Here is a 129,655-nt window from a genome sequence, read left to right as displayed (position 1 = left end):
GCCAAACCAAAAGCAATGATATTCAAGCAACTTTTAGTTTCATGAAGGGCTTTACAAAAATCCAGGCATGGGAGGGTGATTTGTACTGGGTCCCTCGCTTCATAGGATGCTCATAGACTAGCTGGGGCCTTTGCTTTCTACTACAGTCCCAATTTGTCTGGATTTCATTTCTTGTACAGCTTCACATAACATAAGGAATCTTTCCAAAATGCTTGCCGATTGGCCTGCAACAGCTGTTCCTCTTTTAATATGCTGCAAACCTGCAGGCTACAAATTTTCCCACTAAGGTGACAGCTCCAAGCACCTGTTGCCTTCATTAACTACTCCTACTGCCAGTATTGATGGCGATGTCTTTCGCTTTGACAGCTACAGGAAATCCAGCAGCCTGTGGAATCGTTCACACTGAATGTAAAGTACAAGGACATTAAAAAAAAAACAACCCCTGAATGGCAAGCTACAGAACAGAATTAAATTACTTCGACCAAGCTGATTTTCTTGCTGTAACACAGGAGATATTTCTTTCCTTCCAGAATGCCTGAAGTATCTGTTTCATGGTTGTCTCAATTTTGTTGTTTCATGGATTGCACAACCTCTGCTGTACATTAAGAGCTGCATTTCTGCTCTTTCAGAAGGCTGCCTTGAATCCAGCATTGACTGAAAAAGAAGACAGCATTTAAAGAATGCAAGAACTCTTGCTGGGATTACAAAGCACCATTGATCTGGATTTAACCAGACATGTAATATAGCTAAGTACTAGGGAGTTAATATTTTGATCTAGAAAATTGTTATTAGTATGTGACCCTCAGTCTTTGTCACTGAGAATTGCCTTATAGCAGGTCCAGCTATTTCACCATCCAGCATAATATTATCTACCCAAGAGCATCCCTAAGAGGGGTAAAAAATGTTGAGATTGTGGCTATAACCATGTGATTGAAATCCCAACCCTGTTTTATCTGTGTCACACATGCAAGGGAATTGAACCTGAAGCCTCTTTCATAGTAGGATTGCTCAAGCCAGAGGCTTTGTTTAAACTTTAGTTTATCTTCTTAAATTTCTACATATTTATTCAGAAGAAAATAATTTCACTACAGTAAAACTTTTTCTCAACTACCAGGGGAATAAATATGGTAAAAAATGTTGATAAATTACATACATATATAACTATCACCCTGTACCAGCATTTCTCAACCTCAGCAACTTTAAGATGTGTGGACCAACTCCCAAAATTCCCCAGCCAGCCTGGATGGGGAATTCTGGGAATTGAAGTCCACACATCTTAAAGTTGCCAAGGTTGAGAAACACTGCCCTATACTCTCTTTTGCTTTTAGCAACATTATGTGAAGAGCAGAAAAGGAGTAAAAAATAATAAATGAAAGAAATGAAAGGCATAAGATTGCCTTTTGTTCTTTAAACTTCTTATCTTTCTCTTTTTAAGGATCTCGTCATCTCTATCTAACCACATTTTTTCAGTCTTCACCTTCCTCTCAACCCATTCACTCTACTTTCACTAACAAAAGTGAGTGACCAGTAAGAAAGAAGGTTCTTTGGTTATACAGAGAACATGAATGATTACTGAATCACAAGACATTCTTTCTATATGACCAAAACACCTCAAAGTACTTTTTGATACCGATCATTCATTTTTGTATTCAGTTGGCATTCATACAGCACCAATGCATGTGTTATCCTCTCATTTCTTGTTTTACCACACACACTTCTTCAGAACCCATTCCCAATGCATTCAGTGGGAGATGTGATAGCTGCCTTCAAGTATCTGAAGCGTTATGTAGAGGAGAGGAGAGGGTTCAGTGTTGTGCCAAAACAGGGAACAGGAAACAATGAGATCAATGAAGCAGATGTCAACTGAACATCACTCTCAAGTAAGAGCTGTTATGTAATGGAACAGACTGCCTGAGAAGGTGGTGGAGTCCGTATGGCCTTCTGCTAGGAATACTGAACAGTGATTGGACCATATGATTTCCAGGACCCCTTCTAGCTCTTATATTATATGATTTTATATTTGTCCTTACATATCCAACTCTCATTTCAATGTAACAAAGTAGGCTGAAGTTTGTTTTTATGTATAGCCATTTTAGTTTCTTTTTACAAATATTCATTCCTTGCAAAGACTGTATACAGTACTACTCATTCCCTTTCTACCGCTACCTCTTATTCTTTCAATCAGAATTCTGCCAAACATTCTGCCAAGTGCATTTAACAAACTAATTCCTCTGTAATGTTTGCATTCACTCTTGCTATCTCTCCCTTAGTACACAGGAACAATAACAGAATTCTTCCGATCTCCAGCAATCTTCACATACATATTTAAAAAGTTGCATATCTACTCCATAAAAAATGTCCATATTTTAACGTTTCACCAGTCTAAATTTAATGACAAATTTAATGGTTGAATTAATTTTGTATAGTTATTTATAGTCACTATATGAATCATTTTGCTGTTAATTAGGGCTTTTTCCTCTTTTGTCAGGTACAATTTTAATCACTGTACTGTATTTAGTTGTTTTTTCATCCCTGCATAATTATTATTTATCTTTTTCTTTGTTGATCAGATAGACCTTTTCCTTTTTGTATTTCACTGTTAAATTAATGTATTAATTAACATTTCTCCCTTTACACTAGTTATATCTGCAGCCTTCATTTTTTTTAACATTCAACATACTTTCTTTTTCATCACTTTTTCTCAGACCCTAATATTTGTTTCAATTCCATTTTTCAACCCATCACTATCATTCCCATACATATCTCTAACATAACTCCATCCAGCAGTCCTGCATCACCAGATGGAGGGCCTATAGATATTGACCTCCACTACCCACCTTGGTTTTGGTCAACTGAGGCTTTTGCATAACACTTTTTAATAAGATAGAGAAGTAAACTAACTTACCAATCCTACTTGTACCCATGCCACATGCACCATTCCCTGCTAATGATAATGGCAATTCCAATAAGTTAGGGCACATTTTAGCCATTACACCATAAGTGCAAACAAAGCCCAATTTTATCCCAAGTATTTATTCCAGGTATAAAGATTCTAGCGTGCACACTTCTATGCATGCTAGGATCTCTAACTCAAACACTATCTTGCAAATCTACATACTGTTGCCCACTTCCCACCAACTACCAAATACATGCAATCCCTTGTTACACATTCAGGCATAAGATGTGAAGTGAAGTGAAGTGAGGCCCCTTCATGTACTGTGGCTTCCTTGAGGCGGCTTCTAACACTTTTGTCACTGAAAGGCCAAGAGTGGCCCTTGACCCAGGAAAAAACATGTGTGCCTGTTATAAGGCAAGCACAAATTCCTGGAGACTGGATTTTGACCACTTTGCATGAAAGAAATACTAAATCTCCTTCTAGAAATGTGGTTCCTTGTACAGAGGTTAAAGCAAAGCAAAGCCAGCATTGGCACCTGTGAGTACAGAAGGTTCAATAAACAGTAAAGGAACAGAACCATTTACGAACTCTTGACCAAGCAAAGCTAACATAAATTGTAATAAATATTTTTCCACCACATTGCTATCAGCTAATGGATTTTGGGAAGAAAGTATTCATCTACTCGTGTTGCGTTGGACTAAGCCTCAGTTCTTGTTCTCTGTCTCTTTCTTTCACACACAAATACACAATTATGCTTCATTTTCATCATTTAGTAATACAAAGTTGAAAGTATGAGTAGAATTTATACTGTAGCTGACATGAGTTTTCCTTTGTGGTGTTTTATCAGTAACGGCTGATCTGCATTATTTATTTTTGTTAAAGCTATCTTTTCCCTACCTTTTTCCAGCACAAAACCCAAGGTGAATTATAAATCAGTGTTTATCTCTATTAAATAAATTTAAAAATAGTGGGATGTATTCTCACATGAAAGGCTTCCAGCTGTGCAAAAGAGGGCATCTTTTTTTCTAACCAAACCCTTTTATTCATTGCAGTTGCTTCCTCTGGGAAGATTCCATAAAGCTGCTGCCCTCTGAACTCCAAAAAAATTGAAGATGAGACAAAATGCTGCAGTGTACTGCAAAATCTAGGAAAAAGTTTTGGTCTCTATTTTCATTTTCTGCAGGCACAAAACCACTACTGGACCCAGCTCATGTTGTTCAGAAAGAGTACCCTGCATTCCCCTCCCCGCCGCTCAGTTTCCATGCCATTCAATGGAAGAGAATTTACATCGAATGTCATGTTCTTTAGGTGTACCTCCATATCTAGGTTGCAAAAACCTGGACACCTGCTAGATGGGAGCAAAGAGTTTCTCTAGTGGTCATATAGGATTTTGCATTCCAGATATGGTGGGCCTAGCGTTCTTGCACTTATTTAGTTATAAGAGGCCAAATAAGATCAAAACACCCAAAAGAGACATTTGGAGAGTATTCTCAAGCACCTAGACAAGAGGGTTGAGAAACAGAATATCCTCTCACAAGGGAAAAAAATTTTGAGAAATTGCAAAGCGAATTTTAGCACAGCATTAGATTAGATGCATAACAAAATTATAATAAAACATCATGCTACTAAAGAAACTACTCCAAAATGGGAAGCCCTCACATCTTTCAGGAGATAAATGGGTTTCCCAAAGAAAGTCCAGCACTATAGCAATCTAGCAGAACAATATCCAGTCTTTTCAGCAATCACCTAACCTTCAAAGGTGGAAGCAGAGCTTCTACAAAGGGACTTCCTAGCATTACAAATCAAAGAGCATTATGGAACTATTCCATCTTTCTTTCCTCAAGGGATTGTTTATGGGAAAACTCAAGAGGGTTACAAATTGAAGATGATGAATGAGTCAATAAAAGCCTTAACTGGAAACATATATTGGACTCAATACATTACCTATCTACTGAGATTTGCTAGGTGCACAAATCCCAACAGAAGAGAATGCTATTGTAAAATATTGTGATTCCAAATTTGAATCTTCATTCTCCAGTGCTAATTTTTTTAAAAAATAACTAAAATAGACCACATGATCTAGCCAACTCACAGCCCAATCTAATGATATTGGTGTTGAAAAGCTTACTTCTCAGTGGTTGGGACTATAACTCAGGTTCTTAACCTTCTAGAAGACCACAGTGACATAGCTGCAATCTTTAGAAGGGTGATGTATTATTTTTTCACAAATAAAAATTAAAACAGTTTAATTATTCAATTTTGGCATTTTCTTGTGTTTTTGAGGGTGAGAATGGAAGTGGGATGTCCACCCTTAACTACCATCCCTGGCAAAAACTAAAAAATGTTCTAAAATAGTGCTGCTGAAATTCAATCATTTTGCTGCTGAATTTCAGGAATGTGGGGACTGCATGAAGACTGCTGCTTGTCCACCCTTGTTGTAGTAATTCAAGGGCTGGATTAAGGCTAGCTAAGTTGAAGTCCTCACTCAGTCAAAAAGCCTATTGTGTAATTTTGATCTAATCAGTGTCCCTCAGTTTAGCCAAGTTAAAGGATTGTGAGGTTGCTGGCGGGGGGGCAGGGGGTGTGCCTTCAAGTCACTATTGACTCCTGGTGACTGCCTGAACTAGTCTCTGTAGTCTTCTTGGTATGATTTTCTGAAGTGGTTTGCCTTTGCCTTCTTCCTAAGCCTGGCCCAAGGTCACATAACATTTTTCTATGCTGTCTTGAATCCAACGTGAGTCACTTCTTTGTAAGATCTCAGCATTGGTAACATTATCGCAATAGGTAATACCAAGGATCTTTCGTAGGCAGCACTGTTGGAACATGTTGCATCTTTGTGCTGCTTGCCATGTCATCATCCATGTTTCACTGGCATATATTGCAGTTGGCAAAACAATACTGTTGTAAAATTAGAGCTTTGTCTCAATGTTAATAGTTGACATAGACCAGATTAGCCGCAACTGCTGAAATACTGCCAAAGTTCTTCCAATCCCGGATTTGGTGTCTACCTCAGCATCTCCATCACTGCAAAGTGTGCTTCCCAGACAGGTGAACTGCTCTACCTCTGCAAAGTGAGGTACAGGAAAAGGAATTGTGGGGTCCCTCTGTCATGTCCTGCTTGCATTACCTTTGCTATGGCAGTACTAATTTCTAACCCAATCTTGGGCGCCTCAATTTCCAGCTTATCAGGCAAGTCTGGCAGGCATTCCCTGGTTTCTGCTGGTAGTGCAATATCTTCTGCAAAATTGGGGTTTATAAACCAAGAAGTATTTTTCCACAGAATTTCACAATGTGGCTGGTTTGTGCCTCTTTTCAGAACAAAGTCCACAACCAAAATGAACAAAAATGGTGACAGAATACAACCTTCTTGAACTCCAGTGTCGATGTTGAAAAACTCCATAGTGTCCCTGTCAGTCCTTATGCAGCAATTGGCATTCAGATAGAGACTCTGGAAAATATTGATCTATCTTTGGGGAACGCCATAGCTCCTGACAATGTTCCATAATGCATCTCTGTGTATGCTGTCAAAAGACTCTTTGAAGTTGATGAAACTGATCAACAGCACTCGTCGGAATTCAAGACTGTGTTCAATAATGTTATGCATTGTAAAGATTTGTTCACAACATGATCTTCTGCGGTGGAAGCCAGCTTGTTCCTTGCACCATATAAGTATGCTCTTGAATACCAAATGAAAGCCATATAAGTATGCTCTTGAATACCACCAAATGAATCAATTTTCAGTTACCTAAGCATTTTTTGTTCACAGCCCAACATTTAAAACCAAACCTAAAGCATGTAAATGAAACCAGCCTTTAGAGATGCTTTTTGAAGAAGTCCCTGCATAACATAGGAATATGGCCAATTACAGAGCCTACATTGGACATCAGAAGGTCCTGGGCATCTCCAGGAAATGCAGGAGAAAAACTCCTCGATCACTTGGAGAACTACTGCTCAGTATAGATGAGGGCAGGAAGAGGAAGGGATAGAGAGCAGGAAGTAACAGAAAAGAGAAGATAGCTAACCATACTTGGCTCTAACTCTTGCCACAACCAGTTTACTCTGAATAAACACAGCTCTCAGCAAAGAAATGCAGCCCAGTCCAAGTGGCAAAGCTGACTAGGCTAGTTGTATAAACTATATAATATCAGGAGTAAACACAGTATGGAAGTGTGCCATCATATTTTGTCTAGAACCTTTGGAGCTTGGCTTTCTTATACCACTCAGTACCCTAGCCAGCAGGGCTAATGTTTGGGATGCTGGGAATAATTTCCACAACAACCTAAAGATCCAGGTTTCCACTTCTGTGCTAGATTGAAATCTTTTCCCTTGGAGTTTCTGCATTATATTTATAGAAATATCTGCTGTATCCCTTGCCAACTAGCCTGAAACTGTAATGTCACTAATTATTGTCTTCTGTTTTTGTTTTGGTTGTCGTTTAAACAGGAAGACTGAATGTACTTTTAACTGAATAAGCACTCATATAAATATTTCACAAACAACTCAAGCAGTAAGAGAAAGATATACAATGGACAGAGTGTTGGACTAAGCCTAGATTCAAATCTCTTATGAAATCACTCTGTGGCATCTCAATTCTGCTGATCCAGCCTCCTTCACAGGGCTTTTGTGGGAATAAAATAGGAAGATTTGTATTGCTCTGATTTCATCATGCAGAAGGCCACTCATAAAAACAAAGCCACTCTTTCTAGTAGCAAAACATCTTCCATCCAGCCTTCAGCTATCAGGAACCTAAAGTAATATTTCATTGAAGACATAATGAGTGAGACTCTGTGAAAGGGGAGTCCCCTTCTTACCCTGACATGCTCTGAGTCTCCCAGGTGACCTTCCCTGAGTCTCAACAATTAGTCTGTGATGCAAAGGACCTGAGAAAGAAAGAATATCACTGAAATATAGATAAAGGCAACTTTAGCAGATTGATGGGGAAAAGAAAGAGCAGAAAAGCCCTCATCCACCACCCCATTAATGCCATCAACCCTTTTTCAGATTTAAGTCTGTGTATTTAAGATGATACGATATTCAGGAGCCACAAGTTTTGGTAACCATTTTAGGCTTCTTGGTGCTTCTTCACAGAACAGCTGCTACATACAAATTACTTTATCCAGTGGCATGCAGGGGCAGGGGGGGACAGTTTGCTCCAGGGGCAGGCAAAGGGGGGGCGTGGCTGCTGAAGACACAGGTGTGGAATCATGTCGCTGCTGCCCATGCACCAATCAGCTGTTTGGCAGGCGGCAACACAGCAACAACAGAGGGGGAAAAAATGTGCCTTCAAGTCAGTTTTACTCCTGGTGACTGCCCCCTGTACAGTATTTTTCAGAAGTGGCTGGCCAATTCCTTCTTCTTAGGGCTGAGAGAGAGTAACTGGTCCAAAGTCAACCAGCTGCTTTGTGGCTTAGACAGGACTAGAAGTCACAGCCTCCTGGTTTTTAGTCTTAACCACTACACCAAACTGGCTCTTAGCAATGAAAGAGGGATGTACGTGTTAAAAAAGTGGGTGTCTAGTAGGCTAGGTACACCACTGACTTTACCACTGAGTTTGAAGCATTGCATATGTTAATATCCACTTATCCCAGGATCTATCTTGCTCATCGAGTGATTCTTGAGCACCCTGACCTTAACTATGTAATTTGGGAATAACTTCCATCAAAAGAAGAAGCACTGATATCCAATTTAGGTAGTACGAATGGAAGGAAAATTAAAATAGTACTTAATGTAACAGAAGTCTGGATCTGATCTCCAAAATGTCTATATTTGGTAGCTTGGAAACTAAACTTCCAAAAGTTCTCAGGATCTGGGCAAGGTCAGATGGATCATGATTATAATTCTGTTTTCTAATGAGGGATTCCTATGAACTGGGTAGTTGTTTCAAGCACAGTGGAACGCAGGGTGCAACACAACAATAGCCTCATTGTTACCATAGCGACTGTAGGTGGTACAACCCATGGATGCATTTTTACTAGTGCCAGTCTATCATAGCCATTCTTCAGTGATTTTAACAAGCAAATGTTTTGCTTTCTTCACCTCAGTGGTTTAGATATGTATCTACCTTGCATGTAAATTCAGTTCCCATTATATCCTTTGCCTGAGGCACCCAAATGTCTAGGGTTCATCATGGGGTATTGTTTGTCTTTTAAATTCTTCCTTTCTAGTTTGATCTAAAAATAAGTTGCTTAAGCTCTCTCCCCACCTCCCTACCAGTTAAGGTTTATTTGTTCCCTTTTCTGAAATCTAAAATGGTGCTATAGCACCTATACAGTGTATATATAGTATCAGGACCTTTTCAAGAGTCTGAGAGGCCTGGAGGCCTTCTCCCTGCACCCCAGGACAATGTACCTTTTTCCTCCATTGTCTTTGTCCATCGATGATGGTGATGAAGGGGATGCGGTGGTGCAGCGGCTTAATGACACTGAAAGTTGCTGGCCAGAAATGGTCGACACTTCAGCGGTTCAAGCCCAGCTCCGTGCAGCAGAGTGAGCCCCTGCTTCCTCCCCAGCTCCTGCCAACCCAGCAGCTCAGAAACTTACGTGAGCAGATAAATGGGGACTCTCACCCCGGTGGGAGGAAAAATGCTGGTGGCGCCTTGCAAAGGAGACGGGACCAGTTGCTGGTAATGCGGAAGCTGCGCACTCCCCAAAAGGCGCGAAGCAATGGAAACCCCGCCTCCTGCGCTCGCCAGCTGGGCTCTGCTCTAGGAAGGAGGCACTGGCAAACCACTTCTGAAACACCTTGCCTTGAAAACTGCAGGGACTCATCCAGGCAGTCGCCGCAGAATCGGTAACGACTGAGTGCGGATAAAAAAAAAAAAAGATGGTGGTGCAGGAAACAGCAATGTGTGGGGAAATAAATTGGAATAATACCTTAATTGATCTATTGTACTGCCCTAAAGGAAAAATGCTGAGCCACCCAATCATTTCACTTCTTGAAGCATGCTTTGGCTGGGGATCCTTTGACTATTGGAGTCCAAGGAGGTCATCACCATTGTCCCCCAAAGACCTATACTGTATAAGCCACTTAGCATGACTTTGCTCTCTCAAACTATTTTTCCTGGTGAGGTACATGTAGTGGAAAGAAAACTGTCAACCCAAATGATGGAAGTTAGTTTATTAAATGCACCATAATTGCACAAAGATCTTAGTAATATAATATGAACTATTTATTCAGCTAACCACAATTACATATTCATTTATATGCTTCCCACTTCTTTTTAAAGGGGTGGCTTCTCTTGAAAGATGCCTAAAATGCATGAAATTTATAAAAGATGCAGCACATTTACTACCTTGAGCATTATTTACTTCTTATATTTCACCCATTTACAACTTAGCCTTGCATGTGAAACCATTTAAATTAATGCCCACAACATTAACTTAATGAGGAAGGGGAGCAAGAATATACAAGCATGAGTTTTGAAATATCCTTACCTTCTTACATGGAAAAAAAAATGCTACTTGCTAAAATTTACTCAGGTAACTGGAGACCGATGAGCTAGGACTAGTCTGCCAGGTGAAACATATTATTAAATAGCCATATTTAGTGTGACATCCCTTAATGTCTCCAGTTTTCCTGAGAGCCACAGGCATACGGGAAATCAATACCCCTTGCACAGGTGTAACATAAAACTTCTTTCCTTGTAACCTTGGAAGCATAAGCACTACTTTATTTTTGAAATAAAAATTTCTGATTGATTTACCATGCAAATTAACCCACTCTCAAAGGGAATTATGGCACTTATTTATCGTTGTTGTTGCCCACATCCCAAGGTCAAACCCTGCCTTCAAAGAAGTATACATGTTAAATCCAGGGATAATTGCCCCTCATCATGCAATACTAATACAACTTGGAATTTGTCTTTTTTCCTTTCCCAAAAATGGTTTACAATTTTGTTTACAATTTGGAGGATCTGTTTCTGTATTAGTCCTATGGCTTCTTTAAATTCGCTCTTTCAAAGCTCATCACTGGCCTTCTAGCAGAGGGACTGGCTCCAGAGATGTAAGAACCTGACAAACTTGGTTCAGTAGCAATAAAAGGCTCAATACTGTCAGATAAGTCATTTACTGATGCTCACAGTATGAGACAGCAGATCAGGGCAGGCCCATTTTAGCAGCACACTATAAAATGCAGAACATGTTAGACCTCTTCTATATACTCTACTCCCCCAAACCAAGCATAAATTGCTTTTCCTGTAGCTGATTGCTAGACTAAACTGGCACAAAGCTATTAGTACATCTGAAAGGTACTAAAGAGAAATTGATATTTAGCTTGCTGCATTTAGGAGTGACCTCTGGCCCCCGTTATTCTATTCCACAGAAAGAGGATTAGTTGGTTACTAATATGTTCCTCTGTGGCTGCAAACCTTTTAAAGAGATGGGTGATTTCCCAGATTTCTTCCTTTTGGCTATTTCCTCCTTCAGTTCAGATCTTGGTTCCATGCTAGGCCAACAGGGAAGAGTGGACAGGACACACTTCCTTTACTGAGATTCACCTTGTGTAAAACAGCTTCAGTGTTAGAGGTCTCCCAGCCAGGTAAAACAGCACTTTAATCTGCATTAAATTTCCCATTTGATCAGATCTCACTGGAGATATCTGTTTATGTTCTTTCAATAGAATCAGCATTCCTTTTTCACTAGTTGTGCAGCCTTGAATTTGCCCATTGCAGAATCTCAGTTCCATAACAAAAATGTGTTTAAATTATTTATGTACTTATTTCATTTGACTGTGTAAACTTAATGAACCACAGCAAGTAAAGCTGCCAGGGAGAAATCTTTTGCAATTATGGATTCATTTTAATGGGGATAACTGGATTAAAAAATACAGTGAAGTAGAAGGTACTCCACTTGCAAAAAATTAACATTATTTCTATAACTCTGAGCTGTTTGAAGTCTGATATTTTGGAAGGGGGTTCATTTAGAGCACTTTTCTATCTCTTTCTATGATGTCTACACAATCTACTATTGTCTCCAAGTTATTGTGGATGTTTATTATACTTCAAATTCCCCCTCAGATAATAAACATTAAATATTGTATCAAATGCTCTCTTAGCCAGCCACTGATAGCACCTTCATCTTCTTGGCTTTGAGAGTAAGTGCCAGATGAGGACAACCCTGCCTCTTCTTTCCTTTCCTAAAAAAATCTGTTGAGAAAGAAAATATTAAATGGCTGCATAAAATCTTTTGATTGGTAGCACCAGAAGCCTTCCATGTTAATGAGCCCAAGAATGTAGCATATAAACCCACCTTTCCCCAATCTGGCAACCTCCAGATGTGTTGGACCTGCAATTCCTATCATTCCCCACCAATGTGGATTAAATCTGGAAACATTCCAAAGGTGGTAAGGCTTCAGTAGAGCTTCTGTTCATCAATTTTGAAAGCCTCAGTGCCCCATAGTATTATTTGACTCCATACTCCACAAATGCAGAGGTGAATAAATGTACACTTTCTTATTCCAGCTAAGGTACTCAAGGTGTCCCCCAAATAGTAGATCCAATTTATTGAAATATGTTATGAGGACTCTAACAAAAGAGTGATTAGGGGAAGTGTGACCAAGTACAGAACATCCATTTTACCATAAACCAAACTAATAAAATTCCTCCTCCGGCCTCTCTTCCACCTTGGTTTACTTTTTTTCTGAGCAGGAGGGCACATTGTCAGCCAGTACTATAAGAGGCATCCACCTACTATTTACTTTCTAAGGATGCTTCTCTAGTCTGTGTTATGCTTGCAAATGCAGCTTTGCAGTAAACCAAGGAACAGAGAGTATGGCGGGTGTTACAAGTGGGTGCCATGCTGAGGACTCAGATTATAGACAGCAAAATTCAGTTTTTCCCACTTGGCTCTCTCCAAATGTGATAGACTTAAATTCCAGCCTGGTGATTATGTGAGTTGTAATCCAAGATATAAGAAAAACTAGAATATACCATTCATTGGATCCAAATAACCATAGTTACATATGTTATTAAATTTATATCCTACCTTTTCTCTATGAACCCAGACATCACACACAAGAAGCTTCCTTTATTTTACCAACACAACAGCCCTATGAAATACACTGAACTCAAATTTAGCCTACAGTCACCCAGCAAGTTCCATGATCAAATGGGGATTTGGATCTGGATCTCTCCAACCCCTGTCTGTCAGCTGAACCACTATTCCATACTGTTTCTTCAGTTCCCGTCATCTAAATTACATGTTTCATGAGCCTAGAACAAGATATTTCCAGGGAATTTTTGGGTACTATCTAAATTATTGCATACGTAAGTTAGGTTGAAATTAAGACAATATACAGAGACTTCCATATAAGTCCGTTGGATCTCATCCATGATGCATTTCAAATCATGGTCCTTTAGTTATTTGTGATATGACTTTCCCAGAAAGCACATAAAAGACACTTTAGCAAAACAACCAGTCTGGACTACAGGCATATTCCTTTAAACATTGGATAGATTTGCACAATATTTTACTCTAAAACATGGTTGCCTAGTTTGTGACTATACTGTGAAAATCTAGCCAATACGGTTCAAGGCATTAATTCAATCCGAAAACATTATTTCATTTAACCATGATTGAATTAAGTACTGTATAATTAATGCATTATATAATTGCTGCCCTTCTGTTATGTTGGGGAAGAGGCTGCTGGTTTCAACCTTGTCAATGCAAATAGGACAAGATGCAGGACAAATGAAAAGGTGACAGGATGTAATGGTGCGAAGGTTTATAGTTACCTTGTCTCTTGTGGCATCAGAAAATTTCAGGCCTACTTGGAAAAAGACCAGCTGGGTTCCCACAATACTGTATACTTTCACTAGGTTGAATGGGGCTGGGTTGATTGTGATTCAACATATTGTAAAACCCCACCAGCCACTGTACTAGCATCTCTGTGAACCTATTATGAGCACCCTCAAGTGAGCATGATATGGTTTATTTGTCCAGGCACAGAATTTTTTTGTGAACACAGCAACTGTGGTTTATAAATCAAGTTTTAGGATTTATTGTGTTGCATGAACCCAGCTACTGGGTTTATGGAGACCTGGGGTAGTTTTAATGAGGTCTTTGCACAACTCCAGAATAGCTCCACAGCTGCATGACCTCATGCCATTGTCTGCATTCAATAGCTGGGTGGTTTTATTTCTGATTCTGCCATAACTGCAATAAGGAAAGATGATGTTCTCATTTCTGGTGCTGAAGCTCTGCAGAATTTGTGGATGAGTTGTTGTCCCGTGGAGGATACTCTTGCTTCCTGGATTCTTAGTTTCCAGCCAGGTGGAATCTGGCAAGAATTAAATGCATGCTGCTTATATAAGAAAGGAAAACCAAGCTAGACAAAATTTGTGCTGATTACAAAACAGATCAGAAAAATTAAAGGTAGCATATCTGATGACCTGCAAAAGTCTGGATCCTCATTAGATGACAACAAAAAGTGAGGATGTTCTTCAATACTTTGTTGCCATCCAGTAGTCCTCTGGATTTTTACAACACTCCTGAAAATGTTAGGAGTAGATTCAGCTGCCTGAATTCCTTCCCTAGCATAGATGGGATGCAGTAGATATGAGCAAACATTTGCTTTCACCCAGGGAGGAATGGTGAAGCAAATAAAAAAGCAAATCCGATGCAAGCCCCAGCATTGCCAAAATGTTCAGCTTTGCTCTTGTTCCAGATAAACTGGTGCAAAGTCAAAATAACCCTGACTCAACCCTCTAAATAACCTGACATCATAGGATGGGCAACAGTTCCAAGAATGCATATGAAGGGGCTCTACGTTTCTATAGCACTGCATAAAGTTGCAAGGCAGCAGAGAAGACATTCCTGTTTGTTTTGTTTGGATTAAAGAAAAACATTCATGATGTAGAAGGTGGTTATGTAAGCTGTTCCCACAGCAAAGCAAAGAATCCTTAATTCTCAGATTTTACATGCTTTTATTCATAACCATGTTCAGGTCACACACTGCTTAGTTTTCCTCTACTACTTCTGTTTTCTGAAGGTCTCCCAAAAGATCACTCCAAGAGGGCATCCAAAAGAAAGGCAACTCCTGACTTTGAATGCAATAGTGGATTTTATGGCTGCCTGTAAAAAGCAAAAAAACAAAAAGAAACACTGAAGCAGAAGGGAAGACTTGTGTGGGGTTTTTATGATTCGCCTAGAAGATATGTGTGGGGTTTTTACGATGGAAGGTAATAGGAATATCACAGAAAGAAAATCAAAATTGGTCCATCTATTTCACTGTGCATGTGGAAGCACGTATGTAGAGCAGTGTTTCTCAACCTTGGCAGCTTTATGATGGGTGGGCTTCAACTCCCAGATTTCCCCAGACAGCATGGGGAATTCTAGGAGTTGAAGCCCACCCATCTTAGAGTTGTCAAGGTTGAGAAACACTAATATAGAAGTTGCCTGAGATTTCATCCCACACACCTACACAGCAAGGAGCCATGCTTGTTCTTCTATCCTTAAGGGGTAACTTGGTGAGAATTTCATAGGCCAAAACTACAGTTGTATGCATTTTGCATTAGAAAAACAAAATCCAAATAAAGCAGCTCTCATTCTATAGTCATTTTTCTATGCATTTGTTTGTTATCCACAGTGGAATCTATTTCCAAAGATAATGTTTTAAAAGATATGGACTTTTAAAGGGGTATATGTGTGAAGGAATGTGTTTCTTCTAACTTTAGTAATTTATGCTGGTTAAATTTGGTACCAAGAAGATTTGGTGAAGTCTAGTTCTTTATTACATCATCACATAAAGTTATAAATAACATTTAATAATGATTCTGAGAAACATAAAATTACCATTCAAGACCTAAAAATATATGCCACCCTAGCAAAATAAAATATTAACTTGAACAAATAAAGTGTCATGGAAAAGATTCTCCAATTTTTGAAAGTGGCAAAGCAATCTTCAGATATTATCTCGTCTTCCTTGTGGATTCACTGATGAACTTGTGTTTCATCAATGCAATCATTAATCATGCCATTAATTGCAATCAGTGAATTGCAATTAATGGGACAAATTAGTCAAATTAGAAGTTATCACAAAAAATAGTTGTTTTTAAAAATGTTACTGCAATTTAAAAAAAAAATACAGATAAACCAATATACAAATTAGAAGAAAAACAGTCATATACACACATCCAATACCTTAATTAGTAAATTAAGTACAGTACCAAAGCAAACAAAAATAAAATAAAAAAAGCAAACAGGATAACAAACAAAACAATTCTAAAAATTAACATACTAAGTTACTATAAATCACATAAATATATCATATATTCATATAATAAATTAATAAAATAAATTACACATACAAATGTCTATTTTTGTAAAATATTATGAAATCTATGCTAAATAGAAATCTACTGTGTCATGTTTTGATTTAGTAGAAGAATCGCCTTTTCAAACATGGATAGATTACACCTTTCTTGAATCTAAGCTTTGCTATCTGGGATAATAGTATTTTTCCAGTCTTTCAATATTGGCTATTCCCCATGCTCAATATAACTAATATTCCTCAAAAACAGATTCCACAATTTTGGAATATAACTGAAGATAACATTGACATCTTTAACTTGAAAACATTTATCCATACAACTACTAATATACAGTGGGGCAAAAAAGTATTTAGTCAGACACCAATTGTGTAAGTTCTCCCACTTAAAAAGATGAGAGAGGCCTGTAATTTTCATCATAGGTATACCTCAACTATGAGAGACAAAATGGGGGGGGGGGAAATCCAGAAAATCACATTGTCTGATTTTTAAAGAATTTATTTGCCAATCATGGTGGAAAATAAGTATTTGGTCACCTACAAACAAGCAAGATGTCTGGCTCTCACAGACCTGTAACTACTTCTTTAAGAAGCTCCTCTGTCCTCCACTCGTTACCTGTAGTAATGGCACCTGTTTGACCTTGTTATCAGTATAAAAGACACCTGTCCACAACCTCAAACTGTCACACTCCAAACTCCACTATGGTCAAGACCAAAGAGCTGTTGAAGGACACCAGAAACAAAATTGTAGACCTGCACCAGGCTGGGAAGACTGAATCTGCAATAGGCAAGCAGCTTGGTGTGAAGAAATCAACTGTGAGAGCAATAATTAGAAAATGGAAGACATACAAGACCACTGATAATCTCCCTTGATCTGGGGCTCCATGCAAGATCTCACCCTGTGGGGTCAAAATGATCACAAGAACGGTGAGCAAAAATCCCAGAACCACATGGGGGGACCTAGTGAATGACCTGCAGAGAGCTGGGACCAAAGTAACAAAGGCTACCATCAGTAACACACTATGCTGCCAGGGACTCAAATCCTGCAGTGCCAGATGTGTCCCCCTGCTTAAGCCAGTACATGTCTGGGCCCGTCTGAAGTTTGCTAGAGAATATTTGGATGATCCAGAAGAGGATTGGGAGAATGTCATATGGTCAGATGAAACCAAAGTAGAACGTTTTGGTCTAAACTCAACTCGTCGTGTTTGGAGGAGAGAGAATGCTGAGTTGCATCCAAAGAACACCATACCTACTGTGAAGCATGGGGGTGGAAACATCATGCTTTGGGGCTGTTTTTCTGCAAAGGGACCAGGACGACTGATCCGTGTAAAGGAAAGAATGAATGGGGCCATGTATCGTGAGATTTTGAGTGAACACCTCCTTCCATCAGCAAGGGCATTGAAGATGAAACGTGGCTGGGTCTTTCAGCATGACAATGATCCCAAACACACCACCCGGGCAACGAAGGAGTGGCTTCGTAAGAAGCATTTCAAGGTCCTGGAGTGGCCTAGCCAGTCTCCAGATCTCAACCCCATGGAAAACCTTTGGAGGGAGTTGAAAGTCCGTGTTGCCCAGCGACAGCCCCAAAACATCACTGCTCTAGAGGAGATCTGCATGGAGGAATGGGCCAAAATACCAGCAACAGTGTGTGAAAACCTTGTGAAGACTTACAGAAAACGTTTGACCTCTGTCATTGCCAGCAAAGGATATATAACAAAGTATTGAGATGAACTTTTGATATTGACCAAATACTTATTTTCCACCATGATTTGCAAATAAATTCTTTAAAAATCAGACAATGTGATTTTCTGGATTTTTTTCCCCATTTTGTCTCTCATAGTTGAGGTATGCCTCTCTCATCTTTTTAAGTGGGAGAACTTGCACAACTGGTGGCTGACTAAATACTTTTTTGCCCCACTGTATGTTACAATATTGTTCCCCAAAGAAACCAAAACTGGATGTGACCCAATGATGAGTTAATGTACACTCAAACTTCTGACATCGCCAACAAAGAAAATTGACAGTCCATCCATTCTGATATATAGTTTGAGGAGTCCAATAAAGTCATAATAAAATCTTTTGATAGATTAATTTCAGCTTTAAATCCAAAGAAACAAACTTAACATTTTTTAAAACTTGGGTTCATTGATGTTCCATTATTGGGTATTCCAACACTTTATTCCATAAGTCATTAATATCAGGAAATTTAGACTTTTCCATATTTTTAAAAATATAGACAATATTTCTTTTTTCTATTTCTGATAGTTCCAATGGGAATTTAAAATGGGGGGTGGTTATCACGAACAATATGACTGTTATTCATGAATTCTGGAAAAAATGCTTGTTTGGAAAATCAGTATATACATATATGAATTAAATGTAGTGAAATCATTGCAGTATACTCTAATAAGCACTGTTCATATTCTGATAAATGTATTACATTATGTCCCAGAAAGACTGCATGGTTTTTTTCCTAAATAATTACCTGTGAATCAGGCAAAACATCTTGCTGAGAACATAGCAATATACTATTAAGCAAAATAACAAATGGGTTAGAAGTGCAAAGAATGAAAGCAAGTAGCTAAAATGGAGGCAGGAGAAGACAAGAAGTCGTCACTGGCATTACTTCAAGGCGTATGAGGAAGCCCAGCCCTCTTGTACCCCTCCACATCGAGAGGATGAATATCTGCACAGAAGAGCCACCTCTATCCATAATGGCTCTTCATGTGAATGAGCACCCTGGGAAATTAGGATTCTCAACCAGTGGAAAGTTTTCATGGATAAAGAGGCTTTCAACCACAAGCACTCATCCTCTACATATGAAGTGGAATGAGAGGAGAATGATGGTAGCATGCTGACTGAATCCTATCTGAGTCCCAAACATACCTGGGAGTGAAAGAAAGAACTTCCTACAGAATAAGCATGTATAGGTTTCAGAGTGCTTTTAGCCCAGTGCAGAGACTTCCGTGTCCCACTTCCTTTTTGCAAACAGAAAGGAGAAAAACAGATCAGTACCCTACTTCCCCAGTTTGCCAGGCAGTTTATATGGAATAAGCTGAGCTAAACCGATTAGCTAAACATAGCAGCAACCGATGCATCCTTCCCCAGGAACATCAGTGAACTCATGGGAATTGATGTAAAGTAAGCATCTAGTGGTTTATGCTTCCTGAGCCCAGATTTCCACAGCCTTACTTTTCTGCATGAGTGTGTGTGTGCATGTGTGTTTGTTGAGAGAGTAATTAATATAAGAGTCAATGGTTAGTATGTGTACATACAGATGGAAGATAAATAGATGATATGAATAAGGGGAGGCTTTATTTTGCAGGAAATCAATTTAAATCAATAGTAGTTAATTACAACATTTCTTTTCATCTTGGTCCTGCTCTTTTGTGCAGTGTCACCACTGCCTGGTACATGTATGTGTACATAAACAGACATACAGTATATAAGCATATCACATATATTTGTGGGAGATTTTTTTCTAGCATTGATTACAGTGGTAGTTAGCATAGAAACTGACAAGATAAGGAAGCAGTGTGCCTCTCCTGATTCCTTTGAACCTCTTACTGGCCTTCAATAATACTGATCATGGTATACTTCTAGATTATGCTGGGTATTGCAGACTCTGTTCTGCAGTGGTTCCAACTCTACCTCAATGGGTGGTTCCAGTCAGGGAGTGTGCAGAGAAGCTGGCCTAGTGGCTGCTTATCAATTGCCCCAGGGTTGGTCCTTTCCCCCCTGCTGTTTAATATATGTATGAAGCTGCAGGGAGAGGCCATCAGGAGGTTTGGGGTGCAATGCTGCCAGTATGGTGAGGATACTCGGCTTTGTATTTCCATCCCGGGCCCAGCTGGAAGTGCTGGTGAAATTTGTCCCAGGGTCTGGAGGCTGCTGGGGCCCAATGGGACAAGGAAGCTAAAGTTGAATGCAAGCAAGACAGGGTTGCTGTTAGTTCATTGCAGTCTTCTGCAGGCTCCAGAATTGTCTCTCCAAGGACTGGCATTGCCCTAAGGGAGCAATTCCATGACTTGAGAATTTTCTTGGACTCATACAGTAGCTACAGCTCAGGGTGCAAGTGGAAGCTATGGCCAGGAATGCCTTCACTAACTGATGCACCATTTGCAACCCTACATCTGTAATGGGGCTGCTTTCGGAAATCACCCAGAAACGGCAGTTGGTTCGCAATGCAGTAGTTCACTTACTAGCTGGTGCTCATTGCTTTGAGCATGTTACATCTATTTTGTTTGGCCTGTATTGGCTGCCAATAGGTTTCTAGATGCAACTCAAAGGGCTAATTTTGACTTATAAAGCCATTCTTGGAGGGGATCATTTGAAGTTTATGACTGTCCTTTTTGATAAATATGGCATGTTACTTTATTAAAATCTTACGATGTGTTCCTTATTTTGTGTTTTACTTAGTATTGCGTTTATATCCCACCTTTTGAGAACTCAAGGCAGCATACATGGAAGTCTCCCATCATTTTGCCACAACCTTGTGAGGTAGATTGGGCTCAGGAAAAATGGCTGATCCATGTGCTCCACAGTCAAATGAGAACTTAGATTGGTGAAGACAATGTTTAAGGCAGACAGTGTTTTCCACATAGTCATGGTGTTGTGCTCTGAATATCTGAGTTATTTCATTCAGTAATATTCTGTAGATATTAATGAAATGGAGGACAACACAGCTCAAAGCATAAATGTCAGAGATTTAAGCTGAAATCCCCATCAAGAAATGACCAATAGAATACAGTATGAACAAAATCACTGTAAAACGCATCCTCAGTTCAGGCAACTTATATTGGGACCCTTTTTACCCGTGAGGCACTGTTCTGGTAGTATCCTAGAACTCCCATGAGACCGAACACAATCTTTTCAACTACCTGTGGACAGCATCTGGATGTGGTTTTGTAATGTATCAGGGAGGCTGGACTCAAGACCAAGAAATGTCTAGTCGGCCTGAATCAGGTAGTCTACTTTGGACATCAGGTAGGCCATGGGACTATCTCACCTCTGAAAGCTGGATACTTAGCAATGGCCTATTCCTACAAAGAAAAAGAGGTGTAGTCATTCTTGGGGTTAGATGTTTGTGCTCAAGTACAGTTGACATCCAGCACCTCTGTTGGACCTTACCCAGAAAAACAAATCCATTATGGTGCTGGGTTCTGAAGAGTGTTAGGTTGCATCTGAGTCTTCATAATAACATTTGTCACAAACTGAATCTAAATTTAAACACTGACTACTGCTTTAAGCTGTGTAAATATTTCAGAATCTAATTGTCATGACAGGATATCTACAGGAGGAAGGATCTTTCTTTTTTCATAGCTTTGTTCAGCTGTTTGAGATCTATAAATATGGAATCATTGATGCCATTTCTCCTGGGCACCTGACTTATTGGTATACAGAAGTATGCTAGTTCAGTGATCACTCTACATTGAATCATCTTTCTTAATTCTGTATGGCCCCCATGGGAAACAGCTCCTTCCTTTAGCCTTATCTTCATTGGAGAAATATTTAAGGTTCCTATTTCTTTTAATGCTCTGTGAAGGGTTGTTACACACAGCTAATTACAACAGATCTCTCTTGGCCCAGAAGATGGTTTATCTGACTGTGGAGTACTTTAATTTCTATTCTCCAGTGCTTGCAAGATGCAGTAGTCTGTTGGAATTAAGGCAGACTCTGGAAGCTTCTGTAGGCAAATTCTGAAATCACAATTGCATTAACACTTCATTATCTATTAATGTTAAAGCACAATGCATAGCTATTATTTGCAAAGGTGTTCCCTATAATATAGTAGTTGTCAGGGCATACAATTGGTCCAAAAAAAGAACTACTCATTTGGATAACCATGTTTTGCAATTTCATTTACCTCTTAAATATATTCAATAATTGCAAAGTGACCCACTTATTTCATTTGTGGCATTCAGCAGTCTTGGCAAATAGATCTACAGACTTCCCAGTGCAATGGTGCAGATTGACATTTATTTTTTTATTTATTTTATTTATTATTAAATTTGTATGCCGCCCATCTCCCCCCAACAGGTGACTCTGGGCGGCTCACAGTTAAAATCAGACACAATTAAAAATCCCCCATAAATAGTTAAAATAATCCATTAAAAATCAAATCTAAACAACAAACCCTGTACATAAAAACTAAACACATTCAAGATGAGGGGGGGGGCAACATCAATCACCCCACAAGCCACCTCCACTGGTGCGAGCCCCCATCCGGTCCCCAGGCCTTCTGGCACAGCCAGGATTTCACACTGTCCCTGAAGGCCATGAGAGTGGGGACACACCGGACCTCAGGAGGCAGATTGTTCCATAGGGTGGGGACCACAGCAGAAAAGGCCCTCTGCCTAGATCCCACCAGTTGAAATTCCTTGACTGGTGGGGACTGCAACATGCCCCTTCTGCTGGACCGAGTGGGGCCGGCTGAAGTAATTGGGGTGACACAGCTCCTCAGATAACCTGGTCCCGTGTCATGAAGGGCTTTAAGGGTGATGACCAACACCTTGAATTGGACCCAGAAGCAAACTGGCAACCAATGCACCTTGCGTAACAGTGGTGTTATATGTGCCCTCCTAGGGACATTCAGAACTGTCTGTGCCGCTGTATTCTGCACCAGCTGTAGCTTCCAGATACTCTTCAAGGGTAACCCCATGTAGAGCACATTACAGTAATCCAACCGGGAGGTGACCAAGGCATGAGTGACCATGAGGAGGGCCTCCTGATCGAGGAAGGGGCATAAGTGCCGCACAACACGAAGTTGTGCGAAGGCCCTCCTAGCCACGACTGCCACCTGCTCTTCGAACAGGAGTCATGAGTCCAGGAGGACCCCCAGATCACTCACCGGGTCTGTCTGGGGTAGTGCGACCCCATCAAGAACCAAAGATGATAAACTCCTGGATCTTGAGGCTCCAGGACCTCTTGCTCCCTATCAACACTGATTGGGTTCGGCCTCGGAGAAAGGAGCTGAACCAGCACAACACTGTGCCACCCAGCCCCAACTCCTGCAGCCGACCCAAAAGGATACCATGGTCGATGGTATCAAAAGCCACTGACATACCATGGACAAAGCTTACCTATCCTAACTTTGTACTTGTTTCCCCTCTCTTGGTTGGTTTTGGTCACTTAAAAGGCTCTTACCAATCTTCTGCAGTCTTACTGAGGATTCTTGGTCAATTATCGTCTTATCCTCTACACAGCATCTTTTAAGAATAAAACAGTTTCATCTGTAATGTTTTGGATAAAGCCTTGTCCAAAATGCCCACAACCTTACTGATCTATTGTCTCATTAAAGCTGCTTCCACATTCACAGTCATGTGCCTTTTCATACAGCCATCTTGCATCAGCCGCACCAGATTCCTGACGTTTTTGTGTTCATTGGTGAAAGCAAGATTTTTAATGGATGAGATTTTTCTTGGGCTCAAAATCATTGTATTTTCTAAAGCAAGGAGATATTCCCCCTAAAGCGCAGCATCAGAAGCAAAGGTGAAAGATTTTAAAATGTGCTTTGCCTGTGGCCCAATCACAAATGTAAGAGCTGTATTTCTTCTTCTACATTCAATTTGGTAACAGTTCAGTGGTGAGAGAATCATTGCTTCTAATTAGGCTGTCCAGTAGACCTGCTAAAATTTCTCATGGGGAGGTTTGGTAGTACTAGACCTCCCAAATGCAGAAATTCAGGCTTCAGATGGCAGTCTGAAAGCTGCTGATTCTGAAATTGTGTGTGTTCTGCATAAATTGCCCTGAGTCTTTCACCTGGACAACAACAATAATTTAATTTATTTACAATCACCCTTTATATTAACTATTTCTGCAGTTCTTCTTCTGCTTTTCCTTGTTGGATACATCATCCCTAACCACCAAATAATTTTATTCATGATCCAGAATAGAGGAGGGATCACCTAATCTCCTACTTTCCACGTCTCTTCTACTGTTGTTATGTACATTTAAGGTTTAAAGCTGGAATAACCAAAGGCCATTCCCTTGGGAACTTTTTATATTAATTACCCACACAGTTGTTGTGGTTGTGACTCTTGGAAGTTCTGTGCTGCAGATACAGATAGCGTACCTGTGTTTCTCAACCTTGACAACTTGAAGATGTGTGCACTTCAACTCCCAGAATTCCCCAGCTAGCATGCTGGCTGAGGAATTCTGCGAGTTGAAGTCCACACATCTTAAAGTTGCCAAAGTTGAGAAACCTGGTATTAAGTTCTCTGCCCTTTTTATCACTTGCCTGTTGTTCATGTCTTTCTGCATTTGCCTGCCTTTTGTCCTGTTCTGATGTTTGCTGGTATTTAATAAATAAACATGAAGGGGTTGTTGGTTTATTTGCTAGCAGAACTGTGTGGCATGGGTGCTTGCTCTAAACTGGGTATCCAGATTGACTCGGAGTGTGCTGGGTGAAAACTAAACTGGAAATTACCCACAGTAGTTTTCCAACTCTCCTGACAGGAAGCTAATTCCCCCCTTAACTCCTGCTTCCATTCTTTCTGGTGTTTTCCTGCACAGGTAAGGTATTAACTGGTTACAAGAGAATGTGTGAAGTTTTATTTGGATCTGGGGATCTTAGCAGCCACATAGCTGAAGTCACACATGTGAACAGAGACTCTGATGTGGCTCCTAAAGTAAATAAGGAACCTCAGCAATTCAGTTCATGCAGCCCTGATATTGACAGTACCTTCAGTACTGCCAGGACAGCCTGATCTGAGATGAACTGATGATCACAGCAAATCCTAAACAGCCAGAGGACGATGGTGTGAAAAACAAGCAAACCATCAGAGCAAACCACTATTATGAGCCTCAGAAGGGGATTATAGGCCATGTGCCCCACTTATTTTAACACTTCCATTTGGCTTTGTTCATACATCACACTAACCCAAACTATGGCATTAGCAATATTTATTTAATAGTTTTTTAGAACATCTTCCAGCACATTGAACCTCCCAAGTAAGTTTCAGTCCTTCTCCTTTCCAGAATATGTTCAACACTGTAGGTAAGAACATCCGTGGGAGACATAGAATCTCATCTATATTCCCAACAGAAGTACAACCACAAGCAAATTTCCCCCCAAATTGTTATCAATAATTTGATTTGAGAGTATCATAAAGAATTCTTTCAAAGGATAACTCCAGTTCAGTGTCTTCCTCTCTGTCCTCTCCTAGCCAAGTCTGAGGGAAACCCCTAAAAGAGAGAGAGTGTGTGGAGTCTTGACTTTACACACACTGAAGAAGGAAGAGATGAGACAGGGTCAGAATTTTGAAATGCTACTACACTACATGTGTGACATTCTCTAAGGTTGCTTATGTCTGCTTTCACTGAGAGTAACATTTCCCAGCCCCAAAGCTAAGATTAAATATTTGCCTTTTGAGAAGTTATTTGCACTCATGCTTGCTTTGCCTCTCAAAATGTGCTTGGAGTTACAAGCATTCATCACCATTTTGACTGGAAAAAAAATATGGCCACAGGTAGGCCAGATCCCACCGCAGAGCCCAAGCTGCTTCTATTTCTGTAGAAGCTTAATTTCAGTTTGCTGTTTTGATGAGAGCCATTTCCAACCTTGGTTATATGCTGAGCAAGCAAAGGGATCCACTGATCTATTAGAAACCTAAGAGCGATCTGCATTTTTCAACAAAGCCACACAGAAACAAGCTGAAACTGATTTTTTTTAAGCTGTCAAAAAGAGGTTACTTGCAAAATGATTCTTACCTCTTGGTTTGGAGGAGAGTTTTGCTACATGGTGTGAGAGATGGATAAAATATGTTATTATTGACAAAGAAATAGCTTGAGCATGCTAAGAGTGCAGCTGTGTGAGAGATAAGGAAGTAGTGTTAAGTGTTATGGTTATCAAATAGTGGCAGATGGAGAGGAAGTTGTCTCCTTGTGTGGGACAATGGAGCAATCTTTAAATTAATTTAACCTGGGGCAGTCTTTATCAGTATAATGCAATTAGCTGAAACCTTGAGCAATTACCATAGATGAGGTGGGAGGGACCAGGGAGAAATCCTAGAGCGGCCGGAAAGACTGTACACCCAGAGTACCTTAGCCAATGGGGAAAGGGGACGGACTTGCGATCGGGAATGTATATAATTAGGCCGGAGTGTGTTTGTGGGTGTGGCTTCTTATTTGCAAGGAAGCCCACCAGCCTTTGCAAATGCTTCCAATAAACTTTACTTCTGACTAACCCAGAGAAAGATTTGTGCTGCTTGTTTCACACAATGGGGAGAAATGCAAAAACTTTAAGGGTGGGGAAAAGGTTGCAAAAGAGAATTGTCAACTTATTACTGGGTCTGCTCACATGCATTTATCATAGGCCTGAGGTTACAAGTAAATACCAGACATATTACAATAAACACTTTTCTGGGTAAGGAGATAAAATTGATTTCTCAAGCTCTTATTAAAAATAGTTGGTTTGAAGAAAAAAAAAACGTTAATGATCATTCTCTCTTAGTGTGGTCAGTGGTCATTATGAGCTATATTCAGTTTGATTGAGGGGATGCAACCTTACCAAGCTGGCATTTTCAACCCTCCACCCTACCCTTGACTGTGGTATCCCCTTCCAATGAGATATGCCTGGCATCAACTTTATTGACTTCTCAGCACCAGGCAAGGATCCTCCCTAACATTTCAATCAATTAATGGGTTGCTTTTAAACATATTTGATATTGAGAAACTTTTAACTACTCAGGATTCTGCTATAATTGTTTGATTGTTCTATCAGCTTAGTGTTAGGGGTTTTACTTCCTGCATTTTACTGTGCATTTAATTGTTTAGAATCTTGGTGATTTTATTCTCTTTTAGGTTACCCTGAAAAAACTTGGTTTTGAAAGGTGGCATTTCAATTTTCAAAATAAGTAAAATACCAACAGTAACAGAAAATCACATATCTATATGAGTAATAGTATGATGGAGTTTTAAGTATCTCACCATCTGCTGGGAGATAAACTCTGCTGAGCATGTTCTCTCCACAAGATTCCTGACTTTTATGCTAATAATTTTCTTCTGATACTAGAGAAAGACACATGGGGATCAAATATCCCTGACTTGGTTCTAACTATAAAGGAAGATTTAGTCAACAAAGTGGAAATAGCAGGAACACTGGAAGAAAATGACTGTGCAATGTTAAAGTTTTTGATTTTAAGGAGTACTAAAGCTGAATCTAATCAAATGCATACCTTTTGGATTTCAAGCAAATGCATTTTAATAAACTCAGAGCAATGATAAGTAGGATTCCATGGCAAGAACAATAATAGGGAAAGAAGCTTGAGATGGATAGAAAGTACAGGAGAAGATAAAAAATTAAATTGGAAATTATTGTAATAAGAAAACAAATGAAGAGTGCAGAAGAAACCGATGTGACTGCATAAAAATGATAGGCCGTCAAGGAAGAGTATATACAGATAGCCTGGAATTACAAAGATAGTACTTTTCGAGTATTTGAAGTTATTGTTACATAGAACAGCTATGAATGGTTGTCTATCATCCCAGAGTATGGCACACAGTATAGTGATTTTAAATTCAGAAAGGCAAATTATAGTTGACTGTTAGCAAAAACTCTGCAATAAAAGAAGCAATGCCAACAATGGAACCGATTACCAAGGGGGATTATGAACTCCCCTTCGATAGCCATCTATTGGGATTGCTTTAATATGGATACCTCTATGGACAAGCAGATTGAATTTGATGGGGCAACTGGCCCATTCTAACTCTTGAATCCTGTGATTTCCTTCTTCTATGGATGTAATAGTATTTGGATTGGAGTGAAGAGAAAGCTGATTACAAACACAACTTGGAGAAAAATTAAGTACATGAGGGTATGGGAAATAAACAAAGAGAATCAGATTCTAACTTAGGAAGACACATATAATCAGCATCACTGAAACTCAATGGACTGATAATCAGCACTGGCAGATGTACAGTTAGAAAGTGTGCAGGATGTGTGTGTTGCCTTGTATTTAAAAAAAAATACTTGCATCAAAATTCAGGAATCAGAGCACAGAAATCCTTAGGTAAAAATAAAGTTGGATTTTTTTTTTTAAAAAAAAGAAAAACAGAAGTGATATCTTTATAGGCATTTGTTATAGATCCTGGACAGGCAGAAGATATAGACGAAGTAGCTTTTCTGGGTCAGATAACCAGTCTTTCAAAGAAGCATACAACAATGATAACAGGAAATTTTAATTACTCCCACATGTGCTGAGAATCTAACTTTTCCAAGAGTCAGATATCCAACAAGTTCTTGCCTTCTCTTGCTGTAATTGAATTTGTCTGAAGCTGAAATTAAAAACAAAGGGGTCCACTATCATGGACCTAATCTTCACCAACAGGGAGGAATTAGTTGAAGAACTGAAGATGACTGATATCTTGTGGTAAAAATGTCATGTTATCCTTGAATTTGTGACATCCAAGGAAGGACCAACTGGAAAGAGTCAGACCTGGGCTCTGGGCCATGTGCTACTCAACATTTTATCAATGACTTGACTAAGGTATTTGAGGGGACACATAAAATATTTGTAGATGACACAAAGCTGGCATGGTAGCTAATATTTTAGATGACAGAGAACTTTCAGAAAGATCTAAACAGGCTTGAACAGTGGGATGAACTGAAAGGAATGAAATTTAACAGGGAGAAATGTTAAGTTCTGCATTTGAATGGGAAAAAATGCAAGTATAGGATGGAGGACACCTAGCTTGGCAGTAGTACATGTGAAAAGGATTTGGATGTCCCTGCTGACCACAAGTTAAACATGAGATAGCAATGTGATCTAGCTGCTAAACTTTGGAGGTCCAAATCCAGTGGCACTGACTTTCTAGCACTTCATGTTCTGTTGACCACAAAGGAGCAGTAGAGTTTAGATAGAGAGCTAAGGATTTACTCTGTGTCCCCTCCTTGTCTGTTACTCTGCCCAGTCTTTGTCTAAGAAATTGTTTATATGAAGTCACTTCCCTTGGCCTGGAAAGATGTGCTATAATGCTTTAGAAGGAAAACGCAAGCATACGCAAATACTCAAGTTCCCATCTCTTCCTTATTTCAAGAAGTCCTCTTCTAAAATGTTAAATTATAATGTTCTTTTACATCAATTTTAAAAAATGGATGGGTTAGGGTTTTTTTTGTTTTGTTTTGTTTTGTTTTAGGTTATTCTAATGAAATGCTATTACTATTCTGGCACATGTTTCATGTCTGATACAATATCCTTCTGTTTCCTTTTTTTTTTTCTCAATGTTTTGTTTGGCAACTCAAAGATTACATACTGCTTGTCTTTCGATTTATCTACCATAGTAAGAAAATCCAGGGGTAGCACATAAGAGTTTAGTTCCCTTTGGTTACATGAATACTAATGACACAAACTGTTTATATATATTTACACAAATACCGTTTATATATATTCTGCATGGTGGTACAGAAATATACCTAAAGCATTCTGGTCTGGTAGCATTTACTTAGAGCACTCACAGATTCTTTTCTCTAATTAGCTGCAAACCTTGGGCTTGTTTCGCTCTTGCTAGTTCCATCAACTATTTTCTCTCTTACAAAACATTCAAAATTAAGAACACTGTTCAGTCTCAGTCTGGAAGTAATACTTATAGTAAATTAAACAGACTTCTTTCAGCAATCACTGTCCATCACTAGTCATTAATGGCCAATGAGGTCACACTAATAATCCCTCTTTCTTGTCTCACCCTTATTTTTTCGCTAACTAGATTTTATTCTCAGACTTCTACGTGAACATCAGTTCTTCAACAGTTCAGTTAAAAAGTTGTAGGAGAGAACTGATCTTCTTAAGACATAATATAAGCTCTTGCTTAATCTCTAACATTTCACTCTCCTTTGCCAGGAAAACAGAATAACAGAACAGAGCTGATTCATTGGAGTGGAGCCACTGTGGTCTCTTGTGTCCCATCTTTATAAGATAGCATGCTTAAAATAATTGAAACATCCCCTAGAGACAAGATGTTGTGGCAGCCACAACATTAGGAGAAAATGGAAGTCATGGGCCAGTGGGGTAGGGCAGAAGGGGAAAGCCAAGCAATGGTGGGAGAGGCTGGAATGAGAAGAGATGGGGAAAAGCTGCAGCCCTTTGCTCATTCCAACCAGCAACCATGAGTCCCATTGAGTTCTGTCACAAATGGGATGTAATCATGAAACTGAATGGAGGATAGTCCTGTGCTGCTATTCAGCTTTCTTATACTCAGTGGCTTACTGAGCCACTCAAGGCAAATTCAGCTCCCCTCCCCGGCAAGCTACTTCCCTTATTTTCTCCCATCTATGTGAATGTTTGCAGCTCATTCACATGGAAAAGGCTTAATTGCACTCCTGCCCTTTATTTCCGATCTCTGGATAGCTAAGTTCTTCCTGTGTAAATCCTACATAGGCTTTATGTGGCTATGTTGCAACGTGGCTTTGTGTGCAGAGCCATTCTATAGCAAACCCCCACCCCAACCCACCAGCCCTCTTGGCAATATACCCTAGCTCTGCCATATAGACAGAGGTTTTTCCTTAATAATAGATATTTTGCTACTGATAGATAACGTGGACTTGAATTTTGAGCTGTTCCTCTGTGCCCAGATAGTACTGTGTCCCTTCCATTCAGAGGAAGGTATATGATCCACTGGAGCAGAGTTTCTTAACCTTGGCAACTTGAAGATGTATGGACTTCAACTCCCAGAAGTCCCCAGCCAGCATGCTGGCTGGGGAATACTGGGAGTTGAAGTCCACACATCTTCAAGTTGCCAAGGTTGAGAAACACTGCACTGGAGACTTCTGCTGAGGATTGCTATTTTCTCTGATTCCTGTTTCCCTCCACGATGATGAGTACCACTTTCCACACTTTCTTAGAAAACCTCAATCTTCCAGTGCCAGAACAGATTTAAGGGCGGGCGGGGGTTAGCTACAGAGCTGCAAGGAAAAAAGAAATCAACAAAAAATAAATTCATAAGGAAAAACATCCCTGAGTAAAATTTCAATCACAGGGACTTTGGATGTGAAGTGGGTGCAAGAGCCCCCAGCGAGATCTTCAATAAACCCAAGCCCTAATACTACCCTCATCTAACCACTGCTGCATGTCATTTCTTTAAACATCAGCCCGTTATTCCAAGTAGACATCCCCATTGACAGTATCCTCATTTTTCAATTGCCCTTCATTCCCACTGCAACAAAGCACTGCAGCACAGTTGGGCCAATTTCCATGGCTGATAACTGCATTTCCTTGAAAGTCACCTGCATATCAATGGTGGCTGGGCTTAGGTAAGCAATAGGTGAGACCAGCCATTATTTCTCTTGCTGACATTCCCTTCGTCCTTTCTTTTTGGGCAATAGCCACCAGCCTTGGTCAACCCATCCTCTGTAGCAGTTTTAAGCTATTGCACAAGTATCCTCACTGGTGCTCTCTGGGAGTTGGAGGGGAAGGTGGAGGATTGCAAGAGACATCCAACTGGCAAATAGGAAGTGGATTCCTTACAGCAGGCTGCTTCAGGTGGTGGGGTCTTCCTGCTGCATGTTTCAGGCACCAACAACCCACAACTATACAGGAAGGGTGGCAAAGTTAACCCTCTAGATGCACAGAAGGAATGGGGGAGCAGGGAGTAGAGTGACAAAATGCTACAGAGCTTGGGCTTCAGTAGCAAGGGCAACTGCAGACCATGCTGCCAAACTGTTTCTGCAGCATGTACTCTGGAGCAGGAGCTGAGCTGACCGTTAATTAGCTAATTCATTCACTCAATTTCTCAAGTATTCCTCAAGCCCACAGCCTTGTGAGGACCTAAGAGGTGCCCCCATTTTCAATTTAGTAAAGTTTCTGGGAGAAAGAGAGTTCTATCTCTCTCCCTCTTTGTTCCCCACAGCAAATTCAGACAAATTACTTTTGGCAAAAGTCTGGAGCAATTATCGGCAGAATGCTTTTAAAATAAGATTAAGATAGGGCCATGTCTTCCCACCCCTGCATTAAACAGCATCAGCAACCTCTAAAAACAAACCCCAAAAGTCAACCTAATAAGTGTCTGATCTATAGGTCAGATCAGGAAAGAAAACTTCATTCATGGTATCTATATAAACCTTTCTCAATTTGATCCATGCCAAATATCATCCACAGCAAATGTGGTTATTTTCTCTGTGGATGATAGGCATTGTAGCTGAGTCATGTAGACAGATTTGAGAAACCTGGATCCAAAGGGTTGAGTGAATTGTTCACAGGCATTCTCTTTCGCTCTTCAAAGACTGTATAGAAAGGTCTTGGTATCATCCCGATTTTATCACCCTAGATATTGAAGCTTAGATCTGAAATGTCTTTTCCTGCACACTACATGTTTCCATTGGTATTATGCACATTTATTATTGCTTCCCACAAAGAATTCTGAGAACTTTAGCTCAATAATAAAGCTGATAATTGCTTTGGATCATTAGTATGCATCACATAGTATCCAATTCTCAGATTTCCTTTGGGAAAGGAGCTGCCTAAATTTGCCTAAAATGTCCTGAAAATTAGATTATCCCCATCTCAGTAGGCTTTTACTTATATCACTATTTGTTTGTTTTGAAGAACTGCTCTCATCAGCAAGTATATGGGATCTCTAGGGTAGTATTTCTCAACCTTAGCATCTTTAAGATGTCTGGACTTCAATTCCCAGAATTCCCAGCCAGCATATTTGATAAACACTGATATAGAGGAGGACAGATCACTGATTGGCACAGGTCTTTACCTTGATGGAAGTCAAATAAATTGGACAGAAAAGCATCACTGCTGTGAGTGGCTTTCTGTTGTGCCATCTCATTCTTCTTCAGCTATAAAATATGAATCTTAGCTCACTGCACTTTATCAGAATATAACAGATTTGGAACATCATGATTTTAAAGGAGCATAATCTCTAATGATGTCATCCAGTGATGAGCTACAAAGTTTATTATTTTCTAATGATATGCACAGGCAGTTTTTCTGGCAGCTTATTCCATCCTCGGATGATTTGATAGCTCTTGGATTCATACACAGTTGAGATGTAGTCAGTAGCTTGTGGTTACAGCTGAAGATAGTCCTGGATGAAACTATACATTGTTGGGGGAATATTCAAGTTTGTTTTAGATGCTGTGTGGAAGACTGGAGACTGTGATGGAATGGGATTATGAAGGTCAGACTCAGGGAGGGAAGCATCCTCTTTTGTCTCCAGAAGGGCGGGGAAGAGATAAGAGAATGAGACTGGCACCTCCCTGAGGAATTCACTCTGTGTTGACTGACTGACCCTGGGAACTGGTTTCAGTCTGGGAAGATTCTTAATAGAGGTTGTAGCTAATAAACATTGCTGAACTGAATCTGCGTGATCTCCTGGAGTTCCTTGGGCTAGGCCTGACAGAGACTGAACATATTTTGTAGGATCATGCCAGCATGATAGCAACCCAGTAGCTAGGGGAATATAAGGAAACGTAAGGATTGACTTTAGATTATGACCAGGAGCTCAATTTTTGAACGTTGGTAGCAGAGTTTATATGAAAGATTATTTAAGAGAAAGCAGTCTTCTTAATTATCTCTTATATGCTTAGAGACTGCTCATAACATGAGGCCCTATGTGATGGCTTGCTTGCTTTATGCCTAAATCCAGTATTGACAGCAACAGCATGTTTTAATGAGTTTTTTTACCTCAACTTTCAACATCCCATTGGCACTATCCAACTTAGTTTGCAAATTAAAAAATAAGACTGAAATATATTGCACACCTAGTAAAAATGCACATCAATTAACTTCAGCAGTATTAAAAGAGTTCAACAATTAGCCTGATAAAAAGTCTTTGGCCAAAGGATAGCAAAGGGAGGACCAGGCAAGCCTCCAGGGAGGTGTTCCATAGGTGAGGTGACATCATCAAAAAGCTCTCACTCTGATTGCCATAGATCCAGTATCTACGGTAGAGGCACAGAGTAGCCATAGCTGGATATGAATTCCATTGCCTGTCAAGCTTCCCGAGTATATTTAATCCTGTGTAGTAATCAGCCATTGTAAAACTTAAGAAAAGTTTATAAATCTGGAGATAAGCACATGCAGTCTATTCAAGTAATGCTCTATTCTTCTCATGTTTAATAAATAGAGCTACTTCAAAAAAATATTTTTAATGTTCTTCATGCCAGGAAACAGGGCTCATTGGTATTACCTACAGAAGAAGCATTGCTCATAGGATCCTCATGGTTGATAAATTGTAATAAATTACAAATATTGAGTTTATAAGTGGGATGAGGAAGATACCACTGTTGCAACCAAAATATCCATTCTAATAAGGCATTAAAATGAAACCACTGGTACTCACAATACTTTTTTCCAGTTTATCTGAAGACAGAAAGTACTAAAATTGCATCTTGGGAAAATCCTGAAAATATAAAATCCTAATGTCTTGATGTTATCCATTCTTCCTAAGTGGCATAGTTGACTGTCAACATCTCCATATTCTTTTTCTTTTAAAAGACGTTACAGAGTTTCATCTAAAATGGGAATAATAATAATACAAATGAAGTAAAATCCTTTTAACAGAGTAAATTTGTTCCATAAAACTGGTACATTTATTTTTGCTGTATTTCTTTAATTGCTATTATGCTGCTTATTGCCTTTATATTTTAATATAACTGTTCATTTCTTGTTGTTTTCAAAGTACTTTTCGTCCATTTAGTGCAAATGTCAAACTTATGGATCTTCATAAATACAGATTAATATAAATTTTCCCAGATCAATAACTTGCCATAATGAAATAAACACTATAAAACAACACAACAAAATCTTGCTCTGCTGGTGCCAAGACTAATAGTCTTGGCAGCTGAGCAGTGAATGCAGTCTGGATACACATAGGCATGGCCAAAGCACTTTCTTTGTGTTGGTCAAAGGGCAGGTCTAAAAGAGCTGGGCCATTTGTCAAATGTCTCTTGCTGAAAGAAGCTGTACTACGTAGCAGTACAATTGATCCAGGGGATATATACAGATCAGATCAAAATAGAGTGGTTTGTATTGCTGAAGCTACTTAACTACATAGTGTAATGAGATGGGGGAGAGATGTGATTTTTCTAGCCCTATGAGGTAGACCAGATCAGGAAACTGACTCCAGAGGAAAACTAGAATTAGACTCTGTTGAGACAGACTACAGTAACGGAATCTTGCAAGTCTGCCTGTGTTTTCCTTTTCCTCCCTCTTATATCCCAGGGAGTCAAGGAGGAGCCAGTCTGGGTTTTTTTCTAATACTTTCCCACCCACCCCATGGGCTTACGCATGCTTCTTCTGCACCTGTTTTCTCCTAAAGGCTTCTGGATGCCTTCTCCAAGGTTCTCTCCAGGGCTCCCTACATCTTTGAAGAATCTCTCAAATAACCCCACCGTCTTATGGTTATGAGAGGAGATCAGGTGGGTTGCCCAAGTTTATCTTGGCTACTTCCAGATATGTGAGTGGGAGATCATGCCCCTGTTCCCAAGAAATGTAACCAGCTGAATTTGCCTGCATGGAAAATGATAGGAGGAATGGGGTTAATGTAGTCTACTTTGGCTGGTTAGCCTCTGCTGGGAAGGAGAAAGGAGCAAAGGAATGCAAGCTTCAATTATTGATCTCAGGATCTAAACAGTTGAAAGGTGCCAAGTGGCTATTTAGTTTAGGCACCATTGCCCAGCCCTGGCCAATAAAAGTACACTAGCAAAAAAGTCAATTTACACTGAGTGGGCAGAGACCATCCTGCTGGATTTTTCAACCTGTGCCTCTAGCCTCATTTCAAAATTGCTGTTCAAGTGATGTCTGATCTGTTCCTCCTTGGTAGCCTACTGAACCTAATTAAATGGGGGAAAGCGAGAAAGCCATCCCATCTATTTCTGACTTTGGCTCACTCCAGCACTGAGTAAAATTTAATCAACCATCAAGTCCCCATATAACATCTTTTCAGAGGGGTGTGATGATTGGAGATGAACTGCTAGTCAAACGAGGGCAACACAGGGCATCTCCTCTGGGGTTATGTTCCAGCAGGAAGAGAGAACTGGAGGAGAAGGATTTGGGAGGTATAGCTGGAAGGACTGGCTTAAGGGAGGCTCAGAGTCCAAACCTGGGCATGTCTCATCCTGTCAGGGAGACAGAGCTAGGAATATTTTTAGTGCTGAGTACACGTGTATTGATGAGATCTAGACACTTGGTAAAAGTGAACCTGTTTACAAGTAATTTTTTCAGTTATTTAAGACAAGTCCATTTGTTCCGTACTTTCTGTTAATCAACTATCAGTGCTATCCTATATTTTCCCCATATTCTACCTTGTTACTTTGCCCCAGAGATTTAAAGAATTTCTAAGCCAAAAAAGCTTTAGTGGGGACAGCAGAACAAAAAGATGGTCAAGGAAAAGACCCTCACAGCAAGAGGGTTTGCAAAGTGGGGCCAGTGGAAGTAATTGCCAACCAGGGCAACTGGGCCCTGAGCCTCAAGCTGAAATGGAGCCTCATATTTAGGCACTTGGTTTGTTTTACTTAAATATTATTCACACACACATACGTACACTCATTTTATTTTGTTTTAATATGTCATCATTTTTACTTTTATTGTAGCCAGGGGCCTCAAAAGCTGAAATGATCAAATGGATCAGTACTTTTCATTCACTGCAGTAAAATCCATCCGCTAAAATGTAATCTCAAGAGTCATTTTAGTATTTGAATTCCCTACACACTCCCTTTTACTGGGTCATGGACATCAGCAGGCAAAAAAAGCCAATAGAGAAAACATACATTGTCATAAGATGTAGCTAGAAGAAAAGGGAGAAGTCTCAAATACACATCCTGCTCCTGCCATCTGAAAATCTTAAAAGGGCCATGTCCCCACATCAGATTAACCCAAGAAAATACAGGCCTTTGATAAAAAGAAAGATATCCCATTCCTGTAGAGGCTTGCAAATCAGGCTTTTGTGAAAATAAATAAAAAACTGCTTTTACTGGCTAAATATTACTATGATCTCAAGGAGAATTAATTTGACATCTGCATCCATTTAAATGTTAATTATTCTCCTCCTTTTTTGATAGCCAAGAATGGCGGTCTTGATTCCACTGAGATTCAGTTCTGTGAAGTTTACCTGGAACCAACCTATCCTTCCTGGAAAACTGCTTGCTGATTTCAGTGAGAGCAGATGGATGTACAGCATATCTGCAATAGAGCCAGGTTAGATATGGTCTTTCATAGGATACATCTGTATTACTGTGATTTAATAGCAGGATACAACAGCCCTGCTCAGCAGCTGCTGCTTTATGTGACTGAGCATCAAGGTCTTCAGAGTCCCTCAGCAACTGCACACACACAAAAAAAAAAAACCCTGGAAATGGATAACAGAAGAATAGAAAAGATGAAAACAACAGAAGAGAATATATGCAGCTCAGGGCTGGACTGTGGAGTCCTTGGTGCTCTCTGAGCTTGGTTGTTTGCTTGCAGATGTTTCATTACCCAACAAGATGAGAGCGAAGGTGGGATTTGCTCCGTTTATATACAGTATATATACAGTTTATATACAGTAGCTTGCCCTGCCAGTGTTGGTGGAGGTGTGGTTTTCTCCTTGGGGAACCACATTTACACACCATTTAAAAGAGACAATAAAAAAGGCTAAGAAGGAAACAAAAAGACCAGAATACACCCTCTCCAGCAACCAACACCCAGATAAGCAGGGATTAACACCAGACAAGCAATCAGGCAGAGAACAATACCCTTATCAAGGAACTACCAAGGAGAAAACCACCGGCAGGGCAAGCTACTGTATATAAACAGGGAGCAAACCCCACACTCATTAGCACTGATGATGTTACCTAGTCAGGTCATGAAATGTCTGCAAGTAAACAGCCAAGCTCAGAGAGCACCAAGGACTCCACAGATGAAAACAAATTTAGCAACAAATATAAGCACATATGATAATATAGGAAAAACAAGTGGGGAGCCTGAATCCTTTTTTAAAAAAAGGTATCAATTGAATACTATGTGAACTTTGCAAATCTCAACAACAAAAAATTATTAAAGTAATTCTAGGTTATTGGAAGAGGGAATAGCCATTAAATATAAGAGGGATGAAAGACACCATTTCCAATGTCAACAAAGTGTTAAAAGGTGGGAAAATTCTCAGTGAAGCCAATTTCCTAGTGGTTCTTGATGTGCAGATGTTGTAGCGAGTATAGTTCCTGTATTGTTGGATTATAATGGGATTGGGCTAGATGCCCATCATGATCTGTCAGCTTTGTACAGTCTGCCATTTCATTCTTTAGATGTCATCAAATTGCTGGTTCCATTCTTGAAAATCCTAAACAATTCAGACCCAGTTTTTATTTTAAGGAATATCCAGTATGAGTTCCAAGCTAATTAGAATTTTCTGATGGCGCCCATACTCTAACTTCCATTTCCAGAGAAGAAATAGGTTTATCCCAACTTTACCTAACCACTTAATAGTCTTCCTGTTGTGTGGATATCAGCTCCAAGACTCCTCAGCAATGGCTCTAGTATAGAAGCAACTGAATGTCAGACTTCAAGTACTGTATCCACTTCTGGGTACCACATTTTTTAAAAATTCAGAAGAACTAGAATAGGGGCAGAGTTGAGCAATGAGGAGGATTAGGGCACTGGAAGCTAAGTTTTATGAGGAAAAACTGAGGGAATCTTAAGAAAAGATGACTTTGTTATGCATAATGCCATATTTCAAATACCTGAAGGGGTATCCCATATTAGAGTATCAAGACCTGTTCTGTATCATCCTACAAAACAGGACTTGGACAAGCCTCTTGCTGACATCACAGCATGGGTGTGATTATATGTTGAGAGTTATACACTAAGTTATATTCTGAGTGGGACTTCTATAATTCTATGAAGTCCATGTATCTAAATATTGCCCAGAGTTGGGAAGGCTAATTAAACTCCTCCCAGGAGCAGGATTTTAACAGCTCAGTGGAATTGGCTTTGTAGAGGCTAGTAAAATATATTTTTGTGTCAATTCTGAGAAGAGTTAGTAAATAGTCTTGATTCTTTGCAGCCCTTTTTGTCTTTGTTTGTCTTTTATGGAGCTCTTCAGTAGTTTGTTATGCTATTGCTCAGTTTTGCAAAGTATTATGAAATCCTCAAACAGTGGGACATAACACTTTAGATGAAATAAAATGTTTCTACCCTCATAATGCAGAAACATTGCCAAGAAAATGTTTCCAGATTTATATCAAAGGAAAGCAGCCAGTGACTATTAAATACTTCAGCATAATGCATTAAATATCATGATATAAAGATTATATCAGATGTATGCCTCAGGACTATGAAAATGAATAAAAACATATGTTCAAATTATGTAATTTTGCATAATGCTGGTTGTACTATTTATTTTGAGCAAAATCTCTTCATATTTGTGCTTAATATTCGCTTTCCCAATAGTGCAGGTTTTACCTAGACAAAAGGGTCTAAAGCATTTTTAAGGCTAGAATGTCCAGATGTTTTAGAAGCAGCTCAGAGAGAGACACCCCCCCCCCCAATTCACTAACTCCTAACTATAAGGAGGAGGAGGAGGTTCAGCACAATCAGACTTGCAAGATTCTGTTATTGTACCCAGTTTCAATAAAAGTACTTTTAGCCATCCTGTGGAGTTGATTTCATGGTCTGGTCTGCCTAGGGAGGCCGACAATTTGTTTGATAACCTGCCCCATAGTCTGCTCTTTCTTCCTTAGTTTCTTCAAAGGCAAGCCTTCTTCCAAAGGCTTATCTTCCATCATGATTGTGACTCAAAAACCTTGCAGTAATTTGAGGTATCAGAAATGAAAACAGGAAAACAGAAGTTAAATCTGACTGGCGTCATCTTTTCAAATGCAACTGAACAATCTCCATTGCTGTGAAATCAGTGCTGTGAGGGAGCAGCAACTTGTATGACCACTACAAGAGCCAGGTGACCAATCCCGGTACAAATTTTCCTCTGCAAACCTAACAAGAGGGTGGCAGGATGTAACTAGCCAAAGTACACATTAAAATATTGGACACTTCATACAGGAGGAAGAGACAAAACAAGTCAGCTAAGGAGCTTTATTTAAGAATAAAAATGTTTTCTCTCTTCCCAGCAATGTGTCTTCCTTGAACAAATGTCCGGTTAAGGATAAAAATAAAACCTACTGAAAGTAGTCACTGCTAATCCTATCTGAGCTTCTTTGAAAACATCCAGCAAAGCTCCTTGTGGGGCAATTTGATGAGAATGGCTGATCGATGCTGCATAGATTTACTGGAAGTAAATTCCACTGGCTCCAGTGCAAGCACTCTCAAATGCTATATTGGATTTTATTTTTATCTTGCTATATTTTTGTCCCATTCTTCTTGTGCTGGCTTCTCTCTGCACCCTCATATTAGTCTTGTGAGGTAGATTAGGCTGCAATAGTGATGGGCTGAATAGGATTTGCATGAAGGTTTTTCACAGTCCTGGTAGGACACATTGACCACTATATCACACTGACTGTTATGATACCTGATTTTAACAAGCCAACAAACAACAAACACTTGACATGTTTAATACAGCCTTCTACCACTTGGCGGTTGCCTTTTTTATCGGCCTACATTTCCATGTGAGAAGATCACTTAATAATACTTGAAAGGACAAAGCCAACCAGATGGGACCCAAGATTAATACATAAAGCACAAATAACAATACACAGTATATGGCAACTTTACCGCATGTGAAGAAATTTGAAAGACACACTTATAAGTAAATGTCCCTCCTCCCTTCTATAGAAAGGGCTAAAGTTTGAGAGATAATGCTTATGACATAGCTATGGAGATCATAAACTCTAAAGAAACAGGCACTGCATGTTTAGTGCATTCTTCATGTATGCATACGCAGTTTCACCTCTCAGCCAGTTACAAGATTTATTTACTGGTTATTTTTGCATCCAAGCCAGAAATCTAGCTCACAGATTTTTTTTGTTTTGTTTTTAATGTAACTCAGTGACAGCATTGTCCATCAGTGTGATGACCAAATTTTTTATCCCACCCATCAGCCCTAAAGAAACAGCATGAAACACATGTATTAAGGCAAGGGGGGAAAGTGACAGAAGAGTGTGGAAATAGTGGTAGCTATTGTGATCATTTGCACACTTCCTTGCCTACGATGATCCCTCAATTCCATGCTAGAATGCAAGCAGAGGCTCCCCCAACATTTCAGTCAAATGTTGACTTACCACCAAAGGATAATGAAGCTTTTGGATGATCAAATTACAATCCACCCACCCTCCAATTTTGATCCAATCCACCTAGTCAAACTTTTCTGCACATTCAAACTGTTAAGCCATTGCAGTCATGAGCAATGTGGCACATAAGCCTGTGTCTGTGCTACAGTTGCATCTGTCAGCCAACAACAATTGCCAAAATTACAGCTGTTCTTTTTCAATGTATTATTATGCTCAGAAGGTATTGTTACTGGATTGCTGGGGTTCTTTGTTGGGGAGCTACATTCACCAGCACCACAACATGGAAGTCCAGCTATACATAGCACATAAAAAGCTCCACAATCCACAGGCAATATCTGAATTATAAGGATATAGTTTGGGACTGGCAGGCATATCTGGAACATCGAGAGAAAATTGGCTGCTGTAGGGAGCAGTGGGAGAATTGCCTATTCATAAAAAGCTTGCCATAGCCAGTCACACACACACACAAAAACCCACTTGCCTGAAAGCAAACTTGGTAAGATTGCTCCGTACCGATGACGTGCAGTTATTCAGATCCAAAGCCGAAATAGCGTTTGGAGAGGATGGCAGGTGCACCTGCTCCATCTTTTGGCACCTTGCACAGAAGCTGCACAGTCCTAGGAAAATATGTATTTGAGTTTAGGTGCATTTGACAGGATGCAACAAGGCCATTTTACCCTCCCTAAGGCCTCCTGACCTCTGATATACATTTCCCTGGGACCATGTGGCTACCATGTGAACCCAAGAAAATGTATGGCTTCTTTAAGGAGATGCTAAAAAGTCCAGCCAAGTATCTTTTCCACTTTGGATCTGAAACAGTGCACATCCCTACAGCTTACCATCCTCTTTAGCCAGGTGGCTCTCTACTATCCCAGCTTCCTAACGTAGAGGATACGCTTGCAAACACAGCACTAGGGCACAGCCACCCATCATATTTATTTCCAGACATGGATCTGGTACTTCTGTGGGGCTCAGAAACATCCCTGAAAATTGTGCAGTTTGATGATATTGTTTTAGAGAATACCAGCTTCACATTTATAATTTTAAAATTTAAGTGCAAAAAAAAAAGGGGGGGGGAAGGGAAAAGGAAAGACAGGGACCTTAGCATGCAATGAAAAAGATGCTTCTTGGGCATCAGGTTGTCTATTTCTGCTTTATTAGAATCAAGGAAAATGCTGGAAAAAAGGTTGCAAATTTTCACACAAGCTTTTGAGAATGCTGAAGAACTTTTGTTCAAATGCAGCTTTTTATTCCCCCCCCCCCAATGGATTCATGTAGTTTTCTTTTTTATAACTCATAAAACTCATTTTTATAACTCATCCTACATGGTAAATCTGCAAAATCCAAAGCCCCTAGTTTTCATTTCCTTATCAAAAGAACTTGAGAATCCAAATTAAGGAAATAAGTGGGGAGAAAAACAGATTCAACTACCCTTTTGACCACAGTTTGGCTTCTCTGAGAAAGAAATCAGTATTAATTGAGGCCCAAGAGAGCAATTGTGTTCAGAAGCAAGTGCTGCTTTTCATAGTTAATGGGATCTTTAATGCAATAGCATGAGAGATGAGAAACTCTTGTTCTTTTTGGTGTCCTGAGATTCACCTCCAAAAGGATCGAAAGTGTATTTTTACCTCTGGTAGGATACATTAAAAAAAAACAAACCCTCTTGGTAGAATAGTGATGTATCACCTACAGGAGAAAAGGGTGACAAGGACCAATTTATAATTTAATTATGATCAAAGCAATAAGCTCCTTGCTTACAAGGTTAAATCATAATAAACTCCTCAGGCATTATGTTTGATTTCAATCCTTAATAAGATAAATATTTATACCATTACTTGAGGGACAATAATTTCTCAATAGTCTTAGAAAGAACTTTAGGAAGAAAAGCCGCTGAATGGCAGGTATACATTAAAGAAAAAGAAGAAAAAATGTTTCCATTCTTCAAAATTCCTGGCAGTGACCTACCTTCCATGCTGCTCATAATATAGAACTCCAGGTCAACCAATTAAACTGATTGGCAGGAAACTGGAAGACAGGCAAAAGAACTAACTTCATCTACCATCTATCACACACTTAATGGAAGTGACAGTTGTAGGATGTAGAGCTAGATACATGTTGAGATGACCTTAAAAGGGGAAAAAACCCATAGAGGCCAGTTGGTGGTATCCTTTTAATTCTCAAGTAGGAAGGAGTATGTACTACTGACAACTGATTGTTTGGGGTTGGATGAAGGAAAAGAAACAATGATCAAAGACTTGTGCCTTCATATACTGCTTGTTAGTTTCCAAGAGGCCTCTTTCTAGTAGGGAAAAAAAGAATCTGCAGTCAATGGACAGCTGGGTTGATTCTATGTTATTTTATTACTACCAAGCTTTAATTCTTTTCTGCCTTACTCTTGTCCCCCTAAAGCAGAAATTTCTGCTAAAGATTTAAACTGAAAGTTTATTAAATAGACTGAAACATTTTTGTAAAATGATTTAGTAAAAATTAAATTTTAAATATGGCCACGAGGGAACATAGGGCTTCTCTCCACTGCCTGATAGACAGAATAGGCAGGCAACTATTTCTGGAGGACAGAAACAGATGAAGTTGGCCTCTATTAATCCCATACTCACCATCAAAGCAACTTCAGGACATGCTTTTGTCCTCTACTTTTAAAGTATTAATTTCCATGTTATGTTGCCTCCAAGCTACTCTCTGTTTGGAACAGCACACTTGTTTGTTGCAGGTTAACCCCAGCAGTTTCTTGTCTACTTTGTAAAGGAAAAAACACCCCTTCAATTGACTCTGTACTTTTTTAAGGCTGATTTTTTATCATAAGTGCTATAATAGTACAATGGTTATAATTCTTGTCTTGTAAATAGAGTTTGTGAGTTCAAAATCTGACAGAAGAAACATTCCAGTGATTGGAAAAAGAATGAAACAGTGCACCACTAAGCCTTGTTTAGAAAAGAAAGCACAGGGGAAAGTAGGAAACCCAGGAAAAGAAAACAAATTAAAAAGTTTCTAGTGTGTTTCAAGCCAGCAGCCTTCTATTTATGAGACAAGAATTATAGTCCTTGTGTTATTACAGTATTTGTAGTAAGGATGGATCTAAGACATTAGAAAGAAGCACCACAGTAATGAAGGATTTTTTTAAAAGCTGCTTGTTGTACCTGCATGTTTGCATATTTTATTTAATTTTGTATATACAAACTCAGTTTAACTTTGTGTGTACAGCGTCTATTTTATATTACCAGTAAGACCTGCTCACAGGAAGGTAAACAATTGGCAATCACTTTCCTGGAAGAGAAAGGTGGGAGGGTACATCAGCAGGGGAACTGTCCAACGGGAGGACATAGTAGCCTGCCTTCCCAACTGAGTATCATGCAAGCTGTTGCCAAAACATCTGAATTTAAACAGCAAGTTTCTTAAGTCTATCAACATATAACAATAGACAGTTTCTAATAGGAGTACTTGATAGGCAGCAAATCACAATAAGGGAAGACCAAAGAGTTGCAAGAGATCATGAACATTCCAGTATTGTACAATACAGTATTTCTAATATTAACTGTGTTTCCATTACTTATTTCCAGTACTAATTATTGATTGATTGATTCTGCCTTCCTAGAATTATGGTGTTGGAAGAGGTATTTAGGCCACTGGCCAGCCCCTGCAGTTCACTGCTTCCTATTATATTCAGGGTCACATAATCTTTAAATCATAAATACTTTTCATTTTTAAAAAACTGTGATAAAATGCCACTCCTCCAGAACGGTTCAGTGGAGACAAACTTGCATGATTGAAGCTCAGGAACTGAGGAGAGCTGGAGTCCAATTACAGTATATCTGGAAGGCTCCAAGTTTCCCTCTTCTGAAAGCTAAGACCCACATGATAGCTCAACATGTACAGACTTTAACTCTGTAATGCCAAACTGGATACTTCTCCGTTCTGAAACTGGAAAATAACTGTGAAGGCTCATGGTTGGTACTGATACCCCAGATCAAACCTAATTCAAGATATGGGCTGATGGAGATGTTCCATTTTGTCTGAAATGCTTACTTCCCTGCCTCCAAACCTTGCCTCCCACAATTTCTAAATATTGGGGTATAACATACTTGCAGCATTATTCTAGAAGCTCCTTGAAGATAACCAGTGCTATGGAAAACAAGTTCTGTGTAGAAAATTGGTCAAATTAGATGCATTTAATCTGAACAACAATCTAATGGGAACAATCTTTAAATATTGAAATCCATAAAGACGGTGTATTTATTATGCCAATACAAAGTTTGCAAAATTGTTGAAAAAGTTGCTACCAATAAGGCAGTGTTGTCCAAACTTGGCCACTTTAAGATGAGTGGACGTCAACTCCCAGAATTCCCCAGCCAGCCATGCTGGCTGGGGAATTCTGGGAGTTGAAGTCCACTCATCTTAAAGTGGCCAAGTTTGGACAACACTGCAATAAGGAATAATAGGTAGAAAAACGATGAAAGGCACAACAAAGATGGGTGATAGTACTCCTCCACGGAATGGTAGAGAGCCTTCAGACATGCAAACTGGGTCTCACTGGGAACAGAGTAGGGTTGGGTTGTACTAATGGCTCTCCCAAATTTGATGGGAAGAAGAAACAGGCATCATTTTCTAAGTCCTTCATTTCTGGAAATATAATGGCCAATTGCTAAAGTCAAAACTGTGCCTATTCATTCTATCTAGATATAGGAGAATGCCACACAGAATAGAATTACTCATTCTCTGCTTCCTCAAAGGATAGGATTGGTTATAAGAAGCTTAAGTTACAGCTGGATAAGTTAATGTGGTTGCTGAACATTAAAAGCAACTTGTAAACGATTTCTTTAATTACTATGTTTTTATCCCAATTCTCTGACAATCATTGTGACTTAACACATTAATGATTTCTTTAATTGCTATGTTCTTATTCCAATTTTCAGGTGATTGTCTCCCACAACAACTTACGTCCATGGGGGATCCATCTCCATCAAGCTTACAATCAAAAGAAGAGAGAGAATAAAGTACTGAGCTATAAAAGGGGGGTTGTCTCCAGTCTGATCCAGGTTAATATTTCCTTGCTGATATTTTTGTGTGACAGCAATCAGTGGCTCTTAGACAGATGGAGAGGGACAGGTTATCTTTTCTCCTTTCTTTCTGCAGGTCTAGGACAGCAGGCAATTAGAGCTGAGTAGCTGGAAGGACAGCTGGAAGCAAGTCTTAGCAGTGGCCCATGAAGACACACTGCCTGGGACAAAAGCACCCACTGTTTAAGTGGAAGGAGGATCTAGTGCATCCCTACCATGGCCATCCTATTGCTGTGACTATATGCTTCACATTGTGCATTCCTTCCAATGTACAATGTCCCTCTGAAAATCCCCTCAGTGATGTGTATACAAAGATGGGCTGCTGGCTGGAGGATAAGCACTGCTGGTACCACCAAGAAAATTGTGAAGGTAGCAGCAAACCAACTATCCTCTCACAATGCATCATTCTGGGGACTCTCTCAGAGCAACACCTGTAACAGCCACAGGGCAGCAAGTCACTCTAGAAAGCATGATGTTTTCATGCAATGAAGCAGCTGCTGCAGGTACATGTTTATCCCAACTTGTTGCTTATCCCAGTTGCCTGATACTGCTTCATTTCATGTCACAATAGGGCTGGAAAACTCCCTGTAGCTCCTTCTTTTGAGGCCGGCTTGTTTTTTGGGGCCTAGGACCCCGAGCAAATGAGAGAAGTTGGAATGCCAACCCAGCATTAGACCAAAGACTGCTAAAGCACCAGGATTTAGGTATGTGCTGAAAGATGTCCAGAAGTTTTTAGATAAGGCAACTAAGAAGCAGTGAGCTGAAAAAGCTGTCTTTGTATGCTAGTCCACAAAACAACTGAAGAGTTCTACTCAAAAACTTGGTAACCTAGACTAATTGAGATCTGAAAGTGCACCCGATTTTTATCTTTATAAGCCAAAGAACCTCAGAACAGTATACTAATACCCAACAATACGACAAATAACAGAAATAGCGGTCAGATCGGAAAATACAGCATCAGTGGAAGTTCTTGGTGGTTGGCTATTTGGAATGTCCCTCTAAAACAATGTTTTTCAAACTTAAGATGTGTGGACTTCAACTCCCAGAATTCCTCAGCCACCATGTTGAAGTCCACAGATTTGAAGTCCACACATCTTAAAGTTGCCAAGTTTGAAAAACACTGCTCTAGAAAAGCACCAAGGATAAGTATCCTATTTGTTCAATATGGAAAAAAATGGACTTCTTTTTGGAAAAGAGCAAATATTCAGGAGTTTAGAACATAACTTATTGCTTCCAGACTAAAGGACTGCTGATTGCTTTTATGAGAAACATGGCATTACTTAATGGGTGTTATTCTTCTCTAGAGGAAAAAACAACAATTAACATTGTTAATTCCCCTCCCTCATTAGATGTTCTGTCACAAGGTTGGGTATGTTCTGTGTGTGGGAGACTACAAGTTTGCTCCATTTGGGCATGCTGCCTTATTAGTGACAAAATTAATTTTGTTTCACTTCTCTTTGCAAGGCTGCTGCCAAGAGGCATTTGTGCATGATGGCCTCCGCATCTAATTTGTTATTGTAATTACTGACTTTGCCATTTTTAAAATTAAGCAAATAAAAATCAGGATTGGTATCTAGCATAATAGTGATCAGAATAATAGAACAAGGAAGTATAAACTTGGTAATGTTAATTCAAGCGTACTTGTTCCAATCTGGAAAGAATATAAATCACCAAATGAAATGGAGAAAGTGTTCTTTGAAGTGGGAAGGTAATGTTTCCATCCTTTAGATTTTCAGACCATTAGAGGTTGTTTCTTCTTTGCTTTTTAGACTGTAGTTCTGAGAACAGTCTATGCAACACTTGCTTTGAATTCACTCTCAACACAGATTTTGCTAGTTCTGTTATCATTCCTTTCATGCATGGCACGCAAAACCAACTGGTAGCATTTGAGGCAACAGAATCTCTAATTATGTAACTTACATTTCCTGCAGGATCTCTTTGCCAGAATTAAAGCAGCTTGTTGGCACCCAAACTGGAAACCCATCAAAAATAGGGGGTGCACTGCAAGAATAGAAGAGCCTTGTCAAACAATTCTCATTAGAGAGGTTGACCTTGAAAAAATAACCAGACAGGGGCGTTATGTTGTGATCCTAGAATGGCTGATTATAGGCTTGTTTGATTCACAGCTTTCTCTTCAGACTGATAGTAACTAGTAATCACAAAGCAAATTGAGTTTGTTTCTTCCAGTGCATCATCCTAAAAGGCAAGGAGAATACACAACTACTGCTATGGAGACCTAGGAAATATCAAAGCTCACTCCAATAAAAATGCCTTTCTATTCATTATATTTGAGAAAACTGGAATAGCCACCTGAAAGTATACCTGTCTTCCACTCAGTAGCCAGAAACCTTAACAAATACATTATGAGTGATCCATTAAGAACCAAACTATACAGGATGTTAAATTAGTCACTGTATCTTTTTCTTTCCCATTTACCAACTGAACAGAACATTAGTCTGAATCGGGACCAGAATGTCATGGCCCTGATCTGGATCACTTTTGATTTCATCTACAATGTAGCTGCTATTTAGTAAAGAAATACAGCCACATGTGAAGGGCCATCATGAATGCTTTAGTAATATCTAGTTTAATTTTTAGTAAAACCATGTGCTGTAATGCGATTCTTTTTGGACTATGACCCTTTAGATTGCAACTGGAAAGTCTTTTTTTTAATACAATGCTTATTTATATAAAAAGATTCCATGATCACAAAAAAACTAAATCATGAGATAAAGAGGGTTTTTTCCTTGCATACACAATGAGTTGCTTTGTATCACCCACAATACACCTACACTCCTGGAAATGTTTACTGTGTAAGAAAGATGTAAGTAGAAGATGGGGGGAAAAGACAATTTTGTGAATTTGACAATGTTAAATTCTGATCTTCGAAATGCTTATGCCAGTGTGCCGGAACATATACTTTCTTTATTCTTTCTAGCGACTTTCTGTGCACCCAGGCACAATGAGAAATGTAAATGTCATTTTATTTTCATCAGTATGATGACTTGTCAGAATGCATTCCCACTGACTCTCACTATCTCCCAATGAAAATAAATACCAAATTGAAACACATGGATAGGAAAATATATTTAGAAATTGGACATTAAAATGGAGTTTTAAAGAAATGCTGGGTGAAGCGAGGGAGTTGAGAAAAAATGTAAGAGAAAGGTAAGTACTGTTGTTTTTCAGAAACAAGGCCTAATTGTGTTATACTCTCTAGATCATCAGCAACAGCCAGAGTAGAAACTATCAAGAGTTCCTTTATAAGCAAAGAGCTTCAAGTACAACATACAGAACTCCAAAACATTCTTCTACTGAGTTAATTTGGAGCAATATGGTGATATATATATGCATCTTTACACTATTCCACAGATCTGAAGAGACCCAACAGCCATTCAGTATAAAGCTAGAACACTATTTGCTTACCCTGAATAATGCAATCAGAGAAAGCAGCAACATTGCTAGAGATGCTAATGTAGCCTTCCCCACAACATGGTGCCTTTAACATACTGATACCACAATACCCATGATTCTCAACCAAATCAAAGCTAAATCCAATAGTCCTATTTCATAATATGCTTTATTTTATATGACATTGGGTTAAGTTTCACTAGGCTTCCATTTAACATTAACTATTAGAAAGGTTTGTACTAACAGCTTTAATAACTCTTAGCAACACATAGATTTTCTCTGTGATGATCTGTCCCTAACCTGGTCTTTCAGGTCTTCCAACGGTGCACTAATCACCATTGTAACTGTCCATCTGTCTTGCTGGTGGTTATCCTCTTCTTTTTCCTTCCACCTTTCCCATCATTAGAGCTTTCTCTTGAGAGCTAGGTCTTCACATAATGTGTGTGAAGTAAATAATTTGAGCTTGGTCATTTGTGTCTCAAGCAAGAACTCTGGGTTGATTTGTTTGATGAACCAATGTTTGTTTTCTTGACCATCCATGGTATTCTCAAGAGTCTTCTCCAACACTGACGTTCAAAAGTGTCAATACTTTTTCTATCCTGCTTCTTCAAACTCCAACGTTGGGTTCCATAGAGTTTGTCACAGGGAATACAATTGCTTGCAAATTCTGAATTTGTAGGTATAGACACATCATGGTACCCAAATATCTTTTCCAAGGCCTTCATGGCTGCTCTACCGAATGCTAGTTAGTGGCGTATTTCTTGACTAGTTGCTCCTTTGCTGTTGATTCTAAACTGCAGAAGCTATCCAGCACTTCAATATGGATAAATTGCTCAGATCCGTTCTCAGTTGGAAGCCAAGCGTGGAGTAGGTCCAGAAGAGTTGACCGGGGAGCATTCTTGCCCAGTTATCTGGGAGCGGTTTGATCCTGTTGTCCCTGAGGAAGTGGACAGGGTCCTCGGGGCTGTCAGCGCGACCACCTGTGATTTAGATCCGTGTCTCTCCTGGTTGGTTAGATCCACCAAGGAGGTGACCCTAGGGTGGGTCCTGGTGGTGGTTAATTCATCCTTGCAGGAGGGGGTGTTCCCAAAGCCTTTCAAAGAGACTTTGGTCCGCCCTCTCCTCAAGAAACCATCGCTAGACCCCACCCTCTTGGACAATTTTCGTCCAGTCTCCCATCTCCCCTTTTTAGGGAAGGTGGTAGAAAAGGTGGTCGCGTGGCAGCTTCAGAGGATCCTGGAGGAAACGGATTATCTGGACCCCTATCAGTCAGGATTCAGGCCTGGTTATGGGACAGAAACAGCATTGGTCGCACTTTTAGATGATCTCTGGCGAGAGCGGGATGGGGTAGTGCATCCATCCTTGCTCTTCTTGACCTCTCGGCGGCTTTCAATACCATCGACCATGGTATCCTTTTGGGTCGGCTGCAGGAGTTGGGGTTGGGTGGCACAATGCTGTGCTGGTTCAGCTCCTTTCTCCAAGGCCGAACCCAATCGGTGTTGATAGGGAGCGAGAAGTCCAGCCCCCGGCCCCTACTGTGTGGGGTGCCACAGGGGTCAGTGCTTTCACCACTCCTATTTAATATCTACATGAAGCCGCTGGGTGAGATCATCCGGCACCATGGAGTGAGGTATCATCAGTATGCTGATGATACCCAACTATACATCTCCATCCCTGGTGCCTTAAGTGATGCTGTGACTACCCTTTCGCAGTGCCTGGAGGCTGTGGGGGCCTGGATGGGGGACAACAGGCTTCAGCTGAACCCTGGTAAGACGGAGTGGCTGTGGATACGGGGAGCCTCAAGATCTAGGACTTTGTCATCTTTGGTTCTTGATGGGGTTGCACTACCCCAGACAGACCCGGTGCGTAATTTGGGGGTTCTCCTGGACTCACGACTCCTGTTCGAAGAGCAGGTGGCAGTCATGGCCAGGAGGGCCTTTGCACGACTTTGTGTTGTGCGGCAGTTGCGCCCCTTCCTGGATCAGGGGGACCTCCGCACGGTCACTCATGCCCTGGTCACCTCTGGGTTGGACTACTGTAATGCGCTTTACATGGGGCTACCCTTGAAGAGTATCCGGAAGCTACAGCTGGTGCAGAATGCGGCGGCGCGGACAGTTCTTAATGCCCCTAGGAGGGCACATATAACACCGCTGTTGCGCGAGCTGCATTGGTTACCGGTTTGTTTCCGGGTCCAATTCAAGGTGTTGGTCATCACCTTTAAAGCCCTTCATGGCACGGGACCAGGTTATCTGAGGAACCGCCTCGCCCTGGTCACTTCAGCCCGTCCCACTTGGTCCAGCAGAGGGGGCAGGTCGCAGACCCCACCAGTCAGGGAATTTCGATTGGTGGGGTCTAGGCACAGAGCCTTTTCTGCTGTAGCACCCGCCCTATGGAACATCCTGCCTCCTGAGGTCCGGTGTGCCCCCTCCCTCATGGCCTTCAGGAAAGGTATTAAATCCTGGCTTTGCCAGAAGGCCTGAGGGCCAGAGGGGGGCCCGCACCTGTGGAGATGGCTGGTGGGATGATGGGTTGCCCCCCCCCAAGCATCTTACAGATTTTTATAGGGCCAAAATTAGAGGAGGTTTTTTACAGTATTTTAATATGTTTCTAAATTATTTATAGTTTTTAGCCATCTTGGAGAGAATTGTATTTCTTCGTTTTTATTGTGAGCCGCCCAGAGTCACCCGTGGGGGAGATGGGCGGCACACAAGCCGAATAAATAAATAAAATAAATAAATAAATTTCTTCATTGTCAATTCTAAGGCTGGTTGTTTACCTTTCGTCATTGGCTTGGTCTTCTTTATATTTAATTTTAGTCCCACTTTTTCACTATGCTTATTGACTTTTATCACTAGAGCTTGCAGATGCTTTGCATTTTCAACTATCAGGTCGTGTAATCAGCATAGTGCAGAGCATTGATATTTCTTCCTGCAGTTTTAAAACTATGCTCATCCTCTTCCAATCCAGCTTCCCTTAATATATGTTCAGCATATAGGTTGAATAAATAAGGGAAGACTATACAGCCTTGTTGCACTCCTTTGCCAACCTGGAGCCAGTCTATTTCACCATGTTCTGTCCATACTGTGGATTCCTGACCTGTATATAGGTTTTGCATGAGGACAGTAAGATGTTCTGTTATTCTTATTTTTCTGAGCACATTCCACAGCTTGACATAATCAATACAATCAAAAACCCTTCTATAATTAATGAAGCACAGTGACTTCTTTTTGGCATTCTTTGGCTTTCTCAATTATCCAGCGTGCATCAGCAATAATGTCTCATGTTCCTCAGGCTTTTCTAAAAACAGCTTGAACATGAGGCATCTCTTCTTCCATGTAGGGCTCTAACCTGTGTTGGATGATCCTAAGTGTTATTTTGTTAGTTTGTGAAATTAAGCCCCCTTAATCCTGTCAGGCCAGAAGAAAAGAAGTTACTGCTCACCAGGACAAAGCCAACAAAAAACAATGACTTAGCCTTTGCAACTGCCCAGCAGCAGATCCAATAAGGAAACTGCAACCATGTAGCTGGGTGGGAAGTCAAAGACTTTCCATTTCTAGATTATGGCATGCACCTAATCTCCATCACTCATTAGCATGGGAAACAAAGGACATTTCCAAACATTGCTCTCTCTTTTGAAAAGGTGTGATCCTCCCTCTTCTCATAAAGTAAAAATAATTTGATCCACCCTCTGTGGCCACAGAAACCCACAGTGAATCAGAGCCTTAGAATTCCCCACTCCCCAAGTCACAACTCCTATAAAATTTCTTCCCTTTCTTTTGTTCTTGTTCCTCTTTCTCCTATGAACTGGAATCCAATGATCATTGCTTACAATAAAGTGTGATATTTTTCCTCAGTGTTGCACTCCATCTTTTGAATCTATAACTTGGTTGGTTTATTTATAGCATATTCTCATTCTAGATTCAAAATCTGAACATAAACTTAAGGTTTGTTGCCTGCCAGATCATACTCTATAAGGGCTTGCAAAATACCATCAGGCAGAAAGTACAGGTAGTCCTCAGGTTACGACAGCAATTGGGACCAGAATTGCTGTCCCTAAGCGACATGGTCATAAAGTATGATGTCATGTGACCACATTGCTTAGCGACAACTGCCCTGGCAGTCTCAGTTGCCACTGTTAAGCAAGGACCGAGCAGGTTGTTAAGCGAGGACCTCACATGACCACAACTTGACTTCCTGCTGGCTTCCACATTGACTTTGCTTGTGGGAAACCAACAGGGAACGTCGGAAATCACAATCATGTGACTGCCACTCACTGCAATGTCATAACCCCAAACCAAGAGCCCAGTGCCCAGATCATCATCACATAACCATGGGGATACTGCAAAGGCCGGAACACCAAGGACTGGTCATAAGTCCCCCTCATTCAGTGCCACTGCAAGTTTGAACAGTCACTGAATGAGTGGTCCTAACCCAAGAACCTCCTGTATGAGCAATGGCCAATAATCTTTGTGCAGTTTTCCCTGTGAGCCCCTTCTATCCCCCTGAACTGGTGATCTGGGAAGAACAGGTCTTCCTTATAGCTATGAAACTATTACAAACATGCATATACAATTACCTATCATGCTATACCCTTTTGGGCAAGCAGTGTTATACAAAGCACAGAAAACATGTAAAAAATAATAGGCCAAAGGAATTCAGATATGAGGAAAGAAAAAGAGAAGGAAATATAGTTAAATCTAATTTATACCAATCATTTACTATACCTCTCCAAGATAGGCACTTCTGTAATTACACACATGAAAATGTAACATGCACACACGTCTGCTCACATGACATCTGCTGGTGCTGCTCCACTGCAGCATTTGCTTGGATGAGAAACTCTTATTGAGGTACCCAGTAATTTTTTTTATGATGGATTAAGAATCTCTAAAACAATAACAAAAATATTACAACTCAAAACATCCCAGCCAATATAAGAATGTCAGACCAACTAACTGACTAAAGTATATTCAGATTAGAAAAGTATTCAGTCAATTAAATCATTTTGAGTTTGGAGAGCATATTAAGCATTACATCTTAATTAGAATGCAGTGCACAATGGGGAGGGGAGGGGAGATGGCAGCATTTGTATATTCTTAACCAAGCTGGGTCCCAATGTGGCCCCTTAGTGTCTGACAGGTGTCATCAGATGTTATTTTATTTGAATTCTTTTAATTGAAAAACTGGAAAGCTAGCATGCTGCAAAGCCAATCACTAATGCAAACATAATATTTATTTACAAGATTGCTTATGGACCCTGCATATTTCTTGGAGGGATCTTTAGAAATATAAATAATAGGGAACTTCAGCCCATTTCTCTGATTGGAAGTTTGCCTACCTGATCTGCAGAAAGGACAGATATACGCTGGAATGGTAGAAAGCATTTTGGAAGAATAGAGGAGGTAGTTGGGAGCAAGCTGACTAGTTTTCTTTCTATTTTGTCCTCTTTCACCATGTCCTCTCACACAGCAATTTCTAAGAGTGCCCATTACAACTTCACAACATTGAAAATGTACTCCAGAAAGTTTCCAAAAAGATTAGGGACCCTTGACTTAGCAAGTCATGCAACAGTCTAACTACAACTTGTCGAAGTCATGACCATGACAGTTTGAGTCTCTCCACATGTAACTAAAGCAAAGACTTAGATATGAAATAGAAAGAGGATATGTGCCCTGCTGGATCAGACCCCTGGCCCAGCTAGTCCAGCAGTCTCACCGTGGCCAACCAACTGCACAAGGAAGCCAACTAGTTTCCCGGCAGATGGCCTTCAGAGAACATGACCGCAACAGTAAGGCTACAATCTTTGCATTCAAAAACTGCTAGGTTTGTTTGGTGGCATCTTCAGATCAAAAATATGAAGAAAATAGAAGTAAAGGCCCCTGCCAGAGCTTTATAAGAGCTGTCACAAAATATACAAGACAGACCACTATGGATACCAATATGTACATTAATATGTATACCCTTATATGTACCAGCTTCTTAGCTAGTGGGGTGATCATAAACCATGTGCTAATTATAACTGTTGGACAAACCAAAACGGCATCATTTACACAATAATACTAAGCCATTAACAATCAAACCGCATTATAGTTCAGTGCTATATGTGAAACCAGCTACTGTTTTGCCAATTCTATTAATGAAAAACAGAGAGGCCAGGAAGTGCTGTAGACAATGCACATGCCTGCATGTTATACGTTGCTCTACGACATATCCCAAAGTGCTATGTGCTGAATGGAAACAGAAAACATTTTAAAGGGTACCTCCAAATAAAGGCAATATGATCCATGTTTTCCAGAAAAAGGACATTCCTTCCTTCCAACGCTGTTCTCCCCTTAACTGAAAAGCTACCACACATATTGCCTGCACTACAACCACCCAGCCATGGTAGAAATAAGCTGAGAAAATAAAAGTTCATTCGCACAAAAGGTTTGACAGTTAAATGGCACTTAAACTCTCTCAACAGTAGTACAATTTATATTCCAAAGCTTTCACTGTTGCTGCATCCCTATCACAGCTTCTTTTTCAGCTCACATGTATTTCAGAAAAAGGAGGGAAATATATTTTTTTTAAAGAAAAGTACTTGAGTTTTAATGAGTGAATTAGTTTACCTGGCTTTAAAGGGTTTATTAGAAAATTGAACAGTACTATATAGCCCCTGGAGGATCCCAGTGTTTGCTTTATCTAAGAGCGAGCATTATTCTCAAACAACAGACTATAAAACTAAATACACCTGTTTTGACAATCATAATTTAAACAGGTTAATAAATGGTTAATAAATTAGACATTACTAATTAGTACATTATTAAAAAGAAAATAATAAATTAGTAAAAAAGATAATGAGTTTTCATTAGAACAAGAATATTTCTTCTGTTTATTTAGACTAAAATATTTTCTTAATTCTCTGCCTTTTATTGGTAGTGGCAAAATTATTAGCTATAAATTATTAGAAGCAAATTTTCTTATATATTTTTGTGATTTGTTAAAAAAAAGCACTACACATAATACAATAAAACAGACATGTAGGATCAAATTCCACAAAGATGCATTGAAGAAATATGGGTATAATATGCCATTGAGAGACAGTTTCAGGATCTCCTGCAACAGTGAAGGCAAACTTATTTTATTTTCTTACTTCAAGTTGTTTGAAATGTTTTGAATAAAACAGGAATAAAATACTACAGTGAAACTTTACATTACATTAAGGATAACCATTTCAAGTTTAGAACACCGTGGAGGTCATACAGAGACACCCACTTACAAACACACAAATTAACCACAGCCCTTAGTAAATGCTTTTCCGTTCTAGCCTTCGGGGCTAAATATATTGGCATAAGCTATGGGCCTCTAACCAAAAATAGCAAAATGCTCTTCTTGTTTCTGTGACATTAACATGCCTCTTAATCAGGGAGGAGTGTGATTTATTCCAAGGCTATAATATGCCTGAAAGGGTTTCAGAGGATGCAACAAATACATATTTTTCTAAAGTAAAACTGAAACAAGAATTGTTCAGTGATTGGAGCAAAATGCAACACAGCAAGATACAGCTAATATCTCAAGAGCACCAGAAGCATAGTTTTATGGCTATAGCATTTAGTAAAGAAGTGTGTAGCATTCAGATCCAAAGCAGGTAAAGGCACTTTGGATCTGGCCTGAAAAGGAACACAGAAGATGCCTGTGTCAGTTCTGAAGCTCTTTTGCCTGCTTCAGAGCCGTAGACTAGATACCTTTATCACTGTTATATATTCCCCAACTCTACTGTTATATATTCCCCAACTCTACTCTTCTGGCTGCTTTATATAATATGAGGAGAAGAAATTGGAACATGCCAATTCCTGAGGCCTTTTCTTTAATATTGCAAGGGAGTGAGACAGGACAATATAGTTGTGGCCTCAGTTCAGAGATTATGATCAGAAAAGAATCACAAGTTCAAGTGGTTTTACTTATGCATCATGAGGCATTTTTGATGCGGGAAATGATTCCATTTATAAAACTATTGTTTTTTCTCAAAACTTGGTCTTTTAACTCCTTTAGTTTGGTCCGGATATCGTCTTCAGACATTTCTGTCAATGGCATTGCTTTCACTTGAGAAAGGAAATCTTGAATTATTTGTTCCCCCTCCTGAAAAAGAAAAAAAATGTCCTTGTCAATTATTTAAGAAAATGCATCAAACCACTAAGTTTTAACGCATTCACAATAAAAAGTCAAAGTCCTTTATTTCATCAATGACCAGGCTAGAGTAACAAAGCAGAATAAGATTAATAAAATAATGTTAATGAGATAAAACTGTTAAAGAGTAAAATAGGCAAATAAACCTAAGTAAAAATATATAAACAAATTGAACTGTTCCTGGCAAAGTTCTGATAAATCTTGCCTGCTATTAGGCAACTAATGTACTCTCTTATAACATTGTTATATGATTTGTCTGTCTTGGTAATTATTGACCAACTGTAAAACATTTATACCAATATGTAGCTTGGAATAAATGTTATTGATTCTTTCCATTGCTTTTCCAATTCTTGTACTGCGATTATTTCTTTGAAGTTTTGTATCCACTTTGTGATACCGTTTTGATTTGTTCCATCTTCACATCTTATTTCAGTGACAATTTGTGTGTGTGTGTGTGTGTGTGTGTTCTAATAGGTGATTTTGGCTTTTGTATAAGTGTTTCAAATTCTGTCATCTTTCTCAAGGTTCCTCCTCCTTTCTTGACAATATTTTCATTCTTCCAACCCTTGCCTGATGCCTTTGTTTACTGGAAAACCTGCGAAGAGTGTTCATTTGCTGCGACCTTTGCTATTTGCCATTGATATATGGTCTCCTTTCAATTCTTCCTCAGATTCATTTTGTTTAAAACTAATAAGAAAGGCCACCTGTCAAAAGGTTTTTCTGCTTCTAAAAATAGTAATGCTGCCTTCTTTTTCTTATTGTTAATGTATTTAAATGCATTTATTATAAATCTACTGTTGTCTTTCATTTCCTCTTGGGAATGTAACCTGTTTGATCTGTATGGATTAGCTCAGAAAGAAACTTCCTCAGCTAGTATTGTAGTAAATAGCTTATAATCCACATTCACTAAAGAAATTGTTCTATAAGACTGAGGTTTCTCTGGATCATTCCCTTCTTTGCAAATCAAGATTATACATGCTTCTTCCCAAATCTTGGTATTGTTTAAGCTCTTTACTTTCACTCATTGTCCTTATTAATGCACTGGGTTGTCAGCCCATCTGGGCCTGGTGCCTTGTCAATTTTAATTTTTTTATTGCTTCTTTAGTACCTTGAATAGTTATGGGTTTACTTAAAATTTATCTATGTTGTTAAATTCTCTGACCACTGACTCACCACCAAAAAAATCCTTCTGTTTCTAAAAATTGTTGTTTAACTTTATTCAATTCTCTCAATTTCAGCCACTTTGGACTAGTTTTGTGGATTTATTCTAGTTCTGTTTTTTTCTTTCAGTTGTGATTTCTGTCTATTGCATTCTTTCTTCTGAACTGTTGCAAACCTCATAAGAATTCCTCTCATATAAATTTTACTTATGTCCCATATGGTTGTCTCTGACATTTCTGAATTGCATTTATTTTGGGGGGGAAAAGTTATTTCTGTAATAAACTTTCCTGGAGTAATATTCAAAGGCAACCCCATGTAGAGCACACTGCAGTAGTCCAAACAGGAAGTGACTAGGACATGAGTGACCATGAGCACAGCCTTTTTTTCTGATACTGAAGAAAGACTGACTACAGTATAAAGCTGTCCATTTAACACACAAATTCCTTTATTAGGTCTGCAAAAGTGTTCTTGAAGTTGTTCAGCTGGCCCAACATTCCCTAACCTGGTCTCCTACACATTAGATTGAAACCTCTAGAGAGAATTAAGCTGGTACTATCTACTTTATCAATGCTGGTTGCATTCTCCATATTAGTCTCTTTCAAATATGGGTCTTCATGTTACTGGAACATCCCAATCATTTCCAGCCACCATGGTTCCTGGCAGAAATGTAGGAATTGTAGTCCAACATCAACTGGAGACCCAAAGATGGTGGATAATATTGGCTCGAAATTTAAAACAGAACTATATAAAACTGAATTCCAAGTGTGCATCATTCATTTGTTAACAGTAAAACAATGAAATCTTTTTGCACCTAAAAATAAATTACAGATTTATTGTGGATAAATATTTGTGGCTAACAGTCTGCCTGTTACAATATTTCCTTTCATTTTAAAAATGTATATGGCAATATCTCATCAATGGAATGGAATGGAATGGAATGGAATGGAAGGGAAGGGAAGGGAAGGGAAGGGAAGGGAAGGGAAGGGAAGGGAAGGGAAGGGAAGGAACCCCAAACGATTTCTGTAGGCAATCTCCCCTGTGCCTGACCCATTTTTTCTCTTCCCCAGTTGCAGAGTGGAGAGCTTGGAGAGGAAGGGATTACAAGAGAGTAAGGAAGCACACAAACAGGAAAAAAGGCTATTTGTGTAGCACGCTCTTGGCTCCCAGCCTCAAGTGTGCTCGGGGCTGCCAGCACCACTGCATTCCTTTCAATGTGTATTCCCCATTGTATGCCTGCTTACTCTCTTGTAATCCCTTCCTCTCCAATCTCTCCACTCTGCAAAGGGGGGGGGACAACAGGTCAGGCACAGGACAACATGTACTGACTGTAATGGTGATCACATGACTAAGGGACACTGCGAAGGTTGTAAATGCAGGCATTAGTCATAAAGTCATTTTTTCAGCACCATCGTAACTTTGAACGGTTGCTGAATGAGACAGTCAGTCAGTAAGGACTACCTGTATATAGACAGACCTTGTTTTGGGATATCTGAGCTATCAGTGTGGTGACAACCAGGTACTGAAAAGATCACTCCTGATTTAATTTGTTAATTTCTGCCAGTTCTAAGAACAGCAACTTTTTAATTGTCACAAATGCTGAGTTTCAGTACCAGACTTATGTATTGGGTACTACCAAAAAAAAAAAAAAGGATTAAACACCTTGTTTATTTTTATTCAATAACTGAACAATATAATTAATGACATATATTGATCCAGCATTTGAAATCAACACTTTCAGCATAATGGGAATTCCAGCATACATAGAAAACATCCAATCTACATGGCATTTCCCTGATTCAGACATTAATGTTTTATTGAACTTTAACTACAGGTAATCCTTGCTTAACAACCCTAATTGAGACCAGAATTTCCATCACTAAGCAATGCGGTCATTATACAGAACATCACATGACCACACCACTTAGCAACAGCAATTTTGGTAACCCTAGTTGTGATCATTAGGCCATATTCTTCCTCCCATTGCTGATGAGGCATGCCCAATCTGGTCCTTCATGAGGCAGCTGCTGGCCTCGCACAGCCTTCCTGAATGCAGGGTGACAGGGGTCAGGGCGGAGGGCAGAGCAGCGGGGGTGCAGGGCAGAGCGTAGGGCAGCCAAAAGGGCAGAGATGGTGGGGAAATAGGTAGATGTAGGGTCCTGAAGTGCATCCTGCAGTAGTAAATGCAAGAGGGCTGCCAAGCACCCAAATTTTTATCATGTGACTGTGGGGGTGCTGCAACAGCCATAACTTCAAGGACCAGACGTAAGTACCATTCGAACGGTCGCTGAACCAATAGTCATTAAGCAAGGACTACCTGTAGTTCAATTTATTGAACCTAGAGTTAAATAACACACTTTCCTCCAAGGCAACTATAAAGAAAAATACCAGAAGGAATCTTTTATGTTTATTCATAATTCTTCAATATTTTTCCTATGGCTATTTAAACGAGAAGTAGTACCACAGTGAAAGGAGTAAGGAAAACATTTATTTAGAAGTTGTACATTTACTTAAACTTTAAGTCTTAAAGGAACTAGTGCACAATCAGGATTGCTTCCCCATTCTCTTATATTTCAGCAGAGGCTGTAGTGGCAATGCGGAAGACCATTGTTATTTCAAGGAGTTTAGGTGACATAGTTTGATTTCTCCTGCACATATTAAGAAGGCTTTGAATCATAATAATGTTTAGCTGGCTTGGTTTTCACTTTTACTTAGAAGTGTGGGATGGGAGGAGGAAAACCCTCAGGACTGTTTAGGTTGAGCACTAGCTTATCTATACAGTTCTCAGGCTCTGGAATTTTTTGATGAGCAAGTATAACATCTGGTCAAGGTTACTTTCAGAGCCCCTGACTCCAAAAGAGAGTCATGGGATTGCAGTGCCAGACTTCAATAAAAAGCCTGGCATTGTCTCTGGAATTTGGAGCATGGACACAGGCCTTGAGACTAGGTACTGTGTTGTCTAAACCATCTTGGGGTCTCTCCAATGTTGCCTTATGGTAGCTCTCGACAGTAGGGGAAGAGTTTTATCATCTTGCTTGGTATGTTATGCTTTATACTATGCTCTTGTATTTCTGTTTAAATCTGTTTGCTAGAGTTAACAATAAAGCTTAAAATCTCCCTACTTACTGGTGTGTTCATTGTCTCTGGATCTGAAAGAACTAAAAGAACTAATTGCCTGGCCAATTGATCAGTGCTTTGACAACTGGCAAAACAGAGGCACATGAGCACAAATACTGTGGAAGTAGCAGCAGCAGTTTACTGAACCGGCTCTTTGATTAAAAGTCTTATTCCACCCACATCCCAGGTGGAGAAGGTCCTAAAACCAAGCCCCTTCTTACTCAATTTCTGCCACCCACAAGCCCTCCAAGAACGTTCACTTAAAACAGCCTTAATTACGACTTTCTAGTAAAAAAATATTTTTGGCTAGAAACAATATTAAAAAACACACCCATTTTATTTAATAAGCCCTTGGAACAATAGGTTGATTCCAAATGGAACTGACAAGAGAAGTGGGGTGAGGAGAACAAATGCACTTTCATACTCGCTCAGATAGCAAATGTCTGCAGTAGCTGAAGGCGGCATATGATTTGGTCAATATTTAAAAAGGAGATCAATGTATTTAGCCCCATGGCTAAAAGTCAATGTATTTAGCCCCACAGCCTTAATTTCTAAACCATCTTCCCTGTATACATGCTCATGTCTGTGCTCCTGCACTCTGAAGATGCCGGTCACAGGTGCTGGCGAAACGTTAGGAAACAAAACTTCAAGAACACGGCCACACAGCCCGGAAGACCCATACCAGCCATCATATAAAACTATGCATGGCATGGAGAAAATGGAGAGAGAGAAATTACGAATAAAGCTGACTAGAAAGAGATTTAGAATAGACAAAAGCACTTCACACAGCACATAATTAACTTCAGGATTTCTCTACCACAAGATGTGGTGATGGCCATAAGCTTTAAAGGAGGACTAGATACATTTGTAGAGGACAGGTCTATCAAAAGCTTAAAGTCTTAAGATTCGATGTTGCCTCCAAAAACCAGCTGCAGGGGAACAACAGAAGGAGGAGATGACTTTCCTGCTTGCAAGCACCCAAACAAACAAACAAATATTTTCTTCAATAAAGGGTGAGCAGCAAAATTAGCATACAAGTTGAAATGGCTGCTGCTGATTCCCTAAGATTTCCCTCATAAAGAAATCTTACAGCCTGAAACCAGAATCCAGATTCCCGTTTAGCAATGTTCTCTGTTTCAAAATGTTTCTCTCTTATACCCCGTCTTCTCTAGGTCAAACTACTTTTAATTCACAAGCCATGATAAGCTGTTTATTTTCAACTCAGGGTTGCACTTTTTTTTTCTTTTTGATCAAGTCAAGATTACTACTTTTAAATATGAGCTACAATTTTATTTGTTTATTCAAAAGATTTGTATGGCTGCCCATCTAAAGCACAAATCTGTTGTCAAGTCACAATAGTTGGGTTGACACATCACACTAAGCCAAAATGAAATAACATTATGATTATGAACTTAGCCAATAATTCCCCAAGAATTATAGAAAGCAGAATATAGATGTTTTAATAAGCAAACAGTAAAATTCAACAAACCTGCTTCTCTCTGTAGCATCTTTTCGCAGCCGGTTCTTCATCCTCCTCCTGAGACACTCCAATATTCTGGAAGTCCTCCAATTCCAGAGCCTTGGCCTTGGCACACTCTATCACATGTTTGGGAAAGGCAGCCAGTTCTGCTACATGGATACCAAAGCTCTGGTCACAAGGCCCTGGAAGAAACATCATGAAGAAATCATTTTAATTTTAATGTTAACTTAATAACTTAAGACCATGCAACGCAAGAGCAGAATATGCATTCAGATCAAGATACTGTCATATATACAGGTCTATGACAACAATAATCAACCCTTTGAAATGCTGGGTAAGATTACATTCTCCAGATTCCTTATAGTTGATAAATGCATTCCAAACTGATTGAAATTAAATTTGACAACTTCTCTATTTTGGTACAATGTATAATGTGCAATGTAATTTACAAGTCAATCTTTACAATTTGGTCAATTTTCTGTACTTTATTGTACATTTTATTTTATTAAAATACCATCCTAATGATTTCAAAATTTAGTGATAATAATTATAAACAAATAATAAATAACAAATGCATATACAATCCTATAGTACACAGCCAAGATAAATTATGATCCTGCACAAATACTAACTTTCAAATTATTATTGACTTGATTGGTTATTCTGATATAAATATCCAAGCTGATATGCATTATTTTGTTTCCAAGCTGTTATAAATTTATGTTCTTCCTTACCAAAAGTTGGGACTAATTTGGGACTAACTGAAGAATAATTCTAAGTTTCTATATTTTCATATTTTTAACACTGCTAATATGTGTTCTTAATTTTAGGTATATATTTTTAAAAGTTGTAATTAACGAAACTTCTATATCACTTAACTTCATTTCTATATCACTATCCTCTATTATCTTGTTCTCCATTTCTAACAACTGTGTAGTTAGATCTCATCAACTACTCTGCATTTGAACCTCTTGAAATCAGTGTAGCTCAATAACTGGCATTTCTCATAAAGATACTGTAAGTTAGATCACAACCTAAGAGCCATATCTGCACAAAATCAAAGAAAGAAAGTAGAAATATAAGAATGTACATTTTGCAACCTATAAAGAGCATATCTGAGACTGTTCTTCAGCTTTGCAAAGAAACAGTCACTCATTCTACAGTAAAATAAAGCAGATTTTCTCTTTCCCAGTTCAGTAATGCATTTCACCTTTTTTCACACGGTACAACATTGTCAGGGTCTCCTTCGTAGTTAATGCTGTAACATGCAAGTTATTTACGGTGGGTATTTGATCAGCTAGTGCTGTCAGTTCATGAAAATGAGTAGCAAACATAGCAAAAGCTTGCATTTTGCTGGCAATATATTCAGAGATTGCCCAGGCCAATCCAAATCCATCATATGTTGATGTTCCTCTTCCCAACTCATCAATGATTATCAAGGAATTCTCTGTTGCAGTCCTAAAAGAAAAAAAGATACTTTTAAAGCAGAACAATTTGAAGCAGTTTTTCGTAACGTATTTGTGTGCATAATATCCACCAATATGTGCATTTTGTTTGAATCTTCCCCTCATGTACACATTTCTCTCTGTGTGTATGTGCACATGCACAAGAAATTCACATTTCAATTCACATGCCAGTTTGGAAATACACATTTTTAAAGTTTGCACTAAAATGTGACCTAATGAATTTCCCCTAGATCTCTATATAGAAAGCAGAGATTCTCTGTATATTTGATCTAAACCAACAGACAGATTTGTATAAGCAGACTATATTCAGGACAAGGGAAAGCTGTAACAAAGCCTAGTTTGCAGTGTTCAGAGCTTCAGCCTCATTCCATTCTCTTTTGTTCAGTTCCCAGGTTTTCCATTTCCCCCTGCAACAGCCAGTATTCTGTGCTTACTGGGCTGTTTGAACTAGAAGCTTCTGTGATTTTGTGGTTCAGTCACAAACCCTTGAGGTATCCCTAGCCCAATAAAATTTCCTTTTGCACAAGGGCAGTTCTAGTGCAAGAAATCAGTTGTGCAAGCAATTAATTGGAGATAGAAGAGGATAAAGTTCTGAAAGTGGGCACAGAGAAGTAGAAAAAAGCTATTGATTTCTATAGGAGCAAAAGCAAAGGCAAACAGGAACTTCATTGGACCAAGATAGCTAGGAGAAAAAGAAGTGGCCCAATGAAAGATGGCAGTAGCAATAGGTACGTTAAAGTAGAATAGAACTTACAGTTATCTATATGTTCTTTAGAGGAGGCAGATCAGTAAGCCTGGAGGAACAGTCTTACCTTTCACATTTCCTGCTCAAAAAAAGTTGTCATGGCTCTTACCTAAGGATGGAGGAAGTCTCCAGCATTTCTGCCATGAAGGTAGATACACCTTTCAGCTGACTGTCTCCAGCTCCAACTCGAGCCAGGATGCAATCAACAATAGTCACTTCTGCAGAGTCACATGGCACAAAACATCCAATTTGGGCCATAAGAACAATCACTCCAGTCTGTCGTATATAGGTTGATTTTCCTCCCATGTTTGGCCCTGCAGAGCAAGTATTCCCCAAAAGTTAAGCAAAAGTTGCACAGGGATTCAGAACTGTAAACCAGAGAGTCTTGTTAGCAACTTCACATCTACCATTTTCTTTGCAGAAGAGAAGTATCCAGCCTCTTTTCAATTAGCAACTCAACCTATTCCTCATCCTCAAGGGGAGAATTAGCTGGAAAATGTTGCAGTTCTTTTGAAATATGTCACAATTATTGCTTATTGAGGCATCTCCCTTATTTTAGTTTCTACAGACTAAAATATCTGCTATCATCTGCAGTGATAATTGCCTATTAAGCCTAGAGGATAGAAAGCCTATGTCCCCTGCCCAGAAAGTAGAGCTCCCAGAACTCCAGCCAACGTGGCCAGTGGTAAAGAATGCTGGGAGCCGTAGCTCAGGAGCATCTGGAGGACCAATGGTACTTCGCTCTTGCACAAAGGTCTAGTAAGCAACTGAACTTTAAAACAGGCAACATTTCTGAATAAACAAAGCTTGAGTGTCAGGACTCTCCTGCTGACTCACACTCATGACCCAAATGCAGACAGTGGCAAAAGGACTTACTTTCCCAGCACTGAAAGCAACACAACCTTTGGCATTGCCCCTCTTCTTACTATGAGCTTCTGCTGCTCACTCCCATTTGCCTCCTCCTGGTTCAAGACCAACTGATGCATGAAAAGTGATAGCTCTACCAAGATTAACTAGGAGGTAAGAGGTCTCCCTGCCCACCGTCTGGCTTGGAAGAAGTGTGACAAATGGGAGTCTGCATTTTTAGTTCTATGAAGAAAAACAGATTGTGTATTTTGGAGTTACAGCTTCATGTGATTATGCCTGAACACAGAGATAATCAAACATATGGGTTTTCCGCAAAAAGGGCAGAATTTTTCTTTTTAAGGATTTTGTGCAAACTCCATGAAACTAATGAATACTAAAAAAAACTAGCCTTGGCCTATGTAATCCTCTCTCCCCACACAAACATAAATAAACTTACATTTAAGAAATAAGTCAAAATTAGAAATGGTCAGTTTCTTTTTAAAATAAAACAAAATACAGAATCAATTACTGTAAGTTAGACTGGAAAACTGAAATAACATCTCAGAAGGCAGCAGTGGCAGACCATCTTTATACTGTTGCCAAGAAATCATCATACATTTACCTTAAATCTGAAGAATAATTCACCAAAAGAGTTTGCAAATGCTGGGATACTGTAAGTATGTCCAGTTGGTGGGAAAGAGAAAAGTTCTCCACCAGCAACTATAAAATCACAGCAAAATTGTTTCACCAAAGGTGTTGTGGGAAAAGAGAGGCTGGGAAATGCCTAGCGAAGAACTGAGAATGTGATCAATAACCTATGGTGCATCCTTCAGACTTCCATGTGCCTATTTATATGGGAGGGAATTAAAACCTCTGGTGTGGATGAAAGCACCATAAAATTACCTGGGCACTTCATTGAGATAGTATTCTACAGGGAAGTGGAGAAGTCTGGCTTTCTCACAGGAAAATAAAGGAGAGTGGATGTTTCAAATATATAGGGATACACTAGAATTGAATGGAACAATCAAGGGCCAAACTGGTCACCTCTGCTCTGGCTTACATATCCCTCAGCTAAAAACTCTAAAATATTTTATAGGTTAAAAAGTCCTCCAAATCAATCATTTTCAAAATATGAGTCATTAAATCTGAAGAGTTGCTATAGAAAACAATAAATAAAAAAACACTGATTTACAACTGAGCTGGTGCGGGGGAAGGTTACTCCTATTTGGGACTTCCTGGAAGAGGAAATGAGGGGGAGGAACAAAACAAGCAAGAAGAGGGAACAAACTGAGGTTGTGGGTTTGCTCCAGACTTTTTCCACAGAAAGCACAACCACCACCCAGGCAGCCACAGCTGTTCCATGTTTATTGCTTTGTTTGCATATCATGAAAATCACCCCCACTAATTTGGAGAGCAGCAGTGCATCAATTCCCTCTTCAAAAGTGAAATCTGGGTGCATTAGGCTTGCATGAAAATGCCTCCCTCTAGAGTCTAAAATTGACTGCCTACCTAAACACAAAATACTCTTTTGGAACAACTATTAAACTATCTTCTTCTGTCTGCTTAAGGGCAAAGCTTCAAGCCTTTTAAAAGCATCTTCATAAAAATTTGCAACTCAAAAGACAGTGGGGCAGAGGGGAAAAGACCATAAATATGGTATAAAAATGAAGTCTCACCAGTAATGATGTGGAACATCTGCTTGCTCTTCTCAAAGGTAACATCATTTGGGATGAAAGCAACATCATCTTGAACTTCAATGCAGGGGTGCCTGGAAGCTTTCAGGATAATTCTTCCTTGCCCCTTTTCCAGAATAGCTGGGCGCACATATGGTATTGGTGCTGCATTTGATGCGTGAGCAAAACTGACAATGGCATCTAGCTGGGCAATGACATCATTGAGAATCTGAATGGGTTCTTTATACCCTATTGAAAAGAAAATACATTCAAATAGTTTTCCCCCTATGCAGAAAACCACAGGGAGTTCCCAGTGTTATTTTAGTACCATTTTCTTTAACCAACTGTGGTCAGTTTTACATAGAATTTCACTAAATGTATTCTTTTCATTTGGAGTTGGACTTTTATTTTATTGTATCTTTACAACCCAGAGGAATCAGACTGATCCTGATCAGGTAAAGTTAGTCCTGTTTAGTACTTGGATGGGAAACCAACAAGAAATACCAAGGCTGTGGGCTAGACTGGAAATGAAAGGGGAAAAAAATCCCAGAATATGGTAACGGGAAACCCCTTCCATATTGTTGCCCCATTTATGAAATCATCAGGAGTCAAATTGACTTTTTATAGCCTAGAGAGAAAAAGTCACTGGGGGTTCTAGCTTGTTGATCTAAGCTTTGTATGTTTCAGTTTCAAAATCCCTTCAGTTGTTGGATTCAAATTCACTGTCAAAGTTAAGTTCCAGAAACTGTGCAGCTTAGGCTGCTGAGTCCAGCTGACTCAACTAGTCCTTCTCCTTCAGCTTAGTGTCTAATATACTACTGAAGTTTGGATTGTAATAAATGTAGTGTCTTCAATGGTATCAAGAGCCCATTAATGGTAAGAGATTCTCAGAGCAGGATGTAGAGAATGTAAACAGGCAAACCTGCCACTTACAACTGAGAGTGAAAAATGGAAGACAAAAAGCCCATTACGTAGAAGGAATCATGGGAAAAGAGAACACTGGATTTGAATCAAGATGAGATATAAGTTCTGAATTAGACACATGTCACTCAGTGACTATCAGTTCCTGAGTTACAATATTTAGTTTCTAGCTATGCTGTTTCAAGTGTCTGAGACACTTCAGCCAAATTCACGCTTGCCTAGACGAGCCTGAAAAACAGCATGTCAGGAGCAGTACGTTTTGTTGTTATGTCTGGTAGTGGATTGCCTAAGTGTATGCTTGAATGTAACTGAATTTATTGAAGAATAGCAAATTAAAGGATTAACAAGCTAGCAGAAGGAAGAAGGTATGGTAGTAGTGGCACTACACTTTCTTTTCCTGAAATATGAGATGCATGACACAAGTTCTGAGCCGAACTTGCGAATACAGGTAATCCCCGGGTTAAGAATTCCCAGTTTACAGATGACCCATAGTTAAGAATGGAGCCTACTGTGGCAAAATTTGAGTTAAATACACAATGGTTCGAGTTCATTACACAATACTACTTATACAGTATTATACAACAATACTGTTCTGGCTTACATACAAATTTGACTTAAGGACAGCCTTGGGAACGGAACTCGTTCTTAAACTGGGGATTACTTGTAGACACACAAAAATTACTAGCATTCTCCCACTAAAATTAAAACAAAACTGGATTGCTGCAGATAGGCATGGGAAACAGCTCCATTATTCCTTCATGTAGAAGTTAGATTCACAATGCTCCATTAGCCCAATTGCTTACCTCTATAAAAGTCAAGGTTGCTTTGAATACCTGGTGGATATTGGTGGCTTCAGTAAATATGTATATTTTTGGAGGGCTTAGGCCTCCTTTAGGTAAGGGTTTCATTTGGTCATCACTTCCTATATATATAACTCAGGCTGTTCTACATAGGGCTGCTACTGAAGAATATTCATAAGCAGCAGCAAGTACAGAATATTTCAGTTCACCTTCTCAAAGAGAAAGTTGCAGACAACATACTCTCAGGTCAACTGCAGAGGCTACCATGTTTCTTCCAGTGACATGTAAAACTTGAGTATCTTGGAGGAATCTCTTCTTCCCTTCCCTCTCAGAGATAAAAACATACAGCTTGGACTCTGTGTGAGGACACTGATACAACAGAATGATCTTCCCAATAGGACTCATCTGACAGCTGCTTGTTAAACAACAAGTGAAGACCTGGCACATTCACTCAGTAAAGGTATTTCCAAAATGGTGACTGATTGAATTTAACTATGCATATCTGTCTGTCTGCCTACAATTACTTGATGACACACAATCAATGTTGGTTTCATTTTACCTTTTTTGCTTTCAAAAATGTTGAAAATTGTTTTTTTGAAAGTTTGCAGGTACACTTTGGGTATCATTTTTAAGCAGAAAATGCAACTTGATAGTTATTTAAAAAACAAAAATGCCAAATATATATAAACATATTTTACAGAAGACATGCTAATGAACCATGTGGTTTTTCATTTCTCATTTTTTATGTATTGTATAGTTTTCTTTTTCTGGATAAGAAAAATATTTGAAAAACAGATTTCTATATGGGCAAAAGTGGATTCTTGCTGTACTTCAGACTCAATCAATATTCAGACAAAAACAGAACAGAGGGTAAATGAGCCTTTGCCTTTCCCCTCCACTCCCCATATCAAAAAGTGAGATCCGTTGGCTTTAAATCACTAAAGGCTAGGAATGAAAGGCAGTAAAGATACCACTGTAATCAATCTACCACAAAGGGCTTTTTATCAGCTAACAATAATCAATTCAGAAAACAAAATCAGTTATAATAAAATATTACCATTTAATTACACAAAACAACAAAATCACACAAAACAAGTCATAAAGTTGCTCTTACTTTTGCAATCAGATATTCATGAAATCTCACTGTCTGGGCATAATATCAATCAAAGAAAGATCACTCCACGTTGATTAGCTGAACACATCTACAAATGTTAACACACAGCTACAAACATGGCTATGTACACCTCATACACCTATGAGCAAGTAAAGCTAAAATGCCTTCTATGCTTTAGCCAAACTTCGTATGATATGCTAAGCAATGAGTGTGTTCTATCACATGCAGACAATGCAGCAACAATGAAGAACAGTGTGAGAAAGGACCAGCAAACCCACCTGTAATTTTTATAATTAGCTGCCTTGATTTTAAAGGAACTGTCATCTCTTTATTTGCTTTCAGTAGGACCTACTCTGAACATCTGTTTTCAGCAAATAAGCAGCTACAGTTTTTAATACATTCATATATTAAAGACATGGTTGTCTGAAGGCTTCCAGCATTTAGTGGACAAACTGATAAATAAGCATCGTGGCATCTAATTATGTTTTATTCCATTTTATAATGAATGAGGGAAACAGCAAGCAAAAAGGCTGAAGACTGATTGTGTAAATGAACTCTTAAATCCTTTTTAGGAAAAAAAATCCCTAGAAGTTTATACTACCCAGTACATTTAAAGAGACATGGACAAATGCAGCATTAAAAAATTCTTGCTTTATTCAAAGCATCTGTTACCTTTGTGGACTGAATCTATTTGGTTAATCTCCACAAATCTGTTCTGACATATATTCAATGTCTAGAATTAGAAGTTACTATTTAGACCAATGAATTTAAAGTATTGCTTAATGCTTGGAACATTATGTACCAAATGTTTAGGCAACCACTAGTCATGAGCACTCATGCAATCTGGAACAGCTTATGCAAGAAAAAGCTACAAGCTATTCTACTTGCTTGTGTCATAATCTTACTCATGCTTATGTTGTTTATTCATCACTTCCCTACCACCCAGGGAAAAGGTTTTTCTGCTCTACCTGTAAGAAATGATCACAAAAGGTACTTTGATTTATCATTCATTTACAGACACAAGGGCAAAGGTACAGAGCAAAGGTACAGATAGTCAAGAACATTTGCCAAAATTCAGTTATATCAATGGCAAACATGACGCAAGTTTGTTTTTAAAATGGCAAAATTAGGATTTAAAACTCACCAGCTGGCAATTCCTGATAGAGCTAAAACCCCCTTTAGCCAATGCTGTGATTTTATAGAAGGCAGACATTCAGAGATGCCTATATTCTCCTTCTAGAAACAAAATCATCCACTATTGGTTCAATTTCTTTGAAAAAAAAATGGGACATCACTGATATAGATGACACCCACTATCCTGGAGTTCCAGCAAGCCCTTAAAACCTGACTCTGCTCCCAGGCCTGGGGTTAATGTGTTTGTCAGGCCCCTGTTGGGTTTTTATTGTTTTGGTTGTTTTTAGACCAATTTTGGCAAATGTTCTTGGCTATCTATACCTTTTGTTTTATTTTATATTTTTAACTCTTTTAACCACGTATTGGATTTTGTAAGCCAACCAGAGTCTACTGGAGTGGGTGGCCATAACAAATTTAACTCTTTCTTTCTTTCTTTCTTTCTTTCTTTCTTTCTTTCTTTCTTTCTTTCTTTCTTTCTTTCTTTCTTTCTTTCTGTCTGTCTGTCTGTCTTTCTTTCTTTCTTTCTTTCTTTCTTTCTTTCTTTCTTTCTTAGTTTAAAAGGAGAGTGGATACAATTTAGTGGGCATGGAGACTAAGAATGACAGTGTGTTTCAGTAGAAAGTAAGAAGCTTCTATAAGCCTTCTGTTTCTTCAATAGCATTTTTGTTACCTCTATAACTGATATTACTTTTTGTTACACCAAATGTTGAACCAAATGAAGTTCTGCTGGAGAGTGGATATTAATATGCTCATGATAGAAGAGATGAATTTGGAAAAAAGGTAAGCATTAAAAGTTCCCATGGACATTTTGAAAATTTCCAGAAGGATAATTATATAAAGGTTTTGCTGCTTGTTCTTTCAAGTCAAAATGTTTTGGAAGTCCTACTGATTCTAATGTGGGTGTATGGCTGAAGATTCTATCTGCTCAATGCTTTAATCTAGTTTGCCCTTTCTGTAGAATTATTCTCTTAACATATCTGGCAATTTCAGATATAAGCACACAGTCTTACCTGAAGCAACATTGATTATTTCTTTAACTACAACATCTTGCATTTCTTCATATTCTTTTCTGCTCTTCATATAGTCTTCATTAATCTCTTTCAATGCACTGGACACAAACAAAAAAGCCGAAATGCTCACAACATTTCACATTGAACAGTAACATTCCACTTTTTTCCCAGGAACTACAATGACATTTACCTTTTTTATTTCTCACTCATTTCCCAAGCAGCATGCTTAAGATGCTGTTTAGGGCTAAAAGCAGGAACAGAACTGACCTGTGATTTTGACATTACCTGTTGGAGAATTTCACCCCATTCTTCTGGGTTTCCAAGATCTTATATTTCAAATTATTCCGCAGAACCTTCTCTTCTCTGTAGGTAATTCTGAAAAAATGTCCGAACTGTGCATTGCATTCTAATTTGATACTCTTGCCAGCTTCCAAACCTTTTTTCATTTGGGAAGGAAAGGGGAAATAACACGTATGACTGATTATGGCACTATAAAAGCACACAAGCCACACCAGCATTATCCTCACTCAGTGATCAAATCTCTTTCTTGGCTGACTTTTGCTGCTTGAAATTGTACCAGGTCCCTTACTAAAAAGTCAACTGAGCAGTCATAGGTCTTGGAGTAAGTCCTAGCACCAAGCTAGCCAGATAAAAGCATCAGAGGAATTTTAATTAGTGGCTCTCCTAACACTAGAGGGATTTCTAATTTATAACACCATCACATTACCTAAAACAGTGGTTAAGCTCTTATTAGATACCTTGTATCAGAACTCGCCTTCAGCCACAGGGAGAAAAGCCTACAATCAAGAATTATGCAAGTCTCAGTTTTAAAAATCTCCATCTCAGTCTATGTTCCAAATTGGTAAAGGGGAGGTAAAGTTAAGGTAAGGATAAAAATAACCTTGAACTGAGCTTAACTACAATGACAATTCTGGGGGTCAGAGTGCAGAAGTAATTTGTCACTGGCTTCTTCTGGGATGTTTTTCAACTTCCCTGGAGGTCTCCCACAGAAGTAGTAAGTAGGACCAATCCCACTTAGCTTCAAACTCAGACAAGTAGGTGCTGCCATTTGCTGAGACAAATAAGATGCAGGTGCTTTAAATAAGCCCATTTACTTAATTGCTGTGGACTGTACTATCAGCGGAAATTAATAATTAATCTGTCAACAGCATAATCTCACCAGATCCCATATACAACAGCCTACTTATTCTTTATATAATAATCCGTATTAAGGCATATCAGTTTAGCAGTCAAAGATGCATAATGTGGAACTCCTCAATGTATTGGCATCATACAGGAAGCCTAAGGAAAGATGCAAGTCAGAAGTATGGAGCATCTGACTCCACAGCTTTTGCGATTCTTAAAATTTTCAGTAGAAGTGACATGACAGGCAACTGACGGGGGAAAAAAAGCTGTAACATCATTGCATGGGCATCCTTGAATACTGCAATAATTTTCAAGAATTCTTGAATGTGAACCTTTTTCACATTAAGGACCCCTGCAGATATGTCTAAGAAAGCTTATGTATTCATTGGAGACATTGTACGTGCACAGTGAATAAAAGCAGGATGCTAGCAGAATTTGGAAAGTGACTAAAGCTTGAAGTAAATATTAGTAGCAGTGGGAAAGCTCATCTGCCTTTCTTATTGAAGAAACCCTCATAGGTTTCTGAGAACAGATTAAAAGTAGCAATATGCAGCAGCTTTACCTAATCTGGTGCCTCCAGATGGACTGGGATTACAACTCCCAGAAACCCCCAGGCTGGAGAAGGCTGACAGGCAGCACTGCATTTTAGGCTGTGAAGCTGTCTTAAGCAAGCCAATATTGATAGTAACTTCAAAGGAGAAAAATAATCAACAAACTTAAAAGTACTTCATGTTAAAATAATTCCCACCCTCCAACATACTTAGTTCCTTGGCGGCAGTTTTCAGCACACCCTGCATTTTTTCTTCCAGCTTATCCATATTTTCTCTCAATTCAGCAAGGCTGGGGTCAATGGAAGGTTTCACAAGGTATTCATGACTTTCCACCTAGGAAACAAATTCCACAAAATTTGCACTCATATTATGAACTCAGCTAATGAATGTGGTGAATTGACTAAGGCTTTCATTAATCCAAAGAGTCTGGAAAAATAATCACAAAAATCATTTAATTTTGCAACCAAAGGGCCAATCAGAGCTTTCAGCAAAAATGATGATTTCTGCAACTGTACTACTACAAAGCATGTGTTGGAATCTCCCCTCATAAATTCCTTATTCATAGAAAATTAACACAGCAGCAGGTGAGGCCAAAACCTTTTTCTTACACTGATAGAAGCGGGGGGTGAGAGATGGTTGTCCTGTAGTGCATCTCATTTCATCTAGGAAAGAAAACCATTATGACTTGCTACTCTGGGAAATATGTTCAACTTTCCTTCTTCTAAAGAGCTTCTATTTTTATCATTCCAAAGGTGCTATATTCACATCCCATTTTTCCTTCTTTAAAAGATAACTAAGTACTTAGAAAAAAGATAAACAGAAAAACAAGGATTTGGAATGGAAGACAATATCTGGACCCCCTCCTCATTAAATTGTGTGAACAAGGCAAGGAGTCTGCACAATAAAAGCTCTATCTGGAAGCACCAATGATCTAAGGATCAACTTCATGTGAAAAGGCATTATTCCTTCCACACATTCACCAAAACAACCATCTGAAACATTCTAAAAAAAAATTAAGAATGCAATTTGTTAAAATTATAGTGGAGTTCTGCAACTCCTGAGGAATTCCTCCCCCTGTCCATAAATGAAGTACAGTATCTTAATTACACTAAATCAAATCTTAGCCTCTTAATCACAATGCTATATCAGCAATTGGGTATGTCTATCCTCAACAGAAATTCAAATATTATTTTTAAATCACCATTGCCCTTTTCATAGCAACAACACTGATGCTTCAGATCTGAGAGATTCCTGAGGCAAATGCTCATGCATAAACTCCATCATTAGTTAACAGATACCTGTAATGGACAACTCAGAATGCATCCACAATTGACCTACAGACCAATCTCTTACCTTTTATAAAGTAAACTGGCTTGAGCAAGAACCCCCCAACCTTGAGATTAAATAATGAGCGAGTTTACTCAAGGCTTTTTTGGTTTTGAATTTCCCTGGGATTAGTGGCTAGCTCTGGGGAAAGAAAGGAAGAAAAGAACCCAAGCCCAATCTAAGTTGTGGGTTGAAGTCTTCCCAGATGCAGAACATTCAGATACTGTTTTAATAACTATTTTGCCAATTTATACCATGTGGAGTTTTAACATGCCTCGTAAGACCTAGACCTCTCTCCAAGTGGTCTACCTACCAGATACTGGGCCTAACATGCCCTTGTTTGACAATTGTCAGAAAGAGAACTGCTTTTTCCTCCTTTTTATCTTGCCAAAAAAGTAGTAGTAGCACATAACAGCTGAAATAACTGTTGTATCACCCCAAACTGTCTTGGTTGGGTGAGGCTGTAATGGTATGTTCACCTTGGGAGATGGGATGAAGAGATGCTGCCAAGGGAATGGTCAAATAAGAGACAGCATAGTCTGCAGCTGGATAGTGGGCAAAGCAAGAGGCTCAGAAGGGACCCTCCCTAAGTTCTCGGGCTGTAAAGGTGACAGCAGGAGAATTGTACTTTCAGATTTGCAAGATTCTGTTAATGTAGCTTTACAATAAAATAGAATTAGTTTATCTGGTTGTGTTTCCTGTCTAGTCTACGTGGTAAGGCTGACAGAGGCAGACCTGGTTTTAAAGAGACCCTTTAAGGCTTCCCATGGGCAGCCCTGCCGTTGAGGAGGAGGACTAATCTGATCAGTGATAAGTGGCTGTTTCTTCCCTTATGTACGATCAACATAGCAACTGGGCAGGGGTCTGAAGGAAGAGTCCAGGTCAGGAGTCAATGACTGGCATAATGCTCAAGAAAATCATATACTGAGGCTAGAGCTGGCAGCACTGTTTGAGGGCCAGAGCTGATTGATGACACCACATACTACTAATGAAAATCCTCAGAGTTATTAGTGTGGAGAAAATCAGAGGCAGTATTAGGAATTGTGCACAGCTCTTCTCATTGATTCCAATTGATTATTAAAACAGAGTTAAGGCAAGAGCTAGACAATAAACAAGACAGTTTGTATTAATCTGAAAGAGCATAGAACCTGGCTGATGATATCAAAGGACTATTTAGTTCAACAAAAATCAGAGGTCTCTCAGAAACACTTAAGCAGAATTTGAAAGCAAAACAACCATTTCCTTTTGGTTTATTTCTACTATCCAGTAGCTCAAGATTTTATTTATATTTATATTTTTTTGCCTTTGAGTCAGTATTGACTCCTGGTACTGCCTGAACAAGTCCCTGCAGTTTTCTTGGCAAGATTTTCCAAAGTGGTTTGCTACTGACTTCTTCTTAGGGCTGAGAGAGAGTGACTGGCCCAAAGTCACCCAGTTGGCTTTGTGCCTAAAGCAGTACTAGAATTCATGGTCTCCCATTTTCCAGCCCATGCCTTTAAATACTACACCAAACTGGTTCTCTTGCTCAAAATACACTGCCTCTAGGAATGGAATATCAGAAAAAGTAGAGATGGGAATGTGATATGTTACAGAAGGAAAAGCAAGCACTGTTCGTTTTTCAACTGCATGACCCTGTCAGTTTAGTAACTACAGCAGGACTTTAATCTTTACACAGGACAAATGGAAAAAATGAAAAGGAAGGAGGGTGAGGGAGAAGAGGATGTGAGGAGCTGACACTCTGAAGGTAACTGGCCTAGAGGTGGCTAATTGCAGCCCATGCCTGGAAAATTGACAAGGGGGCTGATAAGAGCAAAGGATCTACATTCTAGCATAACAGACACTCCTATCAGTTACACAAATTGTGAATGAGTTTCTTGCTGGGGCTGAAGAAAAGGAGGAAAAGTTGTAAAAAGCCATGATTTTTGGGCCTCCTAACAGTGTCATTTTTCCTTCCTGTAGTAAAGTAAGTGGGAGAAACCTTACTTGCTCCTTTAGAACCGAACATGATAAGCTCTCCAAACTACTGGAATTGTGTTTGTAGAAGCACAGTTAAATAAAACCTGTTGTAAAAGGATAGGCTTCTTATTCCTACACCAAGAAGGAAGGAGTATTTATCATACATCTCCTTCCTGTCAGTTTAATTTTTGGTATTCAAGAACCCCTTGTAAGAACAACCAGAAGTCCATTATATGAGGGAATGGTTAAAACAGCTGGGTCAATTAGCCAAAGCCCAACAGGCCCAATACTGTAATATTATTTATAACCAGAGGTTAGCAGTGAACTCCTAGCTCTGCCATAATTGCATAAAATCATTCAGGTAATTAAAAAGGTGGCAGAAGCAATGAAAGAATTGGGTATGACTGAGAAAATTCCACAGCCCACACAGAATCAGCTGGGTTTAGTTTCTTAGTTTTATTTTAATGAATTTAAATTAATGAATTTAAATTTATTTTAATTAGTGTATTTTTATCTTAGTAAATTTGTTTTTCATTTTTTATAGACTTCCAGGAAATAAAGCAAATTCCCCAGTCTGATACCTATCCCATGCCCCAAGTATGGATCAGCTACAATAGGCCTGCTACCTCACAATCCCTAGACCTCCTCAAGAGCTATTGGTAAATACATCATTGGAAAAAAACACCAGTTTTCAATGGCAGCAACTGACCATGAAAAATAATTTCCCTAGATAGATTCTCTAGTCTTCATGGGAAGAAGTTTTATGCTTCCAAATGCTTAAGGTTTTGCTATGTAAAGAGCACACCTTTGGGCAACAGATTTTCAATGACTTTATAGTTAAAATACATGCTTCAAGTACAATAAAGGAGCCATCCTGCTACAATGCCTAGGTAAAGAAAAGCATCCAGTAACTTCTAGCCTCTCAGATGACTAAAAATTGAAAAGAAAGTCTTAACTATCAAGTGGGCTATTCAACAACTGTTGTATTATTTATGGAGACTCCCACTGAGTTGATTACAGATGACACCCCAACCATGAAATGATTGCACCAAATGAAAGTTTTCAAATCCTTGGCTTATGCCATGGTACCTGTCATTGCAGTCCTTTCAATTCTTAGTCTTCCATAAGAAAGGGTTGCAACATGCTAATGCAATTTTTTTCCCTTGACAACAGAAGTGGGCGGGTCAGCCAGACAGGCTTCAAATCCACCATGCCTGTCTCATGGGGGAAGAGATGTGATGCATCACAGGGAAAAATACAGTGGTTAAAGAAGTGATGCTCAGTTTTCAACAGCATAATCTTGATTGATTAACAGTGGAAAACAAGAGGACAGAGAAATGACTGAGAAATAATCCCTATAAGAAAATCCTATGTAGAAAAAGGAGAACTGTCTAGAAGAAGAAGAGGCTGAAAGTTTGACTATGGATTGCCCATCTCTGATTTATGGAATTCACTGTCACAAGATAGCTCCATTGTTTGTAATATCTGATGCTCCCTCCTAGCCTTTTAATAATAATATTAATGTACTGAACGTTTTTAACATTTTTTTTATGGTTTGATTGTATGCCGCCCAGAGCCATGTTTCATGAGATGGGCAGCCATATAAATATGATTAAATAAGTAAAATGCATTGATGCTCATTAATACAGATGGCTCTAAAAAGAAATAGACAACAAAGTTACATATCTTTTTGTGACTATTAGCTACAAGGGTTATGAAGCTTTCACAGATTCTAGCTGTTGAAGACCAATAGTTAAGAATGACTATTGCTGACATACACAGCTTACAAAGATTCTTGTGCTCCAACACAACTGAGCAATCCTTGCAAAATTTCGACATGAAAACTCAGCTTGCCTTTCTATTAGTCACGTAGCAGAATCAGTACAAAACAAACCTGAAACCCTTTCTTCTACTCTGAAGAGTATTTATAAAATAGTGCAGCTGCCTGTCTGATCATTTTGTCAGGGTGATGTCACATTTACCCAGCAGGGTTCAGATGAGCAAGAATAAGGAAGGGACCACAAATGCATATGCAGAGGAATGAGACCACAGAGGTGATCCACTCTAAACATCAGAGACTGTCTTGAGAGAAGCACAGAAAATGAGCCAAGTCAAGTGAAAAGTTTAAAAGCCTGCTTGCCTGCATTTAGCAGTTTACAAGATAGCTTGAGCAGTGTGTTTCAAGCTCTCTGCCAGGAAAGAGTTATTTCCCTTGGTTGAATAGTGGGAAGCCACTGAGCTGAACCTCATCAAGCAGCATAAGGAGAAAAGAACAAAAGAAATAAACTCACTAGTTACAGATCTAGCCACATGTTTACTATACTACAGCATATAAAAATATTTGAAATAAAGCCAGGAAGTTCATATCCAAATTCAGGGTCTATAAATGAACTATAGCTATACCCAACCGGTTGAAAAACTGAAATGATCTACCTGCATTTATATTAGATCTAGTGATTGACACTGTTTATCTTATTATATGGAAAGCTGAACCATTTCATTTAAATAAACATAGCTGGAAGACAGAAACACAGATTTTCTTTGAAGATAAATGCAAAAATGTGTCCTGCAGATGGCTGGAAGTCCACTATGATGGAGAATAGTCAGATTTCCCAGCCACAGAGGAATTGTTTCTTGAAAATGATTCCAGCAGTGTTACTAATATGAGTTTCAGCATTCCTGAACAGTTTTTAGTTAAAAGGAGGGATATGTAGTAGAAAAAGCAAGATAAAATATTTTAAATTAATACATGTTTCTCCTGTTTTAAGATCCTACTTCTCAAGGTGGAATGCCCTTTAAATGAATTCTCCAATTCTGCAGTTATTAAGTTTTAAAATGAAAATGGGTTCCTGGCTTGCAAGTTCACACATTGGTCAACAAATCAGAAAGCCTTCCACAATCAGTTCCTAGGCCACACTGAAAAACGGACAGAAGAATCCTACTTTTACTAGAAACTTGGAAGGAAATTTTTAAAAGGAGATGGAACTCTTACACCCCATTAGTTTCTTTCCTTCACTCCCCAGCCTGTGAAAATGACAAAAGCAACTTGTGAAATCTTGAAAAGGATTTACCTGCCTTTTTTCCCCACAGCTATCCAAACCTGCACTGCAGCAAACAAATACCAAGACTATGCGGGAAAAAAAGAGGAAGGATGAAGCTTTACAATCATACTGCACTGTTGACTCCTACAGAGAAACCCTTCATTTTCCTTGGGAGTAGGAATAATTGAATGCCATCACTGCCTAAGATTCTCAAAAAAATGTAATTCCCCCAAAGAATTAACAATTTCCAAGTAAAGTAAGAAAGCTTCCCCTTTCCTTTCTACCAGGCACTGAATTCAAGGCATGCCAATTCTCTTTCCTATGAGATACACTTTTTTTTCCTATGAGATACTCTTGGGACTCTAACTCAACAACAGGATATATGCAGATGCTCCTTGACTTAAATCTGGCCCACTACACATTATATAAGTATAACTAATAGTACAATTGTCCCCCAACTTTTGGGGGTTGTTGTCAATCAAAACTGATTAAATGGCTAATAGGGCAATGGTTTACCATTTTAATTGACTGCTTTGATTATATCGCTATGTTGATTTCTTTTGTTGAATTTTAAAATTTAAAATTACTAGGAGGACACCAAAGAACTGGAAAGAGTGTAGAGAAGAGCAACTAAAATGGTGAGAGGCTTGGGGACTAAATCCTACAAAGAATGATTAAAGGAAATGGGTATGCATAGCCTAAAGAAGAGAAGGTTAAGAAAAGACCTGATAGCCATCTTCCAATACTTGAAGGCTGTCTGTAAAATATAATTCATAACGATAGCTCTGTATGAGAGCCAGTTTAATGTAGTGGTTAAGGCATCAGGCTAGAAACCAGGAGATTGTGAGTTCTAGTCCTGGCTTTGGGGCAGTCATACCCTCTCAGCCCTAGGAAAAAAGCAAGAGCAAATCACTTCCAAAAAACCTTGCCAAGAAAACTGCAGGGACTAGTCCAGGCAGTTGCCAGGAGTAAAAAAAAAAAAAAGGGGGGGGACGCAAAGGGACCAAAAAAAAGTGGCGGCTCTATATAACAAAGATAATGTCTGTTTCACAAGGTGACATATTAGGGGGCTCTAAAAATTTCAATCCATGCACAAAAAGTTTATTCAGCAAAGGCTAGTAATTTGGTTGCTATGGTGACTTGTAGCTTCACTGTAGGCAAAGAGGAGAATAAAAGATTCATAAAGGTTTTAATGTTAATCTCAAGCTCATAAAATCTTCAACCACCAGAGTCTAGTTTTTTACACTTCAGAAAGTTTACTATCCCAGTAACCACAAATGAATTGTCCATGAATGTGAAAATGCTAACAAAGCCTGGCACAGAATATTCTATTTACTTATTTATATTTATGACCTGCTCTACCACTTCACATCATTGTGGCAGGAGTTTCATTTTACAAATCTCAATTTTGTTGTTTGATTTTAAAGAAAAAACAGCTTAGCTGGAAGATATGGAAGGACAAAAGGAAACATGAATTGCAAGAGCAAGAACAGAATATTCTCCCCCCAGAGGTACGGCAGGCCCCTACCCTCCCAGCTTTCCAGAAAGGACTAAAGTCCTAGCTCTGACAGTTTGCATGGGGCAGTAAGAGTTTTAACCAACCTTGGAGGTGGCTGGCGCCCTGATGACATTCCCTGAGCCTAAAACTCACTAGTTACCATCAATCCTTGATGGTAACACTTATTTATTTAGGACTATTCTTATATTGTATTTTTAATTAATTTTATTTTTTCTGTAGGCCGCCCAGAGTCGCTTTTTAACAAGATGGGCAGTGACAAATTTGATATATAAATAAATAAATATAAAGAGAGAGTCCTAAGTAATTCAAGAGTTGGCTTCTAACCTATAATTATTTATATCTTTATCAGCATTACACAGTAAAATCTTAATGAAACTTTTATCCTTTTAAAAAAGGATAACAAAGATCATCCCTTTAGATCCAAATATACTTATATTTGGAACTTTTAATTACCTGATTCATTCAACATGAGCCTTCATATTTCTGGAATAAGATATAGTTTTATTGTATTATGGGTAGGAATTATGGGAATTCAAATCCAATACAGCTTGTGGTATGAGGCTAGAGAATGTTGATGTAAGCATCTGATGGGAGTGGAGGCAAAGAACACTCAACATTTCTCTCTCATCAGTTTTTATGTGGGTCTTCCCAGAAATAAGGATTGCTTCCTCAATCAGCTCTGCAAAATGTTATTCATTGCTAACACACACACATACATACACAAGCCTACACACGAATACATAAACTCTTTCTATAACATATGACTATTATTAACCTGAACAACAGGTATTGCAGTACATCTGGTACACATGGTTCTGAGTTACACAATTTGATTAGTTTTTCTGAGTATCTGTCACTATTCTGCATGAACCATTTCACTGATAGGATATTGACTTGCAAGGTAGCTTCTAAATTAGAAATACTAACTACCAGAGAAGTGTGTGTTCATATTTAGGAAAAACTATTCTTGTAGCATATTGAGCAAAACGTGCCAGAACTGAGAGTATTGTTCTCATCATTAATAGGGAATATCACATGTGGCATAGGTATGACTAAGCCTGTTAGCTTTATTGTATTAAAGAGCACTACGTGAAAACTTTGATCAAAGCCATGATGGGCAGCAGAGGTTAATATCTATGGGGTCACCAGGTGATAACCATGACATATGCAAGATTGTGATATTCAATCCAGGAAAAAAAGGCTTTGCTATATGACATTAATAGATGAGTGGGAATAAGAGAAGAAAATATGGTAAAGGCTACTGGGCCATTCAAAGATGCAAAAATGAATGAGAATGATGATTCATTTGTGAGCATTTCCTTATAAAAAGCTCTGTTTCAAATATATGATTTAAGCATAAGCCTATTCATGCATGTACATGGATAAAAAAAGAACTGAATTGATTTGACTGTTTAGGAAGAAAGACTGAGAATATTGGTGGAGGATACAAAATGATAAGAGGTTCCGAATATGAGACAGACCATTTTTGCCAGTCAAGATTGAATTTTGGGAAAAATAGACATGGAAGAAAAGAAATGTAAGAAATAAGTGTGAAAATAGAGCTACTTCAGGAAGAGAAAGAACTAATGAAAAGATATTAGAAAATAGGTTACTCTCCCATCTGAATAAACAGAAAGTGGACATTAAGAAAGGAATATGAAAGCTTCCTGGAAAAGAATGAAAAGAATTATATCATTGAGTACCACTGGAGTATGGGGGTGGTGATGCAAGTTTAAGAGGCTTTACTTGAAAAAATGAATATGAGTCGTCATCATCATCATCATCATCATCATCCTTGATGATGGAGATGATAAGCATAACATTGCTTACTTGAAAGGTAACAGCATGATGAGTATGTCTGTATGCATGTATCCCTGGATAGGGAAGTCTAATACTGAAGATATTATTATTGCTTTTATTCAGTTCTGTAATGTAAATAATCAAAGCATTCTGAATTATCAATATGGCAACTAGAAGCACTGCAAATGTGTCTGCCCACATGAACTCTGTGCTCCTCTGAGTCTTCCGAACAAGTCCCACTGCACATTTTTAGTACCTAAAAAGAGATCTGAGCCTGCCCATCTCTGGTATGGCATCATGTCTCTACAATTCCTTCCTTAGAACATTTGACATATAAATTCATGAGTAATTGTGCTACTGTGCTATAAACTGACATAGTATATGCTGTATATAATAGAATCATATATCATTCTATTTTCATAGATTACCGTATTCATGTCCAAAGTTTCATCAATCATCTTTTGGAAATTGGAGAAATCAGAGAGTAGCTCTTTAAGAGGTTTTGTGAATACAGCTTCTAGTAGCATATCGTTGTTTCCTGCCAACAGATAAAACACATAGATAAGAATTGCCAATAAGTAGACTGACAATCCTACATAAATTTATCAGGTATTTTAAAATGGGTTAGCAGCTATATATCAATTTATGAAATAGTAACTTGAGAGGCAGTTTGGTGTAATGGTTAAGGCACCAGGCTAGAACTAGGAGACCATGAGTTCTAGTCCTGCCCCAGCCTTGAAGCCAGTTGGGTAACTTTGGCCCAGGCCCACTCTCTCAACTGTAGGAAAAAGACAATGGCAAACCACTTCTGAATCTTGCCAAAAGAACTGCAGGGACTAGCCCAGGCAGTCACCAGGAGTCAACAATAACTTGAAGGCAAAAAAAAAAAAAAAAAGGAGTAATTTATCAAGGTATACATTCAGTTATATGGTCAGTAGTAGAGAATTTTAAGTCTCATGAATCCCCGGAGTCTTGATCTGCTTAGCATCTTTTTTTTCCTTTTTCATAAGGAGTCCTGAATCAAATCAATCCATTTCTAACATGAGCAAAGTTAGACCCCTTAATCCAGTCATTTAGAATATAACCCTACCTTAGTAACCCAATATGAAATTTAATTTATATAAGTACTATATAGATATTTTGGACCACATTTCAGTATATTTGGTAAAATAGGATCTTGGACAGAAAGGCTAGAAAAGTTCAAATTGTTCTTTTAATTATTATTATTACACAAGGAGTCTGCTTCACAACTTTAACACAAAACCTGCAGACATGATTTGTTTCCACAGTGTAGCACAATACTGTAAATTACTTGCATGCCATTATGAAACGGGTACTGATCTGGACTTACTGCAAAATGTTGTTCTGCCTACCAAATAGCGCAACAGAAAAGGGATAACTCCTACTTAGGTAAGAAGCTGGGCCAGAAAGAAATGTTCTTCCTCTGCCCTTAGATGGAAACTCCCTTTTAGTCATAGAAACTGACTTCCCCCATACAGACCTTATAATTTATAATTAACAGATTCTTTATTAATCATCCAGTAACCAGAAGTGACTTCACAGTAAGTCCAACTACTAATATTTATCACAGGAGTAACAGAGCCCATAGAAAGAGAGTTTAGTACAGCAATATTTCCTACAGTTTACAGTACTCCCTGCAAGACTGTTGCACTGAGGAAGCCCATCTGTCAATCTTACAATGTCTGATAAATGTGAAATGGTGAGCTCAAGTAAAGATAAAGTATCCTTCAAGCTTAATTTGACTCCTGGTGATTTCCTGAACATGTCTATGTAACATTACTGTCAATGTAGCTCCAGGGTGGGGAGGCAGGAAGCAGGAAGAGATGCAAAAGGCTGACTTTCCTTCCTTCCTTCCTTCCTTCCTTCCTTCCTTCCTTCCTTCCTTCCTTCCTTCCTTCCTTCCTTCCTTCCTTCCTTCCTTCCTTCCTTCCTTCCTTCCCAATACAGAAGTAACAAGAAGGACTTCATCAAGGCAAATTGTATTGCCTTTTTGCTTCAGCAGAGAGAATCCCATTGCCTCCATAATGCAAAACTCTTGAAGGCAAATCTACATAAGATCACATATTACTGCCACCTGTTTTACTAGTAAAATTTGTACCATTTGTTTAGGTACCAAGTACACGGCCCCTGATGGGCACATACACTCTCCCTACCGTTCTCTTGTCTCCAAGGTTAGCTTCCTAAGCAGCTGCCTATTTTACTTGCCCTGAGTCAGACCTTCTAATAGGAATGCAGAGTCGACTCCAGAGTCCTTCCATACGTGGCAAGACTCTCAGTACAAAAGGCAAAAGCGGTGCAAGTAAGGGAGGTGACCTTTCCAGAAATATGCAGTAACCATTACCTAGGCAAAGGGGGCTGAAACATTCTTTAAATCCTGGAAAACAAGATAATATTCAGAAAGCAAATGCCTCCCTGATTCCCTGGTCTGGTCTATCTAGTAAGGCTGACATAAACTAAGGCATTAATATCAGTATAGTATAGTATAACCATTATAAGTCAATCTAGCTTTTTGTTCAAACCTAGGAGTTTCTCTGATGCAGTAAAATAAATACCGTTTGCCTAGATCAGGGGTTCCCAACCTGGGGTGCCCGCACCCCAGTAGGTGCAAGATGGAATTTCAGGGGGTGCGACAAAGAGTGGCTTGTGTCCTTTAGTGATGAGTCACAAGTCACCACTCAGCCAGCTGCCAGTGTGCCTTGAGCACCATATCTTCAAATGTGATATTACTTTTATAGGGACTGCAAACATTAATCATATGTTTCCTAGGGGTGTGGGGCATAGGAAAGGTTGGGAACCACTGGTCTAGATCAAATCCACTTTGCCAAATGCTAATATAACCCCCAAAATCACTCATATAAATGATGGAGGCAGTGAACACTAAGATTTTCAGAAGAACAAAGAAAAATGAAGAGAAAAAAACCCAGAGGAGAGAGAATTTTAAAACTATTCAGTAAGTAAGTAATATACAGAGTATACTCAGTGGCTATAGAATATTGACTTGAGTAAAAGGATGAATATAACAGAGCCACTTGAAGAAAGCATGACTGATTGGCTGACATCTTCAACTAATGTACTTTCACACTATAAATTTCTGTTCCAGCTCCTATTTTTAGAAGCTAATACATTTCTGGTTTTATGATTCTAAATGCTGAGTTTGCTTCTTTGGGCTATTGTTGTTTTTTTAAAAGCCTTCTTCAAATTTGAGTGTAGCAGTCAGGTGGCAAAAGTGGCAAACATGTTACAAAGGTTGTAACAGATAACAAATCTGGCATTTTTCATGCTGCCAAATTAAAGATGATCTTTATTAAAAAATGCTATTTAATTTCCTCAGCTACTAGCATATTTAAACCAGATGGGTTATTTTTGCAGAAGTTAGAAGGTTCATCTTCTGTTCACTTAATGAACCAGTCAGATCTTTATATTTACCATTTTGCCAAAAAAACTACTTTAAATGATGTCAGATGCAAATTTACGATTATACTGAAGGAGAACAGCCTGGCCATTCAGTTCAAGCTGCTAGAGAAACTATCACTAATGTCCAAAAGATTGGAGAATGTAGTGCCCTTAAAAAGTTTATACAATAAAGCAACAGCTCTTGTACGTGGCCTTTTTAAAACCCAATTTGTTTTAATTCAACTTAATAGCCAGAAATCTCCATCAGGTTCTGACACATTCCTGAGGTAAGTTACTGATATTTTTGGTTTGCCCCATCCTATAGTCATTGAATGTTACTGAGTTTTTGTTTGAAATTTATCAATGAATTTCAATAATCTATTTTCTTTTCAACATTGAGATCCCACAACAAGCAATTCCAAAATATACTAAGGGTTCTCTTGGATAATAACACATTCCTCATGAAAGTCTCCCTTTCCTACTATGAGCATTTGGACACTGTCTAGATGTGCAGACTTCAACTCCCAGAGTTCTCAGCAATGGCCATGCTGGCTGGGGAATTCCATGAGTTGAAATCCATCTAGATGGTTTTTAGTTTGGGAAAGACTTTTCCAGAGCCAGAACGTCTGTACTTACCTTCAGCCACAAACCACTTTGCCCATGTAGATCTGATCCTTTGGATCACCAAGCAAAGTCCAGAAGATAAAGAGGTGACTCTTTAGCTAGCATTCTTATATGATCTAACTCTACAACACAGTGAGTTCTATTCCTTCTGGGGGAGGAGGATTGCTTTGCAGAAGATCGTGCTACTTCTTAGGAGCTGCTGACTATATGGCTTATTCATTTATTTGATGGAAAAGCTGGAAATTTGGGATGTTACACCAATATTTTTAGTGTCTTGGCTATTTGTACTTATCCATACCCTCTCAATCACAAATGAATGTTTCTACTTTCACAACCACATTGTTTTTAGATCAGGTCCTATGTATAATTTAATAAGTTGGTCACTGCTTCATTAGCTACTCCTCTATGAACAAGAGTCTAATCATATCAACCCACTTCAAGTTTGCTCAAAGACATTTTTACTGTAACAAATAATTTTGGTTCTTTGTGGACAATGTGATACAGAAGGTTTCTAGACAGCCAGAGTAAAGACTACATTTTGAACAAAATATAACTAATGTTTATCATGACCAACCAAGGAGTGATATCTTTTGGCTTCCTCTTATTCTAAAGCAAACATACCAACTTACAACTTACTTTTTTTCCCCTCTTATTTCTATTTATCTTTCCTGGTTTTCACATGATCAATCCTAAATCACAAATATTTCTAAAGATTAGCCTCCCAAACCTGCTTTGTTACTATTCTAGTTCTACTTTTTATTCAGCAAATTAAAATTCTCTGTTTTTCTCCCTTTCTGTTACCACAATTGGGAATAGCATGGAAAGCCACATAATGGGAGTTATCATACAAACTGAGTGCTTTTTTATTCAGGGTATGGAAATCCTGTATGGACTGACCTTTTAAAGACAGACTCTTAATTATTTGGTAAAAGGCATGTGTAACACAACTCTGGGAAAGGTACATATATTGTAATTATGGATTCGTTGAACATACTGTATGTAACTTCATATGCATATGTAAATAAGCTCATGTAATAATAAGAGTCGTAACTCATGAAAATGCTCTGACACATATCATAGAAAAGTGTGGCAAATCTTGCTTTGTTGTAACCAAACTTTGTTATATCCAAGCATTTCTTACTTCAGAAGTGAGGTGAACAATCTTGAGTAATGGTGCCCTGCATCAGGAATACCCTAGCCAGAGTTTTTTGCTTACTGCCCACTTTAGAAATTTCTAATTGCCCAAGTGTTTCACTGCATCAATTAGCATATTTTAATTGCCATTTTCTCTTTCCATTGATCACTGATTTTTTTTTTAAGTTTATTGCTTCAGTTCTTTGGTTGTTCTGTACTTGAGAGATTGAGGCTGCAGCCCTAATAGCATAATATTGATTTCAAATCAGTTCAATAATCAGAATAGGGTTTGCTTCCATTTTGCCTACACTAATTGTTTTCTTCTTATATTTAAATGAACAAAGGAATACAAATGTCAGAGGATAAGGCACTCCAAGCCTGGAAACTTAGCTTTTACACATGTGTATACTACCAACACTGGCAGTACAACAGTTCTCAAATGTTACAATTACAGATTGCCTCTCAAGCTTATGAACCTGGACACACCATATTTGGAATAAGAAAAAAAATTACCATCACTTTTTTCCAGTGCCTGTATTACATTAGGTATCTGATTAATTGCCTGATATATTTTGTAACAGTCCTGCAAAGTGGCCTTCTTCTGAAATTTTTTTGCTATCCGACTGAAGTCTGGGAAGCGACGGAGAAGATCTTCCTGAAGAGACTGTCTTAGTTCTGCATCCTCCACAAAGGCCTCTACCAAATTTAGCCTAAGTGTAAGATAAGTTTAAAACAGACAGAAAAAAACAGTTAAGCATGTGGAAAATTTTTAAGAATCATGACACATTTTCAACTTAACTTTTAAAATGAGAACTTAAAATTAATCAGACCTCTAGGCTGGGGAAAGCTATTCTAAAACATCGATGACCTAACTATAAATCATTTTGACAACAGAAGTTCAAAGACAAAGAAAAACTTATCCTTCCAAAAATTCAGCTACAGCATCCCCAAGATCACACTCTAATCATAATCATAATAAATTTATTAAATGTATATGCTGCCCGACTCCCAGCTACACTAGCGTAGATGATAAAATTTCTCTAATTACATATAATAATTCTCTAATTATAACAAAATTATAATCTTTAATCAATAATCACCTTCAGGGTTTTTATGAGGCTCAAAGAATATTTCTTTTATTTACTTACTGAATTTTACCACCAAAAAAAAAACAGCACTAAAATAATGAGCCAGACTAGAATTAAAATGTTAAAGCTCAGTAATTAAAGTGAAAAAATGATTTACAGATCAGTGAAAGACAAATGTCAGCATCTATGAAATCAAACTCTAATTCTTTTGATTCAGAAAATTTTAAACATGGATGTACAATTGAAATCAGAGGTTTTTCTCTCAGGTATGATGAATAAACAGATGAAAAGACAACATGGGACTTTATTTCTTTATATGATAACAGCAGCAAGACTTTTATATACACAGAAATGGAAAGATTTACAAACACCTACAGCTGAAGAATGGATAGTGAAATTAATGGAAGTGGCAGAGATGGCGAAATTGACTACTTTGATTAAAGAAAAGGCTTTGACTGGCTTTGTTTCTATTTGGAAACCACTTTTGGACCTTTTCTCAAGAAATGAAATTTTAATGTTGGGGTTTGATGACTGGTATTTTTTATAACTATAGAAATACTTTATATTAATTTCTCTTATATTTTTTAGTGTTATAGACTTTTGTATTATTTTAAACATTAGAGTAAGAGGTGAATGTATTATATATCTGTGCCTGTACCTTAGAAAGTCAGAAGTTATCTTTTTTCTCTTCTTTTTTTCTTTTGTATTTTTTCTGATCTTTTCTCTTTTTCTCTTTTCTTCTTTTCTCTTTTTCTGTATTTTATTCTTTGTTGAAATTTAATAAAGTTTTAAGTAAAAAAATAAAAAAAGAAATCAAACTCTAATTCTGCAACAAATGATCTTACTTGTCAAGGGCCTGTTTGGGGAAAAAAGCGATGGGGCTAATCCCATTTTTCAAATCAGTGCTGTTCTGGTTGCCAAATATGGCCTATTTGGCTAGCAACAGTCACCTCAGGTCATCACAGTCCATTTGCTCAGGGGAACTGCCACCACAACAGACCTGTCAGCAGGGATTCCCTTGACAGACATTTAGTGACGGCAATCCAAGCATGCCCATCTGCCCTCGTTAAGCAAGGATCACGGTTCATTAAGCGAGTCCCAGGTGGCTTGCAAGCAGGCCAGCAGGCAGGTAAGGTGCAGAGTGAGTATGGTGGTGCAGCTGTTGCCAGGCAGATAAAGGTGTGTGGGTGGCCTGTGAGATGCAGCATGAGTGTGGTAGTAGCCACTGCCAGGCGGGAGAGGGTGCGTGGGTAGCCAGCGCAGTGTGAGCATTGGGGGGCAAGGGGGCTGCTGCCAGACAAGAGAGGGTGCAAGCAACTTACCAGACTGACTTGTGACCTTCCCTGCCAGTTTCTCCATTGACTTTGCTTGTCGGAAGCTGGCAGGGAAGGTCACAAATGGTGATCACGTGACTGTGGGATGCTGCAACTGTTGTGTGAGCTGGTTGCCAAGCGCCCAGATTGCGATTACCTGACCGCAGGGGTACTGGGACAGCCAGAACTTCAAGGACTAGTTGTAAGTACCACTCATTCAGCGCCGTTCGTAACTTCAAACTGTTGCTGAACAAGTGGTCATTAAACAAGGACTACATGTATTTAAGAAGCAGCTGTAACTTGGTGGGCTAATATCTGCTGTGATGCAGGAAAGGGTTACAGGCATTTTGATAGAACTGGGATTCAATAAAAGGCAACAGATCTGTATAAAAGAATAACCAAAGTGAATATTCCCTACTCAATAACTACTCTGGACAGCCTTCACAATGCTTTATGTAGGACATGAGAATTCACCCCTCCTTGTCTAAACAATGGAAATATCTAAATTTCAGCCTCCAATAAAGTTATATTCAGGCATTCTAAAAAAGAATTAAAATCACCCCACTACTCAAAACCATGTGGATTACATCTCTTTTGCAAAAGCATCCATGTGCTCAGCAAGGATGCCTGTACCAAGGAAGTCTTCCTACATACACATACACATGAAAATGCGGCCATGGAAGTTAAAACCAGGAAATTAATGCATGGGAGCTTTTTTAAATTAGACATCACACAACTTCACGGGAAAAGGGTTAATTCTTATCTACTGCATGTAAGTTATAACCTTTTTTGTAATGTCTGAACAGGGCTTATATCATTCACCAATCCAGAACTGAATCTGCAGTACGAAAATTAAGGAAGACAGAATAAATTGAGGAGTTGTAAGACCAGAGAAGAACCGCATTTTATCTGAAGCTGACTTTATTTTCCTTTTACCTTTGTGTTTCTGTCCTATCCTTCATTAATACATATTGCAATAATCGTTTCATTGGTGCTTTTTTCCCATTTTGTAAGTGGCTCTTTAAAAGGCACATAGACAGTGAGACATGACAGAGGAAGACAGGGAGGGAGGTTGCAAGAAGGTTGAGAAAGTTTCTGGTTTTCAGGCCAGCTGCCTCCAGAGAAGCTGCTGGAGTTAAAGCATACAATTCTTCTTTATTTATCTGATAACAACCTAAATTGCAAAGCAACTCAAAATGGCATATAATAATTTGAAAACATACTATAAAACCAAAGAGAAACCATAAAAACAAAAGAGCAACACACAATATCAAGGAAAATATAAAAAGGACACATATTGCATGAGGAGTCTTCTCCAATACCTCAGTGACTTGAATCAGAGATGAATTCTAGAAATTTGAACCCTTTGTAATTCTCTTTCCTTACCATTTTTATCTTCATGAAGCAATTTACATTTTTTTTAAAAAAAACAAGATCCTAAAAAAGCACCACAAAGCAAAGACTTTCCACTGCTGGATGACAAGCAAGTCTTACAAATAGTGGCTTATATTTTCTCCAAAACAGAAGAATCTCTTCTACAGCTTCCTTTAGAAAATTTGTCTTCCATTGCTGTGAACATTAAAATTTTATTTCTTCCTGCTCTGGCAGAAAAGCAGTACACTTTTGCCTTTTATTGCTTCTCTTCCAATAAAAAGGATTATGTCTATACCTTACTTTCTTACAGTCCAACGTTTGTTTTGTTTTTAATAGGGAAAGCAAATTAATGTGTGCTTTGATGGCAGATCTCAGCCCTCTGTGCTTTGGTTGCTTCAGTTCACTGCAGCTGTCTTGTTAAAATGTACTTGCTGGCAGACAGTTTTTAAGGCTGGCACACTGATAAATGCTTGCAGTATAAGGACAAACTTTTAAGTTTGTTTTGGTTAGAGCCAATGCAGCATAGCAAGTGTACAACTGTCTTTGTCGTAGATTCAGTCCAGGCTTTTGAAACATCAAGATCTACAACTGTGGGGCCTAAGCAAATCTGATTCCCAAAAATATCCTTACCCATTTCTGGCTTGCTCACTACCACTCTTTCCCATCTACACTTCCTGAAAATTTGGAAGTGAAAAGAAGGTTCCCTCTCCTTTCTATGTCAGCAAATGGAACTCAACAGTCTGGTAATATTTAATCACAAAGCGGCATTCGCTACAGGAACATCACATAGAATAAGAAGAAAAAAAGCAAGACAAGAAAATTAAGCCAGACAGCAGCATTGCTGAGAACTATGGACAAGATCCAAGAGGTACTCAATGAATCACAACTAAATGCAGCACTAATTGCTAAAAAAAGAAAAATGTTATTTTGGTTGCCTAAGAGAACCATCTTATTCTAAGATATGCCCAATAGTTGTTAGGCAACAGTCAGGTCTTAGCAACTGTGGATTCTTTGCTTTTAGACAGAATTCCAACAAGATATAAAAGGAAACAAGGAGGAGATTGGAACTTAAGGAAAACAAGAAATAGATGTATAAGGAGTTTGTTTTGAAAATGATTGATATTTATAAACTACATTCCAGGTGCTAAAATATTTCACAGGCATTATTTCAGGAATCTCCTCCTAGAAGCCCTGAAAAATAAGCATCACAATTATTTCAGCATTCTATGGTATTAACAGAATCACAATAGTACCATAATAAGGATTTTTGGCTGTTAAATTCTGTAAAAAGCAAAGACAACTGACAAATCTGTTACAATGTTGAGTGCAGATATATATCAATCATGAGAAGAATTGTACTGAAGCCAAAATGTAGTACTACAGAGTTTTTCACACACCTTTACTTAATTCCCAGATACAAAAAGTTATTATTTTTAATAAATAGGAAAAAAACATAGAATATAGTGAGACCACTGCAGTCATCATGGGCTTCATTTCACTTAGGGTTTGGGTGTCAGCCATTATTTAGAAGTCATTAAAAACTGCTTCTTTATTTAGATATATCTTGTTTCATTATCAATATTATTATTTCTCTGACTGTGGCATCCTTAGTTCCATGTCTACTAATGTACTATCCAGAGTAAAATGTGAAAAGTATTGGTTTCTTTTCTAAAGGAAAAGGATGTCAGAACATATCTTGAATTGAAATGAATAAGACAGTTTCAGTCCCCAGTCATGGGAACGATTAGAAATGGGAATAACAGTAATAGCAATATTAATGGAATTTCTCCACTGTCCCTATTTCTTGCCTGATCCTTCCACAAAAAAACTGGTGACAGAGCTAATGGGACCTAGCATCTATCTTATAATACAGCAAATTGAGACTCTTTTGATTTTACAAACAAAACCCATTCTCTTAAATACTATTTATTTATGTATTTATATTTCAAATTTGTCACCACCCATCTCACTACAGAGCAACTCTGGGCGGTTTACAGTAATAAGAGAATAAATATTAATCAAAATAAAATAAATATTAATTAAAATACACTACTACTATACTATACTGTACTATTTAAATACTACACTATTACTCTGAAAAGAATATTTCCATATTCTATGAAACAGCCTCACATCAAACAAAAACAAAAAAGGGGGATGGAATACACATTACGCATATATTAACAATGACTTAGTCTTTTATTTTTAGCACCATTTATTTTGCCAAAGTCTTACCATGATTCTTCAGCACATTAGTGCTCTCTTGCTTTATGTGTTACGCATACATATATACATATTCACATGGACTGCATATGTATCTAGAAAGGTACACAAGTGCATACTGCACACGTGTGTATAATCTCCCTGAGTATCCTTAAGGAAAATGCTGTAAAATCAAACAGATTCATATAACCCCATGACAAGTTTCCCCTCTCCTCCATGCAATGCTCTGTTGATCTGGTTGCAACTTCATCCAAAAATCACCCCTGCTAAATCTAAAAACTCCTCTGCCATTGCACTTGCATTATTACACGCTAATTTCTCCTTTCAAAGACAGCACATTAACATTTGAACATAGTATCACTCTGGCTCCCAAACCCAACATTTTTAACTAGTTGTCTGGATATCCATTACTGACTGCCAAAGGACTAATTATGAAATACTCGGGGGGGTGGAATCCTGTCCCAATAATCTATTGATTAGCTTCAGTGTTATTACCATTATGAGTTCATAGCATGTCATAAAGCAATAAACCAAAATATGTTCAACACTTTGAACTACTACATGGAAATGTATATACAAATATCACATAAGTTATGTGAAGATTATTTTTTTTAACCCATTCAATCGTGTTCGATTCTTGGAGACTGCCTGGACAAGTCCCTGCAGTTTTCTTGGCAAGGTTTTTCTTGCCTCCTTCCTAGAAGTGAGAAAGTGACTGGCCCAAGGTCACCCAGCTGGCTTTGTGCCTAGGCAGGACTAGAACTCACGGTTCCCAGTTTCTACCCTGGTGCTTTAACCACTACACCAAATTGGCTCTCTGTGTGAAGATACTGAACTGCTAAAGGTCACACAACTGTAATTGTCCATTTCCTCCATGTTTTTCTACAGTGAGCAACATGTCCCCTCTTGTCCTCATTCACTATACTGTATTTCTGAGCTGTCTTCCAAGGCTGTGGTCTTCCCAATGCAATTCACAACATAAAGAATCAAATTAGATTTCAAATTATGAAGCACCTTTGATCTAAATACAGCATTCGTGTATTTCCCATCTCATAATGCCAGGAAATTGTGCTACAAAAGCCACAAAAAAGGGGTTCAGAAACTTAATGGGGCCTCTACCTTCACTTTAACTTCTAAGGACCTTATTGGTCTTTATTAGCAAGCTGGTCTATAGAAATGCCCATTCTTTCTCTTTAGAAATTATATTACAGTGGTACCTCGGGTTACGAACGCCTCTGTTAACGAACTTTTCGGGTTGCGACCAGAGTCACGGAACGGATTAAGTTCGTAACCCGAGGTACCACTGTATTTTTTTAGAAACTAAAAAATCGAATGAAACATGCTCTTGTCTTGACTTTGCCTGTAGTTTGTAGCTGATACTATGCTTCCTTTTAGAAAATGCCTGCCTTCACATGTTAGTCCTTTTCCTGGAACTCTTAATCATTTACTAATTTTAAATCCAAGAATGCAAGTATTTGAGAAGCAAATTAAAACTCAGAAGCTACAGTGAGGCATCTGTCAAATTAATTCTCTCCCTGTATGCATTCTGTGAGTCTCAAGGAAGTGGACAAGGTTCTCAGAACTGTTAGCCCAGCCACCTGTAGGTGATAAATCCCCTCCTCAAGAAACAATTGCTGGACCCAACAATCTTGGCAAATTTTAACCTGGTCTCCAACTTCCAGGCAGTGTTGGTGGGGAAGAGAAACTGAGCCCTAGGCCCTTGCTTGACAGAGTTCCTCAGGGCTTGACACTTTCCCCTCTTCTATTTAACATCTGTATGAGACCTCTGGAGGAGAGCATCTGACAGAATGGGTCAGATATCAGCAATATAATGATACTCAGTTGTATATCTCAACCCCTGCTTGACTAAGTGAAGTTGCTGAGTGCTGACTCAGTGCCTGAAGGCTCTTAAGGTCTGTATAGGAAAGAACAGGCTCAAGCTCAACCCTAGCAAGACCAGGTAGCTCTGGATTCATGGATTGGTTGTGAATGGGTAGTTTCCACCTTTGGTTCTTGATGGGGTTACATTTCCTCAAGCAAAACAATTTCAAGGGCCAATAGTAGCTGTGGCCAGGAAAGCTTTTGCAAAGATTCCTCATATGCACCAGTTGCACCCTTTCCTGGATTGACAGACTCTTCCCATGATCTCTTATGTCTTAGCTACCTGGTGAATGGACTACTGAATGCCCTTTACATTGAGCTGCCCTTGAAGATCACTGAGAAACTATAGCTGGTCCAGAATGCAGCTGTGTAAGAAAGTATGGGCACACTTCAATATGCCTATGTGCCACCACAACTTCACAAGCTGTACTGGTTACCAGTTGGTTTCTGGATGCAATTCAAGGTACAGGCTGTCATTTATAAAGCACTTCATGGCCAGAGCTCTGATTTACAGGACCTTTCTCTAATTGCACTTTGTCCATCCTATAATTCTGACAATGTGGGCATTCTTCATCAAACAAACAATGCCATATGGCTGAGAGCCAAAGTAATGCCTTCTCTGCCATCTAGAATAACATTCAGATACACCCAGGGTCCAATGAGCTCCAACCTTGCTGCCCTTCAGAAAAGCATTAAAAACTTGGTTTGTTATCCTGCCTGAATGGTTCCTGGAATTTTCCTTTTCTGTGCATTTCCCCAATGCATCCTATTACTGTATCTGGTTCCTTTGTTTTATAATTTTTGTATCCTTTAGTCATTTTTATTAGGTGGATTTATAAATTGAATAGATGACAACAATGATTATGATAATGACTCAATTTGAACATCTCCATAATTTGTCCAAATCAATGTAATTTGGTTCAGGATTCATCAATGTGTGATGTCACCATATTTTTTGGTGATAATATTTCATAGTATCCATAAGGATAGAATTAATCAGAGTTCTGATTACAAAGCATTCAGCAATAACATACTGAAGACCTTTTGCTGAAACACAGCAACTTTGATATCAGCAGCTGAATGACCTAGGAAAGTAGAAAGTTCTCCCACAGATTTCTGAATTCCATTGTTTTAGTCCAATTTGTGATGCAAATGCAATACTGCAAATTATTAAACACTGAAGCAACAGTCATGGAGAATATCATATTAGAGTCCCCTATCGTAGGGGAGATGGGTGTTCATTTTTAACATGTTCCTCCAATTAACTGAAACATTCATCTGAATAACCTTTAAAACAAGAGCAGTGCAGATCATTTCCTAACCAGCAGACCTTCATTAAGAAGCTGAATATAAGAATGTACATATATAGCTCAAGTAATTAGAATAATCAGAAGCTGCCCTATAGTGTTTCCTGAATCTGCTAAGGAACATCGCTTTGATTTCTTACAACTGCTCTTTCTGTTAAAAGATCTGAGCCCAAGAAATATGAAAAACTGAAAAGACGCAGGGTTTTTTTTCTTTGAAGCAGCCAAAATTTAAGACATTTCCAACCACCAAGACCATTTAAAATCCAAATGCAAAATGGAGATTCATTCTGTAAAAAAAGATTAGTGGTACATCCCATTTGCATCAACAATGTTCTTAGTACAATGCACAGAATTCTGTTGCCAAATTATCATATTTAGTGTTTCACATTACTCATGATTTGGGCAACTCAACACAACTCAAATATTATTGTTCAAAACAAATGCACACCTAATCAAAAGCCTATCATTTTGCCCTATATTTTATCTGAAAATAGAGATATGGGAGGAAAAGAGCAGCAATAGGAAAGAAGATAAAGGAACCCAGTAAGTTCCAGTGCTTCAGCTCTGACTCACTTCAGTGTAAGGCCACTGCACCACTCAAGGGCAGTATCTGTTGATATAACTGGACAGGACTGCACCCACTTGAACAGCAAGCTCAATTCCATGATTTTTTTAATACAGGACTATTAGCATAGAAAGTTGCCTAGCACCAAATCAGACCATTGCACTACAGAGTTCAGTATTAGCAGTGTACAATGGATGGCAATAGCAACCCAGGATTACACGAAGAACTCTTACCTGAAGATGCCAGGTTTTAAAACTAGTACCTTTTGCATCCAAAGAAAGCATGGACTCTACTACTGGGGCATGCTTTATTAATGTTTTTCCTGACTCGCTACCATTCCATAACTTTCTTTCTGCTGCTTTAATATGGAAGCATTTCATTAGGCCTAACATATTTGGGCTGTAAACAGTCAGATCACCACTAGACATCAGCAAAGAGATGCAGAAAACTCTGATTCTTTGCTGCCATCTATCTGCTTTTTACAACTCAGATATGATAGGCCTACGTTTTGTGAATAACCATCCTTTTTAGCAACCAGCAGAGTCCTAACGCTTCCTCAGAAATCCAAATATGCCTACATGCCCCAAAATATAACCTACTCTGCACTGCTCTAACATATCTACAGCTAAGGTCAGAAAACTGTCCAACTTGCCTAGAGTGACTTGTTATCCTTGTAATTATAAAAACAAATGATCTCATAACATACAAGCAGTTCTAATTGGTTGCAGAAAGGTAAAATACCATTGAATTCCATTAAAAAGAGCTTTTTTTGCAATTACTACTATTCCCCAGTTATTTAACATCAAATCACATACTGTACAGGTAGTCCTTGACTTACAACAATTTGTCCAGCAACCGTTCAAAGTTACAGCGGTGCTGAATGAATGATGGTTACAACTGGTTCTTGGAGTTACAGCCATCCCAGCACCCCCATCGCAATCTGGGCACTTGACAACGCTTTCACACTTACCAAGTACCACAATCATATGATCACTATTTGCAACTTTCCCTGCCGGCTTCCCCAGAAAGTCAGTGAGGAAGCCAACAGGGAAGGTCACAAGTCACTGGGTAAATCTCCCCCACCCACATACTCTCCTCAACCCCTCTGCGCTCATGCCACACTGGCCTTCTCACAGAGCACCTTTGCTCTACTCTCTTTGCAGCCTACTGAGCTCTTGCATTGGGAGGGTGTGGTTCCATGCCTTCATCTTTGGAGAGTGGTAGCAGCTGTGTCTGTTGGTTGCTGGCCAGCCCCACCTTCTCTGCTTGCTCAGACAAGCAATCCGTCCAGTGCCTCTGGAGCTGATGGCTCATTGTCTGTGGGCACTTCTGGAACTGACTGCTCATTGGTCTCCCCCTCTGACTCCAATTCTGAGCCCACCATAACAGACTGTGGGATTCAGTTAACGACAGCAACCAGGATCGCAGGGATTGCCGTCACTAAGCGATGTGGTTGTGGCTTACAAGTGCATCGCTTAGCCACAGAAATTCCAGTCCCAATTGTTGTCATAAGTTGAGGACTACTAACCTATTCATTAGGGCAAACCCCTGCTCGGAACCTTGCTGTCCTTTCCTGTTACTTCCAGCGCAGATTAAGAGTTACAACTGCTATAATAAGGAAATTGTATCAAGCATCATAGACATTGTCAAACCAGGTCAGAAAGCAAACTTCTAGGAATTTCTGAATATAGAATCTCTTACAGTTGCCTATTATTTAATATTAAGGCCTCTGATTATCATCTGGTGTTTTATACACCTGCAGCTTGAGGTAATTACAGGAGTGCAGTTTCAGCTACCATATTTCTCTATAAGAAGCTATATAACCTGTTGTCTACTAAAGCTTTGGGTCCAGTTCCTTGAGCTACTCCAAAGACTGCCACTATATGGTTATCCAATTACATAATTAGAAATATAATTATTGTAATTCGTTTTAAAATTAATAAAATTACTGGGGAATAGTAATTACAGCAAAGCTGTTTTAATGGAATTCAGTGATATTCTACTTTTATGAAATTACCCATATGATAAGATCTGGCAGAGTGGGTGCACGCCAAGTCCCTTTAATCAAATAAAGTCATATATTGGGACATTGGAAGCAGGAAACTGTTGAGCTCCTGTAGGATTTTGGGTTTGTTTGTATGCCTTTTTCTCCTTTGTGCACACATCACCTGTTTTTATTGTTTCTTGCTTTTAAAGTGTGAACTTCCTAGAATCATTTGGAACTGGGTGATCCCTACATCATGTAAATAAATAAATAAAGTGTCAGAAAGCAAACATTATTAAATATAAGAGATCAATCGTATTTAGTCTGGGTTACATATAATTTTACTACCTTTTTGTCCTGCCCTTCCCCCCTGCTTTTTTGTATGTGGCCCCAGGCAAGCCACTAAAAGACCCAATGCAGCTTCAGCATGAAAAGGGTTGTATATCTGCGCTTTATATCTATACTAGAATATACTAGAAGTTACGGCAACCATCAGAAAAAATAGCAGTATGCAGTTGTATATTGGGCTGGGCTCTACAGAGAAGACTGATCTGAATGGCTACTTTAAAGTCATCACCTGTCTGCCCCTTTTCCATTAGTGAGCGCTCAGTCTCTACTTAACACTACATTTCAGAGAAACACAGAATGGCTTCAACTCTTCACCTGAAGTTGTAGTGATGCTATATCTTGTCCCTGAATTTGCCAGAGATTTGTGAGGAGGCACAGGATCAAATGCAGTCATCAATTACACCTGACCAGCAAGGCCATCAAAATAAGTGGTCCTATGTGAGGTGAATTCTGCCAATTAAGATGAATATTAAATCAAATGTTCTTTCATCCAGGCCGCACTTTCCTTCTGGAGAGGGGCTTCCCACATACTGCTCAAGGGCCAAGGACAGCTTTTTGCCAGATGCACACTCCTGACGCTGTAAGAGATACTGAAGCAAAACACTCCATTTTAGCAGGGCACTTACTACTTAGGGCAAAGGTATGCCAAATGCTGTAGAAAAGCTAATTGTGTATTGCTCTACTTTGGCAGGGAGTAAAACAATGATGACGGTCCCTAACCTCTATTCTGTTTCTAAGCTTCAGTTGTTCTGCTGTTTTGGCAAAACACACAGGAGAGAGAGAAACTGGCCTGTTGTTTATCGATTAAAAGACACCTCAGGTGGCATCATTCAATTTAAATTCATTTTAAGTGGTATATTTAGTGGCCGGGCATGGGCAGTTTAATGCTATTTAGAAATTACGTGCTTTACATTAAAATTTGCTGCTGCAAGAAGCATTAAAATATCACTTGATATCCGTAATCTCACTTTAATGAATTATGATAATCAAACTTGAGATATGGTCACCAGAACGCAATTGCTTAATGAACTGTTTTTTAGCATTCACTGTGATAAAAATGAGAAGCAGGGGCAGTTTCATAAAATACACCAGGGGAAGCTTTTTCAATTAACTACTGTAGAACACTGAGTTTTCTAGTTTGCACAGTACACTTGACAAATACTCTCAGTATTCAGAAGTGGTGCACCTAGAAAGACTAATTTTATATTTATTTATTCATTTGTATATTTAACAACCACCTTCAATTTATAATTCCCATAGCAGCTGATGAAATGTACTAAACACAACAAAAACACATCAAGCAAGCCAAATTAACAGAAGGGTTTACCTAAAATTTCAGTCAACAGCAATCTATTTTCCTAGATACAATGTGAGAATAAAAGCCCTCTAGAATTTGCAAGTTTTAGCTTGGCATCTGAAAACCAGCAAATTGCTTAACAAGTGTCACCAAAGGTGTCAGCCCCATTAGATAGACCAGATCAAGAAATCAACTCCACAAGAAGGTTAGAACTACTATTATTGAGATTGGCTACAACAGAATCTTGCAAATCTGATTATGTTGTACCTCCTCCTCCTCCTCATAGTTCAATGAATCACTGAGGTATCTGTCTGAGCCACTTCCAAATACTATCTGTTAAGGATTTAAATTATTAGATTATTTATTTTAAATAATTATTTTATTATAATAATATATATTATTTTATTATTTATTGTTTAATAATTATTAGATTATTAGATTTTTATCCTGCTTTTTTTTAATATATATATCTCAAAGTGGCGAATATACCTAATACACCCACCTATTTTCCCCACAACACCACCACCATGAGGTAAGAGAGGGTAAGTGGTCTAGCCGGTCACCCAGCTGGCTTTCATGCCTAAGGGAGGCCTAGAACTCAGTTCCCTGGTTTCTGGGCCAGCACCTTAATGGTTACACCAAACTGGCTACTCATATGTTTTACCCCTTGTCACCCTGGCAACAGAGTTTGCATATCTTCAACAAGGTCATCTTCCTTACTCTCTATAATAGGAAAAGCCCTTTCTCACATTGCCACAAACAACTCCACAGCTATTTGTCAATCCAGGAAACCTAAGAAAGTCTGAGATTCAAATGTCCCTTCTATCATGAATATTGTGGCATCAGACAATTCATATGCTAATCAGCTTTCTAACCTACGACATTAAGGAAATCCTGAATCACTCTACTTTTCAATGCTTTTCATTGCTTTGAGTTTGTGGTAGGCAAACAAGGGTCCTAGGATTTACTTTGGTTTTTCATATAATTCCAAGATACAAAAGTCAACGTCTATGTCAAAAGAAACATACTTGGGATTCATTTACAAAAACTAAACTCAGGAATTAGTGAGATAAGAACTGGAAGGAAATAATAATTCATAATACTTCTTTGTCTGATTATGTACCATCAAGTTGGTGTTGACTCTTAGTGACTAAATAGATAGATTTCCTCCATGACAATCTGTCATTAATCTGGTCTTTCAGGTCTTGTAATGGTACACTCATCGCCACTGTAATTGAGTCCTTGCTGCTGGTCATCCTATTCTTCTCTTTCCTTCCACCTTTCCCAGCATTAGGTGGCTTTCACTTTGTAGGTATAGACATATCATGGTACCCAAATATCTTTTCCAAGGCCTCCATGGCTGCCCTATCAAGTGCTAATCTGTGGCATATTTCTTGACTGCTTGTTCCTTTGCTGTTGATGGTTGATTCTAAAAGGCAGAAGCTATCTATCACTTTGATATCTTCATTATCAGTTCTAAGACTGGTTCTTGTACCTCTTGTCATTACTTTGGCCTTTTTTATACTTAACCTTAATCCCACTTTTTCACTATGCTCCTTGACTTTTATTACTAAACCTTACAGATCCTTTGCATTTTCAGCTATTGGAGTAGTGTCATCAACATAGTGTAGGTTACTGATGTTTCTTCTTCCAATTTTAAAACCACATTTTCTTCCAATCCAGCTTCCATTAAGATTCTACTGTATATTCAGCATATAGCTTGAATAAATAAGGGGAGAGCATACAATCTAGTCATAGTTCTTTGCCAACCTGAAGCCAATCTGTTTCACTGTGTTTTGTTTGTACTGAGGCTTCCTGACCCGTATATAGGTTTCTCATGAGAACAATGAGATATTTTGGGATTCCCATTTTCCTAAGCACAGTCCACAGCTTGATGCAACTGATGCAACCAAAGGCTGTTCTATAATCAATGGAGCACATACTGACGTCTTTTTGGTATTCTTTGGCTTTCTCAATTATCTAGCATGCATCAGCAATAATGTCTCATGTTCCTTGGCCTTTTCCAAAGCCAGCTTCAACATCTGGCATCTCTTTTTCCATGTAGGGCTCTAATCTGCATTGGATTATCCTAAGCATTATTCTGCTAACATGTGAACTTCTCTGTCTAGCCCATACATATTTGCAATACAATTTAAGACTGTTCTTAAATTAGATTAGAATTTTTTGCTCATTTAATGCAAATTACCCAGACCCACATCTACTTTCCGCCGATGACTACTGTAATAGGATGTGGGAATGACTTTGGGAGAAAGGAGAAAAAGCCACAGACTAGACAACCATCATGCGAAAGGTATCTCAGCCCACAGAAGCAAAAGGGATGTGGGAAGCATCTCAGAAGGGACCCTCCCTAGCTTTCTGGAAAGTAAAAGTAAAGGAGGGGAAAATGCTTTCAGACTTGCAAGATTCTGTTACTGTAACCTTACAATAAAGATAGTGTTAACACTCATGGTTTGTGCTTCTTGTCTGGACTACCTCAAAGCGTTGACAACTACTGTATACTTGCTAAATTTCATTATTGCTAATCCACGATATTTCAAACATAGTAGAATGCAGAGAACAGCAAGAAGAGACAAAGGGTTATAAATGAATACTCAAATAAACTGAAGATAACAATCAAACAGGGACAAGAAAATTACAGAAATCAAGGAATGATATGCAAGGATGGGTATGATAGAGGACAATGAAGGCAAAGATCAACTGATAAAAGAAGATATATGGAAGAAATAACATGAATATATGAAGGAACTGAACAAAAAAGACCCCAAATTGATAATATGAAGCATTAATTTGATCAATGAACAGACAGAAGCTTCATTTCGATCACTGACCAATACAAATACATTCTATAAAACAAACAAAGCAAAATTATCCCCTAACATCAATAACTGTTGGCAACCATCTGTGGGAGAAGCTTACACATAATGTGGCAGCATTTTGCTACTTTTAGAGAAACAAATTTATCTTGGTTGTTTAACAGATAATGCAAATAAGTTATTACAGTGTTCTGGAGATCAATGAACTGTTGCACAATGTATAGAAGCCAAAATAACAATAATACCTATTTTTAATAACCCAAATCTCACAAAATTTGGCACTTTAACACAAAACCTCATAAAACTTCAGGTAAGAATACTGGAACACTAACAAGATTACACACACACACACACACACACACACACACACACATATACACAGGGCTTTCAAGTGAGACTTGACCCCTGGCAACTACATGGACAAGTCCATGCAACATTTTGGGAAATGGTTTGCCGTTGCCTTCTTCCTAGGGGTGAGAGAGAATGACATCCCCAAGTCAATCCATTAGCTTTCATGACTACAGGGGGACCTAAACTCAGGTTTCCCAGCTTCTAATCCAGCACCTTACTGGCTAGATCAATCTGGCTGTCTCTATATACAATACATGTATGCATGTGTGTGAGAGTGTGTGTGCAGATATATAGAAAGATACATTGGCATATCCTGTGGATACAACCTGGAGGGATCAACATCACACCGCCAACTCCCATCCTAGAGAGTTTAGATCAGGGTTTCCCAAACTGTGAGGTTTACCTCCCTCGGGTACAATTGTTTTCATTGTTCATTTGTGTTCATTTTGGTATTTGGATTTTAGCAGAGGTATGTACATTAAGATTACACTAAAGGGAGGTATGATGGCACAAACTTTAAGAATCCCTGGTTTAGGTCAATTTAAGGTAGGGACACATGACATGACCTTTTCATTTGTTTGCAGAACCCAGAATACAGAACTCCTTGCTCTGGGAAGATTCTTTGCCCCTTCTTTAATAAGCATGCTACTGCCACTGACCGAAACTTCATATTTCATTAAGGCTTTGTTCTGCTGATTGTTTAAATTTAGAGTTTTCTTTAGATCTTTGGTGTTTATCTGTCCTTTTAAAAATACTTTCATTTCAATAAACTTAACAGCTTTTGAAACAAAAAAGTAAGATTAAATTTCCTCCTATGAAACAAAACAGAACTTCCATATGAATGGATCTCCACATCTTTGCTCAAAGAATTTTAGACAAAGCTACATTCTTAATGACATTACCTAGGAGCAAGCAAACTGCATAATATCAATTGTTTCATACTTGCTTAATCAGATATTCTTTTTCACAGACCTGGCCTGGTACCTCAAAGCAACCCACATTAAAAATGCAATAAAAGATAACAACTGAGCACGAAACATAATAAAATGCTATCAAAGCAACAATAAAAGCAGGTCAACATCAGCAGCTAGATCAATCAGGCATAATTTCAGGGATGATACTTTCAGAATACAGTCAGGAATCTCTCTTATCCCTTCTCCCCAAGCTAGAATCACAGAACATTTGTCAGTACATAAGACTATTTTGTTTATTAACAGACTAAGCCTCAAGTACTTTTCATTTTGGCATAGATTTCCAATGAAATGTATTCACTGGATGGACATCTTCAGCTTTTCTTTCCAAAGGAGCTCAGGATGAAGTATGCAGGCTCTCATTTATACTCACCACCGTTTTATGAAGTAAGCTAGGCTGGGAGATAATTTAATCAAAACTGACCACAATGATAGGTGCTTTCAGAATGAGTAATTGTTAACTACACACCCAGTAGACAGATAGATCTGCTTATTCTGAATCCAGGGATTATTTCTATGCATATTCATTTCCTACAGTCATCACTTTCAGAAATTGAGGGCTGAAAATGTAAATGTTATTGCACCAAATCCACAAGACTTCAAACCATTCAATGCCCCACATACTTCAGATGTAAGTGTTCATTTATGTCATCTCAATACATAAAGTACATCCTAATTAAATTTAGAGTGTCTTTTGCCCAATAATTAATTTATACATACACACAAATAGAATATTAGTCAATCCACTTAAACTATTTCAGAACTGTAAGCATCACTTAGAGCTATAGCAAAGGCACTGACTGCCATTAACAAACCGCTTTTTTTTAATCCATAAATAATGACATAGCTTTGAATTGAATTCAGATTGTCAATTTTAAGACTGGGATTGTAAATCAAATATGTATGTATGTATGTATGTATGTATATATGTAAAATCCCCTCTCACCTCTATGTGGTGGTATGTGTCTTCCTCAATCTCGGGTCCTCTACCAGAGGCCTGGGAGTTTGAGGGTTCTGCACAGTATCTTAGCTGTTCCTAGCACTGCACTCTTCTGGACAGAGAGCTCTGATCTCATTCCTGGGATCTATTGGAGCCACTCTCCCAGCTTAGGAGTCACAGCCCCAAGTGCCCCTACCACCACTGGGACCACTTTGGCCTTTCCTTTCCACGTCCTCTTTAGTTCCTCCTTCAGGCCCTGGTACTTCTCCAGCTTCTCATACTCCTTCCTGATGTTGCTGTCACTTGGCACCACTATATTTATCACCACTGTTGTCTTCTGCTCATCTACCACCACAATGTCTGCTTGACTGGCCAGTACCTGCCTGTCCGTCTGCATCTGGAAGTCCCACAGGATCTTAGCCCTATGATTCTCCACGACCGTCTGTGGAATATCCCATCTGGACTTAGGAGTGTCTAGCCCATACACTGTGCAGATGTTCCTGTACACAATACCAACTACTTGGTTGTGTCATTCAGTGTATGCTGTTCCTGCCTGCATCTTATATCCTGCCACTATGTGTTGGACTGTCTCCGAGGCCTCTCTGCAGAGTCTGCACCTTGGGTCCTGCCTAGTGTGGTAGACCTCTGCTCCTATGGATCTGGTGCTTAGTGCCTATTCTTGTGCTGCTATGATAAGTGTCTCAGTGCTGTCTTTTAGTCCAGCTCTTTCCAGCCACTGGCAGAATTTCCCAATGTCAGCTATCTTAGCTATCTGTCAGTGCTACATCCTATGCAGGGGCTTGTCTTGCCATGGCACTTCCTTTGCTTGAACTTCCTCCCATGTCTGCTGCTGCCTCAGGCATTCTCTCAGCAGCTCATCTTTGGGTACCATATTATTGATGTACTGCTGGACATTCTGGGTTTCGTCCAGGAGAGTGGCTTTGACACTCAACAGACCCCACCTGCCCTCTTTCCTGTTGGTCTCTGGGTGTTGGATTTCGGGTGGAAACCTCCATACATTGTGAGGAGCTTCTGGGTCTTCATATTGGCAGCCTCCATGTCCTCCTTTGACCAGCTCACTATACCGGCAGGGTATCTGATGACTGACATCAGTTGTTATCAGTGTTGGTAGCATGGATCTTGTTCTTCCCATTGAGCTGGCTCTTCAGGACCTGTCTTATCCTTTGATGGTACTTGGATGTTGCTATCTTCCTTGCTTCCTCATCGTGGTTCCCATATGACTGTGGAATACCAAGGTACTTGTAGCTGGCCTGCTGGTAGTTCTACCCCATCAGTCTTAACTACCTTCCCTCTCTTTACTACCATCTGGGCACACTTCTCCAGTCCAAATGACATCCCAATGTCCTCACTGTAGATCCATGTCAAGTAGATCAGCGAGTTGATGTCTTATTCACTCTTAGCATACAGCTTGACGTCATCCATGTAGAGGAGGTGGCTGATGGTGATTCTACTCTTGAACTTGTATCCCTATCCAGGCCTTGTGATTATCTGGCTGAGGGGGTTCAAGCCTATGCAGAACAGCACCAGGGACAGTGCATCATCTTGGTAGATGCTGCACTTGACAGCCACTTGTGCAAGCTGTCTTTTTTTTTTAATAATATGTTTATTAAAGTTTAGATATATGTAAATACTAATACAAAACTAAAAGATCTATAAACAAAAAGAAAAAAAGAAAAAGAGAAACAAGAAATAAAGAAATAAAGAAATATAAAAAAGGCTGTCTTTGAAAGGCTGTCTTCAGACTCTTCTCCAAATAATACCCCAGATAGTAATCTCTTTTCATTCTCTCCCTATCTATTTTCAAAAAAGGTTTCAGAGACTTGGTGTTTCCCTTCTGTGGATCCAAACTCTCAGTCACTCTTCTGATTCATTACAGCTCCTTTCTCCATATCATTCTCATAATCAAGCAACTTTGAGTCCATCTTCAGATCCACGGCATCTTTTTCCATATCTTCCACGTCTTTCCTATAACCTGGCATTTCTTTAAAGTCCATTTTAAAGTCTTTATTCAAGTCTTCCTCAACTTCTATTTTATCCAATGAAATCTTCTTCTACAACCTCTATTAGTCCCAATTTTAAAAATAGTTCCTGGACACACTGATTCCAAACAGCTAACAATTCTTCTTTGAAAGAAGGATCCTCCTCCATTGTGTTAAAAGATATTTTTCATTTAATTGCTCTTTGGTTCCTCTTTTTTTTTTTTTTTTTGTCTGTGCTCAGTCATTACTGACCCTGCAGTGACTGCTTTGGATGAGTCCTTTGCAGTTTTCAAGGCAATTGTTTCAGAAGTGGTTTGCCAGAGCCTCCTTCCTAGAGCAGAGCCCGGCTGGTGAGCGCAGGAGGCGGGGTTTCCGTTGCTTCATGCCCTTTTTGGGCGAGCGCGGTTTCGCGCTTACCAGCAGCTGCTCCCAACTCCCGTGCAAGGCGCTGCCAGCAGGCGCCGCCAGCATTCCTCTAGTTAACCTTAAAAGCTCAGTCTTATCTGATGTTTATTTTCAGAAGCAAAACTTTCTCAGGACAGATTTTCTTGCAGTTAAATCCAACATCACTTACTGTATTTTCTTCGACATCTAAAACAATCCTTAAAAAAACTGTTTCACATCCATCTAACCTCTTAACTGTTCCCAATCAGCATTCTTAATTCCCTTTCATTGTTTCCAAATGTTAAAATATTTTTTTTATCTTTAAATTTACTTTAATTTTCTTTTTCCCGGTATAGAAGGAAATTCTCCCAGTGTACAGCAACTTGCCTTTCAGGAGGTTTTTAATTGCCAAGTAAATCACAAATAGGGAGTTTCTGATGTTAATTAAAAGAGGAAGTGAAAGCAACTCTAGTGTCCTTTTAAAGGCTCCACACCATGGCCTGGGCTTGATGTTTTTCCCTTGTCTCCCAGGGCACTCCATCTGCTGGAGATTGCTAGACTGCAATTTCTTCACAGGGAACCTCTGTAAGGAGTGCCTGTGGGTGGTCCTGTCATCTCCTTCATCTGGAAATGATTCCAAAGAGCTGATCAGATTGCCATCTCCTTTAATTACCGCATGGATCGGCTCCACAAAAAATGGAGCCATATTCAATCTGCCATTTCTGCCCCGTAAGTCTTGTGCAAGCTGTCTTGAATTGACTTCCAGTGTTGTCTTCCACAGTCCCATTGAGTTCTTGAGGAAGGTCCTTAGTGTCCTGTTGACTTTGTATAGCGTCAGGCATTCACAGATCCATGTGTGTGGCATTGAGTTGTAGGCTTTCCTGTAGTCAATCCAGGCTGTGCTCAGATTGGTCTGCCTAGACCTTGAGTCTTGGGCGACTGCTCTATCTATGAGCAACTGGTGTTTTGAGCCTCTGGCATTGTTCCCAATGCCCTTCTGAGCTGCGCTCATGTACTGGCCCATATGGTGCTGTAGCTTGGCGGCTATGATGCCTGATAAGACTTTCCATTGTTGTGGGGGAGGCTGGTTATTGGCCAATAGTTGGACGGTGCTGTTCTCTTTTGGGGGTCTTTCATGATCAGCACTATCCTTCCTTAAGTTAGCCAGGCTGGGTGGGAACCTGCTGCTAGCAACTGGTTCATCTGTGCTGCTAGGTGTTCATGGACTGCTATTAGTTTCTTTACCCAGTAGATGTGGATCATGTCCGGGCCACGTGTTGTCCAGCTCTTCATGTTCTTGATCCACTGTTGGATGTCTGCTACTGTGATGGTGACCAGTTCCTGTTCTGGGAGATTACTGTGGTTTGCTCTCAGGTCTTGCAGCCACTCTGCATTAGTATTATGTGTCTTCTCTTTCTTCCATATACTCCAGTACTGTTCAGTTTCTGCTGTTGGTGGCTCTGCTGTTACTGTGTTGTTACCCTGCAGTTGGGAGTACACCTTGGATGGTTCTTTGGAGAACGAGGAATTTATCTTCTTGGCCTCTGCCTCTCTAATGTATCTCCTTAGCCTGGTGGTCAGTGCTGTGAGCCTTGTTTAGCAGTCTCTAGGGCTTCAGATGGAGTCAGGCCCTTTTATGTTTTCAGCAGCCAAGTCTTATCCTTAATCTCCACATCATCTGTAGTGCCACCAGCTAACTAACTTCTTTCCCAGTTGCCTTGATCTTAGCCTCCAACCTCATTTTCTGGGGGTGGGTGGGTGTTGTACTGTACTACTGTTCTTGATTGTATAGCCAAGCATCTCCAGGATTACAGTGGCTGTAGCATACATTAGTTCACTGGTTTCAGTTATGGTGGTAGTAGGGATTGTCATGAGGGCTCTATTGGCATCTTCTAGAATATTATCTGATGGTACTTCTCCACTGAGCCTTGGTAATCAGTCTCGAGGGTTGACTGTAGCTACTTTACCCATGATCTTATACCTCATATCAGCTACTGTGCTCTGTAATGGAGGGGGTGGCAGTGACGTTCCAGCTTCAGGTGTTGGCTGCACATCCAGTTATTCTTCTGGGTCTTCTTGAGTCCAGGATGTAATGTGTAGCTGGTCTATCTCAAGTTGTGAGAGCAGCTTCCTCTTCACTACATTGAAGCGTTGGGTAACTGTTTCTCAGTTAGTGTGGATGGAGGTCCTCTGTCCATCCATAGTTCCCTCATACATTTCATATATCCCCTCTCATTAGGTCTACTATTGTAGTAGTATTCTATCAATTCCAGGTACTCTTGTCTCATCTGTGTATGTGTATGTGTGCATGTGTATAAATAAATAAAAAGTTAACGGTTCAGCTCAATTTAACTCGTTTTTCTTGCTTTTCCAATTATCATGCTCAATATAATGTTCAGCATCTTACTATGAAACCAATCATTTTAATAGTTTTCAGTTGTAACAAAGAAACTGAGTTCCTAGAAAAATAATGGTATAGTATATAATAGTAGAACCAGCTGACTATACAGGGGTTTGGATCCAGACTATTAATTGCTCTTAAAACTCAATGACTGCAACTTACTTTGTACTGTAAGAGGCAATGGGTTAGAGCTAAACTAAACACAAAATAAATTTGGTCTACATAAATAGTGAGATTCACAAAAGATGCCTTAAAATACGTTTCTAATACTAGAAATACTTTCACCATCACAAAAGACAGCAAATGGTAGTGTTTATTCAAGACATCAGATAATAGCTGAGGAACACCAAAATTTAATAAAGATATTAAAGTTTTAAAAGTTGAAATCACAGAGATTGCCTATCTCATGTCATTTCAGTATTCCCAAGAGTGAGATTACTCAAATTTTGTGAAATTTAATAATACTGCAAAATTTGAAGCTATTTTAAAAAAGCCCTGCGATATAGGAGACAGGTACCCAAAAAGTTGCCAATCCCTGTCTTCATGTTTTCCATATCTTACCAGATCTCCCTGGACTAGAGTCTTTTTCATAGTCAAAAAGTACCTCAAACATCTCATATTTCTTCAGCAATCAGTGACAGGCCTCACTCCAAATTATTTTTATCATAACTTATGACAGTGGTAACCAGCAAATATGGAGGAAACTATGACCTCAAGCAAATACTATCTACTCTGTCTTGTTGACATACATTTGTCTCTGTCAACTAATTTACTTCCAAGCAAAGAGGAAGAGAGGGCAAAACTTTGCTCTGCTGGACCATCAAATAAAGGCTACTTCTCTATTATCTGTCACTAAAAAGCCTTTGTTAACATCCCTACCCAATCACCAAATTTCCTGTGTCTGCCTCCAGTTACTTATACTGAATTATTCAGAATGCAAATGCTGCAGAATATTTTAAGCATATGTCTCCTGCAAATATTGTACAATGTATATTTCATAATTGTGATTTGAAGCACAAATGTTAAATGGCTACATGGGCTCAAGATTATAATTCCAAAATGGTGGCAACAGGGCAATGCACTTTCCAGATCAGCTTTCCCCAACCTAGTGTCCCATGGGTATCTTAAGACTACAATTCCCAGAATTCCCAGCCAGCACAAGCCATTGAGCACTGAGAAGAAATGCATTATTTATTTACTACCTTTCCTCTATTTTGTTCTTATCCATCAGTGGTTGTTTGATCCACTGGTTCATTAGCCTTTGCCCTTGAGGTGTTTTGCACTTATTCAACAATCCAGCCAGTGAATGTGTTCCTTGGGCAAATTCTGAAGAATCCTGAGGAGAAAAAAAAGATAAGCATGCATGCTGCAAAAGAAGGAACTTTGGTTTCATAAACAAAACGAAACAACCCTCTTTACTTCAACCTAAGGGAAGAGAGGAATCTGAGTTACAGCTAGTCTTCAAGTTTTCAGAAATGGCGATTGCTTCTTTGTCCCAAGTTGCTACATACGTAATCTGATCCTTTAACTACCAATTAATTCTCTTTGCAATCTCTATCGTCAGTCTGCAGTTTGAACTCAAATCTCTTAGCTGTAATACTAGGCCTCATTTTGCCTTTTTCTTTCTTCTTCTGCCATCTTTTTTTTCAGTTTAAGGATCTTGCACTCAAAGGAACATGGCACCACGGCTGGTCCTAGGAATTGCTCATCAATTAATAAAATGAGGCTTCCTTTATAAAATCCTGACCACTGGAGTGTACAAAATGTTTCAAACTCAAGTTCTGCGCTTAGAAAAAGCAATCCATGTCCCATAGTTCTGTCTTAACTTTGGGACACAATTGGATTATTTTATTTTCTGCTGTTTTGAGTGATTTATTATTCAGATTAAAAAGAATTCAAAACACGCCCTTTTCTAGTCATTTCATGAAAAAGGAGAGAACAAGAAATTTGTTTTAAGATTCCACTGTCCCATATGTCTGAAAACCTAAAACATTTGAATTTATTTTCAGGACAAAACAACACACACAAAACCTTCTAATGGAATATTCTAAATTGGATTTTTCTGAGCTCAGAACAAAACTTTTTTTCTATATTATACGTATACCTGCTAATCTTATTTAAACAGAAAACAAGAGGAAGAATGGCAAGAGAGGAGAAAGTTATATATTTTGTATTTCAGTATTTTTTTCTTTTTAGTAGACAAATTAAATTTGTCAGCAATTTGAGAAACTCTAGCCTACCCATTAAAGACGTCACAAGAATACAGAACAGAGAGGTAAATATAGCATTTCAGGAGGGAGAAAGGCAATAGGTAAAAGTCTTTCCTTTCCATGCATATTTGAACAGATATACTATATCCATTTAAAAAAGAGGAACCAGAAGCCAACTGAAAGGAAGTCAAAGTTCAGTCTATTCTTTAAATGAATAAAACCACATAGAGCTTTGAAATAAAACACTAGGCTTCACAGGGGTATATATTCCAAGATCAATACCACTCTAACACATCCCTGCCAACTTCATAATGTGAGTTCTATAACTAGCCTCTGCTTAGATTAAGGTAATGACAGACATATAGAACGGATAAAAAATGTATTGTCTTAACACATTCTACTTTTACACTTTTGATGATCTTGTGATCCAACACTTTGATGATGTTGGTGGTGGTGATTCCCTTTACATTTTTACTAAGTCAATTTTTGGCATTTTTTAGCATTTTAACACTTTCACATTTAATGAGGTAATAGGTCTATTCTACCTATTTCAAATTTAGCACCTGCAGTTCAATCCCCAGTTTTGCTTTCACCTTTGGATTTGCACACTTTATCAAGTTTATATATGTTTAATATATACTTTATAATATATTGTACACTGCCTAGTGAAATCATTAATCTGTTTAATGCCTTACAGTGGGAAAACAGAGCTACAATATTTAACTCAGCAAGCTCTTTATAAGACTGATTAAACATTTTTTTTAAATGTACATAAACAAATCTTGAACCAAAATAGAGTTAGAGAGTACACACCTGGAAAACTGAAAGCACTGTTTATATTTTAATAACAGAAACGTTAAACTGTAAACCACTGTGGAAGGAACTGTATCCAATTGATGGGATATACATCTTTGATGATGACAATGATGATAACAATGATAACAATTAGCGGCAACAGAATTCAGGCTATGAGTATGAGGCTCAGAGTATGGTATCAATTCAGGTGTCTGACTCAATATTTTCTCTTTACAGGTAAAGCATTTTCTGCCCCTTGGTAAAGGGGGAAAAAAAAAATTACAAAACTGCAGCTTCCAAATGTCTTCCATTACATGGATGTCTTTAAGAACAATGGCTGGCTGTTCCTTAAAACAGAAGCTCTCGATGTAAGCTTACTATCATATTTTTCTATATAATCTAGAAATGGCTAGATGGATGAGGCTAATGTAAAGTTTACTAAAAGATTTACAAACTTGTTAACAGAGTTTAGATGTCCAAGTGAGCGAAAGGATATTTCCACCCAACAACACAATGAAAAATCCGACATGTGATGACAACTCCTCCCATGCAGTAAATAATATGAGAAAAAGGCACAGCAGGGTTGCTATTGTTCTCCATATCATCAGTGTTGGCAAGAGGATCAGCTCTAAAGGTAGCTCTTTCTTAAGCCACATCAAAGAGGATCACAGAACTACTTAGCTCAGAGAATAGCTTGCAAATAAAAATCAAGCCTTTTTACACTTTTTGAATGAGAAACTACCTAAGAAGTCTAAGCAAGTTACTATAATCCTTAGTATGTAGTATGTATAAATTTGAACTACTTTTAATGACTGTATCAATGGATAGCTCATAGATTTCATAAATTGCTCAGTGTCATGATAGAAATTAGATAAGGGCAAGTCCCATCTAGAACATCTTACCTGGAAAAGGTTAAGGGCTCTGACGGCAGCATGATCCAGTGTCATATACTGATTAAGGTCGAAGGTGGTAAGATCAAATTGTCCAAAATTAGACTCATCATTTAAGAGCTCTAAATATTTAATCACAGCAGACAGGGAACAGATGGCAACCTGGAAAATAAAAATTCAACAGAAGTCTAACCACAGATCTACTCAGCCTGACAATTGGCCACTGGTGCATTGCTGGGACTAAATTTAGGTACAATGCGGCCAATGTAGAGTTTGTGCTTGAACAGCAGTTTTTCAAAGTTAAATTATTGTTCAAAGATGTAAGTAATTCACAGCTGTTTCTCCAGAGGTCCTTGAAAAAGAGAGGGAAAATAACTGGGGAAGAAGGATCTGACAAATAGTGCATAAACATTAACAAACATTACTTTATAAAGAGGGTGAAACCAACAGTAACTATCCATGGTATTCAACAAGAGTTACTTTTGTATTTTACCTACAAAATAGAGATGAATATTTTCTGGGGCAGCTTTCCTTAATCCCTAATCTGCTGCAGTACAGTTCCCATCATTGCCAAACAGCATGGACAGTGTTACTGCTAGCTCAAAATGGTGGGACTCATGCTCCAACATAGCTGAAGAATACCCAATTGGGGAAGGCTGATGTTGAAAAATACATGAATATCATTATATGTGAAACTGTGGGTCTGCTTTGCCATTACTACCTCTATTTAGAAACCTCTAATAAATCTTATAGCAGTAAATATTAGAGGTATGCATCATTTTAAAACTTTAGCAAACTCAGTAGGAACTTGCCTGAAGGCATTCCTCTGACATTCTTACACAGAATTCTATCTTACATATTCCTTCTCCAAGGAAAATGATTTCTCCAGTGTCATTGGCTTAAGCCAGTTCCTTCTCAAACCCTTATGTTAAGATGGCTCCTAGTGGCCATTATATATTAACAACAGCCAATAAAGAGCTGCTATAAACAGGCAAATAGCAAGTTGCAAAATTTTGGAAAGGCTTGGGGAAAAGGTTTGCAATATTTCATTAGTTTAGAAATTTTCATTTAGAATGACAGTGGTTAGTGAATGCTGCCTAAGGAGCAAATTATATGTTTATGTCTAGAGAGAAAGACAGGCATATTTGAGCATCTATGAAATTATGCTCCCAAAAGGAGCATTCCTCCCTTCTCTTGTAGGCTGCAGTTCTAAAATGAACACATACATAATCTACAAAGTGCACTGCTTGTTTCTGATTCATCACCTGATAGAAATTTAACCCACAGCTCACTGATCAGTTAATAAGATTTTCCATTATCATCATTCACTGAAATGTAACATTCATATATTATAAATGCAATCCAAGAGGAAAAAATTACAGGTAGTCCTCATGTAGCAACTGCCTCATTAAGCGACTGTTCACAAATACAACAGTAATAAACAGTAGTAAATGCTATTAAAAAAATCATTTTCCAACCAATGCGTGCACTTATGCCCAAATTTCTGTGCCTGATATTGCTGTATGACAGAACTTTATCTAAATAAGATGGCAGCAACCAGGGATCTTTGCAGCATCTGTCTGTCTGTCTGTCTCTCTCTCTGTCACATGGTTTGCTTAGCTACCATATTGTTTAGCGACCATTTCACCAGAACCAACTGCGGTTGCTAAACAAGGACTACCTGTACTCAGTTAAGTGACATGAATAAATGGGTGGGAATGAGAGAAGAAAAGAGAGAAAAAGTGACTGAGCCATTCAGAGACCCAAGAAAGAATGAGAATTGTGACTGGTAAAGTTCTGCTTAGAAAAAGATTTGCTTGTTTTGAATACATGATTAAGCATTTATACAGGCACATGGCAAAGAAATGAATATAAATCTAAAAGCATGATTAATTTGATTGGTTATGATGGATGAAAGATTGTGGGAATTAATGAAGGATGCAAGGAATACAATGTCACTGAAGCCAGCTGTTATCTGTCTAACACTGACACACACTCCTTTGATTTATGGCACGTGTCCACTCCCAATTCACTCACCTGCTTATCCATTTCAGGTAATGCTGCACTAGACACACGCTCCTTCCTTCTTGACTGCAGCAAGCGGTTGAGATCTTGAACAACGTCTTTTGCTGAAAATTCACTCTTTTTCCTATCTGTGATCAGGATTCCTCCTCTTTGAACCACCTTTACAAACAAAATAATTAGGAGTAATCTCTCTGGTTATAGGTAAAGCACTGTTAATTGTATTCAATAAAATAGACACAGAGTCTGGTAGCACTTTAAAAACTTGCCAACTTTATTGAGGCATAGGTTTTTGTGAGCAGGAGCTCACTTCATCAGATTCATATAGTGGGTTCAGTATTATAGCACTTTAAATAGAGAGAATTAAAAGGGAGGGAAGGGGGAAAACAAGGTGAGAAGAAAATGGGTTTACAAAACAGCAGAGAGTGGGGAAAAAACCTCTCAAAGAGGAAGTTGGAGGCATTATCTTATCAATTAGCAAATGTAGTAGATTAAGAACTCGTCCCTATTCAAGACTTCTGTAATAGATTAGAATTTTCTAACGTATTGTAATTCTATTGTACTGGCAAAGTTTCATTGTTTCACCATTGCTGAGATCAGGGAGATTAGTGATGGAGTGACTTGGAAGACTGAAATGTCTCATTTACAAATTGATAAGGTAACACTCAATCCTTTCAATTTCTGCTATCATACAAATCCATTAGTTTCCCATTGTGTTTTTTTCTCCACCTTCTCCTTTTAACTCTCTGCATTTAAAGTCCTATAATAGCAAACCCATTCTATGAATTGGATGAAGTAAAGCTGCTGCTCACAAAAGCTCATGCCCCAATAAACTGTTAGTCCTGAAGGTGCTACCAGACTCTATTTTGTTGATATAGATTGATCCGGCTCCTCTCCCATCTGCATTATGGAATTCAGTATTTTCTTAAGTGAAGTTTTACTACTTTTGTTTTTAAGCATTTTCACTGTCATATATCCAGAGTGCCCTGGAGAAAATCTAGGTGATCGCTAAGAGTCAACACCAACTCAATGGCACATAATCAATCAATCAATCATTATATATATAATCATGCTACTTCACAACGAGACTGTCAAAGAACTACTAATCAGATGTAGCTTTTAAAGCTGAAGTGATAGAAAAGGAACAGCTCACCACATTTATTCACAGTCTCACATATATAATCAATTATTACTTCAATAGCATAATACAATCCAGGTTTGCGGTAGATCAAACCTGCAAGGTGAGACCCAATGAGAAGCCACATGCTTGCCATCTGCTCATTATTTCAAGCTGAATAAATATCATACATTGAACTATTGCTAGCAGTATGACTGAAGATCTGAATTTAATTTTGTGAGCTACACTACATGCAGAAAGGTTTGATTTTATTTCAGTGAGTTGATAATATCTCTATTAATAAATTGTGTATCTGACACACCGTACTGTATTTATCAGGAGAGCATCAAATTAGAAAGAATGCAGAAAATAGTGAATTACAACAGGTGCCCATTTTCAGAGTGTGACAAGAATGACTTTCACACCTAAACTGACCCACAAGAAAAATGAAGAATCTTTAAGATATGGACAGAGATGCAAACGGTAATGGCAAAGACTAGAGCCGTTTGATCACCTAATAATTTTCATGAGTGGCACTGAAGCATTACATCATTTTTTACATCAATAAAAAGCCAGAGTGAGATATCACATACAGATAGTCCTCGCTTAACTACCACAATTGGGACCAGCAATTCCATTGCTAAGCGACAGTCACTAAGCAAAAACTCAAGTGACTACACCAGACTTACGACATCACTTCTGCCGCAGTCATTAAGCAAATCACCTATGGTCATTAAATGAGACATCACATGACTGCGACTTGCAATTTCACTGCTGACTTCTCCATTGAATCTGCTTGTTGGAAACTGGCCATGATGCGCGCAAATGGCAATCACATGACCGCAGAACACTGCAACGGTCATAAACGGCTGCCAGTTGCAAAGTGCCCAAATCTCAATCATGTGACTGCGGGGGTGCTGTGACAGTCATAAGTGCGAGGACCGGTCATAAAGTTACTTTTTCAGTGCCATCATAACTTTGAACAGTCGCTAAACCGGGCAGTCATTAAGCAAGGTCTACCTGTTCAAGCCAGATACTTTTCCTAGAGGATTTTTCTTCCAAAGGAAAAGATGTACCAGTAGAGGATCAGACCCAAGAGGTATCTATATATTTAGTGTTCCCACTGGAAAAGGATGTCAAGTCAAGATACTAAAGTGAATATAGACCTAATCTTAATGGACAGGATGAGTTTATCCTCCTAACCAGATGTTCAAAACAAAAGGCTCCAGAGGAATGAAAGCCCAGAAACACCATGCCTACTTACATGATCTGCAGTTTCAGGGACACTCCTGCAGATCAATATATTATCATCAGTTGTATAATTTGGGGATTGCCTTAAGACTCAGTATCAATTTAAATATTTGCCTTTCCAGTTAACTGGCATTGCAGACAACCAATGTCTTAGTTCTGTTCAGCTTTCGTATCTTCCTTGAACCTGGACACTTTCAATTCTTCTTTGATCTTTGAAAATGGGCTTGTGTCGTCTTTTTAGTTCTATGACCAGGATTCATTTTGCCTTCTTGATTTATGATACTAAAAATACTTCTATGTGTTTGGAAGACCTTCAGAGTTGTTCAGTCTTAACAGTTCCTGAAAAGTGTTTTTTTCCCTAGCCTTAGGCAAATAAATAGCATGTCCAATAAGCATGAGCCTAGCTAATGGCTGGGTTTATATATTGCACTAAGCTACTGAGATTCCTGTTTAACTTTACATGTTATATGAACCCAGACAACTGGACTTTATTCCATAAAGCATAGGTAACCAAGCCATACCTTAGCATGATGAGTGATTACAGTCACCAACTTAAGTTTTAGTTAATGTGTTAATATTAACACCATTAGTTAAGCTAATTAGAGCCTGCTGATGCAGACCTACTCAAAAATAATTACTAATGATTAAGAGAGCACCAAGAACTCCAGAATTATTAATGAGCTGCTCCTTCTTCTACCACAGTTTTAAGTTCATGTAAACAATGTCTATGGTTTCAGAATTTCCATGGCTTACCTGCCTCAATTTCTCCATATCTCCAGCAGCCTCTCCAACAGGTAGCAGGCATTCCTTTGGCCCCATCTGAATCAACAGTGCTTCAAGGTTGGAAAACTGATCATTATCTGCAAATTCAGATACTTCTAGTTTTCTCGCCAATGAATCCACATATCCTACTCCAATAACTTTCTGTCCATCAACTGAGGACAGCTTAATGGCCACAACACCAACTGAAGAGGACATATCATGGTTACTAAAAAGAACATCCTCAAACTGAGCAAGGTTACCTGGAGAACCCTATTTGAGAAAAGAGTAACACAGAATTAGAAGGAATTAAATGTCATACAATCACGGCAATGAAACTATCAAAAGGTTTAGACTCGATTTTTCTATATACCTATTTAAATTATTTGATACAATGTTACAGAGGCTGCCAATCAAGTGTACTACTATCACAACTGTTCTCTCTCACCCTTTCCCACAGAGAAGAACTGCTAGACTAGAAAAATATATATTTCAAGTCAATAACTTTAGTCAATGTATTTCGTTCACAGTCACAAGACGTAAATGACACAGAAACTCATTGATTTCTCCTTACTCTAAAGAATGGCCCTGTCTTTAACCCCACAAATTAAGTAGTTTAGGAAAATAAGTTAAGACTTATCCTATTTAGAGAGATGAGACTATTACCTAAATGCTGCTATCTCCCATTCCTGAAAGAGAATCTCTTTGTTTCTTTAGCCTATCTATTCAGTCTATTGTTTCTCATGAATTCCCAGGCAGGAGCATCTTGCTGTATGCCTATGGCTTAAGAAGGGAAGGAAGGAAGTAAATAGTGGTTCCATCCCCAATCAGTTTATACAGATTATCTCCCACAAGAAAGTTTGATCTAACCTAAAGTGGAACTCTGCTCATGGGAATTTTCAAGTGGAGGAATGGAGGAAGCAAGTTATGACTAGAGAATAGAAGCAAAAAGATTTCCTACATCTGTCAGAGTTGCATAGCTAGGTGGGAATTATATTAGTAGTTTTGGAAGTTCTTCCACTCTCCTCCCAGTCATAAGGTTAATGTACTTCACACCACCCTAGTTTTTCCAAGGAGAATGGGCAGGGAAAGAAGAACCTTGCAGCCTTTTGCTGAAAAGTAGGGGCCTGAGTTTCAGCACCAACCATCAGTTGTGGCCAACATCCTCCCCATCTTTTTCCTACAGGAGAGAAATGTAATTGTTGGGAGATTCCTGCAGCTGCTGCTTGCAGACACTGTGCAAGGGACTCTGAAAAAGAGCTTTTTCCAAATTTTAGGTGAAGCCAGATTGCTACCAATTTATTTCCTCTTGGGAAAGAATAGGGTAATAGGCTGAGTAGGGGAAAAATATTCCTTTGTTGCTAATTGTCACCATCCAGTTAGCAGTCAAAATTTGGAGTCATAAGTTTTTGGCTCAGCTGGCAAATCTAGATCAACCCAAAGTGTCATACCATAAGGTAACATTACTGGTGTAGTATTTATGGAATATTTACAAGATGTCTGGTTCCTTATTCATCATTCTAATGTGATAAAACATAGAACTATAAATATTTATATACAGTGCCTGAATTTTTAGACACATATAAAAACAAAACTAAAAATTGATCAGGTAAGTTGTTTGGCCAATTTTATTAACTATTTCACATGAACTGATTTCCAGAGACTTCCCTCTCCTTAGGTCCTTTCATCTAATTATAGATAAAAGCAAAGTTTTACTTTTTACTAGAAAAGTAAACCTGACTCCTCCAGTTATTCATATTACATTTCATAATACAGTATCTAGATTGCAACTTAGATGCTCTGTAGTGCCAAGGACTGAAAAAATGCCTTGAAACCAGAGCCCATTCCACCTTCCCTAATTTGGTGCTTCTGGATGTAGTAGGTAACTCTCATAATCTCTATTCAGTATAACCAATGACTTATGAGTAACCAGGTTGGAGAAATCTATGTTCCTCATCAGATACTCTTTTGTGTCCCACCCCTTAGGATAATAAAGGGAACTTAGACAAATGGATATACAAAATAAGCCCCTTTTGTTGCAGCATCCCAGCTAGGAAAATCTTTTTGAAAAATGTTGGGTAAGTTTCATGGCTATTAAGTTTTATTATGCATAGTTTTAATATTACTCTGATTGTTTTAAGAAATATTTGATTTTGCCATTATTTTATTATATTGTGATATTAACAGCACATTGTTATGCTATTAAATAAATAAGTATAGCAAGATCCCAAGCTTAGTTCTCACTGAAGTCATAAACCTGTATTTGGGCTGAACCTCTTAAGGCTGCTAAAAAGGGCTCTCATGACTGAATAGCTCTTTATACAAATAATTTTCTACACAACAAAAAGAGCTATGCAATGGAAATTTTGCAACCTAGTTTCTCTGCCACATGTTAAATAGAATGCATGAACGAATCTTGTTTTATTTGGAGTAATTTATTATTTTAATTTGGAGTAATATTCTGAAGTAACATTGCCAACATATAGAAAAGAACTTCTAACAGTTAAAGAACTGAACATTTTCCTTAGTGCAATTTTCCACAATTAAAATCCAAAACAGTAAAAACAATAAAAATATAAATATCCATATTAAAATTAAGTAATAACAATTCTATATAAAAAGGTGGGGAGCAGTACTGATCATCCTACCAGCCAATTCCAACAATGTAAGCCCCCATCAGGCCCCCAGGCCATCTGGTATAACCATGTTTTCACACTTTTTCAGAAGACCAGGGGAGTGGGGGCAGCCCACACTTCAGATGGTAAGCTGTTCCACAGGGCAGGGGCCATGGAAGAAAAGGCCCTGTTTCTAGACCCTTCCAGCCAAATGTCCTTGACTGGTGGGGTCCGTAACATGCCCCTTCTGCCGTAACGAGTGGGACAGGCAAATATAACGGGGGGCGAGACAGCTCCTCAGATAACCTGGTCCTGTGCCATGACAGACTTTAAAGGTAATAACCAACACCTTGAATTGGACCCAGAAGCAAACAGGCAATCAATGCAGCTCGCGTAACGGAGGTGTTATATGTGCCACCCTAGGGGCGTTCAAAACTGTCTGCACAGCTGCATTTTGCGCCAGCTGTAGCTTCCAAATACTCTTCAAGGGTAGCCCCACATAGAGCGCATTGCAGTAACCCAAACAGGAAGCGACCAGGGTGGGAGTGACCGTGCAGAGGGCCTCCTGATCCAGGAAGGGGCGTAACTGACACACAATACGAAGTTGTACAAAAGTACTTACAGATCTGTAGTCAGAGCAATATACATACTTCTGTACACAATGATCACGTACCTTGTAGGCCAAATACCATTCAGTCTCTTTGGTGGATTTGTTTCCTGCCTTGTTCTTGTATACTTCAGCCCTGTACTGACGAACCAGAAGCAGATTTCGCAAAAAAGATTCAAAATTCATCTTGCTGAGCGCAACACTCTCAAGTTTCTGAGTTCCTAAAAGATAAGAAAAACCTTGAAGGAACATGGTTGACACACTAAAATTAAAAGTTATGATTTGGTCAAGATAAGCATTGTTAAATCTTATTGTTTTTGATTGGGAAGTAAGGAACATAAAAAATCCCTGCCAAAGTCAAAGATACATAAATTAGGCTAGAGGATGTCAGACTACAGCTCAGACATGGCTACAATATCAATCTTTATTCTCCCTGAAATTCAACCCTCCATTCTGGAGATAGATAGCAGCCGAAAATTCAAGAACTCAGTACTGCTACAGATACAGGTAGTCCTCACTTACTGATAGCAATTGGGACCAGCAACTCCATCACTAAGCAACATGGTCATAAAGTGAAACATCATGTGACTGCCCCCAACTACACGTCAGTTCAGGCTATTGGTGTTGAGCGAATCACTGCAGGTCGTTAAGCATGGTATCATGTGGCCACAACTTGCAACTTCCTGCTGGCTTCTCCATTGATTTTGCTTGTTGAAAGCTGGCTGTGAAGGTCACAAATGGTAATCATGTGACCGCGGGACACTGCAACTGTCGTAAATGCATGTCAGTTGCCAAGTGTCTAAATTGTAATCACATGACTGTGGGGATGCGACAGCCACAACTTCAAGGATTAGTCATAAATCTCCTTTTTTGGTGTCCATGTAACTTTGAACTGTTGCTGAACGAATGGTCAGTAAGTGAGGACTACCTGTATTGTTTTATTGCAGACTAGTGTTATGTGCATATTACTTTGCTACTGTAACCTTGCCTAAGGGACGATATGAGAAGTATACCCACTGATATGCATATTATTGAAAAGTTAAGAATTGAGGCTTGTATACCAAAGAGTTCAGGCTTCATACAGAAACTAGGCCTTGACTAATATCTATTTAAGAAAAGTACAAGAACAGGATGAAGGAGGCAAAATTAATACCAAGAAGGTAATTAATTAATTAGAGGTATACTAAAGAAAACAAATGAGTTAAGAATGAGTAGACCAGGCCAATAGAGGGGACAAGCAAGGTAAAAATATGATCAGAAAGGACCAACCTATAGCTGGACACACACTAGAAATGTAATGAAGGTAAAGACATTGTTTTAGAACCTTCTAAGAGCCTTGGAGTCCTGATTGGTCTTTTCAGAGTGAGATGAAAGAACCCAGGCAACTGGGACCCCTGAAGATACAATAAGGCCAGGTTCAGACTTTGTGGATTAAGAGCCACAAGGTCTTCATCACTGCCTGGCATAGACCCAGGCCCAACCCCCCTCACTGTACTGAAACCCATTTCTACTGTGTTCTATGGGGCTTTAATTGGAGTGACCATTCAACTAAAAGCTCACAACCCTGGGTAGGAATAAGTGTACTGAGAAATGCTTCTATAAGTGCTAAGAAGTTTTTTTACTTGATTTTTGTATTTTGCTTGCTTTAGTAAAAAAGAAAATTTTAGTCTAACAACAAAGAAACTAGCAAATAGAGGTATTTTTGTCCATCTGTTCATTAGGAAGCATGCCTTCTCTGTAGCAGCACCTGCATTCTGGAACATCATCCCTCCTGAGATACATCTTTCCCTCCCCCCCCCCCCCCCGTTCTGAAAACCCGGCTCTTTCTGCAGCCCTTGGGTTAGAGAGGGTGGTGAGTTCTCCCTTTGATAAAAGTTTGATATGCAAAAGTTAACAGAAGTTTCTTCCTGATATGGAATTAAGATAGACTTAATCAGCCATCATCCGAACATTGACTGTAAAAAGGCTGGATATATCTGGCACTCTGGATGTTATTACAACTCCAATTTGTATCATTTCTTACTACTGGTGTACTGCTTAAGGTACTGGAATAGAAAGCAAGAGACCAGGTTTTCTAGTCCTCCCTTAGGCATGGAAGCCAGCTGGGAGACTTTGAGCCAGACATTCTCTCTCAACCCAAGAGGGCTATTGTGGGAAAAACAAGAGGAACCCATTGAGTTGTACAAAGGAGTTGCTCAAACATTTGGTTTGAGATAGTTGAACAGGTTGATGCAGAAACTTGATTTTGTCCTTTTTAATGCAGCCTTACTTTCTTATTCTGTGTTTTGTATTAAATCCACCATGTGGACAACTGATACATTTTCTATAAATAAATAATAAAATCTGATAGAAGCTTTTGTAGAGTTTCAAGCCCTGTGATTGCAAGTACCAAGGTAAATACCAAGTACCAAGGTAAATACCAAGGAAACAGCCAGCTTCTAGCCTAGACCTCCCAGTCAAAATATTACTCTGTGCAGCTACTTTATATTTCTGTCTTTAATAATCTGAAAAGAAAAAAAATGGAGAAATGGTGGGAAAATATAGGGAGCTTATACTGTATATGAAAGACAACAATGTTTAGACTCTAAATCATCATGGATCATTATCATCATCCATAAACAAGGCAGGCAAAATCTCTTCTATAAGTACCGAAGTCAGCAATTCTAAAAGCAGTGCTGGATCAGTCCCACTTTGGAACACAAGCCACCTTCTTACCCTTCCTCCCCAGCAACTGGATTTGAGAGGTATCTCTGAGACTAACTTTCCTAAGTCTGGTACTCATCCAGACACGTGGGACTAGAAATTCCACCCCCAGGACGATGGGGATTGTAACTGGGAAGGTCAGCCTACACTGACTACTAACGATTCTTTGGAAGCCTTTCCCAGCGCTACCTGAAATTGCCAGAGACTAACTGGTTCGCCGGCATGAGTAAAGCATGGCGTCTATTGCTGCGCTAAGGAAAAAGAAATAGGAGCGCAATTTCCAGCACCCTCGAGCAACCCAACCCTGCTATTGTACGCCCGCCAAGGAGAAGCCGCGAAAGCCCCTGAGTCAACCTGTGCCCAGCATCCGAATGATCGCTCGCGTCTTGAAGACCTCCGCCGCCGCCAGCTTTGCATCTTCGCCATGCACCGTGTAGTAGTCGCCGCGCTCGAAGAACCTCACAGTAGTATTTGGTTTGGCAGGCAACGCCAAGACAGCGCGAATAAAGCCGCTTTCGGCGCCCGAGCCTTCAGGCCAGCATCCCTCCCGTGGAGCAGAGACACAAGCGTCTATGGAGGCCGCCATGCTGAAATCGCCCGCCAACCTCAGTGCCGCCAGCAAACAACGTTCATTCTATCCTCCGCCAATCCGGAACACCGCGACTTGTTTCGGCCACCGTAATAGTCCCGCCCTCATCGCAACGCGTCCTAAGCGAAATAGGCCTTTCGGGACACCATCTGATACCGCGGCAGAGCTCTAAGATTCATCGTTATTCGGAAGGGAGTGGCGATGATGTAACCTTTTACACATATTCAGTTGCAAAATAACTTCCTTCCCCCCATTTCGTGAAGAAACATTCAGTGCAGTATTAGAATGCCCTACTATATAGATATGTATAGGACTGTATTTTAAGTATGTTTCGTATTGTAGTTCTGCAAGCAGCCTTTCCCGTGCTAGCTGCGAATTCTGGGAACGGTGGTCTGAACGCTTGGACGGGTGTTGCAGAAATCAAAGGAAAAAGAATAGCTAAAACGTCTTTCAAGCAAATACACGTTTACTTGGAAGTCAGTCCTATTACTGTCAGAAGGCGTTTAAAGTAGGACTTCACAGGTTGTAACACATCTTTGAAACAAGCACCATTTTCTGCTCATTTTTTTTTCTCCAGTATAGCTAATCTTGGGTTTGTTTATTCAGACGTTTCTTCTGCTTTGTTGATTACAATTGAGTTTTAGAACAAAACTGTAAAAAGCTGTACCTTTACAGATAATAATAATTAGCCTTTAAAGTAATCCTAGACATACTTGGAAGTAAGTCCAATTTAATTCAATGACTGAGTACATATAAAACTCCAAGTCATGGTTTGTTTTAATCATTTTTTTAAGCAAGCCACCATGTGTAGCATCATCTATTGCACTAAGTAATAATGTGGTTTATTGGTTTTGGATTAATGCAATAGTGAACCAAGCCATTGGTTTGTAACCC

The 129,655-nt window shown here is 38.9% G+C and overlaps 1 protein-coding gene and 1 long non-coding RNA gene across 3 annotated transcripts; one reads left to right on the top strand and one right to left on the bottom strand.

Moving 5' to 3' along the window:
• Positions 1 to 56,900: 56,900 nt before the first annotated feature.
• MSH2 (mutS homolog 2) lies at positions 56,901 to 128,849 on the bottom strand. Its single transcript, XM_007428471.4, has 16 exons — positions 128,527 to 128,849; positions 125,536 to 125,690; positions 122,242 to 122,520; positions 119,136 to 119,282; positions 117,111 to 117,260; positions 114,406 to 114,539; positions 90,456 to 90,652; positions 85,199 to 85,308; positions 75,338 to 75,461; positions 73,717 to 73,867; positions 73,432 to 73,529; positions 68,456 to 68,701; positions 66,043 to 66,247; positions 64,933 to 65,180; positions 63,732 to 63,904; positions 56,901 to 57,919 (listed from the first exon to the last, which is right to left on the bottom strand). Exons 1-16 carry the CDS (start codon positions 128,756 to 128,758, stop codon positions 57,749 to 57,751), a joined length of 2,820 nt encoding a protein of 939 aa, XP_007428533.1. The 5' UTR covers positions 128,759 to 128,849; the 3' UTR covers positions 56,901 to 57,748.
• Positions 73,114 to 81,950, top strand: LOC112540673 (uncharacterized). Of its 2 annotated transcripts, none has more exons than XR_015797587.1 (4): positions 73,114 to 73,201; positions 78,130 to 78,198; positions 78,955 to 79,069; positions 81,501 to 81,950. It is a non-coding gene; the product is annotated as an uncharacterized LOC112540673 (long non-coding RNA). The 2 variants fall into 2 exon arrangements; XR_003084745.2 differs by having other exon boundaries at positions 81,179 to 81,950.
• Positions 128,850 to 129,655: the final 806 nt, after the last annotated feature.

This window comes from Python bivittatus, unplaced genomic scaffold (assembly GCF_059951505.1).
Source record: "Python bivittatus isolate LINGU-HERP-01145 unplaced genomic scaffold, Pbiv_v1 ctg000020_np1212, whole genome shotgun sequence".
NCBI lineage: Eukaryota > Metazoa > Chordata > Lepidosauria > Squamata > Pythonidae > Python > Python bivittatus.
This window is presented reverse-complemented; position numbering and strand designations above follow the sequence as displayed.

Bases quoted from the DNA above. Each gene is read 5' to 3' on its own strand.
- MSH2 (XM_007428471.4), bottom strand. From the start codon at position 128,758: ATGGCGGCCTCCATAGACGCTTGTGTCTCTGCTCCACGGGAGGGATGC. The intron at 122,521-125,535 runs GTACGTGATCAT...TTTCTCAAATAG, and splicing joins AATGGTATTTGGCCTACAAG to GGTTCTCCAGGTAACCTTGC. The intron at 68,702-73,431 runs GTAAGACTGTGT...TCTTTTCAATAG, and splicing joins AATAATCAATGTTGCTTCAG to GGTATAAAGAACCCATTCAG.